We start from the raw sequence: 131,230 nt of genomic DNA, 5'->3' as shown, positions 1-131,230 counted from the left end.
CAAAAGTGGGCAGTTTATTTCTTTGTTTAATAAATAAATTGCCATATTTGTCCCTTCCCTGTTGCTTGTAAGGATAGATAAGGATGCAGCTGCAGGAGAAATGTAGTTGTCAAATAAATGCCCTTTGTGTGAAAGAAGGAAAAGAAATGTTATCTCCCCCTCCCTTCCTTTCCCAGCTACATAAACAAGCCCTGGTTTACGGCCCCTTCCTCCCTCCCCTGAGAACTGCTCAAGGCCCTTCCTCCCTCCCTCCCCTAAGAACAGCTGAGTCAGGAAATTTGTAGCAACAGATTGTTACAAAGAAATGTATCTTCAAGATAAAAATGCCTGTATGATGGGTAATGCTGTGAATAATAGAAACACCCACTGGTAGTAAACCCACCCCTATCTATTACTTAATAAAGGTTTTGGGGGTGTTGTAACGGAGGTAGGCGTGCACATACTAACCTAAACAAAAAAGAGTGCACTGTAACTAATCCAGTGCTTACTTGACAATTGGGTCAAGGGGAACAAATACTGCAGTAAAGGATTCCATCTACTCAATCTGCCTCTGGGTCAACCTTCTCCTTCTTCTAACAGTGTCCAGTTTCAGGGGGCAGTGCTGTTGTCTGGGGAGGGGGAAGGGACAGGTCTAGTTTGGGGGAGTGGGTAAGAGGGTGCCGTTGTCTGTGGGGGGGCGGGCCGGTACAGTTTGGGGGAGGGGTTGGGGCACTCCATCGTCTGGGGAGGGGGGAAGGATGGGTCCAGTTTGGGGGAAGGGCAGGGAGCAGGACGGGTCCAATTTTCAGGAGGGGCAGGTGGGGCACAGTCATCTGGGGAGAGGGGCAGGACGGCACTGTCGTTGTCTGGTGAGGGGTGCAGGACGTGTCCAGATTGCGGTGGGGCACTTTGTCATCCTCTGGGGAGGGGGGCGGGAAGGGTCCAGTTTGCAGGAGGTGACGGGGGAGCCATCATCTATGGAGGGGGGCAGGACAGGTCTATTTTATGGGAGGGAGCAGGGGCGCTGTCATCTGGGGAAGGGAGCGGGACAGGTCCAGTTTGAAGGAGGAGAGGGGATGGGGTTGGGATTGGTCCAGTTTGCGGCAGGGGTGGGCGGGACACAGTCATATGGGGAGAGGGGCGGGACAGTCAGAGGTGAGGAGATGGGATGGGGAATAGGAGTGTTGCTCACTCCTACTGCATTTACTATTTCTGAGGTTACTGGAAGGGAAGGGAAATCACCCGTGCGGAGGGTGGACCGCAAGGCACCGGTATCTAACAGGCAAGAGGTAGGGGTGCCATTAATTATACAGATGGCAGTATACAGTTTACATATGGTCCTGATTGGTTTAACGGGACAAGTGGAGTGATGATGTTACCCATCTCCTGGCTATCCTAACAGTTTTGAGGGCACAGAGGAACAGGGGAAGAATATTGCGGTGCAAGGGCAGGGTTGATTGGTTGGTTAAAGCGATTGGGACAATTACTTTTCCAATGGCCCACCTGTCCACAACAGTAAAGGCATCATTGCCTTGCCCCTGAGTAGAGGAATGGTGGGGACCTCTGTTGGGTCTCCCTCCTCTTCCTCTTAATGGACGGTTGCTGTGGGGTTTCAGTATATTCTGGATCTGGAGGGTCATTAATTTAGTTTCAATGTCATCCTTTTTCTTTTCTACTTGACAGTAGTAATGCTGGGCGACTACCAGAATTTTGTCTGGGTTTTTTCCTTCCCAATCTATGGTACCAATTTTTAATTGGTCTCTCAGCAGATTGAGTTCTTGGACAAAAGTGGCCATTGTGGCTTGTTTAGCATCTTCCTCTGCATTATTTATGCCAGAATATTTCTTGAAAACCTGCTTAATGCGCTGCATATAATCAGCAGGGTTTTCTCCTTTATTTTGTTTACAAACACTAATTTTAGTTTAATCTGCCTTTTTTGGGCAGATTTTGAGAACTGCATCCAGCAGGTTGTTCCTGTCTGTGTTTAAGTCCTATTACGGCCTTGGTCATCGCTGAGCCACTGGACCTCTTTTAGGAGGTGATTTAATGTTTCCCTGGGCAGGACTCCTCTTAGGAGTTGATTTAAATCTGCCCAGTTAGGGTTGTAACAGCTTATGACTGTTCTAAATTCTTCTTGAAATTTGACGGGGTCTTCCCTTATTTTAGGAAATTTTTTAATCAAATTATACAGATTTGTGGGAGACCAAGGGGCGTTGCTTGAACCAAATTATCAACACCTGGGCCTGGGAGCTGGCACAAGGTGAACGCTGTTTCATGATGGGGAGACGGGGGCTGAGAGCTGAACGTGAGGGGCCCCTGGGATCATAACTTCTGTTGTCTAGTATTCCTTGCTGGCGGTCCAGATGAACTTTCCGGCAGTTCGTCTATGTATTGGACTGAGTCTGCTAGGGTAGTGATTGGTCTCCCTGTGGGATATGAGGGCAACTCAGGGGAAGGGGGTGAAGTAGATGCTGACATTGGTGTTACTGCTTGGAGCGAGGGTCCCTGGATTGTGGAGTCAGCCTCCAGACTGTAGTCTGGTGGAGGCATGTGGGGTCCACTGCCCTCCCCATTGGTTCCGCCCTGCATGGATGGACCTGCACCTGCCTGTCTAGGTGATGTAGGGGCAGTCAGCTGTCTACATGCTAAGTATAAATCTATAAGATCTGTGGATGGGGCCGACGGGTTTTTCTGAAGGGGCCTTGAAGGGTAAAGGGGTATTTGCTGGCCAGCCGGGGTTTGAGAAAGAGTTAATTTCTCCTTTGCCTCTTTTAATTGTGTTTTAAGTTTCTCCTGGGAGTCCTTGAGACTCCTCATTTGAGATTCACTGCGCCATTTTTCTGTTTCCCCATACCAATTGAAATATGCATCAAACTGACCTTGTCCGACATTATTGGCAAGAAGTGCGTTTCTGAGGTGCACAGCCTTGTCAAGGTCGAAACTTCCCTCTAAGGGAAACTGTAATTTCGGATCATCCTTGGTATACCAATTCCATTTATCTAAAAACTTGCAAGTGAAAGGCTTATCATTTGTGTACATGTAGTACGCCGATGTGGCTTTTGGCGGGATGGTGATCCTTTTTGACTCACTGGCCCGCATTTGTACCTAGGGAGAGGGGAATCCTCTTGGATCCTCCAGCCCCCAGTACTTCACCTGGTGAGAGGGGAATCCTTTTTGGATTTCCTGGCCCCCAGTACTTAACTTAATTCACTCGTTACACTCACACAGGGAAGGTTTTGTTTAGGGTCTCCATGACTGTCTTCGGCTGGTGCCGCATACTCTGTCGCTTCAGGCGAGATGATCAGACCAGTCAATGGCTTGTCAAGCCGCCTTCAGGGCAGGAGCTAGAGACAGGGGAGGAAAGAGGGTATGGAAACAAACCATCCGAGGATGGAAGGGATGGGATCACACACTCCTAGACCCAGAAAGGTCGCTCGCGGGTCATGCCATGCAGAGGGAAACTGCCGAGGTCAGGGCATTTATCGCGATGCCCGCTAGATGGAGTCACAGGGCTTGCTTTAGAGACACCTCTGACTTTGCAGGGCACTCTGGGCATCTTTCTGTGACTGACACTCACACCGGTCTACCAACTTTTACTTTCACACTGGCACATAGACCCAGGTCTATCCACAACCTGCCCAGCCACAACCAGTGGCTCTTCCCAGGGAAACCAAACCTGGATAGGACTCTAACCCACCCCAAGGGTGTCAGGCGTGTCTGGCAGCAAAAAGTCCAGATAGAGCGTACAACTCACCCAAGCCCAGAGCCTACGAGCTGTTCTCCACCAGAAACCCAATATAGAAATTTCAAAAGGTCTCTTACCTTTCTGATGGGCCCGGGGTCTGGTGGGGAACAGCTCACGGTCCTCCGGCTCTCGGGGGTCGCCGTCTATCCTAATCACGGCACCAAGATTGTAGTGGAAAAATTAACCACACGTTGTGTTTGGATCAGAACCAAGCCTGAGGCCCTCTTTATTTAAGTATGCGCATACAGAGAGAGTTAGCTGGAGCTGCTCTGCCATGAACAGAAAATACAGGAGTTTATATAGCTGAAAACTACAATCTGTTAAGCACATTTCCTTCAATAGCATTTTTCTTATTTGGCATATAGTGCAAGCTTCAACAGTAGCTTTGCCTTATCTGGAATATAGCAAAACAAGGGTTTTTTTACCTGTTATTGACAGGTGCTTCCTTTGTGGTTAACGGTCTTTTCTAACTTCTAGTGGTTGTGGTTATATTTTTAAGCTGAGCTGTTGCTATCTGCCTCTTAATGGAAATTTTTCTTACCCTCTTCTTATGCTTTATACAGACAGTTAGCCTGACCAAAGTTTTAGACCTATTAGTTTAGGCCCATTAGATTTTTATTCCACAACAGTAATGTACAGCATATAATAAAGAGTACATATGCAAAATATAATTTTACAGTACTGTCTTTTTAATTACAGGGGGTAATTACAGGGTGTTTTCAGGGCCTGATGTCGATCCAGGAGATGGAGGTGACGGAGAGCTTGGGTGATGGAGAGCGAGTCGTAGACGAAGTGGTTGGCTCTGGTTCAGCTCAAGAAGTTGATTGCGTAGGCTCATCTGCTGCTGGTTGTTTTTCCTTGAAAAACATGGTGACCAGCAACTGTTGCTGTTGTCTCTTGAGCTGCTCAAACATTTCTTGATATGGTCTCAAATCGTCCATAATACTATGTGTGATTTTGAGGCTTCATTCCATAGAGGGATCATATTCAGAAATTAAATCATTCACGTGTTTCGCTGCTTGGAACACTTCAGCAAATTTATGAAGATTCCAACTTGCTGGCTCTTCCTGTTTGTCGTCATCATCTTCGTCTTCTGTAGACAATTTTTTCAGTTCCTCTAACTCTTCGTTAGTCAATGTTTCTCTATGGCTCTCAATTAATTCATCAGTTTCTTCCTCAAGGATGTCGACGAAGCCACTCACTTGCCTGGCCACCTGAACAATGCATTTCACTTCTTTGTCAATGGTCGGGAAACCCTTAAAATCATTCACATATTCTTTCCATAGGTTTCGCCAACATGCATTGACTGTTTCAGGCTTGATTGCATCTATTGCCTGTTTAATATAAGTGGTGCAATCGGCAATGTTGAAGGACTTCCAGCAGTCCATCACATAAGGTTGGGATCAGCATCCATAGCGCTACGTATCTGTGAGAATGTAAGCCTCATGAACGTGGCCTTGAAACAGCGAATCACACCTTGGTCGAGAGGTTGGAGGATAGAGGTGGTATTAGGGGAGAGAAAGATGACTTCAGTGTTGTTATGCGCAAACTGGAGTGCCGCACGGTGGCCAGGAGCATTGTCTACAATCAGCAACACTTTAAAGTCAAGTCCTTTCTCTTCGAGGTACTGCTTGACCTCCGGAATGAAACACTTGTGGAACCAATCCAGAAATAATGCTGCTGTCACCCAAGCCTTTTTATTTGATTGCTAGAACACAGGCAGGAGATCTTTGTTCTTGCCTTTTAGGGCACGGGGATTTGCAGCCCTGTAGAGCAAGCCCGGCTTTATTAAATGCCCAGCCACATTGCCACAAAACAACACAGTCACATGGTCTTTAGCTGCTTTGAAGCCAGGAGCTTGTCCTTCTGATTTCGAAGTGTAAGTGTAAGTGCGATTGGGCATTTTTTTCCAGAAGAGCATTAAAAACTTGTTCTGGAAGATAGCCCTTTTCTTCTATGATTTTCTTTAATTGTTCGGGGTAGGCTTTTGCTGCCTCTTCATTGGCAGATGCAGCTTCACCAGTAGTCTGCACGTTTTTGAGGTTGAAGCGGTTCCTAAAACTGTTAAGCCAACCTTGGCTGGCGTTGAATTGCTTCTCATCAGAAGGCTGTCCCTCTTCGGCGGGAGGTTTGAACAGCGCATAGAGGCTAAGAGCCTTTTCTCTCAATGTGTTGCCATCGACAGGCACATGTTTATGGTTAATGTCTTCCAGCCATAAGTTTAATGCCTTTTTAGTCTTCACTAAAGTCTTATCACGCACCTGGCTCGTCTCCTTTTAGCAGTTATTGGAGCACTTGATGCCACAGCTTGATGAATTTCTCTCTCTCGAATCTTGATGGCACAGATGCTAGATTCGTTGTGGCCATATTTACGCACCACGTTGGAGACCGACATACCGTCTCTCAATAACTCCAGCACAGCCAGTTTTTCCTCCAGCATTGGAACAGATCGCTGTTTCTTTGGTTCAGCACCAGATGAAGTAGTTGGCTTGCGTTTAGGGGCCATGTTGTACAAAAAATACATAGAGTATCTTTAAACACTAGAATCACATTCAGCGCAGTGAGATGCTCACACTATGAGAGGCCCGCAGGAACTGAGACCGACTGAGGGAACAGCAGATTCACATCTCCCATCTCACGCTCACTCCAGGGCATATGCTCATTAAGTGGAATGGTGAGCGGAATCGCCCACACTATTTACAGGTATCTTGTTATTTTTCTTTTTTTTTTCTAAGTGCCTATTGTTGAATTCGCGTAAGTTAAATGTGCATATGATGTGACTCACCTGTATATTATACCTTGTGTGCTTGAGTTTTGATTCAGTGATAAGGATAATAACCTGTCTGACTGTTTCGTTTTGTGTTCTTAATTTGTATTCCTTCTGTGACATTCCCCTCTGGTGTTGTCTGGACCGGAAATTTGCTAGGTCGCTCCAGTCCTTGACTCTGGGAGCCAGGCTTGCCCTGCTGTGTTGTGAGCATCCCCACTCCTGGGCTGTTCATGCACAGCCTCTGGCATGTAAGCTACTCCTTGGATTGCGCAACTGTCCTAGTTTATCTCCACAATGCGCAGAACCAGCCCCAGCCCAACCCCCACTCCTGGATAGTGCTGTCATTTCTGGCTCCTGCCTCATGCCCAGTGAGCTACAGGCTTTCATCCCAAGGGTGGCATGCCCAGGAGCACTGCTCTCCCAGCACCATGCTGGCTCCTGGGTAAGGGCAGCCCCTGCTGAGTCACCCCCACAAAGAGAGAACCACCCCTTCCCTGTGTAGAGCTGAGACTTCCCAGGGCTCAGCCCCCACAAAGCAATCTGGTAACACCAGCACCGCCTCTCGTGCAGGGGGTCGTTGGCCTCCAGCAGCCCCCACTTCCAGCGTGCATTCGCCAGCTCCTCCGAGGAATCCCAGGCTGGGGAAGTTCAGCTCCTGGGCATGGTACCCTCCATGCTCTGGGCTGTGCCGTCTGTACATGGAGATGCTGTCAAGGGCTTTTTGGCTCAGTCACTAGCCCCTTGGATGGATGCAAGATTCTCCAGAGAGCTTCTCTGGCCTGGGTGATTGAGGAGGCCATACTGGATGGGCTTAATGGTCCCTTCTGGCCTCAGGACTCTAAGTTTTTCGCTATTGTTGTTGTTCTACAGCTCCAGAACTCTCTGGTACTCAGAGGGCAAATCCCTCCAGGCGGAAAGGGGCTGCTCAGAGCCATGGCAAACACTGCACATCTCCAGCCGAGACCTGCCTCTGCAGAGTTCACAAGAGGAGGCAGAGCTGGGGGTGCTCACCCCGCTTTCCCAGGATCTCAACATTTAATTTCACTCATCGATGGGTTCGGAGGTGCTTTATCCCATCCCTCACCCGTGTAGATGCCTTCCAGGATCTCTGATTCCTCAAGGCCCTGGACAGCTGGGACAAAGGGCTCCTCTCCTCACTCCAGGCAGGAGATGATGTCAGTCTTGTGAATGGGAATCCCTGCTCATGGGAAAGTCAACAGGTAAGGCCCCAGGCTGCCAAATGTGGGCATCCATTCTTCAGCATCTATTCTTCCATTATTTTAACCCCAGCCACCCTTCCCGTGCTCACAAGGACGTGGGATCCACACAGCTGGGGAAATACCATGGAAGCCTTCTGGGGAGGCGAAGTATCTGCGAGGGGAGTTGATGTGCCCCTGTTAAGACACCAGCGCTTCTGTTAAACGCCAATGGACCCACTATCCCGAACTCAGAGGCATGGGTGGTTGGTGAAACTTCTCCTAGGGGAGGCGAGCTCCTTGTCCTGCCTCTTCCGCCCACAGCCCCGCCCACACTCCACCCCTGCTCTGCCCCAGGCTCCGCCCACTGACTCGCCACTCACCTCTTCACACCACCCCCAGAGGACTCCCCCTCTGCTCACCTCCTCCCCCGCTTCTCTCCTCACCCCCCCCCCCGCCAGACCCTTTCCCTTCCCTCCAGGAGACCCCCACCCCTGCTTTGCAGCTGGCTCGCTGCTCTGCTCGCCTCCTCACCCTGCTCCTGCCCCTCCCCCCCGTGACAGCCTCTCCACTTTTCACCTTAAAGCACTAATAACATTCCCCAAGGGACGTGAACGGGCCATAGGTACAGCACAACTGCCAGCTAGAGTCTCCTCTGCGTGGCAGGGAGTTCAGTGTGTGCTGTATCGAGCGAGATGAAAAGCCAGGCTACCTGTGCCAACCTGAAGCCTAATCTCTCCTTTTGAGAAAGTGCTTGTCATTGACAGCCTGCATTAAGGCAGTAGTTTAATTACCTTTTTTACACAGAATTCCCTGCCAGACTCCTTTACTTAAACCGGGTTTGAACAAAACAACTAGATCAAGAAATAAACTCACTGGCTATGTCAGCTCCTCCTTGAGCCAGGTCAGCAGTAACTTCTTCTGGGTACAGAGAATAACTGAAGGATTGTCCTTTGGAAACTATTTTTATCCTCAATAACACATTTTCCTCCAATATAAAAGCCATCTGAACATGGCTAAAGCTTCCTGGGCGTTGGCAAATGCCTGTTAAATGGCTTCATTACCACTTGAATGGCTTTTTACCAGTGTCAGTGATCTCTGCTCTGAGGTCTCTGGAAGGCTTTTTCACTGCGTAAAGTCAGGGATTCCCTCTCCCCCGCCCTCTCACACACACTCACACACACACACCCACCCCCGCAGGGAGGGGGCATGAGGAGAGACGCAGCCGGCAGTTGCAGGGACCTCCGAGGGGGAAAGGGGCTGGGGTGGAGGAGAGGAGGAAGATTCACCCCAGACAGCAGCAGCAACCTGTGAGAGCCTCCGGGAAGGGTCAGAGCAGGGAGGGGAAGAGGCTGCGGGGGGCACCATGGCCCAGGTGTCGGGCATCAGGTATACCTGTGTTAGGGGAGGCAACGCCTCCCCTTGCCTATTATACCCACAGCCCATGCTCAGAGTGCTAAATCCAATCCCTGCACTGCCATGATTGTCCCCCCTCTCTGGAGGCAATTTACGCCTGGGGGGGGCACAAGCTAAAGGGGAGGACATGTGATTGCCCCATGTGTCCCCACTGCCAAGTGACACCGCCCACCCCCGCCTAACCTGGGGCCACTGTGTTCTCCCTGACCCACTTTACCTGCAGGGAGGGGCCCAAGGGGTTCTGTCCTTCTCTCCCTGTGCCTCCCCCGTTCCTCTAACAAGTTCGGCCTACTCTCCCTGGCAGCCGGGCACACAGTGGGAAAGAGCCACTTCTGCCTGAGAGAGCCTGGCATTGTCTCTGTAAGACTGTCGCCCATTCCCAGCTTCTGGCAAACAGAGACTAGGGACACCATCCCTGTCCATCCTGGCTAATAGCCATGGATGGACCTATCCTCCATGAACTTATCGAGTTCTTTTTTGAACCCTGTTATAGTTTTGGCCTTCACAACATCCTCTGGCAAGGAGTTCCACAGGTTGACTGTGCGTTGTGTGAAGAAATACTTCCTATTGTTTGTTTTAAACCTGTTTTTAAACCTGCTGCCTATTAATTTCATTTGGTGATCCCTAGTTTTTGTGTTATGAGAAGGAGTAAATAACATTTCCTTATTTACTTTCTCCGCACCAGTCATGATTTTATAGCCCTCTATCATATCCCCCACTTAGTTGTCTCTTTTCCAAGCTGAGAAATCCCAGTTTTATGGAAGCTGTTCCATACCCCTAATCTGTTTTGTTCCCTTTTCTGAACCTTTTCCAATTCCAATATATCTTTTTTGAGATAAGGCAACCTCATCTGCATCCAGTATTCAAGATGTGGGCGTACCATGGGTTTATTTAGAGACAATATGATATTTTCTGTTTTATCTATTGCCATGAGATTTGTAATCCTTTTTGATGCAATAAAATTGCAATAGCTCTTTGTGCGTGTCACTCCTGGGTTTGCCTGTTGGGTTGCAGCTGGAATGGGTGGGATCCGGAGGGCTGCCTATTGGAAACTTGAGAGGTTTCTGCTTCCCTTTTCCCTCCTGTGGAGCATCACAGTGCATCACCCCCTTTCAAAGAGAAGGAGACAGGGCATGTTTGGAGTTCGGGGTTTATCTTCTGCTGGGGGCAGGCTCACAAGACAAACGCTGCTTTCGCTATGGTGTCCAAAGAGTCAACGCAGCGGTGGCTGGGGACATTGATGGTCTAAAGCCACATTCTGAGTGGCCAGATGGACCTTTCTAATGGCATAATTCCTGCACCAGCTCCCCAGTGGTGCTCATCACGAGGACACAGACAATGTCTGCGCCCACCGTGTTCAGTGCGAGGAAGGGCAATACCACTCCTGGATATTGGGCCACAAAGAGCAGTTGAGCTTCTTCGTTGGGGGAGGGGTCCCAAAAGTTCAGGGAGCCGGCGAGAAATGGGGCTTAGAACCTTTCCCTGCGGTTTGTCTGCCTTTGTCTCGGAACTATTTTTCCAAGTGGAAGACTCAGTTTTCTAAGCAAGCTGTGTACTGAGTTTTAAAAGAATGAGTTTGTAATGAGAATGACTGTGACACCGGGGCCGGGACACAGCCCCGCTGGGTAGGAGCGCAGTGCCTGAGAGCAATAAGGAGCGCCGGAGCAAGCGCTGAATTCCAGAGCAAGTAGCGCTGAGTCGCGGCCCTATAGGGAGAAAAGGAGGGCTTGCGGCACCTTAGAGACTAGCCAATTTATTTGAGCCTAAGCTTTGGTGAGCTACAGCTCACTTCATGGGCTGCATAAAGGGGAATGTTCCCCGCGCGCAGCGGCAAAGTCGGCTCGGGGAGGGGCAAAAGGGCCGATCAGCGCCCGCGGGTCTCGAACCCCCGGAGGGGCTGGTGTTTCAACAAGCTTGAAGGAAAGAAGTAACCGCTGAGCTAAAGCCGGCCCAGAGGCAAACTGGCTCTGCGGGCCTAAGAGTTCTCGGTGGGGCGTGGCCAAGCACATGACTAAAGACAGAACTTAAATGTCATAGACCCATTAAGTTGCCAACCCTGAGGCGGGTCCTGAAAGGGGACAGGCCAACCCGGCGCCGACCGCGAGGGCCTGGCTGGGGGCGGGCTTTGGACGCCAGGCCGATGCCGCTGAGCCCGGGCAGCTGAGCGGCGGACCGGTCTCCAGGCTCCTGGGAACCCGCAGGGCGCCGATAAAAGCCCAGCCTTCTCGGGAAGAAGTTTTTTTCCCGCCGTGCGGGGAGGCGCGTGGCGTATCCCGGTGTCTGCGGCTCGGAGCTTCCCGCTGGTGCGGCTGGTCCCCGCCCGGTCACGGAAGGGGGCTGGGGAGAGGCGGAGAAACCCGGCTGGCCAGGAGGAGCCAAATTTGGCGCCCCCCTAGAGTGGGATGCTGCCGCGGGGGGAAATAATGCGTAGAAGCCCCTCCTTGCAGGGTGGTTGGGGGCCAGGTTACTCCACCACCGTCCCTGGCTCTTGACTTCTCCAGCGTTTGTGCCTCCAGAGGAGGCGGGGCTCAAATTATTAAAATAATACACTTGTGTGTATTTACATCATTACTACACAAATTATGGAATGTTTATAAACACCCCCACTCCCCTCCCTCTGAAACGAGTTGGGCTTGTTTTAAAAGGCAGTGCCACTTTTGTGGGTGGGCGGGGTGAGAGTTGGCAATGCTCCCCTTCCCCCCCAGTCACCACCCAAGCCCCGGCCGCAGCCCTATGCAGCACTGGGGAGGACACCCCCTTGGCCTCCCTAGCCCCTCCGCTCCCCTAGCTGCCTTGCTGTGCCCCCTCAATCCCTCGCCTTGCTCCTCTTCCTTCCCCCAATCCTTTCTCCCCTCATTGGGCCCCTCTGCTCCCAGCACCATTTGGGGGCACTTGCTCCCCCCGTTTTCCTTCCACCTGGTAATTTGACGAACCATATGCCTATCTAAAATGTGAGGTTTGTGCCATCGTGTTTATTTGCCGCTTTTCCCAGCCTGTTCCTACAAATCCTGCAATCCACGACCACCTCATGACGCTCTTCACTTCGGCAGGAAGTTTCCTAGCCCACACTACCACTTCTTGAATTGAAACGGTCCCGTGTCTACACTGGAAGGTGGCAGAATTCCCCTTTTCTGACGTGGGTTTCCCTTCTCTCTGGTAACTATTTTTAAAAACCGTGTGTCATTATTTGGCCTCTTATTTTACTTTAATTACAAAAATCATCCATTTAAGTAGCTTACATCATAAATTTGTTCTTTATTCCATCACTTCAATATGTGCTAAAGCTCATGGACAGGCTTCAGGTAGAGTCTGCTTTATTTTATAACATAGTACCTTGTTTGTTTGAACTACCTCAAAGCCTAAAAGTAACTTCTCTGAACTGGTAATAATCTTATGTTCTAATGCAGCTGAAGTTCTTACAAAGTTAATGCCTGTTGCCCTGACAGCCTGAAAATGCATACACACATAATAATGGACCAAGGATTTTTAAAAATTATTACTATAGTTTTTAACTAGTTGGGGGGATTGTAGGGTTGTTTTTATTACTTGGTAGTGCCTGTCAAAATGTGTAATGCGCATATATTCTCTAACTTTATTCTTTCCAAGTTCATTAAGGATTACAGTGCTGTCTTAGTGTTTTGACTGCTCTGTGCATTTCATAATTTTTTCTCTCATGTTTACATTTAATTCTTTGAGTAGTAAGTTCTAAAATACCGGACCTGTCCTGGCTGGAGTAATTATTGTAACTTATTACCATATTGTGCTTTGTCATTCATCGATTGTACCACTTTAAATAAATAACAGTATCCTTCTAGAATGTTAATTTAGCTTCTACTCACCTTAGCAGTCAGTGCCAGTTTCGGGGGGGGGCAGGAAAAAAGCAACTAATGGAATATGGATGCGTGTCATTAGCTAAACATACAACTTTTGACACTGCAGATTAAGGTCACTTATTTTCAAATTGTATTTTTAATTATATATTTGTATGAAAATAAACGCAGTTTCAAATCTGATACTATAGTAATGGAGTCACATGTTAGTGAGTCACGTACATGATTGTGATCGATAAGCATAATTTCCAAAATAATTAGAAAAATAAATTCCCATTCTTAATAAAAGAGGGGAAAAACATCATAATGTATATTAAAATTAAATGTGTTTGTCACTCCACTAAAAAAATCGCCTAAATAGAGAAATGGTAGTAACACAACGTGTCAGTTAGACAGAGAGAGACAGCCTGATCCCTGAAGCATACCTCCATGCAGAGTTCCTTGTAGAATTCTGCTCATATACGCGAATGTCTCTTCTCTTCTCTTTCTGGATTAACTAGTGTGGTAAGCAGACAGTTATCGGGCTTTATACAGCTTTTCATTTCACTGACCATTTTTTCCTTTGGTATTTTCGGTTTCATTTTGCGGAATGATTTGTTTTCACAAGTAACACACTCCCTAACTTCTGGTTCACTTCCACTACTGTAAACCAAATCAGAGTGGAAGTAGCAATAATTTTCAAACCTTCTATATAATTGGAGGTGGGGGGTAAACGTTGGGAGAAAAAAGTAAAACAAAAAACCCCCCCGTTTTTATTTTTGCTTCATTAATTGCAAAAGTATCCACTGCTTCATTGAAAGGCATTGCCTTTGAAAAATATTTTATGTAATACAAATAAACTAATAAAATAACATCGACACTATTGTTGTATATTTTTATGCTTGTTATTTTTTTTCTCCTGAGTACAATCACACCTGTACCAGCACCGCAGCAGAATATTGTATAATTTGTTAAAAAGAAAGGCCCCTAAAGACGAAAATTGTGACAATGAAGAACCATCCTTGAAAATGAACTGTGTAAATGCTTCCTCAAGTAACACTGTCCTGCAGTTAATACAGAAAAACCAGACTGGATAATGATCCTTGTGTCAGTGTATCAAAGGACATTCTTAGATGTGTAGTTGGTGGCCAATGTGCTCTGACATCACCAGGGGGGGCAGAATGTTTTGTTAAACAGAGTTTACCTATTCATGACAGGAAAACAACCTTTCTACGGCCATAGATATTTTGCTGAACAAAGAGGAACAACCAGTACAGCCTAAGATGGATACCCTTCTACAAATGGTTGACATTTCAACTGTGGTTGGTTTTCTTTGTACCCCTTCATTGAATACTCAGTTGTAGAGGATTCAGATTGCTTTCCATGCCGTCACTTTGCTTCTCAAACCACAATTGGACCAGGAGAGCAATTCAACCACAGAAGATTCATTGACCGTGGCTTTAAGAAATGGAAAGATTTTCATAGTTTGTTTAAAATAACATTCACTCAGTTCCAGGCATCATGCAGCTTTCATTTCATGGTAAAACTACTTCACAATTAGGATCAGCGGTTTGAAAAAAGTGTCGCAGATCAATTTGTTTCCAGTCATCAGGCTATCATAGCTGAAAATCGCCAGCATGTTGATACACTCTTAAAGGTCTCCCTGCTCTGTGCAAAACAGGGTATTGCTTTTTGGGGGCATGATGAAACACACAACTCTAGCAATAAAGAAAATGTCATTGAAATTCTTGAGCTGGTTGCTTCTGCTCAGCCCAGCCTTTTGAATCAACTAAGAAGCAGGTATGAACACTATACTTCTCACCAGTACCAGAACGATTTGATACGTTCTGCTGCAGAGAAAACGTTGTTGAAGAGGTCAGACAAGCCAAGTATTTTTCTGTCCTTGTTGATGAAACTAAAGATGCATCAAAAAAAGAACAGCCATGTCTCCTTTTACGCTACCACCGAAAAGGAATCATTCAGGAAAGATCTGTGGATTGCTTCCACATGGAAAATCTAAATGCTGAATTTGTTTCAAAAAGGATTATTGAAGAGCTACAGCGTTTGAAGCTTGATATTAGTTACATCGTTGCCCAATGCTATGACGCAGCTTCTGTGCTGAGTGGGGATTTAACAGAAATACAAGCTCGCATCCAGGAAACGATTACACATGCCATTTATGTGCACTGCCATGCTCACAGTCTTAATCTTGTCATTGCAGGCACATGTTCCAGCATCACCCAATGTCAGAAAGTCTTTGCGTTTGCTCAGGACCTGTGCTGCTACTTTAGCAGTAGTTGCAAGCACCATGAACGGTTTAAGGCACAGCAGGAGCTAGGCCAGAAAGTGCTTGAGCTAGGTAGATTATGTGAAACTCGCTCGTGCTGGTTTAACTCCCTCCAAAAACTGCATGCAGGATGGAAACACTGGGAGCTATTTCCATTCAGAGAGCTGATGGCCCCATCGGCTAGCACTGCCGAGGGTTTGATGGCAAGGCAAAAGAGCTATTCCTTTCTGTTGAGGCTCTTGGTTTTGGGAAGAATATTCAAGATTTTGAATAGCGTTTCAGAATTACAAAATGAAAACCTGAATTAATCTAATGCCATGGAATTAGTAGAAATCAATGTTGCTGCTCTTCAAGAAATGAGAACATTGGAAAGCAAATGGAAAGACCTATATGATGAAATTGAAAGCATTGCCAAGGAATTTGAAATTGCTATTCCAGGTCAGGCAGTCGCAACTGCTGAGCGCAGCCATACAAAAACGGCAATAAGACCTAAAAAAAAAACACCAAACAAAAAACCTCCAAGCTGGCATTCTTGTTTGTTTCTAGTACACTGGGTCAGTCATCTTCACATGATGTTCCCAAGAGCACTCCTGAATCTATAAAATCTGATTTTTACTATTCTGTTTTGGATAGAATTCTTGCAGAGCTCGATAGACGATTCACCTCCAACTCCAGTCTGCTTTCTGCACTAACTGCACATGACCCAAACAGTCAAAATTTTCTTGCGTAGGAGAAACTGAAAATGATTGCAGATCACTATGGCTCAACAGGCACCAATTTTGACAGTCTGGACTTCGATTTCTGAATTCTGGAATGTTCTCACGGGCTTACCAGTCTTTGTTGTCTATTGTAGATCTTGTGTTGAGCCTTCCAGTGTCTACAGCATCAAATGGAGAGGTACTTCTCTGTGCTCAGAGTGTAAAGAACTACTTAGGATCCACAATGGGAGACAAGCGCTTGGATGACTTGGTAATTTTAGCCTGTGAAGGTGAAGCTTCAGAACACCTGAATATCAACGAGGCCATTGACCATTTTGCCAAGATGAGACGATGGCATTATCCATTGCGTTAGCCCCTCTCCCGAGTGTTTTGTTTTCAGTAACTTATTTACCTGTAAAGAAATTAACTGTCTCATTCACCTCTTCACAAATTGGAATATAAGACATTTAAAAACCAACAATTGCAGGGATAAGCAGATTTTATTTTTATTAATTTATCTCTACGAAGAGTGTACAAACTATCAAACTTGTTTCTGATATCTGTGTTAAGGCTCCAGAACTGATACCTCAAGGTGTGGGATTGGGAATATCTTGCTGTATTATGTTCTGATTGCTATAAATTTACATATAAATTTAAAATGTCTATAATTGGTTGTGATTTTTTTTTCTTTATATAGGAATTAGATACAGTGCTCCTGTCCTCTAATTTCTGAGTTATCTGCAGGGGGGAAAAAACAATCCTAGAGTTTTCAGGTGCCTTAATAGCCCCTGGAATCATGATTAAAGTTGTCCCCCTTCTTCCCCTCCCCCCTGTGCCCCTCTGCCCCCAGCCAGCCTCCCCCCTGGCGTTCCTGGCACAATAGAGCGACCCATCACTGGCACATGGCCGCATCAGTGATGCTCTCAGGGAAGCTGGAGGTTTGGGCACTGTGATTGGGTGCCCAGAGTGCAGCCTGGATTGTGGGACTGCTGAGCCCTCCAAAACCTACCAGCCTGGGGTATCCCTCACACTGTGATTCTGATGTCAATCTACAAACCTCTGATAGGCACTGCACTTAACCAGACATCCACAGGCAAGGACACACCAAACTGAATTACATGAATGATTTCCCAGCCACTCATGAACCATCAATAGAGAGGCTCCAGCCAATTCCCTGCAGCTCCAGCCCTACACCCCAGAACTGTTCTGTCGTGCACTGGTCAAAAGCCTGAGCAGTATAAATTCATTCCTGTGAAGAAGTGGCAAACTAAGTAAAGTGGAGATGCACCAGCCTTTGTAACCTTAGCAAATTTCCCAAGTACTTTAGACAAACTCACTGGTAAGGATAAAACATTAAAATAAGTTTATTAATGACAGATTGATTTTTAGAAGTGATTATAGTGGTAGGCATAAAGGTCAGAGACAGTTACCTTAAGAAAGTGGGAAGAGAAGGGATGATGTTATTGTCTTGCTTTTATACTTTCTTCCAGCTTGCTGGAAAGATCTTTGCTGTGATGTGGGTTAGTCTGCTCCCATGGTGTACGTGCCTTCTCAGAGAAGTCTCTGGGATAGCGGATTGGAGTTAGTGAGCTATTAATGCTGTTTGGCTATTGATGGCCACTCCTTTGTTGTAACTGAAAGGCTGGTTGTGGATGTTCCCAACCTCACAACACATTTCAGTAACACATCTCACAATACTTCCCATACACTGACAGCACATACACTCCAGCAGCATATTAATGTCCAACAGATCTAGACTGTTAAAATAATACCTCACATGGCATACTTTGTACAAAACAATTACAGGGGTGAATATGGGGGTTGCAGCATGGTACTTGGATGTACAGAGTGTCACAGGTGCCCACCAGGTGAAGTGAAGGCTGGGGCAGAGGAGCTGATGTTAAATGTCTCTCCTTGGTCATTTGCATGGCCCTACTTCCCCAGGGGTCTCCTATAGCTCTCTGGTAGCTGGGGTCTTGGGCTGGCTCCAGCCCAGCAGTTCTATTGACAGCTCTATTCTAGAATCTATGCTCTTCCAGGGGTTTGAGCCCTGTGGATGCCATCCAGGCTCTTATCCCTTGCACACACAGCAGATTCCCCCTGCCAGCCCAGGGCTGTGCCTCAGCTGCACCCAGGGGATTGCCCTATAAGGTGGAGTTAGCACAAGGAAGGCTGGGCCTGTGGCAAAGGCAGGGGCATGAGCCCTAGACACCAGTATTTTAGCCCTAGGTCTGCCCCACTGTTGCCATCCACAAGTGATCACACATCAGGAGTCAAGCCCTAGAAATCACAACATTACCTTAAAAATCATGAGTTACTAAAAATCATATTGGATTCTTTTTTCTCTTCTCTTTATTGACTCTTTGGGGGTCTAATTTTCATGCTCTTTCATCATCTTGAGGGCTAAAAGAAAGCTGAGAGTCATATGATCACTTGACTCCAGGAGCTGGGGCTCAAAAACAACAACAAATACAACCAGACTCAATGAAATCTTAAGAAGTTGCATCAGTGGGTTCCCCTAGGACATTGGGCAAATCACTGAATGTTGAAATTTGGGAGACAAATTTTTGTGCCTTGATATCTCAGTGCTTCAGTTCTATTGCTTCCAGGTTCCAATGCTTCCCAGACTGACTCTCATCTACCAGCTCCTTCACCTTGTCAGATTCCAGAAACTCTGGGGGATGAATTCCTGGGGCACTCTCTGGCCTTGTACCCGTGTAAAAAGCCTTGGATGACCAGTGGGACACAGGAACTCTAGATTCCCTTCTTAGCATTAACATTTCTTGACACATCAGTACTCTAGTTACGGCAGATGAGACTCTAGCGCTATCCCAGAAGATGGACAAGCTTCACTCTCCCCCCTTTAGCTTAATGAGCTTTTGAAAGGCTGAGATATTCTTTTGTAGTAGATTTAGAAACAGAACCCAGGTTTGTAGTAAGAAAGAAGCAAGTCTTAGCCATATTGCTACACAGGCCCTCTGAAGGCATGTGCCCAATCTGTGTGCGTGGTTGGGCAGTTTGTCTCTAAAACAGGCCTGATCCCACATACCCATTTTTACAGGGCACTGGGAGCCACAAATGAATTTCCTCTCATTAAATGAGGCAAGTGGGGCTGGAATGGTTGGCTCTGCCTTTCAGACAGTGTTCTGCTACCCTACAGGCCTGAGTTCTGGCCCAGATTCCCAGGTGATGCTAGGCAAGTCACTGAAAGCGGAAGCTTTGGAGACAGGCTAGTTTTTGCCACATGTGCTCTGTGCTTCAGTTCCCCTCCTAGTGCTCCTAGACCAGCACTTTTTCACTCACTCAGTTCTGACATCCCAGCCTGTCTGGGGCTTCAGGTCCCATGGATGCATCTGGCCATTTGTATGGGAGGGTGGGGACCTGGCAGTGGGTGCAACTTTTCCCCACCAGAGAAGAATGAAGACGGATGCTTAATGAGGGGCACCAAGGAAGGGCCTTTGCCAAAGACCAAACTCACAGTGACTGGAGCCCAAACCCTTTTCAACCCTAGGAAAGGGGGGGAGAGAAGAAAGTCAGTAGACCAAGCCCCCACAATCCAGGTACAGCCCAGGACCCAAACTCCCCTCAGCCCCTCCTCTGCCTCCTGGTAGGAAGATTTAGGGTGGCTTGCACTGACTCAGGACTGGCCTGAGATTAAAGAAAACACTGGAGAGGGATGGGAAACAGATGAATCAACTGAGGACTTGAAGACTTGGGTGCAGCCTGATCTCCTCTGGGCACAAACCATGGGGTAAGGTGGCCCTACGCTCACAGAGCCTCTCCCTCAATGGAAGATTCAACCATTTTCAAGGGTGCAAAAGTCTGCTAAGGGCACAGCTAGAGGAAATGGGGAGCAGGAGAGCACATGAATCCAACGGCACTAACACACCCAAATGGGATCTAGGGCATGGCACTAAGAGCTCCATAATTTAGTCTTCATTTGGATCTACACCTTGCTAGTGACAACTAACAGCTCACCAGCCCAGTGTGCAGTGACTTCTGTGAAAATAGTACCCGAAGGCTGAGAAACACCCCAGGGAAAGGTTCTAGACCCCATTTTTGGTGGGAGTAGCTCGTGTTCTCTCTCTCTCTTCTAGGGGGTCCCTGAACTTTTGGGACCCCTCTCTTCCCTGCCAAGAAGCTCAGCTGCTTTTTGTGACCCAGTAAGGGCAGCATTTCCCCTCCTCCCATTGAACACAGAGGGCACCGGCATTTTCTCTGTCCTAGTGGTGGACACCATGAAAAAGGTTCAACTGTCTGCTCAGAATGTAGCTGTCGGCCATCAGTGCCCCAGCCAGGCTGAGATTAAATACAGCCACCTCTGCATTGACTCTTTGGACACCATAGCGAAAGCAGCATTTGCCTTGAGAGCCAGCCCCCAGCAGACGATAAGCCCCTCCAAACCTACGCTGTCTCTTTCTGTTTGAAAGGGGTGATGCACAGTGATTGTCCACAGGAGAGAGAAAAGGGAAGCAGAAACCTTTCAAATATCCCACAGGCAGCGCCCCACATCCTATCCATTCCAGCTACAACCCAACAGGCCAAGCCCAAGGTGAAACACACAAATTAGCGCAATTTTATTGCGTCGACAAGGATTACAAATCACATGATGCAGCAACGCAGACTCTGGAAGAAGGGGCACAGTCTGGATGCACAGCCACCAGTAGTCCAGGGGCCCCAGGCTCCTCCAGACAGAGGAGAGCTCTCCCCAAAACTGCACACGTACCTCCCCTAGACCCCAAGCCCTGTTTTTTCCTGAGAGCAGAGAGCAAAGCACCTTTGTGTCAGAGCCTGCAACAGGAATCAGAGCTCAGAATTTTAATAGAAACAAAGTGTCCATAAATCAAAGCCCCAAGGGCTCCAAGGACGAGAGTCAGGAACTTGGCTGGGACGTCAGTACTTCGGTCTCTTCACCTCCACCCTGAAACCAGAGAAACATTAGGCCAGCTGTCAGTGCGGGCCTGGGGCTCTAATCTGAGGCTTCCCCTCAACCTGTTTCTTTATGGAGAATGAACAGTACCCATGTGCTCCCATAAGGTGCACCAGTCTGGGTGAGCACCCCTCCCCCGCTGCCCAAGTTGAAGCACCTACTTCCATGGCATGCATCCTGCTTTAGAAAGCAGGCCAGCACTACTGAAGAGACACTGTGTCTTGCTTGGTTATCAAAAGCAAATACAAGCTGGAGGACCAGAGCTTGCAATGCAGGGAATAGCAAAATGTAGATAGCTGGCTCTCTGTTCGGTAGTCTCTCAGAGATGAAGACTGTGGGCATTGTAGAGCCTCAGCCCCTCCTTCATCCAGTGATCGTACATCATGAGAGAAAGGGGACAAAGGCTGGCTAGGTCCCACTGCGGGCGCTGCAGCACTCTCTAGCAGCAAAGTCAAATTAATGAAGAGGAGATTCCACTCACCCGTCAGCCTCCAACTTCTTCCTTTTCTCAATGATCTGCAGAGAAAGCACAAAGACCATGTTGTGAGGAGAGCAACAAAAGCTGCCCAGAGATCCTGGGGCAGGGGGCTCTCCCTACCCACAGTGAAAGGTGAAGGCTCCATAGCGGAGGGAGCTGGTTTTGCAGGTTTTTTGGCCTGGTAAGGGTGGAGCGGCAGTTAAGGCTTCCGAGCTGCAAGATCCGCTCAGGGACAATTCTGTTCAACCAAACCAATTTGTAATGGTGGGAAGAGGGAATGGGTAAGGCCATAGAAATGAGGTCAGATACCCACTCCTGGACATCTGACAACACCGGAGACAGGTCAACCAACCCCAGAATCCAAAGGATCCTTCCTCTGGGTGCTAACTGTTCAAGTCCTAGACAAACAGCACCCCCAGCAGGGAAACAGTTTTGTCCTTCCCCCAGACACTCACTGCACTGATCTTCTTCCACTGCCGGTCCAGCTCGGCCTTGTCATTGGTCTCCTTGAAACGGCGTGTTTTACGGCCCTCTGACATCTTGATTCCGTACTGGAAAGCTGCTCTGGGGTGAAGAGCAGAACAGAGGGGAGGTTAGGTGTGGAGGACAACTGGGCAGGTGGCTGCAGACCAGCCAGGCTGCCTGTATTATTGGGCCAGATTAGGGTTTCATCTCCACTGGGCCAGGTAGGAATCTCCTGAGGGTTACTGCCAAGGGACCTGTGACGGTGCCCCCCATAAGGCTTTAGGGAAATATGCTTTTATATACGACATAACTGGAATATGTTTTATGCTACATATGCCCTGTAACATATCTATATAAAGGTTATGATCTACTGAATCTATTAATCCTATTTGTATGCATGTATCATTTTTGTATTCAAAGTTATGAATTTTGGCTGTGTACTGGCTTGATTTTTAAGTAACCTTTGTAAAGCGTTTGGTCAGTTTCTTGAGAAAGGAATGTGCGAATTAGGTGCACAGTCAAGAAACACTTAGCGAACAATGGATCTTGGAATGTTCCAATCCACATAAGAAGTCTACCTAAGGACGTTCAAGGAAGCATGTGAACCATGGCTGCCACCTATAATTTCTGAGTCGTGCATGGACAGGTGACTTCCTCATGTGACTCCAAAACTCCATCTTTAAGATGGACTTTGGATAGGAGAGAAGAGGGGGTCTCCACCCACATGGAAAAGTCTATTTAAACCCCTAGGAGACCCCTCCATTTTGTCTTCAGCTTGCTCAAGAGATAGCCTCTCCACCCCCAAGGATACCTGAAAGAAACTGGAACAAAGGGTAGTAACTACAGGCAGTGTGAGTGCTTGCTGGACCCAGACTAGAAGGAGCCTAGTCTGTAAAAGAAGCTTACTGGAACATCTCTGAGGGTGAGATTTTATCTGTATTCAGCTTCTTACTGTATTAGCATAGATTGGTGGGTTTTATTTTGTTTTGGTTGATCATTCATTTTGTTTTGTCTGTTACTACTTGGAACACTTAAATCCTACTTTCTGTATTTAATAAAATGACTTTTTACTTATTAATTAACACAGAGTATGTATTAATACGGTGGAGGGGGGGAAACAGCTGTGCATCTCTCTCTATCAGTGTTATAGAGGGCGAACAATTTATGAGTTTACCCTGTATAAGCTTTATACAGGGTAAAACGGAATTATTTGGGATTTGGACCCCACTGGGAGTTGGCCATCTGAGTGTTAAAGACAGGCACACTTCTTAAATTGCTTTCAGTTAAGTCTGCAGCTTTGGGGCATGTGGTTCAGACCCTGGGTCTGTGTTGGAGCAGATTGGCGTGTCTGGGTCAGCAAGACAGGGTGCTGGAGTCCTAAGCTGGCAGGGAAAGCAGTGGTAGAAGTAGTCTTGGCACATCAGTTGGCAGCCCCAGGGGGTTTCTGTGATTCAACCCGTCACAGGACCATCCTCCCCAAGGGACCTAGGCAGCAGCTGTGCCCCATCACCCACTCTGCACTCTCCACCCTAGTGGGGTCCCTTCCCCCCTACCCAACTTCTGGGAGAGCACCAGACTTACTTGGGCAGAGCCTCTTTGTTGTTCATGTACTCGCTGTACTCCTCCTGCGTGTCAAAGTCCCAGCGGCCCAGGGGCCCCTTCTTGTTACCCTGCAGCAGGAGAGAGGGGCTTAGGTGCTCATCAGAGGAAGCTGGCTGATGCTCCCCATGCAGACCACAGGCCCGGAGAAGATGAACAGGCTTACGGATCTTTTTCCAAACCAAGTCAGGCTCAAGCAGGGAGCAGTCTGATCTCCCCTGCCGGCTGGGACGCAGAGTTCTGGGAGCTCCTGGATACCGTCTCTGAGAAGGTCATAACTCCACATGGGAGACACTTTCATGAGCCTGCCCAGAACTAGATAGAGCTGGTACGAGATATCAGTCACTGCACCCATGGGGTTTTCCCTCTCCCAGCTCCAGCACTCAGAGGCAGCAGAAAGGCAAGTCTTTAGATGGATTCTCTAATTTATCTTTGCTTGCTGGCTAGCTCCTGCTCACCCACCTCCTTTGGAACAGGAGGTCCTGAAGGCAGACCGGATGCAAGGGACTGGCTCCAGTCTTTGCCAGTGAGCAAAGCTAAGAGGAGTGATGGGCCAAGGAGCCAAGCAGCCACAATCCAACTAGAATCCCTCCCCAGGTCATTCATTGAGCACCAGATGGCAGGTAATTTTCACCCCCATCTCTCCCATAGCAAATAGGTCAGAAAGATCCAGCTGCAGGGCAGAGAGAACAAGCACTTTCATCTGAGAAACTCAAAGTTATATTGTGAAGCCAGGAGTCCGTGTCCAGACCCACCCTGCACAGATTCTGTCCCGTGGCTCCTTTGAGCCTCTGTTTTACACCAGCCTCATAAGCTGGCTTTAAAAGTGTGCTGGGAATACCTGATCCATTTTGCTGTAGTCCACCTCTTCATCACTGTCCACAGCCATGTCGTCCATGCTGAAAGGGGACGGGGAGAGTCAGCTGGGGCACCGGCTGAGACATTGCAGCACACACAGTTCAACCAAAGGTACTCAAGTACTCTCTGTTCTGGCAATGCAGGACTCTATGGACATCTGACTTTAACTCTAGCTGGGCAGCTCCCTGGTCCAGATGACAGCATCTGCTCCCTCCAGCAAGCTGAGTGCTCACAGCCAGCTTGCAGGGCGCTCTCCAAGCAGGACCAGGCAAGTACCTGTCTGGGCTCCTGAGCTCTGACCAAAACCCCCAGCTGCCTGGAAAGCAGCTGCACAGTGACCCCCAGCCCCCAGTGAGCAGAGAGCCCTTACGTGGCAGGGTAGCACTCAGCGTAGCTGTTCGACATCCCAAAGAAATCGCCCAACTGCTTCTTATCTTCAGGCTTCTTTAATGTGTCACGTGTTAAAGAAAATGCAGCAAGGAGACAGTGTCTGACTGAAGCAGGAAGGGGCCTCAGGAACTGGCTGCACTGATGGAGCCAGTGTGGGGAATATGCAGGACAAGACACAGACTGGGTGGGCAATGGAGGGGGCTGAGATGCTCAGCGGAGCCCCTTCTCTGATGGGATGCACCAGGCGATGGCTTGTGGTTTGGACCCAACGTTCCACAAAGGAATGTTCAGGTGGCTTTTCCCACCCAGCCCTCCTCTCCCAACAGCCAAGTGTGTGTGTGAGAGAGAGCCCCTGCGGAAGGAGGGACATGCCAAGGGGAGAGGAGCCCTCCCGCAGCACAGATGCCCAGACACACCAGCAGGCTGCCAGCGAGAGAAGCCCGGAGTCCTGGCGCCAGGCTGGTTGATGTGCGAGCATAAAGGATATGATTCTGCTCCTTCCCAGCCAGCTGCTCCAGCGAACTTCTCATTGATGGATTTAATCAGCTCCTTGGCTGAGCCTGGCCCTGGAGGCAAGAGAAAAGCTGTTAAGACTCCACTCTAACCAGGACACCGAGCTGGGGTACAGCTCCCCGTCTGCAGCATACACAGGGCTGGCTGGAGACCTCTCACATGAGAGCAAGACATAACCCCCACACAGTCACCATGATCAAAGCAGCTTCTTAACAGCATCTAGGAGAGGCACTGCCCCCTTCTGGTAGCTAATGGAATAAAGTGCATGACCCAAGGATCCTCTACCAGGGACAGGGCCTGGGGACTAATGGGGACGAGGAGATTCACAAAAGGAGGAAATAAACCCGACCCAGAGTAAACAGCCTGTAGGGTAAAGGTCACTCCAGGCAGGGCCCATTGAGTCCCTGGCCTTCCTGCTGAGACCTGCTGACTAGTACCAGCGGGATGGGGCCCCTGTTCAACCAGGGGCTAAACTGAGACCCACCTGGCCAGCCTTGCCCCAGTGGGAATTAATTTCAGGCACCGGCAGCCCTGAATGAATGCACACCAGTGCCCTAGGATGAATGGCTCTTTATCCCATTTCCAATCCCCCGGAGCCAGATGGGCCCCTACTATTTTATAGCAACATTAGAGGCTTCAGGAGCTAAAGCAGAACCCTATCGACCTGGACTGGCAGTGCCAAGAACTCTGCTCGCCATGCAGCCAGTAGGGTAAGGAGGTCTCTGCTGCAGGCTGGAATTCAGTCCCATCTGCCTCATGCCACATAAACACAGCAACTCACCTTTGTCAATATCCAGGGGCTGAAAAGGGAAAGAAAGAAGAGAATGTTACTATGGTGGGCCAGAAAACAACTGAAAATGACAGTGTTCCTGAACCCCGGCTCTAAGAGCCCAATCCTTCCCTCAAGCGGCACAAGGAATGAAGGACTGAGCCTTCAGTGTGTGAGAGTAAAAAGCTCCTTTCAGTCCTGCTTTCCAAGGCAATTGCGGGAGGACAGAGGTTGCCCAGCCTTCCCACCAACCAGCTGATCAGCAAGACTCTGCCCACATCAGAGATCACTCTGGAGACATCTGAGGATGATCACACACCAAAAGGCAAAAAGCTGCAGGTGCAGCAGCAGTAACATCCCTCTCCAACTAGCACTCCAATTCCACTATGAGCTTGTAGGGCAGTAGATGACCCAGCCACATTCCTGCCCCAAAGAGCAGGCAACCTCCTCCTAGGTGCAGGGGCAATTCAAAGCTGCAGGGTCTGATTCTGAACTCAGATCCACTGGAGCTGACCAGAGTGCAGTCAGTATGGATTTCCCACAGCACATCACAGGTCAGAATCCAGCCCACACACTTACTATAACTCTGAAAGCGCCTTACTACTGACCTGGAGCTAACACCCCCCACCCCTCCCTCAGGAAGTCTCCATCACAGAATAGATTCTGGACAAGACACTGGGTCTGTTCCTGCTCGGCATGGGGAGATGGGGAGCAGGATACCCAGGGTTCCCTCTTCTCCTGGGAGGGTGTATTCTTATTGCAGCATGGGGAGCCAGCAGAAGATGTAGGTGTTGCTATGACTCTCCTATGCCGTATCCCCACTTTGGAACAGAGAGGCGCAGTATGAAATGCTCTCTGCTCCGTGATAACCCCAGCCCATTTGAGGGGACCTTCTTTAACTCACCTCATCATCAGCTTTGGGTTTCTCAAAGTAGCTATGTCTCTTCTTCTCCTCCTCCCGTTCCCGCTCTCTCTCTCGATCCCGTTCCCGCTCTCTCTCTCTCTCTCGCTCCCTCTCCCGGTCTCGCTCCCTCTCCCGGTCTCGCTCCCTCTCCCGGTCTCGCTCCCTCTCCCGGTACCGGTCTCGCTCCTTCTCCCGTGGCACCTTCACCGCGGATGGCACGTAGTCACCAATATCTTCAAAGATACTGCAGGTGAAATGGATGATACAGTTACCACTGGTGTCGTGGCAAAGACCAACAGATCAGCCCCTCGAAGCTGGAGGCTAACCAGTAACAAGCAGCATGAATCCAGAGAAGACTACAGCATCTGTGAAGTCCCAGCCAGCTGCATCCCTGTGCTCATCTAGCACACATTTCTCTCCACTGAAAACAAGAGTCTTCTGCTCTGCAGCTCCTGCTATCTGCACTGGCCTCCCTCTGTGCCCCAGGGAGGTGCAGATGCTCCAGCCATTTCAAGTTTCAACCAAAAACATCTCCTCTCCCTTGTCTGGACCTCTTCATCTCTCTCTCCCCCTGCTTATAAGGAATTGGGGGGGAATTGCCATTCTAAAGCTCAGTGTAAAGAAGTAATGGGCCAAACAGAGCCCCTAAGCGCCCCCGAATTCCCCAAATGAACCCAACAGCTACCCTCAGAAGCACCAGCCAACTTCCTGATTCCCAAATCTCTTAGTGTGAGCAATCAAGAGAAAGACCAGAGGACAGTCCCTCATCCCCGAGGAGGTTACTTACTTCATATCAGCCTCAGGGGGTTTCTTCTCATCCAGCTTTCCTGCAGGCAGAAGGCAGCAGTCAGTGCAGTCAGCATACTTCTGTCCTGCTTTCTCTGCGTCCCCCGCCCTGCCCAACCAACTGAAGTGCACACAAGAGGGGCTTGTGCAATCACCACAGAGCTTCTGAGCAGGGCTCCAAGATGCTCCCAGAGCCTCCCACACTAGCCTCCAGCAGGCCCCCGGCTATATATACAGCCCTTTGCAGGCACAGCTGCCTCCAGACAGCTTTCCCTCCCACTCCTGCATGGCTGGATTGGATAACCAGCTCCCCTTCAGCCCGAAAGGAGATGAAACTGAGAAAGACACAGTGCAACCCCCAGGTAGAGCCTGCACTTTTAGAGTAACCAGCAATTCCCCATATCTCCACAAGAGAGCCTGCCTTAGGGATTCCCCCCGCACACAGCCTCAGGAGCCACAGGAACGCTGCCCCCCCGATTCTGTCCCCTGTGGCCTGCCAGTTTCCATCACTTCTTTCCTTAGAACACTGCCCCCCCAAATCCATCGCCCCCATGGGCCACAGGAGTCCCACCCCGATTCCATTCCACAAGGCGATGGAAATCCAGCCCTGCTAGGATACACACAGCTCCCTTCACTCCTTTGTAGTTTCACTGAGATCAAGCCCCAGTTTGTGGCTGACCACAGCCCAGCCAGTAACTTTTCTAGCTACGACGTTGCATCCCACCAGAGAAGGGGCTCCGCTGACTATCTCAGCCCCCTCCATTGCCCATTCTAGTCTGTGCCTTGCCCTGCATATTCCCCACACTGGCTCCATCTGTACAGCCAGTTCCTATGGCCCCTTCCTGCTTCTGTCAGACACTGTCTCCTTGAAGTTTCCTCCCTTCAGGGCTACCTTTGTCCTTCTTTTTGAGCTTCTTGTTGCGGGTCCCTTGCCTCAGGTAGGAGAGGATCTGAGTCAGCTTGCTGATGACAATGTCATTTGTGGTCAGTGTGGTCTGTGCCTGGAAGAGAAAGCGCAGAGAGAAGGAATGATTCTCCAGAAAGAGAAGCCCTGAGAATTGCAGCCCCTCCATGAGGCAGGACTCAGAGCAGCCATGCTCCTGCTGAGCTAGAGCCAGTGCTGTCAGACAGTGCAGTAAGGGAACTAGGAGTGGCCTGGGCAGTTACCTCCATGGTGGGGCAGTCAGCTTTGCTCCGGATCAGGGTGGTTGGGATATCTGTGTCTGCGTACTCGTCATCCAGATCCACTACGTAGGCCATCCGCCCCGGCAGGTACAACTCGTTCCGCTCATATGCTTTAGTCTTGAACAGTATGCGGTAGATGTTCCGACCTGGGGAAGAGAGGGAAGCATAAAACCAAGTGGCTCAGGAGAAGAGGAAACCCAAATACCCAAACTCCTATTGCAAGAGCTAAACTATCCCTGCTGCTCAGAGGCTCCAGAATCTCACTCACAGCCTCTCTCCTGAGAGCCCCAACCGATGTGCCAGCCCCTCACCAATCCACTGAGTCCTCCACAACTCCCCAACCAATTTGCTAAGCTTCCTCTCCATCCAACCCAGGGCATGATCCTCAGCCATGCACCAAGCCCCTTCCTATTCTCTGCACAACCAGCGTAACACACCCAAGTGGCCACATTCATACCCAAGCGAGTCTTGAATTCTATTTTATTTTCAGGATCTTCATCTTTTCTGAAAAGAAAATGAAGTATTAAAAGAATGGCCATTTCCATTCCTGCTCCAGCCCCTGCAGAGCTGTCTGCACTGAGCTCAGAGGAGGGCTCAGTCTTTCAACACTCACTTGGTTTCCTTCTGGGGTTTCTCCATCAGCTCCTCCTCTTCCTTCTCTTTGCTGGCAATTTCAGCACGCACCTGATCAGAATGACAAGGCAGACGAAAAGGGAAAACGCTGTCAAAATGCTACCCTGCTACAGCTGCTCATTGTAATCAGAAGAGAGGCATCCAGCCCTTTCCCCTGGGCTCCAACACCTTCAGTGGACCAGCCAGTGCTCCCCCAGCATCACACAGGGCAACTCCAACCAAGAAACAGGTTGAACGGGTACACAGTAGCACCTGACCATTCTATTTCCCTGTGTGCTCCACTCGCTAGACTGGAGCAAGGGATTGCAAGAGACGTGGGTTCTAGTCCCAGTTCAGCCACTGCCATTATGTAGACTTGAGTAATTTGAGACTTGGTTTCCCCATGTAAACTGGGGATAATATTTGTTTACTGCACTGAGGGGTGGAGGCAGGGCCGTACCTAGGGGGGTGTGGGACATTAGAAACTCAGCACCTATCTGCCAGGGGGTGCTCCCCACCCTCCTGGCTCCACCAAGGCCCTGCCCCCGCTCCACCCCTTCTCCAAGGCCCCGCCCCCACCCCTTCCTGCCCAGTTCTGCCTCCTCTCCGGAGCACGCTGTCTCTCAGTCCTCTCCCCCAGCATCTCATGATGCCGTGAAACAGCTGATCCGCTGTAGGCGCTAAGAGCATCGGGGAGGCACTGATTGGCGGGGCCCAACGACGGGCAAGAGGTGCTGGGGGCAGAGGGAGGTTTGGTAGGAGGGCTCTTCCTCTCCCCGCACCCGCCTGCCCCTCACCTCCCCATTCGCCTCCCCTCCCCCTCAAAGCGTGGACCATGGGGCATTTGCCCCAATTTGCCATACCCAAGGGACGGCTCTGGGTGGAAGTCAATGGCTTAGCTCGCTGACAAGTACACTGCTACTCAGAAGGAAAACCCTACTGATGTATTATCATCTGCACACACCTTCTGCAGCAGTGCAAAATCCAGACCCTTCACCAAGTGAGTGTGCTCCATGTCACCACCCAAGAACTTGGATTCCTGGATCAGCTGTCGCCTCTTCTCAGCTGCTGACTTATCCCTGCATAATGAGAAGGGAGCATGTTACACAAGCTCTGCTCTGGGCTGGAGCTCCCTCACAATGCCTGGACTCAGGCTAACTTACGCTTCTGCAGTGGGTCCCACTGCCCTGTAGTTGGCAGTCGTGCTAATCAGCTCTGTTTCCTCGTAGTCTTTGTTGACACCGTCTCTTCTCTCCTTGGCTCGATCCCTGTATTTCTCAGCCAGCTCCCTCTCTCGTTCAATCTCCTGCTGCCGCAGCTTTGCATAATAGCTGGAGGCAGAGAAAGGGAGAAGCGTTTGAGCTAATCCATTGTGTTTAAAAAATACTGACCAGGCGACATCACCAATCTGTTCCCATTCCCAGAACACTGTACTGTGTGGGCCACTGCCTCCACTCCACCTCCGCTTCAATTCTCAGCCACGCTTTTAGCTGCTTTGCCACAGCTAGCCCAACTCCCTTCTCCATGGTCCCTAAAGTCCCAACTCTCCAGACTCCAGCATGTAGAAAATACTGCTGCCATCCTTCAGCCACGTAGCCCCATCCTCAGACACTTCCAGTGGCTCCCCATTCATTTGAAGATGCTTGATTTTAAAACCCTTAATGGACTTGCTGCAGACTCTCCTAGACCTTGTCTCACTCTACTGCCCTTCTCATTCCTTCTACTCATCTGGCACTGGCCTCATCTGTCCCCTTCCAGAATCTCTTCACTGTAGGTGCAATAGTTTTCTCCTCAGCAGCAACACTTGTCCAGGACAGTCTTCCTGTAATTCTCAGCTCCAACCAGTCCTCACATCTCAGTGGAAGACAAAACAACTTTTGTTCCTCACTTACCACTCTTCATATTTTTACCTCTACAGCATTTGGGGACACAGTTTGTATGGAAAATGGTTAACAAAATAACATTGTAATAGCAAGATATTGCTGAGGAACAGAGTAGCTTTGTAGCCAGACAGCCAGCGCCCCCCCGCAGACCAGCATTGCTGGAAACACAGGAGGAAGCTGGAACAGGGCACTTAACATATATTCCAGCACAGCCTTTGAAGCTGTGAAAAGCACAGGTGTGCTGCTACAATGTGCCTCTGGGAGCAGATACAACGATTAAGCTCACAGCAGGCAGAGGCCCTGTGACAGACATGGCTCTTAGCCCCTACTAAATAGCATGATGCACACACACCAACATCCTAGGTGGGAAAATATTTACCCTGATAAAAGAAATGTCCAGTAGTCGACACTTATTGTTTCTCTCCCTTGCAAGTGTAAACTACTCTTGCGAAAGCTGGCGTCACCCAGACAGACCAGCCTCAATTTGGCATAAGAAAGGAGAAAGAGAATAAAGGAGTACAGAGGTATAAGTAGGGGACCTACAGCACCATGATTTTTGAGTGCTTTTCACTATCTATCTGCTGGTCAGATAAGTGACAGCCTCCCAAGGCTTCTGCAGCTAAGAGGGTCCCTAAGCCTTGTCCCTTATTCGTCTTTCCGCGGAATTGAGTGACCGATCCTGGCTTGGCACCGCTGGAATCGAGAGATGCAAGGAGGGTAAGAAGCACCCACACCTGATCTCCTATCTTTAGTGTACACATATTTTGAAATAGAGCTCTATACTTTGTTTTCTTTCTTTGGGATTGTGGCTTCAGTTTTGTAACTTGTTTGTGTGTGTAACATCTCTACATTTAAATAAGTAGGCACTAGCAATTTTGTAACCACATGATTAGAATCTAGCTTAATAAATTTTGGTAACCATTTGTGCATAAGCCTGACTTGTTTTCTCTGGTTTACTGTAAAGCAGCCAACACAATTAAAGAACCTCAGCCGTTTTGGCTCTAAAGCCTGGCCATTAGGTGAGAGTACTAAGAGCCTAGCATTGAGTTGTGCCGCCTCCACGGGGCAAACGCTTGGGGCACCTGTCAGTCAATCCTGGCTGCCCGCTGCCAAGGAGCTCTGAGCTCTAGCAGTTAAAGTCATGGGTGGTTAGGACCTTGGAGCATCCGTCAGCCTAGCCCGGGCTGCTCGCCGCGAAGGGACAGTGCGTTCTAGCGGTTAAAGTCACGGATGGTATAAACGGGCATAGCTGGCACCTCACCAAACATCCTTGGCCGTCGGCTAACAAGCTTTAAAAGTGAAAAACCCACTCTGCACACAAACGGTGTAAATGCACCATAATGAGTTCAATACTTGAAGGAAAATCCTGAATGGGGCGAATACCCCTATATTGTCCTAACTCACCCCCACAGAGAGCAGCCATGTCAGGTGCTCTCACCTAACATCTTCCTAGGGGCAAGCTAAGCAATTTGTGGCACCATCCTACTGCTCCCCTGGTGCAATCACTTTGGTGGCTGTGAAAAGTGACAACCTCCCTATCAGAGTGCTTCTAACATCATTTGGTTCCTTTGTCATCAGTCCAGAACCCACTGATATTCCAGGCCACTTAGGGTCCCTTTCTGCATTCTAAAGAAAGGGCAGCAGCTGGCTGACAGGTGAAGGTGGCTTTTGCTACAGCACATTCCCCATTTACCTTTTCTTCTTCCTCCTGCGAGCAGCTGGATCTTCATCTTCATTGTACTCCCGGGGCATCCTGGAGAGAACAGAAAAACCACAGTCATCACAAATGGCAGATACCCACAGAACAGGAGGTACTAAAGGCGGCAGTTACACATGGACTTGGGCTTGAAAGGTCTAACACTTAGATGTCCAAAGCTAGATATATTTGGAGCAGGGTAGTTAGATTTCTGCCCAATAGAACACCTAACTCAGTTGTACCAACAGGGAGGGAGAAAGCAAAAGGGTTCAACATGAGAACCAAAGACAAACCTTGGGGTTCCCATGCTTGTTTTAATAAGTCTATTGCATCCACACTCTCTTCATGCCGTTTCTGATATTACGGGTTTCCCCATCCCCAATGCATATACAACATACAGAGCAAGTTAGTCAGTACTGGAGTGCAGGGAAGAAAGAGTAAGATATATATTAGCTGCTTGAGACTAATGAGTTCACGTTCAGTCAAAGAGCAGTGAAGGATTAATGAAATCTACTTACTCATGATGGCGAGATTTGGACGGGGGTGCGGATGTCGGCGCAGCCCGCGGGGTCATAAGAAGCTTTCGGAAGTCTTCATTGGTCAGCTTGGATCTAGGAGAAGGAAGAATCATGTTTCATTGTAACCACGATAACAAGACCATCACACACTCCTGCTGAGAGCAGTTTTGTCTTTATTTTTCCCTGCATGTGCTTGGCCACATTGTGACATTGCAGCCTGCACTGGATTGCCCATATTCACCTGAGTTTCACAATGTTCAAACTGGAAATAAGATGCACATTTTTAAACAGTGAGGATAATTTACCAAGGGGGCAAATCGGAGGAGGGGACTAGCCAGGGGTTGAGTTGGAGTTTTAAATCAAGATTAGATGTCTTTCTAAAAGATATGCCCTAGTTCAGCTACATGTGATTGGGCTTGGAGAAATCTATTATCTGCATTATGCAGCACATCACACTAGATGAGCATAATGGTCCCTTTCTGGCCTTGAAATCTATTAACTGGTGCTAAGAGTTTGACTGCATCACAGAAACAGTACCCAAATCCTTCTTCCCCACAGTACACCATATTGTGCCCACTACCTTTCTATTTGAAGGAAACAGAGAGCAAAAGCTTTTATACTCACTGACTGAAGGAGTGGGAATCATCCACCTCATGGCCATCTGGGGCCAGAGGGTTGGAGAACGGTTCACCTTGGAGAAGGAAAAAGAGAGCTGGTTAGAGCCTATCAATCAGTACGCTGTGCTGCCAAGCCCAAACCTATACCAGCCCCTGCATCTCAGATGGTTACATTAGAGAATTCAGAACTACAAAAGGAGCATCCCTCATTGATAAATAGCATCATTTCTCAGAAGATAATGGAGAGAAATTATGTTAAACAACAAAGCCCCAAAGAACCAGTGAAGGAGTAAAATTCTTGGGTTACGGGGGAAATACCCAGGATATTGACTTTTACCCAGCACCTAAAAGAACACCAGAGCAAAGCCAGCCTTATTTTGGAGTGAAGATTCTGTGATCCTCCAGCTAGCCCCAACAGGAAATAAATGCAGGAGAAGCATTTGCCATTGTCTATCGTCTCCTTAACTGTAAGAGTATGTCTATAATAAAGCTGCTACAGCAGCACTATATGGCGCTGCAGCTGTGCCGCTGTAGGGCAGACACTTCCTACACGGACGAAAGGGGTATCTCCGTTGACATAGTTATTCCATCTCTCCAAGAGGTGGTAACTAGGTCAAAGGATGACCCCTTCCATCGCTCTAGCTGTGTCTACACCAGGGGTCAGATCGGTTGTGCTCAGGATGCAAAATTTTTCACAGCCCTAAGCACCACAGATAGGTCGATCCCATTTCTAAACCTAATGTTTAATCCTAGGGAGTACCTCATCGCTGGGCCCTGCGAGCACTATGGAAAGGGGGAAGAGCTGTTTCAGTGCCTACCCATTGCAACCCCCTGTAGCATCCGGACGTCGACCCCCCCAAAACAACACACACACACGATCCCCGCAGCTGGCTCCAACAGGCGGCTCCAGCACGGCCGGCAGCTAGTTTTGAACAGCCTCTGGGTGACTGCCCTGCTGGGGCAGGGAGGGGACTCTGCACACCCCGCAGACGGGCGGGGGCCGCCTCAAGTTGGGAGTCTGACAATTGCCCCGCCCCCGGCTCTCGGGCCCAACACTCACTGTCTCGCTCCGGCATCTTCCCCGCACGACCGACGCCACCAGAGAACCAACCAACACCCTCTACTTCCCACAATACCCCGCGCGCGATCTGCGCACAATGCCTCGCGCAGAGAGCGAAACGGAGCGGAACTGAAACCCCACCCCCAGCCTGCCCGCACAAGCGCCTGCGGATTGGCCGATGTGGTTCGAAGCGTGTTTCGATTGGCTGAGTCCCGTATCATGTTTCGGGGGTTCCCCTTCCTATCGGTTATGGGATTGGCTGGGAAGGGGGCAGCACACTGGGAAGATGGCGGCGGCCGCGGCTGTGCGGAGCGTCGGCAGCGGCCTGGGCCGGAGACTCAAGGAGCTTCGGATCCACCTGTGTCAGCGCTCGCCAGGCAGCCGGGGCACCAGGTGCGGGGCACCTCGGGAGGGCTGGGCTGGGGGACCGGGGCGGGGCGAGATCCCTGGACAGGCAGCAGCCCCTGCCTCCCGATGGGGCACTGGGGATCTCCTAGTTACCGTCACCAACGTCCTCGCGTCGGTATAGCGTGAAAAACGGCTCCCGGACTTAATCTGCTACTGAGAGTGTACTGAGCATGCTCAGTAACATCTGCTGAAGCCATTGCCCCACATCCTGCCCTTACTTGGCATCAGATTTTCCAGAGTGCTTTTTACAGGAGCAAAGGGGGCAAATCGGAAGAGGGGAGTTGCCAGGGGTTGAGCGGGGGGTGGAAATCGACTGGTCAGAGGGGTTCAAGCAGTTGAAGGCAGGGTTAGGATAGGGGCTGAAAGGTAAAATGGGGGAGGTGCCGGGGTTAAGCCCAAGGATGAGGTGCTGCCAGAGGGCAAAACCCTGGCAGGGGCAGAGGGGGTAACAGTTACTGGACTGAGACAACAGTGTTCCCAAAAATAGGGGGTGGGGGCAGAGGGCCTTTTTCATTTCCCCTCTCACAGGACAGTACATCTCAGTATGGGCTTCCCAGTACTGAGTTCTTAAAGGCATAGGCATCCCAATGCCTAGTCACCGCAGCTCCTCTCTGTCTGATGTAATCTACTGAGGTGCTGCAGGAGACTTGATTCAGTGAAATATTTTACATACACCCCCTCAGAAACAAGAATCCCTTATCAGTGTATCTGACTGCATAAAGTCTCATAGCAGTTCACAAATTTGCTCTGTCTGCTGCTGGGATTCCCTGAATTACTCTAAGCACTTCATCATTTACCTTTGTTAATTTGCAGATGCAGGTCATTGTGCTATTTTAATTTATATTTTAATAATACTCATTGAAAATATGTCTAGTAAGTACTTGCTAGTAGTTTTTAGCAATGACATCTGTGTTTCAATCTTCCTGGACACTCAGTAACAGACTAAAAGTGGCCATTCTTCAACAAAAAACTTCAAAAACAGACTTCAGTGAGAAACTGCAGAGCTGGGATTAATTTGCAAACTTGACCATCAAATCAGGCCTGAATAAATACTGGGAGTGGCGGGGTCATTACAAAAAGTAATTTTCCCTCTTTTGATATTCACCCCTTCTTGTCAACTGTTGGGAATGGGCCACATCCACACTGATTGAATCAGCCTTGTTAGCACTCCTCGTGACCCCCCACTTGGTAAGGCAACTCCCATCTTTTCATGTGCTGTATAATTATAACTGCCTATTGTATTTTTCAGTCCATGCATCTGATGAGGTGGGTTATAGCCCACAAAAGTTTATGCCCAAATAAATTTGTTAGTCTCTAAGGTACCACAAGGACTCATTGTTTTTGCTGATACAGACTAACACAGCTATCACTCTGAAACCTGTGTTTCTAGTATTGCACTTGCTATGTTTTGCTAGCACAGTAAATGAAGCTGCAAAATAAATTATGTTTAAATGACCTCACTCAATTAAGAGGTAATTAATACATATGTACACCAGGCAGGGTCTTTTGGAAGCCAAAGACTTTATGCTTCCATCCCACACCATTGTCAAATTTTAGCAAATTAGGACAAGTCAGTAAGTAAGAACAACCTTACTTATCAGTACCTGCAACTGGTTAGAATTTGCTATCCCTGTTTCAGTAGCAGATTCTCAGAGAGCAGTTTAATATCAGTAACTACTACTGGTAGCAAATTAAGACAGATTGCAGTTTTTCACATTACACGGGCAGGGAGCAGGACCCCAGCGTGCCCGGTGCTGCACGGCTCCCTCAAAGAAATGGTCCCTGCCCCACGGATCTTACAGTCATAAACCAAGAGACACCGGGCAGATCCAGACAGGCAGGGAGACAATGAGCAACCACACGTCCGGTGAGATGTCTGGAGCCACCCTGCAAACCAGGACTGGGGGGGTGGGTTCTGCCTAGGGTGACCATATTTCCCAAAGGGAAAATGGGACCCTGCATTTGGCTAGCCTGAGGGCTTCCCCCTCCCTGAAATTGGTGTACAGACAAGATGTTCATTATTGTACCCTTCCATAGAGTGTGGTCCTCTCTACTGCCTGCTTCCAGCGGCTATGGATGCTTTGGAAGGGCCAGGTGCATATAACACTTCTGAGATCCCAGTAGATAAAACTACTTATTCTCTTTAGTTTGACATAATTGTACTTGGAAGTGCCATAGAGCTTTAATTAGCTCTGTTTTTGACAGAGACTTCATTGAACAGCACTACGTGACTCTGAAGAAGGCAAACCCGGACTTCCCCATCCTGATCCGGGAGTGCTCTGATGTGCAGCCTAGGCTCTGGGCTCGATATGGTGAGTTGGGAAGGAGCCCTAGTCAATGTCATTAGGTCCAAATTTGACAAACACTGGGGTCTCTATCAAAATAGAAATTCATCAATAAACTGCTTGCAATCCAGAAAAGAGCAATGCAAATTACACATCAAGGAGGAGTTGCCATATGTGGAGAGATGAGGTTAGGACCTGCTTGGTTTGGGAAAGAGGAAAGCAAAGAGGCACTGTACAAACTAAAGGGGGAAAAACTGCCTAATGGAAGTCTGATGCATTAAGTCGTTAGGAAGTTCAGAAATCAGGGTACTTGCAGCGGTGCCCTGCCCTATCAGTTCAACTGCTTAAACAGTGATTCTGAATGGTGTGTGTATGTATGTGTCTATGCATATGCATAGTGGGGCTAAGTGAACTTTGTGGTGTGAATCTTTAAAGGGATAGTCAATTTGAAAATTACAAGTACACCTAAAAACTTTGTACCTACTGTTGTTACCCCATCTAAAATTCCTGTAACAAAGCTGGATATTTTTTGCTAGGTTTCTGTTTTTTGTTTTTTTTTTTCCAGTTTTACTTGTTTGTGTAAATGTTTTCATTGTTTCCCTAGTCTATAGTAATTATCCCTAGCTAGACAGACCCTTATAAATACCAAGCGAACAGGAAAAACTTTCCACTTCTTAAAGGAATGTTTTTAAAAAGCATTCAGGACATACTGTCTGAACAGGGCTCTATCAGAAAGTAAGTTTAAAAAAAAATGAGTAAATAAAATAAAATTGGGTGACCCTGTTAACACTAGAATGCCCTGTCTCATGCAGAAGTGTCTCTGTGAAGCTTTCAATGTAATGGTAGCCTTTGAAATGAACAGATTTTTCCTTTTTAAAAAAAAAAGTGTTTAAAATGTGCTGCACACTCACAATAGACAGACTTCTCCCCATGTAGCTAAACTGGAAGAGTGGTCTGTTGCTTTAAATGTACAGAGTTGTTACACAGACACACACGTGCTTGACTGCAGGCTGAATGCTTGCAACAGAAAGTTCTTGCCTTGAGCTCACACTATGGGCAGAAACCTGAACTCTGAAACCCAGTGAAGGGCGGGGGGAAGAGTCTCCAAGCCCAGTCTCAGCCTGAGTGAGAACTTCCTCGCTGCTATTTTTAGCCCTGTGGTGCAAACTTGAATCAGATGAGCTAGGCTTTGAGACTAGCTGCCACAGGGTTTTGGGTTTTGCTCTGTAGATGTCCCTTTTGTAGCTACACTATAGTTGCAAAAAGTTAGTGAGGCTCACAACTACAGCTCTTGAACCAAAGTGGAAATCTCATATGGCGCAAACCATTTATAGCACTTTCAAGCTTAAACTGACCCATTGAGGATTAGCCATGAACTCTGGTTGGAGTTTTAAAAAAAAATTTTATGGTGGAATCAGAAGCATAAAGAAGGCCAGTTAATTACATAGACTTAATCTCTTACTAAACCATGAGAATGGGGGGATTCTGAAGACTACCACAGGAAATGCTGCTTTTCTGACTTGCGATATTTAGTTAGCATGCAGAACGCTGTTATAATGGAAGCTCCGTGAGAACTGAGAAGGAGAGCTGTAGTGCCAAGTGGCAGTCAGTGCAGTAACCAATCTTTTCAAACAGCTTTTCCCCAAGCCTTAGTCAGGACTCTGAGATGAACAGGCTGCAGCTAAAAATGAAAACACAAGTCTGCTCTGCCTTCAATACAAGTGTCCCTCACAACTTGGGGTAGTAGGCTGTCTCTTCCTTGCTCCTGCTGGGGGCTAGCCAGTGAAACAGTCTGTCTGCGTAACAAATTCATGGGGGTGGGGCTGACTTACAAGGAAAGTGGGCTAAACATGCAAAATTCAGATGAGCAAAAACTAGAAGGGAGGGAAAAAATCTGCAAATGTTTTGAAGTGTGTGAACACGGAGGAAGAGGAGGGTTATAATTAAGAAACAGAAAGGGGAACACTTAAGCTGAGTTCAGGAAAGGCTCTTTACACAGAGGTTATGGGATACGTGGAAAGCCCTGTGCTATAGAACACTCGGGTTGGGTATCTGACCGATCTAAAAATAACTGGTCAAATATTTTAGAGCACTAATTTGTTAGAACAGTAACAAAAAAAGAGTAAGACTATGGTCTGCAATAGGCTTTGCCTTAGCCACTTATGCCTTACTACAAAAACCAATGTACTTAACTGAGTTATTTTAACTCAGATAAATGCAAAACACAATGAAATGAAGTTTAAAAAAATGAGGGAATGGCTCCATCATGCAGTCACAAAAGTCAGTCATCACCTACATCAGGTACTCCTGTTGGAATATTTGACCATGGTCAAATATTAGGGGGTCAATTGACCAGCTTGTTAAAACCTACACTTAGGAGACAGGCCAAGGCACCTATATCCAGCATGGCCTCTCCTGGGGGAAGGGGAGAAGGTGCCTCTTCTACTCTCTCTCTCTCTCTCTCCCTCTAGAGTTCGGCAGAGAGAGTTGCGTGCCACTGAATAATCTCAATGTGGATCAAGTGGCCAAGGCCCTGGAAAATGTTGTTCACAGCAAAACATGAAGACAAAGAGAACTGAACCTGCATGTGCTGGAGCCCTTGGCTGAATGGGTTTAATGGAGAAGCTGTATATCTGTAATTGTAACTTATTAATCACATATAAAAGCATGTCTGACAAAGTGCTCTGAGAGTCTGTTCTGGAAGAGATGTTAAGCTGGGAGGTAGCTCCTTATCCTCCCACTCAGGGTGGGGGGCACTGAAGAGGGAGCAAATCCACTGAGGTACACCCACCTCTTGTCCAGGACATAGCCACTTCCCTTCTACTCAGTCTACCTAAGTAGTCATGTGAGCAGCTTGCTGTGCTGGAGGGAAGGTGCCTTTACGGAGAAGGGTGAGCTAACCTCTTGCAGTCTGTGGGCTTGAGTTATGGCTTCTATTCTCTAGGGAACCACCCCATAGATTTTCCAGACAGCTGGGGGGCAGTAAAATCAGCTGGCACTGCCCTATTAGGGTTTGGCTTCACGCTGTGACAGCAGAGGGCAGAGTGTAAAATAGTTTATTAAATTCCAAAGTAACTTCTCAATGTACAAAGTCCATAGGATAGAATTAGTGCAAATGGGAAGGGAAGCAGGAGTGGATGCAGCGTGGTCTAGGAGGAGGGCAGTACAGCAGCTGAGGCACTGGCGCGGGAGATAGGAGAGGCTGCAGCTGGCTGGAAGTATGTCTCCCTGAGTGCCCTCACTCGCTCCTGGAGTTGGGGGTTGTCCTGGTGCTGTTCTAAGGCCTGCAGTCCTGCTTGGCTGAGAAAGTCGTCAGCAGCCTGTTCCACGACAGACAGCAGATTAGAGCTAGGCCCAGCCTAATGGAGGCAGCTGAGCAGCCCACGGGGCATGAGTGGATCTAGTTCTCCATGGTCTCTATCATAGAACCCATCATGCCTGATTCTTGGGAAAGGGGCTGAAGGATTAATTTCTAATGTACCTCCCACCCCAGGAGCTAGGTTCCCATGGACTGTGCTCTCCTTGCTCTTTGGCTACAGAGAGGCCTTGAGGGAGCAGGGTTCCCCCAGCACCTTTCCACAGCATAGCCTCTTAATTCCCCCACTCAGGTTAGGTGGTAGCTGTTAGTTTACCACTGTGGTTCCCCGGCTGCTGCACAATGCAGAGAAACTGGAGGCCTGAGCTGAGCCCTACCTCTGGCAGGTGCAGGAGGAGGAGATGTAGCAGCTCCAGACTCTGGCCCACCACCTGGCCATCAGAAAGAGCAAGGGTGCTGAGCAGCGAGGGCAGCACAGCCTTCTGGTGCAGCTGGTGGCAGTAGGCAGGGCCCTTCTCGGCGATGTTACACAGCACAGTCAGAGCCTAGAGAGGGAGCTGGCATGAGTATCCCAAGCTGCATGGCTCAGTAGCTGACACCCGGGGAACTGACATAACTGAAGTTGGTCACAAGTTTTATATTGACTAGACCCAACCATCTATCACAGTCCTGTATGTCTCCCTGCTGCAAGATGGTGCAGTCTGGGTAACTCCACCTCCTGGGAGGACATGGGGAGAAGCAGGAAATGCTGTCACCCCTTGAAGGAGACAGCCCCGCAGTATAGCAAACCTTCGAAGGCAGAGATTGGCATGCTAGAACCCCACTCACCTGCCATTGTCTGCATGGCCCCAGGGCAGTGCGAGATGAGCTTTCTGGAGCGGGTGACAACACTGTTGAGGCCATGCAGAGTCTGCTACTTGTGTTTAACATAGGGCTTGGTACACTGGCAGGCATCTGTGTGCCCAGAGTCACTCCGTGCTGGAGCTGCCTGCCAGGCTGGGCTGCACAAAAGCCTGAGGATAGCTCCCTGCAGGCTTGGTGGGGAGCCATGGCTAAAGCAGTCTCCTGCCTGCAGAAGACACTAGAGCGGGGCAATAGCTAGCTACTAGTTCAGGTTTTCCCTCTTTAAGCACAAGCTGGTCCAGGCCTTTCCCTCACTGAGCCTGCTGGAAAGGTAGAGTATGCAGCAGCTCCTGTTGGCGTTCAAGAAGCTTTGAAAGTGCTTTCTTAAAAACCCCTTCATGCGTACTTCTCTTGAACGGGCTGCCTCCAAGCGCTGGCAGCGCTAGATCCCGGCTGCTCCTTTTATCTGCACTGCATTAGGGTGTGCTCCTCTTTCGCTGGTTGGATTTTGAAGCATCTTTCAGTTGGTCTATGGCTTATCATCCACTGGCATATTAGGAGACTAGAACCTGGGCAGGCAGCTCCCCTCATATTCTGCCAACTCCTCCCAGGATGACATACAAGTTGGGATGGGGAAGAGCATTTCAATGGGCTCCAAACCGTCCCAGGGCAGGATGCAGTCAGAGCCTCCATAAGCTGGCATGAATACAGAATCTAATAAGGAATGCAGGAGGGGACTGTCTTTAAAAAGAACCAAATAGGACAGAGGTAAATTAACCAGGTGAGGCATTTGGTACTTATCTTACCTTCATCATGGGCTGATAAAACCTCTGATATACACATGGACCTCCTAGGGCCCAACCACAGGAGCATAATCTCTTCCAGTGGCTCCTACCTGTCACCAGAGGCCCAGAAAACTGACTGCTCTAAAGAACACAATATCCCATGTAGTCAGAGATTCCCTACCAGCAGGGTCACCATCCGGGAACAGGGCAAGAGCTGCAAGAGGGCTGGGATCAGGTCCAGTGTGAGCACAGCAGAGCAGAAGATGGACTCATCAGCTGGGAAGATCAGGAGACAAAGGTATTAAGGAAACCCAAAACAGATTACTGAGAAAGGGCCTTCCAGACGAGGTTCGCAGAAGCATGCACTGACTGAGGTAGAGAAGCAGAGGATTTGCTGCTGTATAAGGGGAGAGACTCGACAGAAGAATGGCCGTCAGACCAATGGTCCAGCTAGCCTGTCTTCCAACAGTGGCCAATGCCAGGTGTTCCAGAACAAATGAACAGAACAGGCATTTATTGAGTGGTCCATCCCCTGTCATCCAGTCCCAGCTTCTGCCACTCAGAGGTTTAGGGACACCCAGAGCACGGGGTTGCATCCCTGATAATCCTGGCTAATAGCCATTGATGAACCTGTCCTTCATGAATCTAATTCCTTTTTGAACCCCATTATACTTTTGGCCTTCACAACATCCCCGGCAATGAGTTCTACAGACTGACTATGTGTTGTGTGAAGAACTGCTTCCTTATGTTTGTTTTAAACCTGCTGCCTATTCAATTCATTGGGTGATTCCCAATTCTTGCGTGTTATGAAGGCGTAAATAACGCTGCCTTATTAACTTTCTGCACACCAGTCATGACTGTATAGACTTCTATCATACTCCCCTTACTCATCTCTTTTCTAAGCTGAACAGTCGCTCCTCATGTGGAAGCTGTTCTATACCCCTAATCATTTCTGTTGCCCTTCTCTGTATAGTTTCCAATTCTGGGGCAACCAGAACTGAACACAATATTCAAGGGGTGTGTGTACCATGGATTTATATAATGGCATGATATTTTCTGTATTATTATCCATCCCTTTCCTAATGGTTCCCTGTTGTTAGAATTTTTGACTGCCACTGCACATTGAGCTGATGTTTTCAGAGAACTATCCATGACGACTCCAAGATCTCTTTCTTGAGTGGTGACAGCTAATTTAGACCCCTCATTTTGTATGTGTAGTTGGGATTATTTTTTCCAGTGTGCATTACTTTGCATGTATCAATACTGAATTTCATCTGCCATTTTTTTCCCCAGTCACCTCATTTTGTGAGATCCCTTTGTAACTCCTCGCGGTCAGCTTTGGACTTAGCTATCTTGAGTAATTTTGTATAGTTTTCAAACTTTGCCACCTCACTGTTTACCCCCATTTCTAGATCATTTATGAATATGTTGAACAGCACTGGTCCCAGTACAAATCCTTGGTGGAGCCTGCAGTTTATCTCTCTCCACTGTGAAAACGGACCATTTATTCCTACCCTTTGTCTCCTATCTTTTAACCAGTTACTGACTTATCCAGATCTTCCCTCTTATCCCATAACTGCTTACTTTGCCTAAGAGCCTATAGCGTGGGACCTTGTCAAAGGCGTTCTGAAAGTCCAAGTAGACTATGTCACCTGGATCACCCTTATTCACATGCTTGTTGACTTCCTCAAAGAATTCTAATAGAGTGGTGATGCCTGATTTTCCTTTACAAAACCCATGTTATATCATGTTCATCTATGTGTCTGATATGTCTCTGTGTGCTCATTGCCCTAGGATGGGGGATGTTGTGAAAGTGTCAGTGTCAGCACAGCTGGGCATGGAAGATCAGAGACAGTAAGAAATTTTAGCAGCTACAGTGGATTCCCCACTCTAGGTTGGAAGGGAGCGTCATGCTGCGTCTCATCAAGCACACCACCCAGAACATGTCAGAGATGGATGAACTTGTGAGCGGCCAAGGAGAGGAACTCAAGAACTGGGGAACACTGGGATGATGAAGTGGGTAGTAAGATAACGCCTGTGTTTTCTGTTCTGCCTATGGGTGTGTTATCTTATGTCTCCCAAATTGAGACTCTGGTGTGCCCTTCCTTCATGAGTCTAGTCCTAGCCCAATGAGCCGTAGCAGCACCATAGGTTCTGTTTCAAGGTCTCTTTGGAGCTCTGTCCCTTCTTAGAGGTGATCTACAAAAAATGTGAGTCTCCCTGACTTTGATTTGAGGCAAGTCCCAGAAACCCCAGCCATCAGCTATGTTAGTCACTCTATTCCTGTAGCAAATTCTAGGAGAATTCCCATTAGGTGCTATGCCCAGCCAGGGTACATAGGAAAATCACCTGTGAGGTTGTTGAGAAGCCAGAGACACTCCTGCACTAGGAACGGGTGCTGCTGGAGAAAGTACTGCATGAAGAGAAACAAAGCCACCAAGAGGCGCTCATCCTGGATCTGCACTTTGCAGCCCTCTGTCTCATCCTCCGCAAGCAGGTTGCTCAGACACCGCAGCAAAGGACAGATAAGCTGCAACGGTAAGAACAGCAGCATGGGGCATTCTCCCTCATTCACACTAGTGCTTCAGACAGCAGGGGTCTAGTGCGTGGCACTGCTGACCAGCTAAGACCCTCTACAGCCTCTACTTACCAACTCCAGGCCCTCAGTAACTGCTTTTGACATCATGGAAGCCAGTTCCAGCAACAGTAGCACCAGGGTTGACACTATCCCCTGGGAGATTAACAGCACGTTGTTCACATGGCTATGAAGGGAAAGGAACATTACAGGAACAATGAATTCAAGGAGTGAACCCAAAACCAGCCAGCACCACTCAGTCTGCTCATGTCCATTCACCAGCTGGTTTGGCTGGAGCCTCAGCTAAAAGATTGGGGGTAGCATTGTTTCACATTCTCTCAAGTTGAAATTGACAGAAGGGGTTTTGCTCTGATTCTATACAGCAGGTCCCCCAGAGGGCAGCAGCTAACTCTGGAACATTTCAGCCTAAAAGGGGAACATTTCAGAAAGGGAAAAGCATGTGGAAACAGAGGGTTATAGCTGTCTCTGGGTATCCACGCCTCACACCACACTTCCCTTTGCAAGACGGAATTCTCCAAGTGTGGCAAGCTGTCATGTGACAGTGCAACCCCAGATCGCCAATTGCAGCAAGGAAGACCAGGAGGAGGACAGGGCAAGAGCCTCATCTCAAACCAACCCCAGGCAACAGATTACAAAAGCAACAGCTCCAAGATTACATGCACCTGGGCCATGAGGGCAGACAGGGGGAGGACAGGAAGCTCAAAGAAGAGGACAGCTTCATAGAGCAACCACATACCACACAACAAAAACACTAACCCAGGAACCTATCCTTGCAACAAGGCCCGATGCCAACTCTGTCCACATATTTATTCAAGTGACACCATCATAGGACCTCATCACATTAGCCACGCCATCAGGGGCTCATTCACCTGCACATCTACCAATGTGATATATGCCATCATGTGCCAGCAATGCCCCTCTGCCATGTACATTGGCCAAACCGGACAGTCTCTACGTAAAAGAATAAATGGACATAAATCTGACATCAGAAATCATAACATTCAAAAATCGGTAGGAGAACACTTCAACCTCTCTGGTCACTCAGTAAAAGATTTAAGGGTGGCAATTTTGCAACAGAAAAGCTTCAAAAACAGATTCCAATGAGAAACTGCTGAGCTTGAATTAATATGCCAACTAGATACCATTAACTGGGGTTTGAATAGAGACACATATTGAATCTATTTCCCTATGTTAAGTATCCTCACACCTTCTTGTCAACTGTCTAAATGGGCCATCTTGATTATCACTACAAAAGTTTTTTTCTCCTGCTGATAATAGCTCATCTTAATTAATTAGCCTCAGTGGTTTGAGCATTGGCCTGCTAAACCCAGGGTTGTGAGTTCAATCCTTGAGAGGGCCATTTAAGGATCTGGGGCAAAAATTGGGGATTGGTCCTGCTTTGAGCAGGGGGTTGGACTAGATGATCTCCTGAGGTCCCTTCCAACCCTGAGCTTCTATGATTTCTATGCATCCGATGAAGTGGGCTGTAGCGCACAAAAGCTTATGCTCTAATAAATTTGTTAGTCTCCACAACTACTCCTGTTCTTTTTGCGGATACAGACTAACACGGCTGCTACTCTAAACCTGTCACAGAGCTGCAGAATCACCGGGATAGGAACAATCTCTAGTTCAGTGTCAATAATACGAGACTGGGTGTGCCATAGAGTACAAGGCCAGCAGGGAGCACCAGACCATCTAGTCTGACCCCTGAATACCACAGGCCACTCACAGCACCCACACACTGAACCCAGCAGCCAAAATTAGCCCCCATGAGACTCGACTATTATGTACCACAGGCAGAGAACAGGAAGGACCAAAGTGCACCAGTGCCCAAGGCCCCCAGGGCAATGAATGATTAAGTGAGATATACCCAAAGAATGCTGGCAGGTAACCCACACTGGGTGAAACCCCCCCCCCAGGATCACTGCCAACCTGTCCTCAGCAATCTCACAAACTGAGGCTAGTAACAGGTTTGAGAACTGATGGGTCCCAACCACAGTGGATAGAGCCATGCACACACAAGGGACAACCCTCCATGACACTCAGCTCTCCCTCTGAGGTCTCCTCAAGGGACTGAGAGAGGGTTACACAGAGTGAGATAGTCTCTGAGCTAAAGCAACTGACTAAGGAGCAGCTCTTTCTGTTCCCAAACACCGGGGGTCGGGCTCTTCTTCCATGTGTCTGGAAAGCCCCAGGCAGCTTTGGGGAGCTATACAGTAAGTACCAAATGCATTTACCTACACACAATGTAATGAAGACACCAAGAAAACTCCACGGCGACTCCCATTCCCAGCTCCAGGTTGGAGCTAACCAATCGAAGCATGTGCTGGGGGAGAACCGAGTCCAGAACCAAGCTGGGGCCAGAAAGGAGAGTTAAGAGAAACATGGATTTTAAAGAGGGATTAAGTAGGAGTACAAGCAACACTGTCACACGCGGGGCAAAAACCTGGGCTGTCTGATGAGGGTAACTGTACCGCTCTCCCCAGAGCTGCTCGGGTTTAACACCCTCAGTGCGCTTCCAAAGCCCCAAACAGGAGACACTCCACCAAGGGAGGACAGGCCCCAAATACATGCCCACCAAAGCAATGCTCAGAGAACTGGGCAGGTTCCATCCCATGAGGCGAGATCTGTTGGTAAATATGTACCAGGATGTTCCTGTTTGTCAACGAGGCCAGAACTCTAATAACATGAAAGGAGTCGGGGGTGTCAGTCCAGTTCCAGTGGGAGGTCAAGCATCTAGCATTGACAATCTCACAGCTGGCACTAATCAACCACCTCATTAGCAGGCTCTGCAGAGAGGCTTCGGAGCCTCAACTCGCCTCAACCCTAGACACAGTCCTTCCCAGGCAAGGCAGAGGAACCTCAACAGGTTGTTGTGGGGGCGGCTTGCACTGATGCTGCCCATGCTAGAATACACGGGGGTAGATGGCCTCAGTCTCCAGGGTTCTCGAGCCAGCTCCTTTCAGTAGCACTAAGATCAATAGGAAGAAGTGTCCAGAGTATTTCTCTGTTGGCCCCCTCGGTTTCACACAGCCTCTTATGGTTACTGAAAGCTGATTACCTGAGGGGTCAAAGAAAAGTGTCCTGATCTGTACAAAACCTCAGTGTCCTTGCCAGGGTTCTGCTCCGGCATATTAACATCACAGAGATAACACGTGCCAGGAGGATGCTAACTGCCACTAGGATGCAAATGCTGTGCTCAGCCATGTGCCCGGTCCAGATGGAAGGGGAGGGAGTGATGCTTACGGTATGATCTTGGTGGGAGCTTCCCTGGCCTGCAGGAGCTGCGACAGGACGTAGCCCAGGCCTTCCAGCACTGCCACATGAGGGGACTGAAATCAAAGAGCACAAGGCTGAGCCAACAGAACAAACCCAACTATCAGATGGGTAGCCGTGTTAGTCTGTATCCACAAAAACGAGGAGTCCTAATTGTTTTTTTTAGAACCCAGCAGGAGTCAGCAGTGAAAGGAGGAAGGCCAGTATCTACAAAAAGAAAAGGAGTACTTGTGGCACCTTAGAGACTAACCAATTTATCTGAGCATAAGCTTTCGTGAGCTACAGCTCACTTCATCGGATGCATACTGTGGAAAGTGTAGAAGATCTTTTTATACACACAAAGCATGAAAAAATACCCCCCACACACCCCACTCGCCTGCTGGTAATAGCTTATCTAAAGTGATCACTCTTTGGGCCCAACTTGATTATCATACACATTGTAAGGAGAGTGATCACTTTAGATAAGCTATTACCAGCAGGCGAGTGGGGTGTGTGGGGGGGTATTTTTTCATGCTTTGTGTGTATAAAAAGATCTTCTACACTTTCCACAGTATGCATCCGATGAAGTGAGCTGTAGCTCACGAAAGCTTATGCTCAGATAAATTGGTTAGTCTCTAAGGTGCCACAAGTACTCCTTTTCTTTTTGCGAATACAGACTAACAGGGCTGTTACTCTGAAACCTGTCAGTATCTACAAAATGACTCAATGTAAAGCAGAGAGGCTGAACTTGGTCTCACCGCAGCTCCATGCTAGTTTGAAATATGTACATGTGATGGCCAAGCCATTCCTCTGAGTCTCCAGGACCCCCAGAAAGCTCACAAGGCAGACACGCCTGTGATCACTTGTGGTTAAGAGACAGAGAGATCTAGCCAGGGAGGAGCATAAAAACCATGTCAGCCACCATCAAAATGTTACCCCAGGAAATTAAAATTGTATATGGCAGTGCACATGGCGTATGCCCAGCTGCACCCGCAACTGGGCTCAGCTCTCTGCAGAGTGCCCTCTGCACACGGCCTGCCCCGTGACAGGAAGTGATGCTGTGCCATTCAAAGAAGCTCTGAGTGACTACACTAAGCCACTAGTTCAAGAACGCAGGGAAATACCCCCTCCTGCTTGGCAAGGCTCGTAGGAAGAGCCAGAGATAGGCTAGCTGGATCACTCACCTGGATACAGGATGCCAGGGCTGGAATAATGCCTTGAGGTAAAAGTTGCTTCCTCACGGCATCACTCTCCACTGCCAAGTTCCCCAGCGTGTACAAACACAGCTCCTAAAACACAGACGTGGGGGACCACAGTTACGCTCCCTATGTGCCACAAGTGCCCCACCAATCCAACCAGATGAGAGTGCCCCCTACTGGCATTACGGCGATATTGCCACTAGAGAGCAACAAACAGCACCTTGAGATGCATGAATGCTGCACTAATGGCAAGAGAGATGTGGTTTCCAGGACCAGCAGAGCCAGAGAAGCTACTGCTAACTCAGTCACTTTACCTAGCACAGCGTTCCCTGCTTGTGCAGGAGGCTCCTGGCTAGCTAGACACAGGCACACAAATTTAGTGCATCTGAGGGTCATACTATCAACAACAAGAATCCAAAGGACATACTTGCTGGAGCAAGGTGTAGCTAACCTCCTCTGCAATATAGGAACACAGGGACTGCCAGATGGGTCAGACTCAAGGTCCATTTAATCCAGCCTCCTATCACAGACAGTACCCAGTGCCAGATGCTTCAGACTACTTGATGATTCAGAGGAAGGGGCAGATAGGGAGATAGATGTGGGATGGTCTGTCCCCTATGAAGGTCTCACTTCAACCCACAATAGTCAGAGACTGACTTAAACCCTGAAGAGTTAGTGGGTTTTTTTTATCCCTTCCAAGACTTTGTTTGCACTAACTTTGGCTATTCATGTTAGCCATATGACTGTCCAAACCCTCTTTGAATCGTATTGGCCACAATGACACCCTGTGGCAGTGAGTTGCACAGTCTGATTACACACTGAGTGTAGAAGTATTTCCTTTCTCAGTTTGGAATTTGCCACCTTTAATTCAGTTTCATTAAGTGTCCCCTTGTTCTTGTGTTATGAGACATGGAGAACAGAAGTCCCCGATCTCCCTTCTTTAGACCATTCATCCTTTTATAGATTTTTATCTTGTTCCCTCTTATTTGTTTCCTCTCTAAAGTAACAATACCAGTTATTCCAATCTCTCTTCACAGGAGAGTTTTTCCAGCACATAATCATTCTCATCGCCCTTCTCTGAGCCCCGCCTATTACTGCACCACACTTTTTGAAATGGGGAGCCAGTTCTACATAAAGTCTCCAGCTAAGGCTGTACCATCCATTTCTATAAAGACATTCGATTATTTTCTGGATTATTCTCTATCTCACTCCTTCTACACTGTAACATCCTGCTTGGGTTTTGCACTGCAGCCACACATTCACTAGCTGTCTTCATTGCACTGTCTGTCCCTTTCCTGAGCTGATAGTTAATTTAAACCCCTGTGAGATGTGTGAGTAGTATACATTTTCTCTTCCACCGTGCATTACTTTGCCTTTATCTGCACTGCTCGTCAGCTGCCTTGTGTTGCCCATTACCTAGCTTGGTTAAGTCCCACACAGTCTTATCAGGACTTGACTAACCTCAATAGCTTTCTGCAAATTTTGCAACGTCACTGTTCACCCCCCTTTTCAGTGCATTAATAAATATATTAAACCACATCAGACCTAACATGGAACCATGAGGCACTCGGCTGTCAACCTTTGCCATCATGAAAACCAATCATTTATTCCTACTCTTCATTTCCTGTCTTTAGCCCATTTTTGATCCACAACAATACTTTGCCTTTTACCCCTGATTATTTAGCTTCTTTAGTAGCCTCTTATGAAGGGCTTTGTCAAAAGCCTTTTGAAAGTCTAAATACATTGTGTCAAGCAGTTCTCTTTTATCCATTGTAGAGATGCATCACAGAGGCTACAGGGCCACTGTTCTACCTTCAGCCAGGAAACCACTGATGGAGCACTGCACAGGGGCACCTGTAGTCTCCACAAGATGTAGCTCTGTCCTGAAGAGGAGGGCAGCTGCAGGACTCTATTGGAGACCTTTGTGGGCTGCATCTGGCCAATGGGCTACATTTTGGCCACTCAATCTCAGAAGTCCAACCACTAATGAATGCCCAGCAGATGCAAGAACAATGGAGAAATACAGGCCCGCATCTTACTGTGAATTCTACACTGTGTCCTGAGAGATAGGTCAGGAGATAGGAGGTTGCTGGCAAACACGCCTCAGCCACAGTAGGGTCACTGGAGTGTGAGAGTTCGTGCAGACAGCGAGCTGCCTCCATCTGTATGTTGGCCAAGCTGCTGGTGAAGAGCCCGATCAGGACCCGCATGCTGCCCTCCAACCTGAAAAAGCAAAACATGACATTGTTTCATTCTGCTGCCCCCCCTTTCCCAAAACACACACACACACACTCCTCCCACCCTGATGTCCCAGGGTCAGGAGGGCAAGTTGTCTCTCAGAGACCAGGCACCAAAAACCTGCCCAGTTCATGGGCTGGCCTGGCCATTCCTCAGACCACTTGACTTGAAAGGGCCAGGTTAATTCCTGCTCTCACAGCTCTGACTTCACTGCAGTTACACAGGGCTGGATTTGGCACAGTGTTTGGATATTGACTTTGTCCCACTTCTTTTACAATATTTTCTCTTATTCCTTCCCCCCCTCCTTTCCTGTCTTTGAGCAGCCAAATTTGCTGCCTTCTAAAGTCACTTTGCCACCACTATGTGGCATGGCAGAGAGCCTAACAAAGCTGTCCCTGTCCAGCCAGAAGGGAACTGCAATGCCGGACAGCTCTCCCTATAAGAACATGAACAGGATAAAGTCTCAAGCAAACCACGCAGACAGGAGAGTACAGCACACAGCTATCTCGAGCACAGTGAAGAGCCTTGTAAGAATCCTTTGCAATATATTTCCCTGATCAAAATCAGATAGAGTCATGTCCTGCAAGATCTCAGCCTCCTTTTGGCAGTCTAGAGCGGCTACGTCCAGCTTTCCCCCATAACCTCCTCTGTTCCAGTGGGACTCTCCCAGCTCAGCCTCATCCACAACCCAGCAGAGCACAAAGGCATTCGGGCCAGGCTATCTAGGGCGCTGGCCCACATAATGTAAGGTCTTCTCTCAGTGGGAAAAGGCAGTGGTCACAGAAAAGAAAGGGATGGAGACATTTTCTAATGCAGATACTTGAGCCACACTCCCAACCAAAACAAAATTTCCCATATCACAGAAATAGCTACACTGATCCCTGCTACAGAGGATATGTGGGCCCATCCCCGTCTAAGTGGATCCACAGCCATGTCCTTGCAATGGCCACTACCAGAGGGGCCCACTGCTAGCTGGATCCTTTATGAGCACAGACTAGCCGTGCCTGGGACTGGACATAGCATGGAAGCACAGACTGGCTAACCTGACAAATTTCTGCTGCGTCTCTTTCTGCTGCAGTCCCTGTCGAAGGCGACTCAACAATGTCTTCCTCTCCTCTGTTCCCCTCTGGACATCCCTCAGCAGCTGCAAAATCTGGCGGAAAACAAACAGCTGAGTGGATGTCAAGCACAGCTGCAGGGTAAAAATCACATGCCTAAAGGCATGATCACTTATGGTCATTCAAGATGCCATGGCACTCTTCCAAAGGGTATTGATACTAACCCTGGCACCTAGGTGCTACAGCTAGAGCTTATATAGCAGTCTGTAAAACACTATGGAATCCAACCAGCTATATTAACTTAGTATTGTTATTATTAATTATTATTATTAACAGAGGCTAGGGCCAGTGAAAGACATTGCAGTGAATACCTAGAACCAGAGACAAATGGTATAAACCCTTCACCTCCTGCTCAGATAGAGGTTCTGCTGCTATGTCCACTCCAGCCTGCCCGTCTCCATTCACCAGGCTGTCTTCTCGCAGAAGTCTCTTACTGACCAACTGCTGCTGCCTCCGGGCCTTCCTCAGAGCTGCAAACAAACCAACCTGATTACTGACAACAACACAGCTTTCCAGCTCAAGACAAGTTTTCACCCCACACAAAACACTGCTCTTTTTTGGGTTGAGGAGAAGCTGCTGTTTGTCTCTTTCTGCGACTATAACATCACCTATGCCAGTGTCTAGATGTTTTTCCCATAAATTATCCGATTTAGCATCTGATGAAGTGAGCTGTAGCTCACGAAAGCTTATGCTCAAATAAATTTGTTAGTTTCTAAGGTGCCACAAGTACTCCTTTTCTTTTTGCGAATACAGACTAACAGGGCTGTTACTCTGAAACTTTTCTGACTTTGAGACATCCCGGTGACGGATGCTGAGATGAAGCCCACCAGTTTACCTGGTCAAGACATGAGAGAACTCAATGAAGGTCTATGAGGAAATATAGCTGAGTATCATCAGTGCCAAAGTTGAGCTAGAGAAGATAGACAACGAAGCAGGAGAAGGGCCAGAAACTGAATCTTTTGGGACTGCGAAGAGAAGGAGCTACTGCCCCCACCAGAGACAGGAGAGAGGGAGTAGTGTGATAATGTAGGTAGTGGAACCATGACAGCTTCCATTCTATGGACAAATCAAAACCAAGCATGAAAGCAGGCTTTGTTGCACTATTCCCCGGACAAGCCAACAAGAATCAGTGTTATGAATCCACCAGCTGCAATATCAAGAGGGTCTAGAATCCAGTAACAAACCACCTGTGATTCCTAAGGGGTGGGGGGAGTGAGGGAGAGGAATAAAAGGACAAGACCCCTCCCCAGACCCAATTATTGAAACAAATAGACCAGATCTTACCCTACATGGACACCTCTTCTCCAAAGGCCCAGCCCAACCCCATTCCTAGGAGCATGGCTCAGATCACACCCAGATTTGGCCCCTTTGCAGGGACCAAGACTCTTGTTCCAGACCCAAGCTTGCAGATCAGAGCACTAGACCCAAGAGAGTCTCTGGTTTCAGAGTGGTAGCCATGTTAGTCTGTATCAGCAAAAAGAACAAGGAGTACTTGTGGCACCTTAGAGACTAACAAATGTATTTGAGCATAAGCTTTTGTGGGCTAAAGCCCACTTAATCAGATGCAAGATATATATATTTTCCTACTGTATTTTCCACTGCATGCATTTGAAGCTTATGCTCAAATAGAAAAGAGTGTCTGTTTCTCAGTCCCTGGCAGTAAGCCCGGTCCCAGGGGTCTGAACCCCCTTCCCAGAACGGCAGCAACTCCTCTCAGCCCAGATCCCCCTCCCAAGACCCCCACCCCCCAGACACAAGGATCCAGAGCCAACTGCCCCCAACCGAACCAGCTGCCCGGACCTCCAGAACCGCCCCCCCAGACTGGCTCCTGCAGGGCCCAGCCGGGGTCCCCAGGCCTGAGCCCGGCGGCTCTGTCGGGCTCGGACCTGACTCCTGCTCCCGCCGGCGGCCCCGCAGCTCCTCCAGGCCACTGGCATCGGGCCGGTACCGGGAGCTCCTCCGGCTCCACATCCCGATCGCGGCCGAGGCGGCGGGTGGAAGCCGCAGACGGCTCCAGCGCGGAAGATGGCGGCCGGGGACCGCGCGCTTCCGGGAGCCGGGCCCGAGCCGCGGCGGCGCGGCATCTACGGGAGGCCGCGGTCTGAGCTGCCGCAGCAGGCCTCGGATCCCGGGCTCTGTGAAGATTGGGGCGCGGGTGCTGGGGGAGCCGGAGTCTGCGGGAGGGAAGGAGTCAGTGAGGGGGGAACTGGGGGTCCCGGGATGTCAGTAACGGCGGTCCCGGGGGCTGAGGGTTCCTGGCGTGTCAGTGAGGGGTGTCCCAAGGGTGTCAAGCTGCGGGGTTCCCGGGGGACTGGGAGGATTCCCAGGGGGCTGGGGTCCCGGGGGTGTCAGTGAGGAGGGTCCCAGGAGCATTGGGGGATCAGTGAGGGGGGTCCCAAGGGGGCTGTGAGGGGATCCCAGGGGGCTGGGGGGCTTGCATGTTTCAGTGCGGGGGGTTCCCTGGGGGTCCTAGATGTCAGTGAGGGTAGTCCCCAGAGATTGGGGGACCCCAAATGTCAGTAAGGGGGGTTCCCAGGACGTTTTGGGGTCCTGGGTGCTAGTGATTGGAGGGTCCAATCACTCCAGGGAATTGGGGGTTCCAGGTGTGTTAGTGTGGGGGTTGGGTAACAGTGAGGATGTGACCTTGGACTGGGGCCAGCTCTTATTGTCGGACTGAGCTTGTTAACTGTAGTGTTGAGTTAACCCGTTCTCTGCTCTCTTTCTCCTTCCCCCTATGGCCTTTCACAGCCTGCAAAAGAATCTTCCATTCCACACTCACTTATACCTTTGACCCTTCCCAAAATATTCTGCAATGCTTGCAACAGCATTAGCAATATACAATGCTGATCTGCCTTCCCCAGGAGACCCCTTGAGAGAGGGAGCCATCAGGGTGTGACAAGGAGGGCTGCTGGGGGGTTGGGGGCCTTGGGTGTGTCAACTGGGAACAAGGGTATTTCAAGAGACATCCTGTACCTGGTGCCAAACATCCCCACGTCTCCTGTTCAGTAAAGAGCCACTAAGAAGTGACTGGTCAGACACATTCTCTCAAGCAATAATCATGCTGAAGATCTGACCTGTGAGATAGATGGAGGATTTTTACTGTGGATAAACTACCTGGATGGGCAGGAGAGGCCGGCCCTTTAAACTACCCTTTGTTCTGTATTTCCCATATAATTGTCCTTGTTTCCCTTGAAACACAGGTGGTCTCCCCTAGTCAGAAGGGGCTGCCAGGGGACAGGCGTCCTGGACATGGTTGGCCCTGACTGTGTTGGTCAGGGAAGCCCTGGGGATGTAGATCAGGAGGCTTCACCAGAGAACGCGTTGGGGAATTGTGCTGTATTCCACTTTCTGCAGCCTTCATAGAATATCAGGGTTGGAAGGGACCTCAGGAGGTCATCTAGTCCAGCCCCCTGCTCAAAGCAGGACCAATCCCCAATTTTTGCCCCAATCCCTAAATGGCCCCCTCAACGATTGAACTCACAACCCTGGGTTTAGCAGGCCAATGCTCAAACCACTGAGCTATCCCTTCCCCCCTTCCCTGGCTCCTTTGGTGAACTTTCAGTATGTGGCACTGCCTGTTAGCCAGGTGTTATTTGTGCCACTCCTCCCAAGAGTTTCTAGTCCAGATAGTGACTATGGGACTCTATTACTGAGGGATTTGACTCATCCTTGAAACTCTTTTCTCAAGTAAATTCCCCTACACATGCACATTTTGCAGGCACAGCTTCAGAGGTTAGAAATGGGCCCATTAACATCCGGATTCTGCCCCACTGAAATCAATGGAGGATTTGCCTTTGACTTCAGTGAGAGTAGGATCAACCCCATATAACTTCCATGCTGACTCCCTTGAATGATAGGAAAGTAATGTTTATAATCTGATTTGAGTTTAATCTGATCTAGCAGTAACTGCCAAAGTATAATGTTCTGTATCTCGAACGAACACCCAGCACCCCCGTGCTCATCCGTATAAAATGATTGTGTAGTATCCAATGCAAAGTTTGTCACATTGGGTGTCTTTGGAAGGCTCATGATGCACCGAGCATTGTTGTTATAGTAATGTTACAGTAATTGTTGTTACAGTAATGTTATAGGTTGTAATTTCATTTATATAGTTATGAGGCTGAAAATGCGTCCTTGTGGCTTAAAACAAGCCCAGGCAAAAATTCTCCAAGAGCAGAGGGGCAGTTCATACCTCATCAGGGCATGTATGGGACAAACCCAGCCCAGCCTCACAGGAACAAAGGACACTGGCCTAGACAGCAACAAAGGATCTATGGACTCTTCATTGAGTCACCCCCCTTCCTTTGGTCAGTTTGGGACTACGATGAGGTAATGCTCACCTGACTCTGAAGGGGGGTGGGACAAAGCCAAGACGGAAGAAAGAACACATCTGGAGTATTGCATCCAGTTTTGGTCCCCCCACTACAGAAGGGATGTGGACAAATGGGAGAGAGTCCAGCGGAGGGCAGTGAAAATTATTAGGGGGCTGGGGCACATGACTTACGAGGAGAGGCTGAGGGAACTGGGGTTATTTAGTCTGCAGAAGAGAAGAGTGAGGGGGGATTTGATAGCAGCCTTCAACTACCTGAAGGGGGAGGATTCCAAAGAGGATGGAGCTAGGCTGTTCTCAGTGGTGGCAGATGACAAAACAAGAAGCAATGGTCTCAAGTTGCAGGGGGGAGGTCTAGGTTGGATATTAGGAAACACTATTTCAATAGGAGGGTGGTGAAGCACTGGAATGGGTTACCTAGGGAGGTGGTGGAATCTCCATCCTTAGAGGTTTTTAAGACCTGGCTTGACAAAGCCTTGGCTGGGATGATTTAGTTGGTGTTGGTCCTGCTTTGAGCAGGGGATTGGACTAGATGACCTCCTGAGGTCTCTTCCAACCCTAATATTCTATGATTCTATGATAAAAGGGAGAGACATTTGCCATGCTCTTCCTCTCTCTTCCACCTACATCTACAGACATCACCACCAAGCGACTGAGGCGCTGATCAAAAGGGAGAGCCTGGCTGAAGGGCAACCAGCCAGCCTGTGGTGAGAAGCATCTAAGTTTGTAAGGGCACTGAAAGTGTTAAGATCAGCTTAGAATGCATTTTGCTTTTATTTCATTTGACCAAATCTGACTTCTTGTGCTTTGACTTAAAATCACTTAAAATCTATCTTTGTAGTTAATAAATTTGTTTGTTTATTCTACCTAAAGCAGTGTATTTCGTTTAAAGTGTGTCAGAGACTCTCCTGGGGATAACAAGCCTGGTATGTATCAATTTCTTTGTTAAATTGACGAACTCACATAAACTTGCAGCGTCCAGTGGGCATAACTGGACACTGCAATACAGAGGTTCCTAGGGTTGTGTCTGGGACCGGAGATATTGGCTAGTTGCACAATCCAAGCATCTTACATGCCAGAGGCTATGTGTGAACAGTCCAGGTGTGGGGGTTTCTCACAGCACAGCAGGGTAAGGATGGCTCCCAGAGTCGAGGATTGGAGTGACCTAGCGGATCACCGGCCGAGATAACACCAGGGGAACGTCACACACAGATTATGCAGTTTGCATGCTAGTAGTTTCTACACCTGTATACAATACTTCTATAGGGCTCTGTTTTCTTATAATTAATTGTGGACCCAAATCTTCCACCCTTTGGGACAGCTCAATTAGTAAGGTACTACTTACTGTGTGTGTGTATATATATATATACACACACACACACATATGCCAGGGGATGCTTCCATGCTGATGCTACTCGTTAAAAATAATGTGTTAATTAAATTTCTGACTGAACTCCTTGTGGGAGAATTGTATGTCCCCTGCTCTGTTTTACCCACATTCTGCCATATATTTTATGTTATAGCAGTCTCGGATGATAACCCAGCACATGTTGTTCATTTTAAGAACACTTTCACTGCAGATTTGACAAAACACAAAGAAGGTACCAATGTGAGGTTTCTAAAGATAGCGACAGCACTCGACCCAAGGTTTAAGAATCTGAAGTGCCTTCCAAAATCTCAGAGGGACGAGGTGTGGAGCATGCTTTCAGAAGTCTTAAAAGAGCAACAATCTGATGCAGAAACTAAAGAACCCAAACCACCAAGAAAGAAAATGAATCTTCTGCTGGTGGCATCTGACTCAGATAATGAAAATGAAAATGCATCATTCCACACTGGTTTGGATTATTATCAAGCAGAACCTGTCATCAGCATGGACGCATGTCCTCTGGAATGGTGGTTGAAGCATGAAGGGACATATGACTCTTTAGCATATCTGGCACATAAATATCTTGCGACGCTGGCTACAACAGTGCCATGAGAACACCTGTTCTCACTTTCAGGTGACAATGTAAACAAGAAGCGGGCAGCATTATCTCCTGCAAATGTAAACAAACATGTTTGAGCAATTGGCTGAACAAGAAGTAGGATTGAGTGGACTTGCAGGCTCTAAAATTTTACATGGTTTTATTTTTGAATGCAGGTTTTTTTTACATACTTCTACATTTGTAAGTTTAACTTTCGAGATAAAGAGATTGCATTACAGTACTTGTATCAGGTGAATTGAAAAATACTATTTCCTTTGGGGTTTTTTACAGTGCAAATACTTGTAATCAAAAATAAATATCAAGTGAGCACTATACACTTTGTAATCTGTGTTGTAATTGAAATCAATATATTTGAAAATGTAGAAAACATCCACAAATATTTAAATAAATGGTATTCTATTATTGTTTAACAGTGCAATTTAATGGCAATTATTTTTTTTAATCGTGTGATTAATCGCGATTAATTTTTTTGATCGTTTGACAGCCCTAGTTTAAACTCTGCTAACTCCACCTGGGACCTGAGAATCAAGAATCAAGCACGCTCTTGGGCATAGGCGCCGACTTCCACTCTTCCCACTGGGTGCTCGACCCCCCCGCCCAGCCCTGGCCCCACTCCTGCACTGCCCTTGCCCCGCCCTCATTCCATCCCTTCCCCAAAGTCAGACCTGTTACCCTGCAATGCCGTTTGGACAGAGGTACTTTTCAGAGGAGAAGCATACTATAAGGAAATCAAAGCAAGATCTCCTTAGCTTTCTGGGCAGCTGGAGCACAGGAAACCCAGTTCTTCCCCTTTCGGTGTCTTGGTCAGGCCCACTGCTGGCCCAGACAGCATTCTGGGCGTGGAGGATTTGGGAAGGATTATGAAATGCCTTATACCCATTAGTATTTCCCAACTGCAGTTCTGTTTCAGGAAACAAACAGAATAGATTTGTGCAAAAGGAAGTAGCAACTGGGAAACTGTGTGACAGTGAGTAGCAGTAAGTGAAGGGTTTTGAGTGAAGGAGGGTCCCATGCAGGAGAGTAAAGCAGCTCACAAGAGAAAACCACTGACATCTTAATCAAGGTCTCCCAAAAGCTAAAGGAATTGAGCGTTTCCTTGGCAGGAAAATATTGCAATTCCAAGTTGGCAGGTGAGTCCTTTAACAATAACCCCTCTGTAATGCTGATGAAATGTGATTGCTTCTCCAGTCATGCGGGGCACCTGGGAAATACACCTCTGCAAAACAAGCAAAGCATTCTTTATCATCTTTTAACCCTTTAACTGCTGGCACTTTTTGGACTGCCCATCAACAGTCCTGATCCGGGTCACTCAGTCATATAGAATAACCAGACCCCACAGTTTACACATTCTCAGTGTTGTATGTATATTACTGAATGATCCCTCACCACTCCCTGTGAGGTTGGTAGTTGTTAGAACTCCAGTTTGAGATAGGGAAACTGAGGCATTGAGAGGTGAACTAACCTTCCCAAGAGTGCACAGTGAGCCTCTGTCAGAGCTTTGAATAAAAGAAGGGAGTCACTGACCCCCAGTTCTGTGCTCTGACCACTAGACCATACTTTCTCTTGTGTGATTTGCCATTTCTAGCATCTCCTCCTGCTGTGCCCTTGGGTTTGCCAGGGCACTTAATGGGAAGAGATTCCCCATCCTGGGATTTGGCAGCCTTCCCCCGCAACCCAGTGCACAGGATTCAAACTGGCACTCGAGCATTGAGAAGTCCTTCATGGCTGGGTGGGACGAAGCAGCTCTCTTGGCTGGAGGGGATTGTTGAGGGGTGGGAAATGGGCAGATTCCCATCCAAATGGGGCTGCTGGCAGGGTGAGGCACAGCTCTGCCTGTGAAGAGAAACAGGCTTTGTGTGGGGAGAAATACCGACTCTCCTCCACTGGCTGCTGCATGTTCACTGGGATGGGAGGGACGAGGAATCACTGCTGGCCAGTAAACCAGATCTAGGTGAGAATCCTCATGAAGAGACAATGTAACTAGAGACACCATGGAGCTGAGTATCTCCTCCAGCCTTTGGGCAAATCTGAAGCTGGATCCAGGCCTGAACTTTGTGGCTCAGATCCATCTCTGACTTGGCTGTGACATCTCCTAAAGCTCTGGGGGCCAGATCCTCAGCTTAGCTCCATTGGCTTCCAGCTGGGACTGATGCTGTAAGTTCCATGGTAGCCAGTGGATGTTTTGCCCTGGATTTGAATGGGACCAGGGTTTTACCTGGTGTCACATCACTGAGGCGTTGTGTGACTAGTAATAGAGGCCACCCACCTTCATCCCAATGCCTTGGAGACCATGCCTGAGCTAACAGCACTCACTGAACAAGCACTCCATTACTGGTAGGAGGAACTGGCTAAAACCTACCCAGAACTGAGGCTTCCAGCAGTGCCAGCAAGCATCAAATCAATCCCTGAGTCCAAGGCAGTAGCTCTCACCAAAGTCTGGACTTGCTCTCACCTAACTCTCTTCCACCCTCATTCTCCCCCGGAGGTTGCTGTGCAGGGGGAATGCTCACATGCCCTTCTATTGGTGCCCAGTACTGGACTCAGGAACAATGTCCTGTGAATAATCCTAGCCTTGTTCTGGTGCTTGTATTGCATGGAGCAAAGGCTCCAGAGATCACCCCTCGCCTCCCATTGGCTTCACTGAATGTTAGTGCCTGCAGCCCCAGCTCTGTAACAGCAAAGGCCTGGGCTTTACTCTTGCTCTTCTGTTTTCTAGGCTATTCATCATGCACATCTCTCCGCTGTTTGTGGTTATTCTGCTCACAGGATTGAAACTCTCTGAGGTAGGAGGCGACTGCTCCTTCAATAAGTCCCAAAGTCATTGCACCTGCTCTCTTTTGAATCGGGAAAACATGGGAAACCTCCTTCAGTGTTTCCATGCCTTTGTCTTCGAGCTTCGAGGAGGAAACTTGGAGAAATATGCAGGTTTTGCATCAATCACAGTAGAGCAATCGGTGCTCAACATACTGCAGTCGCTGCAGGTGACCAAGATTATCTTTGGAGATCTTCTTGTGCCAGAGGTTCTCTTGGCAGCTGTTACGAAGTTCATTTACTACATGCGTATTACAGAGCTCGAGTTTGAAAGCTGCACTTTCCTTGGAAATGCCAGCTGGTTCCACATGGACAGGTTAATTCTGCCTGTCTCCTCATTACGCTTCCATAACGTGACCTCCACCTCCCTGATTGACAGAGACAAAGACTTCGCCCACCTGAGTGGCTGGCTGGAGACCCTGCAGAATCTGACTGTGACACAGTCTCAGGTCACCTACATTCCATGCAGCATTGGCAAGGTTTTCAGAACCTTACGCTATCTGGATGTGTCGGAAAACCACCTCCAAGACCAGAGCATGAGGCCTTCATTTTGCCAGGGGGCTTTCCCACAACTCCAAGTATTAAAACTCCATCGCAACAATCTGAGCTCCTTCCACACTGTGTGTGAAATGCTGCACAATCTGGAGAAGCTCGTCCACTTAGACCTGAGTCAGAATGACCTCCTGGCTATCCCCTTCTCTTCATGTCAGTGGCAGCCATCCCTCCGCATCCTCAACTTGTCCACCACGGGCTTAGATCACATCTCCCTGCCTCTGCCCCCCAGTGTTGAAGTATTAGATGTGAGTTCCAATAACCTTCATACTCTAGACCTTGCACTCCCCTTCCTGAAGAAACTCCACCTGTCCAACAACAGACTGCATGCTGTCCCCTCAGCCAAGAACTATCCTGCTCTAGAAGTCCTCAGTCTAGATGGAAACCTGATCTCTCGTCTCCCAAGGGATCAGCTGCGGTCTCTGAGACACCTGCAGAGCCTAAGGGCAGGTCAGAATCTCTACAACTGTTCATGTGCGGGTGCCAGTGAGATCCAGGCCTTGGCGAGCACAGAGTCCTTGATGCCAGACTGGCCTCAGGACTACACGTGTGAATCCCCGTCTCATTACCAGGGCACCCTGGTGAAGAATGTGCCTGCTTCAGTCTTGCAGTGCAACAAGGCCATTGTGATAATTCCTGTCACTGTACTTCTTGTACTGAGCTGCTTGGCTGGGATCATTTTCTTTGCCAGATGTAAAGCACGGTCTGGCTGAGCCAGTAGCTAGGATTTGACTGCAAAGGCTCTGCCCTTCACATGGCAGGATGCGGGCTCTAGAACATCACTGTCTGCAAATGCATATGTTTTTGATGACCAAGTTGCACTGCAGCACTGCTACCTGAGGGGCCAGCCTATCCTGGGGCTGGCACCCAGCCTAGTGGCCGTTCCTTCAGGAGGGAACCCCTGAGCACTGCCTCCACCCCCCCTGCTCTGTGGGGATCATATGCTGGATGGTTGCAGACATCTGAGGTACCAAACAGGTTTTTGGCATCACTTTAAAGCGCAGGTGTGATCAGAAAAGTGACTGTGCCCCACTGATGTTATGGGGCTCCCCATTCATGCTGTCTCGCAGATCCTGGAGCAGAGTGAGCAAGCCAGAAAGAGGAGACTGAATTCTTTATTCAAGCAGACTCTCTAGCTTGTAACCTCTATAAGCTAGTTGCATTCCTCTGTCTTCCAGCTGCCTACAGTGTTCTCAGGAGGGATTGAATGTACTCCCTTCTGCCCTATTCACTTGGGTCAGCTCTACACACAGATTGTGTCCAGATAGAAGTTACTAGATCACTTAGGGGCAGGGGGGATTTTTTTTTTTTACCAATATAGTCATACTGGTACAGCTTCTAGTGTGGGCACAGTAGTAGTGGGTATAAATGTGCTTATACTGATTTAGCTTATTCCCCGACCCATACTGGAATAAACTGGACCAGCATAAGCACCTTATACCAGTAGCACTGCATCCACAGTGGTGGTTATACGCATTCACTATGCTAATATAGTTAAAGTGGTACAACTTGTGTGGGGACAAGGCCTTAGTGTTGGCTATAATAAAGGACGTAGATTCTGCTCTCAGGTACACTGACTTACTCCACATTTTACACCTAAGTAATGAGAGCAGAATTTGGTCCAATGTACTCGTTTTACAAGTCAAGCAATTATTTTTCCAACCCTCAGTGCATGGGTTATTTCATTGACTATTATGCCTTCCTTTTCATGTACTGCCCCTTTAAATCTCCAAGGCCTCTGCTGGCTACGGAGACAGGCAGCCATTAGTGTTTAGGTGCCTAACTCTCACGGAAATTGATGAAACTACACATCTGGTACCTTGGAGGATCTGGGCTGACACATACAGCTCAGGGCAGTGTGTCCTAGAGGGGGGCAGGGGCAGTGGTGAGCTGGAGCCGGTTCCCACCGGTTCGCTAGAAACGGTTGTTAAATTTAGAAGCCCTTTTAGAACCAGTTGTTCCTCGAGGGACAAATTTAACTGGCCAAAAGTGGCGCCTTAGGCGCTGACTCCATGGGTGCTCCAGCCCTGGAGCACCCAAGGGGAAAATTTACAGCTCCCCCCCCAACCCCCAGCCCCAGCTCACCTCCGCTCCGCCTCCTCCCCTGAATGCGCCGCCCCGCTCTGCTTCTCCGCCCCCCACCCCAGGCTTCCCGCAAATCAGCTGTTCGCACAGGACACTGGGGCAGGCTGAGAAGAAGGCCAGGGCTTCCTGCTCAGGCCCAGGGAGGAGGAGGTGAGCTGGGGTGGGGGTAGGGGTGGGGCATGAGGAGGGCTGCCCGTGCCACAGCAGGTAACCTGGGGGGCAGGGGCTGCGCGCAGGGAAACCGCTCCCTGCCCCAGCTCACTTGCGCCACCCTGGGCCTGAGCGGGAAGCCGCCGCCTGCTTCTCAGCCCTCCCCAGCTTCCCACCGAACAGCTGATTTGCGGGAAGCTGGGGGGCAGAGAAGCAAAGCGGGGCGGTGCGTTCAGGGGAGGAGGAGTGGAGGTGAGGTGAGCTGTGGCCAGGTGCGGGGTGGGAAGGTGCCGGTGGGTGCTCTGCACCCACCAAATTTTCCCCGTGGGTGCTCCAGCCCCAGAGCACCCAGGGAGTTGGCGCCTAAGGCGCCACTTTTAATGTGATCAGTGGGGGAGCAGCCACTCCCCCTGCTCCCCCCCAGCTACGCTCCCCTGCCCCTAGGTGCCAGAGGGACCTGCCAGATGCTTCCTGGGAGCTGCCCCAGGTAAGCACCTCCAGGACTCCAAACCTCGCCCCCCAGCAGGTGTCACTGGCTCTTAGGGGTCAGGTGGGCACCCACTATGGTGGCCCACGAGACCCTCCTGCCCAGTTCTGGGGGCAGTCAGGGGACAGGGGAGGAGGGTGGATGGGGGGGCATCAAGGAACGGAGGGGGGTTGGATGGGGCAGGAGTGGGCAACAACCCCTTCATGGGGTGAGGAGGGAACCCGTTGTTAAGATTTTGGCCGCTCATCACTGGGCAGGGGCCCACCTGGGGGTTGGGGGGGGGCTCTCTCGTGGGACTCCACTTTGTACTTCCTTATTATTGATTAACCTAAAATAAAAACACTCCAGACTGAAAGTGGATGGCTGATCTCTGCATATGGAAGAATGGAATCCAGCTGCACTGACTGTCTGAAAGCCCCCCTGTTCCTCTGCTGCTTACAGTGCCCCTGGGAAGGAAGAGTTTGCAGCTGGAATGGAGCTGGCAGTGTCACCGATAATGCACAAGGATAGATTTCTGCTCTCTCTCCCGAAGCTGCTGTGGCTCTTAGAGGGTAAATAGCAGTGAGACTTGAGTGGCTGGGCCTCAGAAATGCCCAGGGAGCAGATCCGTGGAGCAGGAAGATGCCAGTTTTACATAGTCACTTTTTACCATAGTCCCATTGTCCATGAAGATCACATGCCAAACCCAGCATTAATAATAAATGAGTGCTGGATTGAGGTTGTTTGCCTCTTACTGCTGCCATAGAAAACAGGCTGTAATAACACCACTAGTGACTGCTCTAACTGGGTTGACAGGCTCCAGTGTCTGAGTTGCTGCAGCATTCTCTGCTAAAAGCCTCACAATCATTGGGATACATTTCAGCAACATAAGAATGGCGTACTCGGTCAGATCAATGGGCCAGCTAGTCCAATAGCCAGTCTTCCAACAGTGGCCGGTGCCACATGCTTCAGGGGGAATCAACAGAACAGGGCAATTTATTGAGTGATCCATCCTATGTCACTGAGTCCCATCTTCTGGCAGTCGGAGGTTTAAGGACACCCAGAGCATTGGGTTGCATCCCTGACCATCCAGGCTAATAGCCATTGATTGACCTATCCTCCAGGAACTTATCTACTTATTTTTTTAACACAGTTATACTTTTGTCTGTTACAATTTCCCCTGTCAACCAGTTCCACAGGTTAACTGTGCACTGTGTGAAGATGTATTTCCTTATATTTGTTTTAAACTTACTGCCTATTAATTTCATTGGGTGACTCCTGGTTCTTATGAGAAGGCATAAATAACACTTCCTCATTCACTTTCTCCATCCCATTCATGATTTTATAGACCTCTGCTATATCCCCCTGCCCCCCCCCCCCCCCCCCGGTTATCTCTTTTCTAAGATGAACAGTCCCAGTCTTTTTCATCTCTCCTCATATGGAAGCTGCTCCATATCCCTAAACATTTTTGTTGCCCTTCTCTGTCCTTTTTCCAATTTAATATACCTTTTTTGAGATGGGGTGACCAGAACTGCACACAGTATTCAAGGTGTGGGCATACCATGGATTTATATAGTGACATTATGATATTTTCTGTCTTATTATCTATCACTTTCCTAATGGTTCCTAAAATTCTGTTAGCTTTTTTGACTACCGCTGCACATTAGCAGATGTTCTCAAGAATAGCCACAATGACTCTAAGATCTCTTTCTTGAGTGGTAACAGCTAGTTTAGACCCCATTGTTTTGTATGTATAGTTGGGATTATTTTTTCTAGTGTGCATTACTTTGCACTTAGTAACATAGAATTTCATCTGCCGTTTTTTTACCCAGTCACTTTGTTTTTTGAGACCCCTTTGTAACTCTTCACAGTCAGCTTTGGACTCAGCTGTCTTGAGTAATTTTGTATCATTTTCAAACTTTGCCACCTCACAGTTTACCCATTTCCAGATCATTTATGAATATGTTGAACAGTACTGGTCCTAGTACAAATCCTTGGGGGACCCCACTATTTATCACTCTCCATTGTGAAAACTGACAATTTATTCCTATCCTTTGTTTCCTGGCTTTTAACCAAAAAGAAAAGGAGTACTTGTGGCACCTTAGAGACTAACCAATTTATTTGAGCATGAGCTTTCGTGAGCTACAGCTCACTTCATCGGATGCATACCGTGGAAACTGCAGTAGACATTATATACACACAGAGACCATGAAACAATACCCCCTCCCACCCCACTGTCCTGCTGGTAAATAGCTTATCTAAAGTGATCATCAAGTTGGGCCATTTCCAGCACAAATCCAGGTTTTCTCACCCTCTGCCCCCCCACACAGTGAGTTTGTGTGTAAAGGGAAATCTTTTTGTTTTGTTTTGTTTTGTTTTTTGGCCTGCCTCATTATAGTTTCACATGTGACTTGCCAGAGTTTATGTTCCTTTCTATTTTACTTGGTAGGATTTGACATCCAGTTTTTAAAGGATACCTTTTTGTCTCTAACTGTCTCTTTTACTCTGCTCTTTAGCCATGATGGATCTTTTTGATCCTTTTACTATTTATTTAGAGGGGGGGATTCATTTAGTTTGAGCCTCTATTATGGTGCTTTTAAATAATTTCCATGCAGCTTTTAAGGCATTTCATTCTTGTGACTGTTCCTTTTAATTTCCATTTAATTAGTTTCCTCATTTTTGTGTAGCTCTCCTTTTTGAAGTTAAAAGCTACTGTCATGGGTTTCTTTGGTATTTTCTCCCCTACAAGGATGTTAAATTTAATTAAATTATAGTCTGTAATACCAAGCAGTTCTTGGACCAGATCCTGTGCTCCATTTAGGACTAAATCAAGAATTGCCTCTCCCCTTGTGGGTTCCAGGACTAGCTGCTCCAGGAAGCAGTCATTAATGGTGTCCAGAAACGTTATCTCTGCATCCTGACCCTGAGGTGACATTTACCCAGTCAATATGGGGATAGTTGAAATCCCCCATTATTATTGGGTATTCTGCTTTTGTAGCCTCTCTAATCTCGCTGAGCATTTCACAGTCACCATCACCATCATGGTCAGGTGGTCGGTAATATATCCCTACTGCTATATTCTTATTATTTAAGCATGGAATTTCTATCCATAGTGATACTGTGGTACAGTTTGATTCATTTAAGATTTTTACTTTGTTTGCCTTTATGCTTTCTTCCACATATAGTGCCATTCCCCCAGCAGCATGACTGTAGGTTTTACGGTGTCCCATTGGTTATCATCATTCCACCAAGTTTCTGTGATGCCTATTATATCAATATCCTCATTTAATACCAGGCACTCAAGTTCACCCAGTTTAGTATTTAGACTTCTTGCATTGGTATACAAGCAGTTATACAATTTATCAGTATTTAGTTGTCTGCCTTCCTGTGATGTAATTGAATGGGACTCTTTTTCATTTGACTGTTTCTCTTCTGTTTCTTCCTGTACTTTATCTACTTTTATCCTCTCCTCATTACTAGGATATAGAGTATCCCCTTTAATAAAACCTCCTGTAAGAGATGTCTCTGTCCAAACCATGTGCTCCTTCTCACTTGTCAGCTTCCCCCCAGCCCTTAATTTAAAAACATGCCAGCAATCTGGTTCCATTTTGGTTTAGGTGGAGCCCATCCTTCCTGTCTGGGCTCCTCCTTTCCCAAAAGATTCTCCAGTTCCTAGTAAACCTAAATCCCTCCTCCCAACACCATCATCTCATCCACACATTGAGTCCCTGCAGTTCTGCTTGTCTAACTGACTCTAGGTGTGGAATTGGAAGCATTTCAAAGAATGCTGCCATGGAGGTCCTGGACTTCAATCTCTTACATAGCAGCCTGAATTTAGCTTCCAGGACCTTTCTCCTACCTTTCCCTGTGTCACTAGTACCTACATGTACCATGACCACCAGCTTCTCCCCAGTACTGCAAACAATTTTGTTTTGATGTCTCAAGAGGTCCACAACCTTCGCACCTGGCAGGCTTCTCCTGGTCATCTCCTGGGCACCATGCAGTTCTCCTGGTCATCACAAACCCAACTATCTATATTTCTAATAATTGAATCCCCCACTATTATTACCTGCCTTTTCCTAATAACAGGGGTTCCCTCCCAATGGAGTGGTATCCTCAGTGTGAGAGGATACCATATCATCATCTAGAAGGAGGACACCATCTAGCATGTGGAATAAGGGGAATAAGCAGGAAGCACTCGAAATGCTAGTAAATAAACACAAGTATGACATAGTTTGCATCACAGAGACCTGGTGGGATAATACACATGACTGGAATATTGGTATAGAAGGGTACAGCTTGCTCAGAAAGGACCAGCAGGGAAAAAAGGGAGAAGGTGTTGCCTTATATATTAAAAATGTATACACTTGGACAAGGAGAAGGAAGAAAAATTGTTTTTCTTAACCTCTGAGGATAGGACAAGAAGCAATGGGCTTAAATTGCAGCAAGGGAGGTCTAGGTTGGACATTAGGAAAAACTTCCAGTCAGAGTAGTTAAGCACTGGAATAAATTGCCTAGGGAGATTACGGAATCTCCATCATTGGAGATTTCTAAGAACAGGTTAGACAAACACCTGTCAGGAATGGGCTAGATAATTAGTCCTGCCACGAGTGCAGGAGACTGGACTAGAGGACCTCTCGAGGTTCCTTCCAGTCCTATGGTACTATGTCTGCTGATCATCTATTCTTTTAAAATGAAGCATTTCCTGATCATTGATTTATTAATGCTCATTAGCATCTGTAGCCACGGGCCCTGCTCTGGGCTGTACTCTGCTGTTACAGAGCCAAGTATTTGTGGTTTATTTTTGGTGTTATACTGAAGGGCACTCAAGTAAGGTCATATGGTTGCTGAGACCCCAGGACACTCAGACAAGGGAGGTATGTGTTTCAGAGGGCTTTCCCAGGAGCAACAAACTGATGGAGTGCAACTGATGCTATGAGCTTTGGAGGAGCTGCTCAGGCTGTGCAGAGGGGCTTTGCTAGAGGATAGTCTGTCTCTTGTTTAGATTGTAAACTCTTCCAGGCAGGACTATCTCTTTAGTACAGTTTGTACAGAGTCTAGCATGGTGGAGCGCTGATCCAGGGCTGGGGACCTAGGGAACTCTAATGAGGCAAATGAATAACAGTAAAAATAAAAAGGAGTGCGGGTCATTAACTAATGAGGTTCGGAGGAGATGAGGTTTCTCCGTAGACTTGCACATTTAAGCCATCAGTTTGAATCCAGCCCAGTTCGCTGGTGACCAAAAGTCACTGCGTGGGGCAAGGGGAATGTGAAAGGAGTTGGGGGTGCCAATGGAGAGATGCCTGTCGTTACTGGCCCCTGTTGGCTGTCACAGCAGGGGCCAAGCACTGAAATGAGCTGTGAAGTCTGAAGTCCACTCTCAGCCCTAGAAGTCGCCCCGCAGGGCTGGTTTGAGGCACCTCCGGGGGCCAGTGTGGGAGAAGATTGCTCTGCTGTTGCCCCATTGACGGTGCTGCAGCCATACAAGCAGATGACTTCAGCTGTCCGACTGCTGCAGGGGAGGCATGGAGGGAACCACCTTTGTGCCCGCACCCTCTGCTCTGCCCTTGAAGCTCAGGCGCTGCTCTCCCCAGCTCTGTCCACACCTGCTCCTTGTGCTCAACTGGGGAAGACCCCCTCCCCCCACCTGCAGCCTACACCTACCTCTGCTCCCCTGAGGAGCATCAGGACAGGCTGGCCAGGCAGATTAAAAATGCATGGTAACTTCATCTCCCTGTACCCCTATTCCCCCGCCCTTCCATGGAAAAGGAGCTCACCGGCTGGAGAGTGCAGTAGGGTGTCAGCTATGGACGCTGGGCAGGTGAGTACTGCTGGGGTTAGCTGAGGGACCCAGAGTGGGGAGGTCTGGGAGGGGCGGCTCCCTCATCGCACATTGTCCTATCTCTGTCCCCTTTGTCCAGCTTTGACACCTGATCTGTTGCTTCCAGCTCCTCCTTGGGCTGCTGGTGAATGGGAGCCAGGTGCTCTCTGGAGCTGGCTGGTGCATCAGGAGCCAGGGAACTGGCTTCCCCTTGTGCTTCTCCTTCAGCTCCCTAGCAGCCTGCTCCTGGAAGTGCCAGGCCTGGGGCAGAAGCCCTTACCTCTCTCTGGTGTGCTTCCTTCCAGGCCAAGCAGGAGGCATGTGTGCAAGCCGCAGTGGGACTCCGACGCGCAGCAGGTACGGTGCCCTGGGCACCCAGCAGTAGGGGGGCAGGGGGTCTAGGGCATGAGTGCCTACAATTCATCAGGCCCCTTTGTGTAGTCTTGTCAGGGGATTGGCTCCTGCATGGGAGTAGGGAGTGGGCTGGGAAGCCAATGACTGGTTCAAATCCAGCCGAGCCTAGTAGGCCCAGTTAGGCACCTAACTGCCCTTGAAATCAACCGGAGAGAGGCAGGTAAATCTCTCTGCAGAGCTGGGCCCAAAAGCTAAGCCTATCTGCTGCTGCTGTGAAAGGAGCTGGGATCTGTGTCCAGCCGGCACTGCCAGAGCCCCATGGTGAGAATGGCAATAAGGCAACCAGGCACGAAGAGCAGCTGGGGGGAGATGCAGAGTTAGCTGGAGAGGAGCATGATGAAGGGGGCGCAGGGGGAGGAAGGAGATGGACCTGGAGAGAAGGGGGTGAGCTGGCTCTGGGGGGGCACTGCAGAATGAGGACACAATATCCCTTTGCTCTCTGAGCCACTGGTGCCTAAAGTGGGGTGAGGGTGGAGGCAGCAGGGGTCTTGGGAGGCTGCACCCCACCTCTCCTCAGCCTGGGGCTCGGAGTGAAGGGCTGGCCAGGCTCCAGCTCCATGGGGGAGGGGTGGGGAGCCCAGGCCAGCACTTGGAAGTGGTTTTGTCAGTTCACCACAAAGGGGAACTGCTGACAGGAGAGTCCCTCTGTCAGGGCCCTGCAGGAGGATGGTCCCCCAGCACAAGAGCAAGCCAGGGACAGTTACACCCAGTAGGCTGCAGCCAGCCGGGATCTCAGTTCCCTTTAGCAACCAGCGTTCAGGCCTCCCCTCTGTGCCTGAGCCTGCCGCAAAGCCAGCTCATGTCTACACCACTGCAGGGAACCGACTGGGTAGGGCCAGCAGCAGCAGGGCTCAGTGACCTTCCTCACCCCAGCCCTTCCCCAGCTGCAGGACCAGCCTGTGGGGAGGATGGGCTGAGATTAAAGCCAAAGAGCTGCGGCTCCCCAGCAGGGACCAGGAGGAGGCTGACGCTCCCTGCGAAGGAGAATTGGGGTGGGGGGTAGGGAATGGAGGGCAGCCTGGGCTCAGCAGGTGAAAAACCCATGGGTACATGTGGGCCAAAGTCCCAGTGCCTGGGGAATGGCAGGTTGGGTCAGGTCACCCGGCTCTGCTCTCGTTCCTGTTTCCTGGCTCATTCCCATCCAGCATCTGGCTTCATGTCCCTGCCTTCTAGGCCTGCCATGTGTGCCACAGGTGGTGCTGCCAGGCCCAGGAGATCCAGGCTGCAGGTGTTGTGCAGGGTGGCACATCCCAGTCCTCACTGCAGCGGGTTCCAGGGGAGTGGCCTCCATGGACTGACTGGAGTGGATCAGGCCCCAGGGAGCGGGATCTCCCATAGTTTATTTCTTGATCACATCCCTGATCTGATGTTCATGCCTCTGGCCCCCCTGGACTGTGTGTAAATGGCCTGACCTGTCCCGTCACTCGGCGTTTCAGACTCGGGGAAGCAGGAGAGTTTCCGGATTGTGAACGAAGACTCCAGCCGACTGATTTTCATAGATAAGGCAGACAAGGGCATTCAGGTAGGATTGGCTGGTGTCTGGGGCAGTGTCCTCACCCCGAACTGGAGTGAGGAGGGAAGGTGGGGACCATGGGCATGAGGCTCAGACTTGGCTCATGTCATGCCCGTGCTCAGGTAGCGGCCCGGAAGCTGTCTGTGTCCGGAGTACGGCTGAATGCAGGGGCGGTGCTGGGCTGGCCCCTCCAGCCAGGCACAGGACGAAGCAACAGAGGCCTCACCACAAGCAGCACGAGTCATCCCACTGGGCACACCTGCTGTCTTACAAATCAGCTTTTGGGGCTTGAGGGAACCCTGACCCACTGGGGTAGGAGGGAACCGGGGCGGGGGGAGCGTTGAGTCCCAGGTCTCTTTCATGGCCTGGCTCTGTTCAGCTCTCAGCCCCTCCCCCTCCCATGTAGCCCTCTCACTTAGTTCCCCTCCGACAGGGTCTGTCTCACCGGAAGCCCCACAGGAGCAAAGGGCAGCAGGTCACTGCCTGCTCAGCCCCCGCCCTGCCACGGCTGTGGAGCTGCTCCCTGCAGTGCAGTGCAATGCTGCCAACCCCTGGAGCTCGGACGCTACGATTCCTCCTGCACCCAGCCCAGCGGGATGAAATACACCCCAGAAGTCCCTGTGGGATGGGAGAGCTCCAGGCTGGGGGGTGCTGGGGCTGGGTGAGAGGCAGGGAGGGCTGAGTGCTAACCCAGCTGCTGTGTCTTTCCAGGAGGGCTGCTTAACGTTCGATGGCATCTTTAGTCTGGACACGGGGCAGGTACAGTGGGTTCTGCAAGTCTATGCTGGGAAGGGGAAAGGCCTGGGGCCTGCACCCCTCTCCTTAGACTCAAGGGCAGGCAGCACCCAGAGGCTGATCCAGGAGCCAGACTGAGCCCTAGACTCCCCAAGCCCTGCAAACTGACCCATGTCTCTCACCAGAGCTCAGCCGTGTCCCCTGGGATTATCCTGGCCCCCCCAAACACGGGCAGTAAGAAAGGGCTACAAAGGTGCTTGTCATGACCCCCTGATCAGCCTAAGGCCTCTGAGGGAAACTTGAGATCTAGGAATAATGTGGAGCTTGGTCCAGTCCACTTGGAAATAGCCCAAGCAGCAGGGCTTCCCCTCCCCTTGGGATTAGTCCAGTTATTGTGGGCATTTCACCATTGCTCCCGCCCCCACAGCGATGCTTCGTCTTTGGCATTCCCACTCTTACTCACACTGCACAGGGGTCTCCTATCCCCTACCCTGCTCCCAGCAGATGCCTCCTTTGGGGTCCCAGGCCTTCTTCATGGACTGTGCCACTCCCGGTCTGCTTCTCCAGGGCCAGACTGAGCCAGGGCTTGGGGTCCTGAAAGCGTCCGAGCCCAGCTGGTAAATGGCCTGTAGTTTTGCACAGCTGGGCACGTTTCAATGGGGTCTCTACCTCTCCCCACCAGCCCCACCCCCAAAGACCTCAGCACGGGCCAGCATCAGCAGTGTGGGTGGGGGAAGAATGATGTGGGGCTGCCTGCACTGGGGAGGCTGGGGGCGGGAAGGGCCTGAGGTCAGGGCTTGGAGCAGAGCACCCTGGCCTGTGTTCGAGATCCGCCCCAGCTCCCCTGGGGTCGCTGTGTCTTGGGTTGCTCCCCCTGACTCTCTCTGCAGGACGAGATGTTCTCGGAGCTGGTGAGACCCCTGCTGGCCATGGTGCCCCTTGGCTACAGCGTGTCCCTGCTGCTGTGGGAGGCCCATCATGCCGGGACTGAGCCGCAACCTCAGGGCACTGGGCAACACCACAGCATTATCCAGCAGGTGAGTACACCGGGCTGGGCGACCCAGAAGTTATTGCTGGGTCCTGTCTCCCTCTCACCGCACTGGTTTAACCCTTCGGATGCTCTGGGCTGGGACGGCCCATTCCACCCACTGGCATGAACCTTCCAATCCTTGTAAGTTGCCTGGGGCTTGGCACTGAACTGGGCAAACGGGAATATACATATGTGTGCTGGGCGTGGTGTCCCAGGGTCAGAGGGCAGCCAGGGGCACCATTTAAGTAGGTTGGCAGGTCAGATCTGGGCATCAGAGTGAGGCAGGGAGAGACATTCTCCCCTTCCCCTATTGGCTGCCCCTGCGGGTCCGTGCTCCATGGAGGTGGCAGCAGTTCTGATGCGGGGAGAAAGCCAGCGAGAGGGGCAGAAAGTGTGGGGGGTGGGGAGGTGGCTCTACCATGGGGAGGGCACCGTTCCTGCTCCCCACTTCCCAGGTGTGGAACTGTGCTGGCTCTGCAGTGCTCTGGCCACTGCTGCCTGGAAGCCGCTCAGCACCATTGCCTTCCCATTTCCTGTTGTGTGGTAGACAGACAGACGGAAGCAGTGGTGTAACCAGCATCAGCTTCCCCCAGAGGAGCAGAGTGTCCAGGTAGCTCAGCTAGTCCGTGGCTCCCGCAGGGTCAAAGCAGGGGAAGGTGGCAGCGGGTGCTGGAGCTAGACAGGCGCCTGCAGCTCATGCACCATCCGAGAGAGGGGGAGAGAAAACGAGTCAGCACCTGGACGTGTCAGTGGGACCCTGGGACATGCTTGGCCTCCCACTGCCAGACCAATAGTGGTTGTTGCTACATGAGGCACTTCTCAATCTATTAACATTCTGTCACGTCCTAGCACAGCGTCTGGCCTCCCGCCTAGCTCAGCATGTCTCAGTGCCCCTTAGCATTGGCTCCACATGAGGATAAGAACCTATTAAAGCTGTTAACTGGAGGAGCTGCTCCTTTAGCTCAAGCTGTAGTGGCTCGTGCTTCTAGCTCTGACAGGTCTAGGCTCAAACCCTGCTAACAACCCAAGCGAGGGGATCGGTGTGGGTAATTTGGGTGTAATCAAACGGCAGTGAATAACTACAACGAAGGCTCCTGAAATAGACTGACGTTTACATTTTACCCTTCACAAAAATCCAAGGGCTTCCAGGCCCTAAGGGACTCCTGGCCACCACTAAATTTCCGCCTCACACCCACTGAAATCTGAACAGCCATTGTACACAGCATCCCAGGGGGTCAATTGCCAGCCAGCGATCCACTGGGGAGGCTGCTGCTCAGGTGGCAGGGGGTGGCCGTGAGCTCTCAGCTCACCCAAAAGTCCCAATCCCACTCTTCCATGAACTGATGAGACAGACCCTGAAATTGACAGGAGCTCCCCCAGCTATCTGAAGGCAGGACAGATCCCAGCTGCAGAAGAAGCCCCCGGTCCACAAATTCCAGGGAGCTGGTGAGCAAAGCACAGGCCTCTGAGCAGTTCCACCCCTTCCCCAGGTGATAGAAATCTTCTTCCAGGAGCCAAAGCCCCCAGGGGATGGCGGGGAGCATCTGCAAACTGTCAGCTTTGTCCAGGTAAGATGGAGTGCAGGAGATCCATCGCTGGTGGGCTGGCTGGTGTGTGCCCCAGGCTGGCTGCCCATCCCCCAGCCTGGGCCATCAGGGAATGATTTTATAACCCTCATTAGAGCAGCATCTCCCATTGCATGTGGTGGGGCCCTGGGGCTGCCATCTGTGCTGCCCCCTGGCTGGACTCTCACACCCCCTGGGCAATCTTCGCCATTACCTTCCCAGCTGGAGCACCTGTGAGTCCTGCCAGTCTGCAGAGCAACCCCCCTCCCCCAATGCCTGAGTCTGAGCCCCAAACCGGGGAATGGGCGGAGCAGGGCAAATGTACTACAGGATCCAGGGATTGTTGAGTGTGGGGAAGCTGGGATGTCCCCAGGGGCTCCTGCTCTGAGCGGCAGCCAGGATGGCTTTTCCTTCCCTGTCCTTTCCCTGTGTTACCCATATGGCTCTGCCTTCCACTGCCCACCCTCACTGCCTGTGGGTAGCTTCCCCAAGGAGGTGGATTGCCCCCTGCTCTGCTGCACCCCTGGTGCTGTCAGTGAGACCTGTGCAGAGTGGGTGGGTATGAGGCTGGAGCAGAATGGAAATGGGGTACATCTCATTTAAACTCACTTGGCATGGGTGTCAATGACCCCAGCAAGGCCAGGATCAGGCCCTGTGTCTCTGAACAGCCTAACAAATAACAAAACACACTGTATGCAGAGTCCACTCCTGTCAGTGGGTCCCACCGGTATAAAGAGGCTGTAAGCTGGCTGGGAAAACCCCCAGCATGAGGGGGATGATGTGGTGCCACAGAGCTGGAAGATGGGTATCAAGGGGGCGGGGCCAGATTCCCTTTTTGCTCCACCCATTCTCGGGTGCTGTGAAGTCCCACGGGCCTGAGCCAGAGTCAGCTGGGGCAGAGCCTGCTCCCAGCAGCTCCAGAACAAACCTCCACTGTCCAGGGTGCACCGAGCCCACCCTGGCCTCAGCAGGCTCTGAAGTGGAGCCTGCAGGTTTTTCTGCTGCCCTCAGCAGGTTCTGAACCCCAATCTGTGGGTGTGGGAGCCAGCCTGGTGCATAGGAACCATCCCCTGCCTGGCTCTCCTGGGTCTGAATGCCCCCTGACGATGCTGCCTCAAGGCAGGTTTGTGCCTTGAATTTAAACATCAGAAAGAGGAAACAAAGAAAAAGAAGCAAAGGAATGGCGGGGTACAACCTGCTGTGCCCTGGAGCCAGCACCTGAGGCTGGGCCATGCCTCCAGACGGGGCTGTGGAGTGGTTAGCTCTTTGGGTTTGCAATAATACTATTATCCCTGCTACACCCTGGACAGCCAGCTGCCTAACAACCTTCCCTTCAGAACAGTTGGCATGGATCCCTGTGTATGTCAATAGCAAAGAACCATGACAAATGTTTCCATTCAGAGAGGCTCCCAGGAATGTTCCTTTATGAAAAGGAGCGTGGGCAGGCTGCTTCTGTATTAACTTCCTCCCCCATCCCCTGGAGGAAGGAACTATGACATTGATCCTGCAATCGGATCCGAGCGGGTGAACCCCTACCTCTCTGCAGAGTCCTGGTCCTGTAATTGGATCTGCGTGGGCAGCACAGTCCAAGGCCAGGAGCTCAGACAGACAGCTGATTAACTGCCCATCATTCCTTGCCATAATGGAAGGGAGAGGGCTTCTGGTGTTTTCCCAAGGGAAACAATCTCATTTCCCACTCTCACAGCCAGCAGAAGGGGAGAAATCCGGGAAAGGCAGGAACCATATTTTATCAGCCAAGGCTCACAGCGAAAACGTAGCAGGGTCTCCATGACGTCAGAGCAGGGGCAGCTTTACCAAGGGTGTTCTAATGAGAGAGGAGAAGTGTAGCCAGGACTTCTGATAACAATATAGACCCCACCCCCCTCCAAGGGCCTGATCCAAAGCCTGGTGAATTACTAACTTCAGTGGGGATGTGGGTCAGGCCCCAGATGTGTCCAGCTCTTCCACTCTCCCCCTGGCCACCCCACATTATTGGGATGCCACAGGTTTTCAGTGCACCTGCTGGAGACACATGCAGTCCCCAGCCACAGCCCCACCCAGTTACACACAAACCCCGGCAGTGCTGCCCCCGAGACCCTCAGTGACATTGTGATGCTGGGCAGGATACAAGCTTTCAATGCTGACCGAACTCTAGTTCCCGTCAATTTCTTTTCACATCCCTGCATGTGCCCCATGGAGAGCCAGCCCGCCGGGAAGGGGGAGGCTCCTAGTTCAGCTGCTTTACAGCTCACCACATATAGTTTGTCAAGGGTGAGATCCCGCCTGGGCATAGAGCTGGTCCAAGGCCTCTGCACCAGGGCTCACTGGAGTCATGTGGCTGGCTCCCTGCATCGCAGGCAATCCTCATTGTTAAAATAGCCCCACAATCCAGGAGCCCTGTGTGAAACCACCCAGCCCACAGTGTGTTCTCCCAGCACCCCCTTGGGCTCCTGCCCCCTCGCCATGGAGCACTCCCCGCCCAGACAGCCCAGTGCCAGCTCTGCTCCATGCCCAGGGTGGCCCCTGCTCAGTACTAATGCTGCTCGTTATAGCTTTGTGCAGATGGAAACGCCTGGGACCTGCTCACCCCCAGAAATCAAGCCCTGCACGTGCTGGATGTCCCCCCGCTGGGTCTGTATGTACCTGATCCCTCATTCCTGCTTCTCCCAGGGCATTAGCAAGAGGCTTCCAGTCCCCAGCACCAAGCTGGGTGTTAAAGGAGCTAAGAACACAGTGTGGGGATGGTTTCAACAACATCTCTGAAAGCTACACGCTGCCCTTGGCCAGAGCATTTGGAGCTTGGGCTTGGGGTGCCATGGCACAACTGTGGGGTGTGTGGTCAGGACTGGAATAGGGAATAGTGCTCAGGACTGAGCATTGGAGGTGGGAGGGCAGGACCAGGAGAGTGGGGGATGGAGCCAGCCAGGACTGAGCACCTTTGGCAGAGTTGTTATGAGCCTAGGAAGAGACAGGGTGGGGAGGACAGTGGCTCAGGATTGGGGTGCACTGCAGAGCTGGGGGTGGGAATGCAGGAAAGTAGGGGTGCACTGCAGAACTGGAAGGAACCCCACCCAGCACCCAGACACTGTCTCTTCCTCACCCAGGGGCTTTGAATCTTTCTGTTTCTAAAGCACTTCATTTAGTCAGGGACAAGCCTGCAGCTGGATAGAGGCCAGTGGAGAGAGGATGGACTGGGGGCTGGCTGGGAGAGGCCGATTCCCAGCTGCTGGCAGCAGGGGGGACATGCCATAACCATGCAGCCAGGGGACATTGTGGTGCTCTGCGCTCACTCCCATTGACGGTACCACCCAGCAAAGCCCGACTCTGGGCAGGCAGAAAGCAGCTTGGCTGGTGGCATCTGGAGGGGGGGGATGGGGAGGCTTCCTGTTACAGTGTCACTGATGCACTAAGGCGGCAGTGGAAGGAGGCTGGGCTCCATCCCCGAGTTGCCTGAAGCTGAGGGACAAGGCACCCCAAAGGCCACTGAGCAGCTGCTCTGCTCTGCTCTGGGAATGGTGCCCGAGCCTGGGAGGATTGGGGGCGAGGGGGCACCCTGTCCCTAGCCAGGGAAGAGGGTGGGAGGAAAGGCCTGGGTGATGAACTGCAAGAGGGAAGAGGAGTTTGGTATCTCTGATGTTGGAGAACGTGTTGACTCCACAAGCCTGTGGCCTCGAGCTCTGCTCATCATGTGGTCTGGTAGGACCCAGGGTGATCACAGCCAGGGGAAGACCTGGGAACTCCCCAGGCCAGCCTCTCAGTCTGCACAGGAACTGCTCCTCCTCTGGGGCAGCAGAGACTGCCCCTCCCCTGGGCTGGGGTGAGAGCTGATCCTGTGGGCTGGGGTTGGGCTAGAATGGAGCCAGGCTCTGCTGCAATGGGAGGTGACAGAGCTAGTCCCTCCAGAGAAAGAGCCAAAGTAGGAGGGGGACAGGGGAAGAGATCCAGAGGGTTTGGTTGCTCTGCCCCATGGGGGGCTCGTGCTGGTTCCCTCCCTTTCCCCCAGAGCCTCTTACTCCTGGCTCTCTGCTTCTAGGATGGTGGAAGAGGCAAGTGAAATTGTTGTGTCCAACTCTACAGCTGCCTACAACTTCTATGTGAGGGGGCTGGAGAACAGTCCAGCACTGTCCCAAGGGTATTCGCAGCAATCCCAGGGGGAGCGGCATGCAGACACGTAAGGATTAAGGCAAGGGGAGGGCACCCTGGGGTGTGTGTAGTGGTTGGGGGGGGTGGCCCTAGGACTGCTACTGCACATCTTCTGTAAGGGACCCTGCATGCTCCTTGGCCATCTCCTATCCACTTCCCAAGCAGACCTGGCCCTGCTTAGCTGGGTGAACTCCCAGAGCACAGTGGGTTGGCTGGCTGCCATCTCAGAGAGCTCAGGGCCAGATCCCGAGGGCTCCCCAGCCAGGGCTTGAAGGGCTGTGCATGCAGAAGAAGGGGACTGGAAATGGGACCAAAGGGCCTTTCCCAAAGCCCAGGAGGGGAGAAGGTAGAGAAGCTGCTGGCAAGAACTGAGCACTGGCCCTCTGGCCCCTGGGAGCTGGATTCAGCCCTGGGGCAGTATATCCTGCATCCCCCTGGACAGAGAAACTCCAAGGCATCTCCATCGGAAGCAACCACAAGCCACGGTGTCTTCATGCCGAGCTCCCAAGGCGTGTACCTAGAGGGGAAATTGTGGTAACTTGCTCAATTGCCATCACAGCAGCAGGACTGACTCAGCTATGTCCTGCTGCGTGAGCAGCTTAGCCACAATCCGTCACCCAGGGAGCGTGCCAAGGAAGGGGCCCTTCCGCTTGTCACAGCCTGTTGCCCCCTGGTTCCTGGGAAGGTGAGCAGCTGCCCCCCACATATGCCCTCACCCTCCTGCCTTCCCCAGGTGCGCCAGCCTGTTCACCCTCACTGTGGAGCAGGCGCTGGAGGGCTGCAGGTGCCAACGCTCGGCTGTCAGGATTTTGGAGTTCCCCCGAGGGGCCGGGCCCTGTGTGGAGCCGTACGTATGGGGTGGTGGTGGGGAAATGACATGCAGCTCCAAGTTGCTTCTCCAGGGCATCAGTCCATGGCTTGTCCATGGTCAATGGGGTCCTGCAGAACTCACTGCTGCAGGATAATGAGGCCAATAGTTCCATATGTTTGAAAAGAGGCTAAGGTTGGTATATGAGCAGCAGCAGCAATGGCAGCCAGGGCTCACAGTCCCCCTGCTTCGCTATTATTTATATGCATGGCCATAGCACTCAAAAGCCCTGGCCAGGATCAGGGCCTCATTGTGCCAAGTGCTGTACAGAGCCTGCCTGGTCACTAGCTGGGGGCAGGAAGGGATTCCCTCACAAGCCATGGTGCCCAAACAGCCAAGAGTTTCACCCACCTTTCCTCAGCAGCACCTAGCACTGGAGATCGCCCAGGCTGAGTGAGGCTGGGCTCCTATGTGCTGGGCCCTTGGCCTTATACTTTGAGTCCCACATTAATTAATAATAATAATGATTATAATGGTGTGCTGTTATGTCCTTGTGCCCTCCCCCCTGTGGGGCTCTCACACCCAGTGTCCTGTGTCTCTGCAGTTTCTCACCCCTGCTCCGAGCTCTGGCTCCTGGTGAGCTCCCAGACGATGCAGGATTCCTCCTCTGGATTCTCAAGCAGACGCTAGAAGGAAACAACCTCATGTTCCTGCTGCTGTGTTTGACCCTGCCAGGTACTTGCCCCATTACTGCCCAACACACCCACTCCGCCCCAGGGCAGGGGTTGGTGTCTGGGGTCCATGCCCTGGTGCTGAGTCTGCCCCCTGCTGGGCAGATCCTGGAACACCCATGCTCAGTTAGCAGAATCGCCCCATCTGCTGGCCAGACTCCCTGAGGGCACAGCCAGGACATGCCTGCAGCTGGGGTTACAGCCCAGTCCAGAGGCAGCAGATTTACAGCGAGCACCTGATTCTGGGTGGAGCAGGAAGGAGCCATGCTGGCCTGTTCTGTGATCCTACAGCTAGGGGCCAGTCAGGAAAGGAGAGAAGGACATGGGATTAACGTTCCCTGTCCCCTTGCACTGCTCTGGACGGAGGGGGTTACCACCTAGTGCTGCGCAGCATGGGGTGGGGCTAACTGCTGGCCCCAGGGCTGCTCTGAGTGGAGGGGATTAGTGCCAGCAGCTCCAAAGGCCAATGTGTTCGTCTGACTCTGCCATGCACTGAAAGATGCCCAGGGGTTTGCCTGGGTAATGGTTGCTTCCTTTCTCCCTCCCTCCACAGGCCTCCCTGTGCCTCTGCACTGCCATTCCTGCACTCATCTAGCTCTGGCTTTGGGGGCCCCATCGTGCAGCCCCACCCCTGCAGGTGCGAGAGCCTTCTCCCCTGCAGCAGACTCCCTGCAGCTCTGTGCTCATCTCAGCCCTTGGCAGGACAGAAGCACTGCCCCCCAGTGGCTGTCCCCCTTTTACTGTAATGTAGTAGCTGCAGAGACCATCCAGGCAGTGAGGGTGAAAGATGCTCTGCAAAGTAAAGGCAGAGAGTTTGTTTCAGGGCTTCCCATCGGTCTGCTCGCCAGGCACCTGTCTGTGCCGCGGCAGCTCATCTCTGCCATCCCGGGTGCACCTGATGTGCTGTCATGCCGGGTCCTGAGTGAGGGGAGCTTTTGCATTCACATGCAGCAACCACAGAGCCCCCTCCCCCAACACCTGAGAGTCCTGTCCTGTGTTGGTCCCTGGGCCCCATTTCTTGGTGATCCCAGATAGATTCCCCAGTCCTTGGCCTGTGATCTCTCCAATCTTTTCCCCAGAAGTTGGCCATGGTCTGACATTCCCACTGGGAGGGCAGGAAGGTTCCCTGCTGCTCAGAGCATGGTGCCAGCTTGTTAGCTGAGAACCAGTGTCTGAAAGACTGCCCAGAGCTCGCACCTGCTGTTGCCTCCAGTCCCTGCATGGCCAGCCTGGGCAGAGTTACTTCGTGTTGGTCTGCAGGGATTGCTGCTGTAATTCAGCCCTCAGGCATGGCTAACTGGACTGATTATTTCAGAAAATTCCCCTCCCCCGATCCTCCCACTGCCCTCTTTCCTGCCTCCCTGGCCTCTGCTCCCTCTAGTCTCTAAGTGTATGACATTGACTCTTGCTCCAGCAGCCCTTGTGGCTGAATGCTCTTTGGTCTTGTAGATGCCTCTGGACAAGAGATCCTGTCAGCCCTTTCGCTGGCTGAGCAGGTGAGGGGACTGGCCAAGAAGGTCTCACCAACCCACTGGGATCCTGCCAAAGCAGTTTGGAGGCAGAGGGCAGAGATCCGAGAGCTGAGGGCCCAGCTCCTCTCCAGCAGCAGCCGAACAGTGCAGGAGAGTGTGATCAGCCAGCTGAGGAGAGTGCTGAGGGACCTGCAGGTGGGAGAAGCAGATGCACTGCACATCTAGCTGTACACAGCTGGGACACTCGTGCCCGAGCTGGCTAGCCAGAGCTGTGCACCATTCTTCACAACACAACCGTGTCTCAGCCAGTGATTTAGATAATGGCATAGAGAGTACACTTTAAAAGTTTGTGGACGATACCAAGCTGGGGGGGGTTGTAAGTGCTTTGGAGGATAGGATTAAAATTCAAAATGATCTGGACAAACTGGAGAAATGGTCTGAAGTAAATAGGATGAAATTCAATACGGACAAATGCAAAGTACTCCACTTAGGAAGGAACAATCGGCTGCACGCACAAAATGGGAAATGACTGCCTAGGAAGGAGTACTGCGGAAAGGGATCTGGGGGTCATAGTGGATCACAAGCTAAATAAGAGTCAACAGTGTAACACTGTTGCAAAAAAAGGTGAACATCATTCTGGGCTGTATTAGCAGGAGTGATGTAAGCATGACAGGGGAAGTATTTCTTCTGCTCTACTCCGTGCTGATTAGGCCCCAACTGGAGTATTGTGTCCAGTTCTGAACACCACATTTCAGGAAAGATGTGGACAAATTGGAGAAAGTCCAGAGGAGAGCAATAAAAATGATCAAATGTCCAGAAAACATGACCTATGAGGGAAGATTGAAAAAATTGGGTTTGTTTAGTCTGGAAAAGAGACGACTGAGAGAGGACATGATAACAGTTTTCCAGTACATAAAAGATTGTTACAAGGAGGGAAAACAATTGTTCTCCTTAACCTCTGAGGATAGGACAAGAAGCAATGGGCTTAAAATAAAGAAGCAAGGGAGGTTTACGTTGGATATTAGGAAAAACTTCCTAACTATCAGGGTGGTTAAGCACTGGAATAAATTGCCTAGGGAAGTTGTGGAATCTCTGGAGGTTTTTAAGAGCAGGTTAAACACCTGTCAGGGATGGTCTAGATAATCCTTAGTCCTGCCATGTGTGCAGGGGACTGGACTAGACGATCTCCCGAGGTCCCTTCCAGTCCTACGATTCTATGATTCTATTATCCTCAGCTACTGCCCCTGCTTGTACTAGTGCATTCAGGGAAAATCTGGGCAGCTGTCCCACAGTGCTTCAGCAGGGGCAGCAGCACGCAGTGCATTCTGGAATGGAGGAAGATCACCCATCCAGACAGCAACATAATAATGTTCTGATCTACCTTCTGGGAAGAGAGCCATGTGCCAGGCCAGTGGTGTGGGACTCTGGGCTGTCTAGGTTACTAGGTTCTAGGGGTGGATGCAGCATAGGTAGATGCACCATTCTGCTGGTAGCACAGTGTATGCCTAGCTATGTGTGTACGCCATGTGGCTGTATGTATGCAGATGGGTGGGCATGGGTTACGTGGCTGTAACACTCTGGGCCTAAGTCTGAACAGAAATAAAGCTCTTGTCTTGTAAACCTGAGTGTAAGCATCCCCAGGTGTCTCTTGTTTCTCCTCATGGCCAAGAGGGCAGCAGGAGTTAGCCAGAGACTGGGGAGAGTTTGTCGCCTGGAGGGGGTTAGGATCTCCAGAGCTGTGCAGGCAGCAGATGCTGGAGGCGCTGTGGATGGTGGCCTCACCTAGGACTTGGCTTGTTGCACCCCATGGACAGCATGGTCCCTGTGGTGGTTACACACAGCACAATGAGGTCTCCTGGGCCTGTTTTCCAGGTGCTGAAGAACCAGAGCTGGGAGAAAAAGAAAGAGACGTCAGAGGCTTTTGAAGGAAGTGGGAGCCGTCATCCTGAAGCCCAGGTGAATCCGGGATTCCAGCTGCTGATTGCTGCCCTCCAGGTGCAGAGCAATGGCACAGGGACATGATAGGGCAAGGAACGTCCCCTTCCCCTAGCAGCAGAGTCATAGGAGCAGGCATAAGTGATACAGATAAAGTCAGAACCCATCCCCAAGCCAAGCAGAGAGCTAGCTTGTAGAGTAACCGGGCAGCTCCCTGCGGGGACAGCTCTCGGTCTCATCCCAGCATTTTATGCACCATCTTCAGAATCTGGGCCACAAAGTCAGGGGAAGCTCACACTCAACACTGAGTCAGAGGTTGGGCAGCTGGGGCCCTGCACAGCTGGCCAGCTGCTGGCTGGGATGAGCTTGTGATGGCTGTGCTTCATCGCTGGGGGGCACTGAGGAGGGGGGCTGGGAAGCAGAGGCTGTGTGGGCAGGGCTGCAGGTGAGGAGCTGCTCTGTCAGAGGTCCCCAATGTTACAATGGATCCTGGCCCCATTTAGCTTTAACAGGGCCCTGCCTGATGTGTCCCACATGACAGGGTCGAATCCCATTGTGGCCGGGCAGGGATGAACAGCTTACAAACCAGGTGCTGACAGATATGTTGAGAAGCCAAGAGTTCCTGGACAGAGGTAACCCCAAGCCGGATGGAGATGTCCCAGGTGTGGGTCTGTCCTTGCCTAGCCCTGGGAGTGCACTGGCTGCTAACATGATCTGAGGGCTCAGATAACTTGTTAAATACCCAGAGAATGGCCCCTCCTCAGAGGCCAGCCTCACCCCACACCAACTGAGAGGGCACCGGCAAGACTGGGTGCAGCCCAGCGTGCTGTAAAGGGGACCCACAGTGGAGAAACTTCCGGGTCTGGGCCTCCTTAGGGGAGGAAGTGGGGCTGGGAGAGGGGCTTGTGTGGCTGTGTTGGGGGTTCTGCTTCTTTTTCCCCAGCACCCCCTCCCCTGCAGATCCCCCTCCCTCTTTTCCTGCAGGGTTTGTTCCCCTCTGTAATGACAAAGGAGGCGAAGCAGCCACAAGTAGCCCTGAGTGGTTTGGCCGAATCTCCCCGAGCATGGGTGCAGTGACAGGAGAGAAGCCTTTGCAAAGTGGAGCCAGCAGAACACAGGAACCAACCTGCACTGCTAGTGTGACCGGCGCGGTGAGTGTGATGTGCTGGGGCTAGGAGAGAGGCCCACGGACACTGCAGAGCAGCCTGCAATAGAAGATCTCCCTGTCTGCACAGATTTGACTTACATCATGGTCACAGGGCTGGCTGCATCTCCCTCTTGGGCCTTCCCCTCTCCTGAGGTGGGATCCTGCAATTTTACTCTCAGGGTAGGCCCTGAGCTAGAGCAGCCTGTGTAACAACTGTACTTACCCTGCAGGTCCAATGGGGTTCAGGCACCTGCAGTTCTTCCCTCCAGGAGGCTGTGGCCAGGGGCACATGGGGATCATGTTTTATTGATTTTAACAGGAGGAACAAAGCGTTTAGAGAAAAAAGTTTTTAAAATGACAGGCAGCCTGTACACATCTCTCACCAAAAGCCCTCCCATCCCAATGATCACTGGACAAGCTGAATTCCTGTGTGGGTCCTGGGTGTCAGTCTGGCCCCCTAAACAGCTCCCCTACAGCCATCCCCTCTCTTGAGCGAGGGGGAGCGGGGGCCTACAGTCCTTTAGATCTTCTGTCTCCAATGCCTTTTCCCATCCTGCCATTGTCTCTTCACAGCCCACAAGTGTTTGTGGGAAAATGGTTTATCTGGAGCCATTCTTCTTCCTGACTGATATAAGCCCCACTGTTATAGACTGGATTTCATCCATCAGGAACTCGAAGCGCTTCACAAACAATACATATACCATTGTTGTAATGAAGTCACCTCTGGGGTGTAATGTGGCAGCTGTCTATCTGCACACAGCAACTCTACACAACAATTTAGACACAAGGGGTTCAGTTTTCCTCTCACTTACCCCAGTGTTGGACTGCTGATTTCCATGGTGTTACTTTTGACTTACCCCATTCTATATGAGAGGAGACTCAGGCCCTGCGAAGCGAAAAGGACCAACGTAGCCAAAGGAAATGTCTGGAGATTTCAGGAAGGTGGTGTTTAATTACCCAAGCAAGATTAGGCCCCAACACAAGGACTCCCGCCACAGGGTTCATGCATCATCCAAAAGCCCCAATACTGTGTAGTTCTAATGAGCTGGAGCCTATCCAGGCTGCAGGCCTAGCCATTCTGGCTCCCTGCTCAGCCCTCAGCCAGACTGCCAGGAGCCCCAGCTGGGCACATAATTGCTGACTGTTCTCTGTCCGACTTGGAAAGGAACTGACCCCCTGCTGTTCTGCTTGGATTGACCTTTCCAAGGGAGCTGTTCTCACTACATTTAATATAGTCCAGCCACTGCTGCCACAAGGGCTCTCAATGCACTGCATCTCCTGCCCAGCTGGCACTACCATACTGGGCTGGGACACTGTGATCTCCAGGTGGGCCCCACTCTCATTGTGTCCCACAGCCACTCCAGCTGGGAGAAGTTACATGCAGAGCCAGTGCTCTTACACCTCCTGCTGGGAGAGGCAGGGATTGCAGTAATTCTGAGAGCCTTTCCCCCACTAGTTATCCTGGTCCCTTCAGCCCCTCCTGCTGAAAGCAATTGGGCTGCAGCCCTCCTACAAGCTATTACAGGGAGGCTACTACAGGGAGGCTGAGAGCTGGAGCTGGATGGAGAAGCCTTGGGAAATCTCTGCTCCATGACCGGAGAACAGAGGGGACTAACTGGGCAGTCACAGGAGGGGATGGGGTCAGGGTGAAAGCTGGTGAGTCACAGCTTGTTCCTCTGCCCTGAGCCCAGCTGAGCTTCCTGCCTCGGCCCAGGCTACTGATGGTGCGAGCTCCTGGGGGTGTGCCTTGGCGACGTATAAAGGGCTCAGAGTGTCCTGTTTGTGCTGCATCCATCCCACATTGTGTCTGCCCTGTGCTATGCATGGCCCACTCCATGCTGCACATGTGCAGGAGGTGAAGAGGACCATAGTGGCCCTGTACCCTATACTGCAACCCTTTGCCCTCCCTCAGCCACCCTGCACCCACTCTGTCCCCGCCCTGTCACCCATTCAGGAAACCCCCAGGGCATTTCATTGGGGAGGACAGGGAGGCTCGTCCCCACCCCTCTTTCTTCCCCGCTTTGCCTCTCTATGGTGTTAGGACAAGGCCCCTCCGGCACAACACTCGGTGCAACCCCGCAGTGCTCCCAAGCATGCAAATGCCAATGCAGAGGGACCCCAGGCTGCCTGCCCAGCTTCCTCTCTGCACCCCAGCACTGCGGCTGGGAATGGCCTACATAGGAGAGTCACTTCCTGGGTGCCTTTTCATGTCTGCTCTCTGCCAGGTGGGGAGCTGGGCCTCTCAGCAGCACCCGGCCCTGGAGCTGCAGTTTGCTGTGGCCAAGGCCAGGAGGCAGCGTCTGCGGGAGCAGCACCAGCGGCTCATCAAGCAGGAACTGCTGAAACTGGAGGAGGAGCTAGCAGGGAACCAGCAGGTGAGTGGGGAATGGACCGTCACCGGGGACCTGGGGCTGAGCAGAACACAGGGTGATGAGGCAATAAAGGGGCCCAAGAGCAATGGTCCCAGATGGCAAGCTGAGGACAGTTGTCCATAGCAAGGCATAGAGCTGCAGCCAGCCAACACCGGAGCAGAGTGAGGAAAATGGGCACTTTGCAGTGACATCAGGGGCCACGCTCCAAGGCTGCAGGCACAGGGAGGCTCTGCCCGCCAGGAGCTGGTTACTGCAGAAAGGACAGGGATCCCTGGGGTAAGGTAATGCTGCCCCAATCTGCAGTATCTTATATGGGTTCTCCCACTGCAAATCAACCCCTATCTGAGAGGCTGCGGTGGCAGCAAGCCCAGGTATGGTCCTGGCCCTTGCTCATGCCCCCAGCTCTAGAGGCATCTTTGGGGACAACCTCCTGCCAGCTCTGAGACAAGGAAACCATGAGACAAAACCCACAGGCTCCTTGCCCCTGAGGCAGGAAAAAGGCACCTGCAGGATGGCTGGGCCTTTGGTACTGGGAGCAAATGGGGGCTTTAGGCATGGGGGTAACAAGCAGATGGGATGAGTCACTGGAGAGGGCAGACTGGGCAAAGGGGACCTTGCTGTGCTTCCGGGAAGGATGGAATTGGATGGGGGGGAGTAGGTGGGAGGGGACGGGGGGACTGCCCTTGAGGTTTGGACCATCCCGTCCCAATAGGCAGCTGAAAGGCTGTGCTCGTCCAGGTGAGCTGCTGAGCCAGTTTACAGCTGCCCAGACCCTTCCGGTCCTGCTCCCCCAGGCCCAGTTCAAACTGGATGGCAACAGTGACTCCTGGGGGGCAGGACAGGACTCAGAAAGATACCAGAGCAGAAGCATGTCAGGGAAGGAGCATTCCCCATGGCTGCTCTGTGAGGAGAGGTCCAGCGTGCTGGTGCTATGCATGCTGAGACGGATGGTCAGGGAGCAGGACAACCCCTTCTTAGCCCTCTGTGTGAGCCCAGCTAGCAAAGCCAGCTCAGACTGAGCCTCATGGTTTGGGCAGGGCCCCCATCCCTTCTGCTGGGACAAGGGTGACTTCCCACAGCCTGCCTGAAAGCTTTCACTCCCAGCTCCCTCCTGCCCAGCGGGACGCACGGTGCTGGCCCAAGGAGAAGGCGGTGCTGGCCCTACAGCTGGAAGCACTGCAGAGGGAATGGGCCGAGGCAGAGAAGGACCTGGAGGCGCTGTACCAGCAGCACAGACTGGAAGTGGAGGCTCAGAAACAACATGTGCTACAGGTCACCAGGGGCTAAGCTGCCGTTCTCTGTGTCCAGATACTAAGGGGGTTGGGGAGGGATCAGGGCATGGCCCAGGACAGCCCAGTGGAAGCCAGTCACCCCACTGGCTGTTTAGGGCTCCATGAACAATGAGTTGGTTGGCCTATTTCCCAATGGACAGACGTTCCCATCACAGAATCAGTTGGCACCAGCTGTCCCCTTTGTTGGCAGGCTCAGCAGAGCACACCAAGGGCCATGGCCAAGGGCCAAGGGTGATGGAGCTCCACCGAGCAGCCCCTCATAGTCAGGGTTGAGGCAGGGGGGATGGGAGCAATGGACATCAGGCTGTTAGCTCCTTTACCCCCACAGCACTGCGTTCCCTCTCCACAGGGCGATCTTGCATGGCCCTGGGATGTATCTTGACAGCCTCTTGCAGCCCGCTGAGGAAGCCGATAAGTTAGCTAGGAGTCTGCAGGCCTTCCCCACAGGAGACTCAGGAGCCAGCGTTCATGCTTTGAGGAGCTGTCATTGCTAATAAATTCCCCAGCTTACAGCTCTGTGAGAGCAAGATGGGCAGAAAGAGAGAAGCCACAGGGCCCGAGCAGGATAAGGCGGCTGGCAGTGCTGCCATGCAGGGGGTGCTTACTGTGACACTTGCTCTTCTGAAGAAGGGTGGCATCTTCCCCCTTAGTGCTGCTCCCTACAGCACAAAAGCGACAGGGAAGGGCACAAAGAAAGCCTCCCCCACTCACTGAGCCTGCCCTGAGGAGCAGGAGAAACTCTCTGCCCTGCCCAGTTGGGTTAGTCCCCTGCCCTGGCTGAGCCATCGTGACACCCACACACTGGGCTACTGAATGCTACTCTGAATGGGAACAGGAAGAGGTTTGCAACCCCAGATCCTGCCCCCAACCCCACATAAGCCACAGCTCTGACCTGGCACAGCTCACTTGTTCCCCTTTCCTGGTTCCTGGTTGAGAGGCAGGGCTGGGGCACTGTATCGTAAAGGGATTGACTGCTCTCTGCAGGTATTTCGGGCCTATCGGGGCCTCTCAGAGGAGCAGACTGATGCGCTGGATCGACGGTACCGGAAGCTGCTACAGGAGGCCCTCCAGGATGCCATCTCCCTGTCTGCGCAGAATCAGCAGCTCCGCACACACAGGCAGCTGGGCTGCACTGAGCGCGCCTCACAGACAGACCCGCACTCCTGAGCAGTGAGCTGTGCTGTGCCAGAGCGCTCTGCCCCCACCCCTGGGGGAGTGAACACTGGAGGGTGTGTGTGTGTGGGGGGGTGATGCCTGCCAATCATTCCAGGGAGGAGATGCAGCATAGGTAACCTCAGGGCCAGCCTTTCTTACAGCGCCAGGCAGGTATTCTGGTGTTTTAGCAGGTCTCTGAGCAGCTGGGAAGCTCTTTACCTGCATCGGGGAACTGCCTGTGTGCAATGGCAAACTGGCCCTGGGAGGTTATGGGGGACTGAGCAGGCAACGTGTGAACACATTGCTAGCTCAATACAGCACCTTCCCCTCTCCCTGACTGGGCTGGGCTGGGAGAGAGCAGAGCGTCAGCAAACGTAGCTTTAAAGCTACAACTCCCATCAGCTTCTAGGCCCTCAGTGGGAAGTGCACTGTGACCCTGTTCCCAGCTCTTTTCCACAGCAATGGGGCAAGGCGTAACAGGGGCTTGGAGCCCAGTGCAGTACTCGGACAGCTGCTCCCAACTGCTAGGGGTGAGATACCCACTGAGGTCCAGCTTCACATGCCCAGAAATCACTCACAGCAGCAAAAGCAGCTGCACACGTCAGCAAGGAACCTGGCTCTGGCTCCAGCCCAAGGGCTGTCAGGAGCTGTTAACGCACACAGTGCAGTGTTCAGAGTCCAGCCGCAGTTCCTCCGGACCTAAGGAATGTCTCCCTGCAGCAGAGGCCAATACACCCCCATGGGACCAGGTGTTAGGCATCTGAGGGAGGGGCTGACATGCAGGGCTGTTAAGGCGCCGGCTCCCACAGCCTTTCATCAGAGCAGAGGCCCTGGCACTACCACACATCCTGCCACTCCAGGAAGTGTCCCAATCTGGAGCTAAGGGACTAGGTGAAGGCTCTCAAAGTAGACCATTTAGGCCACACTCCCTCTTAGAGCCTCAACCACTCCTACCCCCATGTGTGAGAACTAGCCCCCTTACCCTTGCTGATCTTGACGCACGTGCAGCCCGCCTGGCCTAGGCCTTGAGAACAGCCATACACCCTGTTCATTTAAGATGCTGCAAAAGATGCACCTGGTGCACTGGAACAGGCCTAGCCTGAGTGTCCACCACAGCCAAGCCCTTCACTGCTGCCCTGGACTGACCCCCAGGCAGGAGCCCCCGTTACAGCCTGGGGTAAGGCTGCTGTGTAGGCAGCAGCTAAGTGGGTTGAAGCCTCGGCCATTCCAGGGCTCTGCCCCAGTTAGGTCCCAGCCACACTACAGCATTTAACTGCAGTGTAAATGAATCCCCCAGCTCATTCCAGGGGGATGGGCAACCTGATCACAGCCTATACAGACAGTACCTTAAGCTCAGCCCCTTCCCACAGCAGGAGGACTTACTGCACCTTCCATATGCACCCTGCACCTATGGTGCCAACAGCAAGTGGGGCCTTCTCCCCTCTCCCCGGAAAGATTTGGAAGGGGATAAAGTGCTTTACCCATGGGGCAGGATGCCTAGCAAACATATGGGTGGCTTGTTTTTCCTCAATGGTTTATTCCCCCATTGGATTCAGCCAACAAGGAGGGAGAGACATGCAGAGCTCGCTGTGCGTACTGCAGGGGACCCCAGTAAGAGCACGAGCAGGCAGACACAGGCATTTGGGAGTAGTTCCATGGGTAGTCACTGTCAGTGGACCCGACAGGGTTCTGCTAAGCTGTCCAGAGCAAGGGTTAGCTCCGCACCACAGGGGAAAGGCTGAACAAAGCCCTCGTGCCTCTTTCCAGGGGCTGTCAGCAGTCTGGAGAATTGTGCTTCTGTGGCACTGCTGAAATACTGTGGGAAATGAACTGCATGAGACAACTGGACCAGGAACCCAGGGCAGGTTTCTCATTCCCTCAGGCTGCTGCCAGCTGAAATAAGCCAATGAGATTCTCAATAAACAGTGTATTCACACGTTCCAAGAGGATGCTGCGCTCCACTGAAGAGGGGGCCCTTCGCTCCAATCGAGAGACACCCATATTAAAATGAGGTCAGACTGGGGGCTGGGCATTCGCCTGCTTGGTCTGACCAGTCTCCATGTCAGCAAGCAGATAGGAACAAGACAGTTACAAGGAATAGGAAAGTGCAGGTTTTAATACCACAGCCAGCGCCAGGGTAGGCGTTGCTGTCTGGCGCACTGGGGGTGACAGGAATTGAACCTTGTCAAACCTAAGGTAGTACAAATCCAGATACAAACCCAACATTTATACAGACTAAATAGTCACTCTCAGAAACGTGCACTGCTGCAGGCATCAGCTGAGAAGCAGGGCAATAGTCCCATGCAGCTGCACTGTTCCCATGGGGACTCCAGGTCAAGTGGGAATCAGAGGCCTGTAGCAGGAATGGCTGCCCCCTGCCCTGCCCCAGCCTGGAACTGCAAGCCTGGGACTGGCACAGTGGGAAATGGGCAATTCAATTCATGAGATGAGGTACAGCTTCCCTGAGGTAGGGAGTTTGGGCTGTACAGCACAGGATCTGCCCAACAGCATACTGGGAAGTACAACACTCCAGGGCAGCCCAAGTTGGAGCTGGCAGGAGTGTGGAATGTAGTCAGACCTCTGTCCCGGGAGGCAGCAGCTGCATGTGGTGGCTTCTACAGGTTAACGGGCAGGTGCATTGGAGGAGACAGCATGGTCAGCGGAAAGGTGTACGGGGAAGGCAGTGCAAGACCACATGGGTCAGCCCAAAGCTCCAGCCCTGCCTCTCAGAGTGCGCTTTTACTACATTTCTAGGCTAGGGAGGAAGTATTAGCCCCTGTTCAGACATCCTACTCTGGAAACAGCTGAACCCCTCGCTCAGTACACACAGACCCCTGATGAGGTTGGTACAGGGAATGGCAGAGCAGAAAGCTCTCCCCTGCCAAGCTGACTGCTCAGGCTCCTACACTGGCTGGTACAAAGCAGGGAGCTGCCTTCCTCCCACCCAGTCAGTTGCTTGTAAAGGGTTCAGTCATTTATGGAGAAATCCAGGGCTTGGCAAGGACAATTTTCAAGGGGGCAGGTCTCCATCACCTGACTGACAACTGGCAGCCCCACTGCCTGCCTGAGCAGCCCCCAAAAAACAGACTGGACCATGGAGACTGAATAGAGATGGGGTCCCTCAAGGTGGGCCACTGGCATGTGTGCGGGAAGCTGGGACTGCCAGGCCTGCATCTGTTTTGTGTCTAGACAGAAGGGTCAGTCTGCAGGGCTGCCAAACCAGCTCCTGCCCCAGCACTGCAATCACCCCTGCCTTCAATTCTGGGCCTCTTAATGATTCCAACCATTTTATTTGGAAGTTTCTTTTCCTCTCTCCCAATCAACAGGAAACTCCTCTGGCTTCAAGCCACCACCCCAGCTCCTGCAGCGCATCATAGTTGACAGCTCAGCTAACACTCAACAGTAGCTGCTTTCATACTGAAGATACAGATCTATGCTTCAATCCAAAGGGCAAGAGGGGAAGCAGGAGTCAGCTGTAGGCACTGGGTACCTTGGAAATGGGCTGATGCTAGTGACAGATTCACCAGATGGGTTCCAGCTGGAGCCCAGGTGATCAGGGCTAAGCTCTGCAAAAGTATTTAGGCACCTAGCTCCCACTGGAATCAGTAGGCGTTAGGTGCCTTTGAGGATCTGGATCCAGGAGTCTACTACAGGTTAAGAGCCAGATTTGGAGAAGCGCATGCACCAGTGTGCGTGTGCAAGGAGTGTGAGTGATAACCATGTACACACAGGCCCCCAGCTGAACAGCAGCTGGTCATGTCACTGGAACTTTCCAGGGAGACAGTTACATGTATCGTTTACACTGACAGAAGAGTTGCCGGCTCTTTGGTGCTTTGTTACAGAGATGAGAGCAGCAGGTAGGAAGGGATCTGGAAAATACATTTGCCAAGTGCTGCATGAGAACAAGGCTCTGCCTTGGAGCCGGTGTGCAGCTCACCGCAGAGGATGTGCACAAAACCGGGACTATCCCCTTCCAAAAGGCACTTTGAATCTGTAACGGCTGGATCAGAGCTCAGAGCATTGTGGAGGCACAAGGCATGGCCAGAGAAGGAAGCAGCTCACATCACACAAGTGGTCCTTGAATGAGCTGGAATAGGTGCTGCTCAGATGTAAAGAGTCCCTCAAAGCCCTCCAAGAAAGGGCCTGAGGACGGGAGCTCAGGCAAAAGGGGAGATGGTCACAGAGGACCCCAATAAACTGCTGTTACTGTCACTGGCTTAGTCTTCACCAGGAAGCCCTCTCGCCCTTCCCCTAAAAGTGATACATTGGGCCTGGGCCTGATCCTGCAGACACCAATGGCGGCTGCTGAGTCAGTGCCTTGCGGGACAGAGTCCCTGTATGCAGAATACTGAGCCCATGCAATGAACATGTCCCCTTCCGTGGGGACAGATCCCCTCCTGCTTCTTCGTGCTGCACAACAAATAGTGCAATTCCTCACAGTGCACATGCTAGCTACAGGCAAGGTCTGCTTGTGATAGCCAGTAGCTTTCAGCTGCAGCCCTACTGCCTCACACATGCTTGTCCCTGACCTCAGGTGATGGGTTCTGAAGGGAATCTGCCCTCTAAGAGTGCAGCCAGGCCAGACTAATGCATTTGTTACATAAAAATGAGACAAAAAAAAAGAACAAGCCGTTGCCACTCCCACATAATAGCCCAGAACATGCCAGCTATAGCTTCAATACCAGATGTCTCCCACAGAGCTGCAAGGTGGAGTCTATTTGACTCCATAATACAAGTGAACAGCCAAGCCGATCAGCAGGACAGCAAGGAAGAAAAAGGCAGTGAGCTGCAGGCTGAAGAGCAGGATAGATAGGAGGGCGTTAACAAGCATGGAGCAGGAGATAACGAAGAGCCTGGTGATGTTACTGCTGTGCTTCATGACAACAGACATTATCAAGCCATTCAGGGCCTGGCTCACCACAATTACCAGCACCCATAAAGAGAAGCCATCCAGGAATCCAGCCCCATTGCTGCTCAAGAGATGGGCAATCAAGTTCAGCAGGACTCCAAAGAAGTAAAGAAACAGGTTCTGGAGGGTAAGTGGCAGATCTTGGGTTTTCAGGATGACTTCGGTATAGACAGCAGACAGGCCTGATATCAGGGAGTACACAGAGATGAGCAGCAAGCCAATCAGGGTGAGGTGCAGCTGCATCTCAGAGGAGCTGGAGGAGTGCTGCAGGTCCTGGAGGCCCCCATAGGTGTAGCTCACCCCAGCAGCTGTTAGCAGGAAGAGGGCCAGCCACTTGTGTAGAGAGAGTCTTTGGTGCAGGAACATGCTGTACAGGAGAGCAGTACTGCCAATCTTCAGGTTACTCAGGACCTGGTAGGTGCTAGGATCCATGAACAGCTGCATGTGAACCACCAGGTTATTGTTGGCAGCATAGAGCAGCGCAGATAGGGCAAAGGGGGCAGCATGGCGCCATGACAGTGAGACTCCCAGCTGCCTCCAGTCCCAGATCAGCAGGGAAATGAAGGAGAGCACCAGCTTGGTCAGCTCAGTAAGAACCACAACAGATGAGGCGCTGAATGGGATCTTTCCATCCACTTTACACAGAGTCAGGAGGGGAGCATGAGAGCCATAGACAGTAACAGACATGACTAGCATCAGTGCCCACAGCACTCTCTTGAGCCCCCTGGTGGCAGGGCTGAGCAGTGAGCCAGCAGCACTACCATTCGCAGTAATTATTCCCATGAGGCAGTGGATACCAGCAAAGGGGAAAGGGTAGCACTTGGTCCTTTCACAGTCAGAGTCTCAGTAGAGGCAAGATCATTCCAGGATGTAGATGTGTTTCTAAAAATCAAGTCACCTCCTTGGAGAGAAAGAGAGCGACAACAAATGCCATATATTTAAGGACAGTCTAATTAGGAAGACACTGAACTATTCATTACATGCTCAATGCAAGGAGAGGAACATGTTTGCTCTTCATCAGGGAAAGAAATGGAGGTCTCCCTAGAAATCAGACAAAGCACATTTCCTGGGCAAGGGAATAGATATGTGAAGGGGTGTAAAAATAGCGTGTGAGATGATCTGACACAGCCGCCCTTCCAGTCTACTTGGGGGGAATGCAGGGTAAGAAATTACAGTGAGAAAGGCAGTTGTCAACATCCAGATTTTGAAGCTCGCAAGCACTGGACAGTTGAACGCGCGATTGCTACCTTCAGGGTATTCCGATTAATAATTTTTGTAATCAGACCTGCTGATATTTCACACTGATCTGATATTAAACATGTTTTACAATGGGCCAGAATGACATATATAGCTACAGTCCTGAAAGCCCCTTAAGATCATGTCAAAGTTGACTAGGATGTCTAAGATGAGAAGAGCTGTTTCTGGAGTGCACCGTTGTCCAAAGGATTCTCCTCTAGTCTGGTCCTTTCCTCAGTGAGCTGACATAGTCTCGGATTGTCTTTTCAACATTGGGAACTGCATAGGCCTGAGCTGCATATATTCCAGTGCAGGTCCCAAATACAAATCCTAGGACTGCAGAAGATCGGAGTTTGGCTACAATGTAACCTGCCAGAAACCCTTTGAGAAACGGAGATGCCAGCAAAGAACCATCCTGCAGAGAAAAAGGAGAGAAAGGGATAAATAGCTTCTTGGACAAAAGTGTACCCTAATGCATAAAACTTAGTTGGAACACATTGTCTTCTTCCACTGATTTCCCTAGACCGCTGTTGCCAAGCTTGTGTAATGTTATCACCACAGAAGAAATAAATATAACCTCAATATTTTGCTGAGAAAAGCAAGTAAAACCAAGCATTCCTTGGAGATACAACTAGTGTGCACTCTGAGTGGAACAGGATACATTCATTCTACTGGAAGATCACAGAACAGCACAACTTCTGGGGAGATTAATCTAGGGCTAAAGTGTTAAAGAACTCCAGTTTTACCTGGCCCACTCCAGCCTGCACCTCATCTTCCACTCGCTGCTGTAAGTTTTCCAACTGAGACTTCAAAAAAGCAAGATCCTTCAGCTTTGGCCGTGGGTCCTACACAGTAAAAACAAAAACTTGATGTTGCATACTGCTTACAAACATGCAATTCAGTAACTTCATGACAAGGAGTCAAATTCCTTTTGTTCAGGGAACTACTATTCTGGCACAGCATTTAGGCCATGCTGAGGAGGGAGCAGGAAATGACTAGAGTGATGCAACAGACTGCACTAATGTTGACAAAGTCACATTTTAGATAGATCTTTTAAATTAAAGATAGGAAGCTAAGGCTTCTCAGGCTTGTTCAGAACGGAATTAAGACTGCCTAAAAATATCCCATGGTTACTGAAGTTTAGTTCAGTCATTTTAATTCTGAAAGGGCTTAACCTATGTCGAAAGCCCGTTATTTTCAACTTCAGACATTCTACAGTCATATGCATAATGAAATTTACAAGTGAGTCGGATTTCAAGCCTCCAGCAGTGCAATTTTGAGAAACGATAGTAGGGCTTGATCTGTGTCACCTACAGAATGCCTTCATGGGGTGTATGCGCTACAGGTCAGGCCACCCGTAAAACCAGAAGTCCCTACAATCGCGGCACTGTGCGGAAAGCGCATTACAAAATGCGAGCAACCAGAAACGGCCACGGAGTTGGGAGAGCTGGAGGGAGGCGGCTAACGCCGCACCGTGGCAGGCTACGGAGTATGTAGCTCAACAGTGGAGTTAGCCCATTTATGGGCGGCAGCAGGCTCAGGTAACCGCTTGGGGGGCACAGTTACGTAGTTACCGAGCATTGCCTTCGCTGTTCCGGCCACCGGGGCACCTGAGCCCGGCCACCGAGCACGGCTCAGCACGGGCCGGCCGCCGGCATGGCTCCCCGGCCTGATATTTCCTCGCCGTACGCAGCCCAGGCCGAAGCGGGGGCAGGGGACGCGGCAGCTCGGGGCTCTCCAAGCCGGGGGCTTTCTCCGCCCCCCGGAGAACTCGGGCCCAGCGGAGGAAGAGCGGCCGGGGACGCGCCCGCCAAGGGCGCAGCGAGGCCCGCTGCCCGCGCGAGGGCTGGGGCCGGGCAGGCGGCTGGTCCCGGCCCGGGTCACAGCAGCGAGCCCTCGGCTCCCACCGACCCCCAGCTGACGGGACCGGCACCACCGCCTCCTGCCTGGCTCGAGGGGCGTCCGCCGGGCCGGGCCAGGCCAGGCTGTGAGGCGGGCGCCGGGCACGGCTCAGCCCACCCTCCCGGCGCCCCTCTCACCTTATCATTCGCCATCTTCAGGCCCGGCCCTCCGTTCACACATGCGCACTCCACACAGCATCCCCAGCCCGGGCGCCATATGGCCCAAGCAGGCGCGTTGACAGCTGAGAAAGGCTTATTGGGCACAGAGCGTCACGTGACGCTGTCAGATCAAGGGAAGGGAACGAAGGCAAAGTAGTCGCCATCTTTAAACAGGGCGGAAACGCTTCCTGTCCCTGCCGGAAAGCATAGACCAGAGCCGCTACCCCCCCCCCAACCGCAGCGTGAGGGGTGGTGCGTGGCACCAGAGGTTGCGGGGGGAGGTTCCAGCCGCCACATCCCGCGTACCCGTCTCATCACGGGATCCGCGCCACGTCAGCTGCCCACAGCATGATGACCGTCCATGTCTGTCCCCTCCCGGCCCGTGGGCAGAGCCCTGTGTCTCCTGCCTAATACTGTAGTTCATTTATTTGGGAACGGGGGGATTCCATGATACTTTGTTTACCCACGTGTCGGGCGGGAGGGGGGGTCTGGTGTGGGGTGAAGAGCACCCAGGCACTACCATTCCGGGTGGGTTTGTCATTGCATACATTATGTTTAATATTATTTCATATTTGCAAAAAACACAGCGTCCTACCCATAGGTAATCCATGTTCACATGCCCTACATGCCCCCTTTCCTTATTTGCATGCACTTGGATACTCACCTGCACATGGAACGTGCCCTACTTGCACACGCACAACCATGTGCACACAAAACATACCTTGTGCCCATGCACACATTCCATGCTGGTATCCCATACACACAGACATTCCATCAGCGCTCCACAGAAGAAGCACTCCTAGCACATGTATGCCCATGGAGAGCCTAGGTTCACACAGCACACATGGGTACCTCAATTTCTCACAAATACTGCATATGCACACCCACACCCTAACCCATCAGTATCCCACATTCACATAGCCTGTGTCCACATGAATACTTCAAATACACAGCCACTGGGCATACACACATAGGCCATGTACAAATGATATCACACATTCCCAGAAATACTGCATGTGTATATTGGGCTCACCATGCACACAGATACCAGATTGTTCACATAAACATGGCTACCTGCCCAGTATGCAAGGATAAAGGCATAGGCACAGTGACAGCTGCAGAGTGGACACAGTGATCCCATGTGCATATGGCTACCAGCATGCTCAAAGATATCCCCCAGGCAGATCTTCTAAGCACCTTACTAACACTGACCAGTTAATTCAATTGGTATCCAATCTAATCTGGGGCCATTTTAATGCACCTCTCAATGCTTTTGATAATCCCATCCTAAGGGTTTCCAGCACTTTCAGATAGCATTAGAAAGGCAGTGTAATCCAATGGCTAAAGCAGGACACTGAGAGTCAGTAGTTTTGGATTCTGTTCACAGTTTGCTTCTGACAGACTGTGTGACCTTGTTCTGTGCCTCTCGACCTCAGTTTGCCCAGCTTTAAAATGGGGATTGTTTAAAATGTTTCCTTCTGGGAAGCCAAATTTATAAAATGTTTGAGAACCACACTGAGACCCTCAACTTTATAAGGACAAGGCAACCTCATTTACCCCTGCTGGAATGTGGCTGGAAGTTGAAACTAGACAAATTCTGACTGGAAATAAGGTGTAAAATTTTGACAGTGAGGGTAATTAACCATTGGAACAATTTACCAAGAGTTGTGGGGGATTCTCCATCACTGACAATTTTCAAATCATGATTGGATGATTTTCTAAAAGATCTGCTCTAGGAATTATTTGGGGACAGTTCTCTGGCCTGTGTTACACAGGAAGTCAGACTAGATGATCACAATGGTTCCTTCTGGCCTTGGAATCTGACTGAGGTCATTATGAAACACCAGACAGCACTGGAGAATATCCCTTTGGCATCTCTCTAGCTCAGGCATTTGTAAATGCTGAATAATAGTTCTCTGCCTGTCTCTAGCACCTTCTAGCTGAGAATCTCCAAGCACTTTACCAGCACTGAGCAATTAAGTCTCACAACAGATGGGTAAACCAAGGAAGCAGAATAGGAAGTGATTTATCATTGGTGACAGCAATGCTGGGAACAGAGCCCTGGTCTCCTGACTCCTTGCCCTCTGGTTTACCTACAAGCCCATGTTTCCTCTTAGTGGGGTTGGGATGACTCCTTAGAGTTAGCTAGACAGAGAGGCCCTTCTAAGATCAGTATCCCTCTTCACTGTGACACAGAGTGGGCTGTGTTGAATGAGGAGGGGCTGTGTGATGGTCAAAGCCAGCCTTGAACTTTGTCCCCCAAGGTACAGAAAGGAGCTGCCCCTTTAGTTTGTGTCTGAGTGGGGCTGAGTGGAACCCTTTATATTTCACTTAAATACCCAGTGTTCTTCTCCCAAGAACCCCAATCCCTGTACCTACCACGGTAGAGCAAGCTCTGCTCCTTGGGAGAGGTGTTTCTACCAGGGAAAGCTAGAGACAACAGCAGTTTGCCCACAATAATCCTTCCGCCTACAGCTTTGGGTGGGAAGCTGCTCCCCACCCCCTCTCCCAAATGCCCTATGGCAGAGATGGGTGGCTGAATCTGGTCCCACTGGAGAAAGAAGCTGCTCTCAACATTGTCTCCTTAGACCACATGGTTTTCCTGGCCCTGCTGGGAAAGGGGAGTCGGGTCCCATTACAGATACTAGGGTGATGGGTGTGGGAGCCAGTGGGACCCTCAGGATCCCGTTGGACGTGGATCCTTGCTGAACAGAGCTGGCCAGATGCTCCCTTCCTGGACGGAGCAGCCGGGTCTCAGATGAGGGCCGGAAGCGTCACAGCCCCTCCGGCCAGGCCTCTGCCTCACCGCTGCAGTGACCCTGATGAACACTGCGCAGAGTGGCCGCCTTTGGCCAGCTCGCCTGGCTGCAGCCGCGGCCTGCCCCGGCAAATGAGCCCCCTCGACCCGCACCCCACATTCTCCCCAGCCCCTCTAGCCTGGCTCCCCCCGAGACTCTGGGCCTCTGGCACGCCACGGACCCACTGCTCCTCCCTTCTGCCCCGCCCCGTGCGCCTCCCCTCCCCCGGCCCCGCCTCCCCTGTCTGGAGCCTCCTCCAGCCCCGCCCCGCGCTCCAGCCCGCTGATCGCCCTGCAGCCGCCGCTCGCCGCGTCCTGTCCCCGGGCGCCCGGCTCGCCGAGGCCATGCTGGGCAAGGACTACATGCTGGCCATCATCCTGGTCAACTGCGACGGTGAGAGCCGGGGGGGGGCCGTGGCCGGGCAGGGCAGGGGCCGGCCTGGCAAGAGGCCATGCCCGGGGAAGGGAGGGGGCCGTGGCCGGGCAGAGAGAGAGAGCCGTGCCCCCTGCGCTGTGCAGGGGAGGGGCAGAGCGCCAGCCCGTTACCCTGGGCCGGGCGCTGGGGGCGCGAGTCCCTGGCTCGCTGCAGACCTGTTGCTGGTCACCGGGCTGACACCTGCTGGGGTGACGGTCTGCAAAGGGCTCTCTGCGCGGAGCATGGGCCGCCGGCTGCTTCTTGCCGTCCTGCCTTCCCCCCATGCCTCCTCCCGGGATCTGCCTCCTCCCGAGATCCTTCCTGCAGGCTGGCTGGGTCAGGCCGGGCCATGCCTCGGGCAGCTCTCCATGGTGCTGAACGCGGACATGGGCTTGGCTCTGCAACAATCTCTTGCTCGTTAGTTGTGAGGGCTGCGCTGAGAACTGGGAAATTCTCGGCCCAGCCTCTCCCCGTGCACCTCAGGCCCGCAGCCCTGCCAGCACCAGGAACAGCAGCCCGGATAATCCCTTCCCCTCATTTTACTCAACTTTCCTGATGCAGAACATGTGTGGAGTAAAAGGCAAATCTGGAAGGGCTGGCTGGCTCCGGGGAGTGGAAAGCCAAACTGCAGCTGTTCGCTGCAAATGGAACAGGTTCCAAATCTCCCCCAAGTGGTGGTGGTGGTGGTGGGGAACTGGCTGGGGGAGGATGGGAGTTGGGTGAAAGTCCTTTATCTCAGTCCATCCCCAGGTACCCAGTGACCATCCCACCTGCTGGCTGATTGGCTGGCATGAAATGAGTTGAGTGTCTCAGTTCAAGTGTCCACACCACACCTGTTCCCCTTGTTGGGAGTGGAAGCAGAGGGGCCACTGGGCCCCAGACACTGGAGCTGCCTCTTCTTCCTATGGGTGGTCCTGCGGGTGGGGATTGGGAGGCACTTGCTGTGCCACTGTCCATGCTGTCCTTGTGCTGTAGACAAGCAGAGGCCAATGGCCCCTGGCATGGCAACCTGGCACTTTTCTCCACCACCAGACTCCTGGTGAAGTCAGGAATGCCCTGTAGCTTTTACCCCCACTTTGTTTCTTTGGGAAGCACACAGAGTCTGAGTGAGGCCAGGCATGAGAGCTCATGCTCCTTGCAGAGGAATCTCTCTGATGACTATGGGCACATCCGCACCCTAGTTTACCTGGATCCCACCGGGGCTACTTGGCTGCCCCGAGCAAATCCAGGGCCCCTGCATATGCACTTGCTCTTTTGAAAAACAAGATCCATTTGTCCTGATGTCCCTACTCTGGGATTTCCTGCAGCTGGGCAGCTTTAGCCATGCGGCCATGCTGTTACCATCTATTATTAGTAACAGCATGCTGAATCAGGAAAGTGCCTCTCTAAAAGGTTAGCGTCGCTAAGGAATTCCAAATGATCCAAAGTTGTTACCCGCTGGTGGCCATCTGGTGGCCTTAGTGAAATGCGTTTGGTGGGTTTCAATACATTTCCCGGCAAGCAGGTGTCCAAATCACCAAAACCATTGCTCGTCTCAGCTGAGAAGCCAAGGACTGAGCAGGCCCTGTAGACCCCACTCCTTTGCACTCTAGAGTCATGGCTGAGGCATGTTGGGCTGAGAAGGGGTGGGGGCAGCGCTCAGGTTGTGTCAGAATGCGCCAGAACACCATTCTCAGAGCTAGAACAGTGTTACAGTACTTCTGCCAGTCCCAGGCAACCTCTCTCACTGGCTGCAGAGTGTCCTCTGAGTGGCAGGTGCCGGGCCCTGTTGGCAGGTGCTTGGAGAGGTGTTAGTGTGGAAAGAGCTGGGGACACTGCAGCCAGGAGCAGGCAGGGGAGTGTGGGGGCCCAGAGCTACTAGGAGTCCAGCGCGGAGCTAGATCTGGGCAATGTGGGGAGCTGGGTAGTGGGATTGCCTGGGCAGTAGAGCTCCCCACTGGGAGCTGGGCACAGGTAGGGGGAGGTGGGCACAGGATGGGCTCTGCAGGAAGTCATCCCCTGCTCCCCATGGCATCCTCCAGCTCTCTCATTGCCCTTATCTTCCTCCCAGCTCCCTCCACTCCCCCTCTGCTCCCTGCTTGGCACTTATTTTTTAGGACTCCAGCACTGGGTGGAGGTGGGGGAAAACTGGCACTGCCACTGCCTGGACTGCACCTGATCTGTGGCTACAGAGACAAGTCAGCCTCCAGTGAATATCAGGGCATCCCTTGCCAGCCTGACAGCCACACCAAATATGTGACACTATATAAGCAAATACGGTTTGTATTAAAGATAATTTGTTGCTAAAGCAACGACTCCCACGTCACTTCCCAAAGCATCCTGCCCAGCTGCTCCCTTTACCCTGCCAGAGATCAGGAAGATTTCAGCTGCTTCTTCCCAATATGTAGCCATTTAACACCTGAAGGAAAGTTATCTCCATCTCTCCCAGCCTCACATGCATCTTGGGCCCTGAGAACTGAGCAGCTGAGAGGAGAAGCTGGAGCTGGGGGGAGGCTGTGCGGAACTGTAGCCCATTCTGACCAGATTAATCTCCATGGTGAAAGCCTGCTGTCCTTTGATTAAATTCCCAGAGTTGGCATGGATTTGATAGCAGTTTAGTGTCTTTGGGATCAATGTTATTATCCTGCCATGTAATTCTGGGCTGGGATTTCCGTCGCAGTCATTGGCTGGAGGGTAGAATCAATGACAAGTATGGTGTATGCCCACCAACACTGAAAGACCACGGTCCCCTAATGCAGGAAAGGGGGCAGCATTAGGGTATGGTAAATGCACTAGTGCTATCGATGGAGAGCATCTCCCAGGGCCTGATCTTGTAAGATGCTGAGTGCTCCCAACTCTCCCTGAAGTCCCAATGAGAGGTGAGAGCATGCCACGTCCCCAAAATTGGGCCCCAACTGCAGAAGGTGGAGGCCTGTGCAGGGATGAAGATCCACAGTGCAGCTCAGCTGGCTAGGCTGCAGGGTGCTTCCTCTTCACTCGGTCTCAGGAGTCGGTGTATCCGCGCTTATTCCCAGTGTTGCAAGAGCCTGGTGCTGCATGGGAGGAAGGAGGCTTGGGGCAGTTGAGAGGGGCTGTCTGAGATCAGGCTCCGGGCACAGTCTCTCTATGCATTGAATGAAAGACAGGAAAAGGCTTGTCTCTTGTGAAGCCAGTGTCAAGATCCCTGTCATGGGGGCCTCTACTCACAGGGGGCACCTCCTCCTGGGTGCTCTGGGCATTAGCTCTTCCAGCCTGAGGCCTTCTTCTTGCGGTTCCTCGGCCTGCCCTCTCGCTCTCTCGTGCTGCGGCCCTTCTCTTGCTCCTCGGGAGGTGCTGCACAGCATCTTCAGGGCCTAGCCCTTTGGCCAAGTCCTCCTCTTCCAGAGTACTGTCAACATCTTCCACACTGTCCCAGGCAGTGCTTAACCCCACTGCCCACCGTGACTAGTGCAGATGGTTCTGGACAGTTCACAGCCTAGACTGTGCCGCTAGCTCAGGGGAATGCAGGCCCGCTCCCTACGCTGGGCCCCAACCCAGGGACCCTATCTCCAGCAGCAGAGGTCTGTACTAGCACAGACCTTCCTGCCTCTCCCCTAGAGTGCTTCCTACCTTGCCTATCCCAGCCTCATGTTCTCCACACTTTGAACCAAACCCCAATCTCCTGGGTTGCTAGACAACACAGACCCTTCCTCTTGGGTCCAAATCCCTTTCTCCCCCTTGTCTCTGGGAGATGACTGTACCCTCCTCCCTGCAGGCTCCTTTCTGCTCCCAGCTCCCTGGCTTTCTCGAAACCCCGTCTGCTCCTGCACAGGTGAGCTTCCCTCAGTTGGGGCTTTCCCATCACTCTAAATGGCCCCCACTTTGCAGCCCCTCTGGCCCACATTAACCCCTTCTGGGAAAACATGGGGCGCACCCCACCCCCTCCTGGCACTCCTGGCTTCTGGGCACTGGGGTGCAGAATACGGACCCCCAGTCTGTCAGAAGTGAGGCCAGCTCCCTGGGGTGGGGACCAAGCAGTGTGCACCCTCTGCAAACAACCTAACCAATGAGATCTCTGGGAGAACGTGGCTGAGAGCCCAGGGTGAGGAGGAACCTTGATGTGATGCTGTGGCCCAGGAAGCTGGTCTGACCACAGCTGCCTGGAGTCAGGGCAGCAGCTGGCCCTTTAGAGGCGGGCTTCTCTGCTGCATAAAGTGGTGTGGGTTGTGCCATTCCTGCCCATTGGTGGTTGGCAAAGCCTCCCTGCCAGTGGGCTTGTTTCATAAACTGCTGTTCCCACTTGGGAACCCACCTCCTTGCTGAGATCTGCAGCAGGACACTGACGTTGCAGTTGTGGCAGCTTTCCCCAGGCTTGCTTGTGTGTGTGTGTGTGTGTGTAGGCTGGCAAGTCCCACACTGCTGAACCTTTGGGATGGCCCCATGCCTCAGCAAGGAGAGGGAGGCTCCCTGTCGCCTGGTATTTCAGACAAGCTGAGGGGCAAGGACACAAACTCGCTTGCCCTTCTCTTCTGCAGGGCACCTGGTGGATCATTGCACCTGACCTCCTGGGAGTAGCTTGTCCAGGCAGCAAGTGCTGCTCCTGCCAATGGTGATTTGAGTTCTAGGCTAGGAGAGGCATGTGCAATTGAGGGGGGCAAACCCCAGTAGGGTGTGGCTGTGGGGGAATGAAAAGGAAAATCTAGGCTGAGTCTCAGGACCAATTTCCTGACATTGAAGTGGGGGTGGGGGGCAGGGAGGGGCTGGGAGTCCCATTGCTTGAGCAGTTAGGATCAGACGGGATGTAACCATGCCTGGGGAATGCACCCTTGGGAGAGCTGCCCTGGCCCCAGTGGGGAACCTGCTCCAGTTCAGAGGATTAGGTTTCAGGTCCATAGGCCTTAATTTCAACTCCAGACCAACAGTTTCCTCCCCGGCTCCTCTTAGTGCTTTCTTGGCAGATCTGGGGCCTGGCCCAATGCCCAGTGACATCAGGGGAGCCATGACTACAAAGGGCCATTAGTGCTTTTGGCTTTCCCTCCAGCCCCCTAACCATTTTGTGGCTCTTATTGGTTCCCTCCAATTTGCCCCTGTCTTCCTGGCACAGAGGAGCCCGGCCTCAATGCCATATCCCCAGCACAGTGTTGCAAGTGCTGTGTAGAGAGAGGCATGGTGTCCTCTCTGCTTGGATAAGGCACAAACTCTCTCTGGTTCAGACCCCAATGGCCTGTGCCTTCCTCGTATGTTTCACCCCTTTCAGAGCACCACCAGGCCCTCAACCCCTCCTGGGGATAGATACATGCAGTGTAGCCTTGAGCTCGTGGCAGATTGTGGGCCATGCTTGGGCACCGTCTGGGCACTTCCCTGGCCTCCTGAGCGAAGGGCTTTGGCAGTGACAGAGGCTGTGGGGCTGGCAGTGGATGTGATGGCTCCGATGGTAGGAAAGAGCTGGGCCGCAGCTGACTGCTTTGCTGCAGGCTCTATGCTGGGGCATTAATCTTTCCGTGTGGAGGGTGCAGGCTGCTTCTACCAGCAGCTGGCTGAGCCTGTCCGACTGATGGTGGGGCCTGATTAAGTAGAGTGTGTCTCACAGCTGCCTGGGCGAGTTGTGCCACCGGGGAGAGCAGAGGCACGGAGTATGCTAGAGCTTGCTGATGGATTATTCACCTTCTGTTCTGCCCATGTTGGGCATCTCAACAGGATAATAACACAGCAGGGGCATGCTGACCTTTGGCTATTTTTAGCTGTATTCCTGGGGACAGATACAGTTACAGATACTGCACATTTGATTCCTACAGGAAAAAGCCGGGCTGCAGGTTCTGATTCATGTCCATTCTGAGGAGGGGCAGGGACTGAGCTATTCCCCTGCTTCTGAAGTGGGGTGGGTGTGTGGTATTCAGGGCCTCCGAGATCCTCAATAATTTCCATTTTACTTTTCTTTCTCCTCTTCCTCCCCCCAAAGCATCAGCTGGTGTGGCTCAAGTTAGACCCCCTCACTCCTGCCCCTGCGGAGGCTATGTGTAGCCACACCACCATGACCAGTGAGCTCAACACATCTCAGAAGCAGAAAAGCACTGGGCCTGGTCAGTAATTGGTGGGGGACTGAGAGAAAGGCAGTGGCAGGTGTTACAGGACATGGTGTTAGTGCTCAGCAGGGAGCAGTCTTCCCTCTGAGTCAGAGCAAAACTAGTGCCCCAGGATGGCTCAAGGGGATGCCATGCAGCTGGGGCATGCAGTCCCGGTAGACTGTCTGCACTGTGTTTTGTGATCTGCAGTGTAACACCCGGAGATGAAAGACCATCTGTGACATTCCCCTCTGGTGTTATCCAGACCGGTGATCTGCTAGGTCACTCCAGTCCTTGACTCTGGGAGCCAGACTTACCCTGCTCTGCTGTGAGAACCCCCATTCCTGGGCCATTCACACACAGCCTCTGGCATGTAAGCTGCTCCCAGCTACTTGCAAGCGAACGACACTAGTCAGTATCTCCGGGCCCAGACACAACCCTAGGAACCTCTGTCTTGCAGTGTCCAGTTATGCCTGCTGGATGCGTCAACCTTATATGAGTTTATCAATTTAACAAAGAAATTTATATGTACCAGGCTTGTTATCCCAAGGGGAGCCTCTGACACACTTCAAACCAAACTCACTGCTTCAGGTAGAATAAACAAACAAATTTTAACTATAAAGATAGATTTTAGGTGATTATAAGTCAAAGCATAAGACGTCAGATTTGGTCAAATGAAATAAAAGCAAAACACGTTCTAAGCTAATCTTAACACTTTTAAAGTCCTTACAAACTTAGATGCTTCTCACCACAGGCTGGCTGATTGCTCTTCAGTCAGGCTCTCCCCTTTGATCTGCGCTTCAATTGCTTGGTGGTGGTGTCTGTAGATGTAGGTGGAAGAGAGAGGAGGAGCATGGCAAACGTCTCACCCTTTTATCATGTCCTTTCCTCCCCCTTGGCTTTGCCCCCCACTCCTCAGAGTCAGGTGAGCATTACTGAGTCTCTCCAAGCAAGGTTGAGCAATTCCCCTGGTGTGGCCTCATGCAGGTGGGTCATTGCATTGTAGCTCCTTTGCTGGACAATGTCTGTTGATGGGTTGTTTGACACCCCACCTGGGCGTTGGTTACTTTCCTTGCTGTTGCCTCTGGGGAGCTAATATCTGGCTGATTTCCACAACTTACAGCATGTTTTAGTGACCACCATACTACACAATTCTCATAACTTCATATGCATGAATGATGCACATATATAGATAGAGAAATGACTTTCAGCAGGTCATAACCTTTCCCCTGATACCTTACAAGGCATGCTTTATATGTAGGATCATGATTATGTGAAAATGAGGATTATGGGGTTACAGCACACTCCCCCAAGGTATAGAATGTCACACCGTCCCGCCTGAGCCCTGACTGCAGCACATTATGCTCCTGCTGCACTGTGCCAGTCTTGCCTTGGTGGCACTGGGTTTGCAATGCATCTCTCCCTGTGTGTGCCTGAGCTCTCTGGCTGGGCAGTACTGGGGATTGATGCTCCAGGGCTAGCATTGCCCCTTGCACTGTAAATGGAGGCTTTGGAGACTGCCTTTGGCTCAGATCCTGTGTGCCTGAGATGGCCATTGGCAGAGGAGATGCTGAAACTTCTGTGCTGGGGAAAGTGCCAGCTCCAGCGAATGAATTAGCTTTGGCTCCATCCAATTAGTGGTGCATTTGCTCTGAGTGTGTCTCTGGGGACAACCAGCTCCAGCCCTTCACCTGTGCAGCCCCGTCTTGGGGCCCCCAGTGAGTGGCAATGGCATTAGATCGCTGCTATTAGCTCTCAGGCTGGGGTTTGGGTCTACAGCTCCCAGCTGCAGGTGGCTTTGGCAGCCTGGGTTCCTTTGCTTTTGGAGGATCCTCAGGACTGCTGGGCTGAGCTGAATCTCTGGTTCCTCCTTGGAGGAGGAGCTCAGACTGTCTGGGAAGCCCCTCCAGCGCTGTGTGATCCAACTCCATTGAAGAGACTATTGGTATAAATAATCTGGATTGGTTAATGCAGTGTTAGGGGTAGAGATTGCAACCTGCAAAAACTTCCAGGAATCAGTCACTTGGCTACAGAGAGTGAGGTATTACAGATGTCAACTTAACTCCACCTGTATGTGCCAGGGCATCGTGCTGAATTTCCTGGCTTTTGAGTGTCTCCAGCCACAGCCTTTCTGCTGTCTTGATGCCACTGTAATAGCCACACATGCTCATTGCAGGAGAGAGTGTGGGCCAGTGGATAGAGCAGGGGAGGTTGAAAGTCAGGACTCCTGGGTGCTATGGTTTATTTGCTCTGTGATCGTGAGCATCTTGCTGTCTCCCCATCTGTAAAATGGGACAGATGCTCACCCCGTTCCCAGGAGAGTTGTAGGGTGGCCCAGAGTCATAAAAGTGCTTTGAGAGCCTCATGGTCAGGCATGTTGTTACAGTCCCTAGTCCTATCACTGCACTGAACAAAACCACCCCCAGCATTGTACAGAGGTTCGGATGGGCCCGTGCTTCTGTGTCTGCAGGATCCCGCCTGCCTGTGAATCAATGCACGGATTCAGTGACGGAGCTATGGAATCCTCATTCATTCAGATAACTGCACTAATCCCTGCAGCGGGCGTGTGTATTTCTAGCAGGTTGCGCTAGCTGTGTCCTTACTTAGCTAGGCTAGCGAGTGTCCTGTGCACATGCAGCTCCACTTGGTAACGGAGGTTCCAGCTGAGAACCAGGAGCCAGAGTCCATGTGCAAGGATGCTCCCTGCTGGTTTTTTCACCTGTTTGAATTTCCTTTGTCTTCCCTTCCTGCTTGATGACTTAGTTTACTGCTTACATGCAAATTGGATGTAATGATGGGATGATTTAACTGGGAATTGGTCCTGCTTCGAGCAGGGTGTTGGACTAGATGACCTTCTGGGGTCCCTTCCAACCCTATGATTCTATGAAATTAAGCAGAGCGCACATTCCTTTGTTTAGGACAGCTGTTTGCCAGCTTCCATCTGCACAGGGCTGTGTGGTTTGGAATGTGTGTTAATCGCACCATATAGGGGAATCGTATAACTTCTCATGTAATGTTGCCACACATATTTTACCAGCAAATGAGGAGTTTTCAAAGGATACCTTACCAGGCATACGTTGTACAAAGATTATTCCAATAGTGGGTAGGCTGGGAATACGGGGGGTGTATTCCCTCACAACTGGCTTGTTGGGGTTGAAGCCATGAAGTGTGCGTTCCTCTCCTGCTTGGACGCCTCTGGAGTGGCAAGGTGGCTTTTTCCTCTAGGCTCAGAAAGGAGGATGAGCTGTCTGAGCCCCAAGGGGATTTGGAGAAGTATCTGAAAATGGAGATGTAGAATGGTCTGGCCCTTTGCTATAGCTGGCCCCAGGGGATGGCTCAGGGCAAGTCTACACTACAGACTTGAATCAGTGCAGCTGTGCCGCTGTAGCACTTCTGGTGAAGACTCTTAAGCCGTCAGGATAGCTCACACCCCTGAGAGATGTAGTTGTACCGAAGTAAGTGTGTAGTGTAGACCTGGCTTGGAGGTGTGACACCAGGCTTTAAACACTGAGTGTGTGTCTACACAGCAGAAAACCCTGCAGCAGCCAGTCTCAGAGCCCAGGGGAACTGACAGGGGCACACACTGCAGGACTAAAAATAGCAGTGTGGCTATTTGGGGAATGGGGCTGGGCTGGAGCCCAGCCTCTGAGACCCTCCCGCTCGCTGGGTTTCAGAGCCTGGGGTGTAGCCCAAACCCAAATGTCTACACTGCTATTTTAGCTCTGCAGCGTGAGCACCCTAAGCCCAAACCAGTTTTCCGGGGCTCTGACACTCACAGACATGGGGCTTTTTTTTGCTGTGCAGACATACCGCCAGGCTCCCTGCCAATCCCAGAGGGGGTCAGTCCAGCCCTTTCTCCTTCTCGGGATAAGAAGTCCAGCACTTCCTTTGAACGAGTGCTCAGAACCCAGGGTTCTGTGTGCTGCAGATCTAAAGGTACTTCTCGAAAGAATGAGAAATTGCTGTTGTGTGCCGTTAGGTGCCACCTGCGCCCTCCACCCCAGAACTGGCTGCATTTCAGTGGGGCTGCGTGGATAGTGTGTGCAAAGTGCTTTGGGATGTAAGTTGCTGGGAGAATGCAGATGAAGACGAGCAGCTGTTACAGTGACAGTTGGATGGAGCTCCAGAGGGAAGAGTTCCAAGCGCAGTTAGCATTTCAGAATGTGATCCTGGAAGTCCTCTGTGTTCAGAGCCACTAGGGACTTCAGAGGAGTTTGGTGCGTGGGACGCTCCAGCACTGGGCCCTCCCATCCCAGGTTTCCCGGCCATTGATGCAGTCCTTGAGCTCACCCCTTTGTGATGCGAACTTTTCCATCTAAGTATGAACCAATGGACTTCAGATGAGGAGGTTCAGGAGTGACCCTCTTTCCTCATGCTCTCCCCACTCTCTGGGAGTGTGACAGCTCCACCACAACCAGGGGGCTTCCCCCATCACAGCTGGATCAGGACTCAGCCCTGGCTGAAATTCACCAGGAGTCTAGACTGTAGAAAGAGGAAGTGAACTGGATTGATGCCATGGAGTTAGGAAACAAAATTACCTCGACCCTCCCTGTACACTCAGCCGTGTGTGTGTTGGATACACAGATGATGCACCCACAAGACATGCACATGAAAGCTTGTCTCTCACCCAGAAACTGGTCCAATAAAAGCTATTACCTCACCCTCCTTGTCTCTCTAATACCTTGGGACTGACACGGTTACACCAACACTGCATAAGACATGCACATAGCAGTTAATGTGACACCACACCTATACAAAGCAAACAAGGTGCAGCACCCCTGAACTGCCTCATGCCCTTGTCCCCTATTTCTCTTTCCACGCTGTTTTGTCAGCTTATGCCCCTACAGAGACTGTCAGCTTTTCAGAGCAGGGACGGTGTCCTTTTAATTTGTTCACCTGGTGCCTTATTAACAATGCACAGCTGTTTGTATTCTAGAGGCAGCGCCCTTCCCTCTGAGTTCCTACTGAACTGGTGCCTCAGAATGGCTCTGTGCTGCTGGAGGTGCTGCATTCCAGCATGGTGTCCTGCCTCAACACGGGGGCTGGACTTGATGACCTTTCCAGGTCCTTTCCAGCCCTGCCTTTTTGTGATCGAGGACAGATCCTGATTGCTTGAGTCATAGGGATCCTGCAGCAGGAGCACCTTACCTGGTCTGGCTCCAGGCTAACTGCTGCTGCCTCAGTTCCCAGGGAGATCACTTGGCCGCATTCAGTGCCGCAGGAGAGATGCTGGCCTGTGGGACTCACGGCCTTGTCCAGAGTCTCTTTCCATGCACAGTTTTAGTCTTCAAATGTAAAACTTGGGCAGACATTAAACCCAACAGCAGTTCCTCTGCCCACCCAGGGCCTTTCCCCCTTTGCCTCTCTCAACCTCTCCAGCTCCAGGGGCTACTACAAGAGCCCCTCTCCCCACTCCAGCTGAGCTATTCCCCATTTCTTATAGAACACACCTGACCCCTTCCAGCTGGGGCTGATAAAGTGAACAGGGCTGGCTGGCCCCAGGCCTCCTGGCCCTTAAAGAGCTGGAGTTTTTGCCTTGGTGTCCTGGCCAAATTCCAGTGTGAATAACTGCATTCTGGCAAGGTTCCCAGCTGAGTGCACTGTAATATCTTTCCAGTCCTAAACTATCATGTAGGATTGCTGGTAAACAAGTGTTGTGTCCCACCCCAGAGGTGGCTGCGTTTCGGCCCTGGGCAAAGGGACAGTGCAGTATCTGTAAAGTGCATTGGGATCCTTTAGGATTAAAGTTGCTCCACCAACCCTGACCCCAGCTGCCTGATGCTTTCTGTGTTCCTAGATAACCTGTGGAGTGACCAGAATCTGGAGACAGAGCCCGACCTTCCCCCAGGATGGAGGAAAATTCATGACTCCTCAGGGACCTACTACTGGCATGTGCCAACGGGCACCACGCAATGGCAACGGCCATTGTGCACTTCTAGCCTGGGAGGGAGCCTGGCGGCTCGCAGAGAAGCTGTGTTGCAGGAAACGGTACAGAATGCCAGGAGAAAGTCGGCTTTAGTCTTAGTACTGCCAGTTCTGTGTGGGAGGAACGAGATTAGATCAGTCACCTCTGGTCACCCTGGGAGGGGAGATGGCCAGGGCTAAGCAGGGCTGTGTTAACAGGGGGCCTTGCACCCACCAGGAACACTCATCTGCACACAAGCTCCATGTGCTCTCTGGTGGCCTTCTCACGAGTCTCTTCTCCTGTCTCTGCTCAGGATCTGCCGGCAGCCGCAGTAAAGCTTGTGTCTGAGGAGAGACCTGTCCCCAGTCTGGTGGCATCATTGCCCAGAAGGTAGGGCTCGCCGCACAGGTTACCTTGCCAAAGCATGCCTGGTTAGGACAAACCCCATGGGAGAGAAGTCACTGGCACCTTGTCGTGTTCACCTCCCTGGATTAATCCTTACCTCTAGGCAGTGGTGAGCTGGAGCCGGTTCGCACCGGTTTGCTAGAAATGGTTGTTAAATTTAGAAGCCCTTTTAGAACCGGTTGTTCCAGGAGGGAAAACCGGTTTTGAAAGGGCTTCTAAATTTACCTGGCCAAAAGTGGCGCCTTAGGCGCCGACTCCATGGGTGCAGCCCTGGAGCACCCAAGAGGAAAATTTGGTGGGTGCAGAGCCTCCACCAACAGCCCCAGCTCACCTCTGCTCTGCCTCCGCCTCCTCCACTGAACGTGCTGCCCCACCCTGCTTCTCCGCCCTCCCCAGGCTTCCCGCGAATCAGCTGTTCGCGCGGGACACTGGGGCAGGCTGAGAAGCTGGTGGCGGCTTCCCACTCAGGCCCAGGGAGGCGGAGGTGAGCTGGGGCGGGGGTGCGAGGAGGGCTGCCCGCAGCAGGTAACTCGGGGGGTGCACAGGGGAACCGCTCCCTGCCCCAGCTCATCTCCGCCTCCCTCGGCCTGAGCAGGAAGCCGCCGCCTGCTTCTCAGCCCTCCCAGGCTTCCCACCGAACAGCTGATTTGTGGGAAGCTGGGGGAGGGGGCGGAGAAGCAGAGTGGGGCGGCACATTCAGGAGAGGAGGCAGAGTGGAGTTGAGGTAAGCTGGGGCCGGGCGTGGGTTGGGGAGCTGCCAAATTTTCCCTGTGGGTGCTCCAGCCCCGAAGCACCCAGGGAGTCGGCGCCTAAGGTACCACTTTTGATGTGATCAGTGGGGGGAGCAGCCGCTCCCCCTGCTCCCCCCCCAATTACGCTCCCCCGCCCCTAGAAGCCAGAGGGACCTGCTGGATGCTTCCTGGGAGCTGCTCCAGGTAAGCACCTCCAGAACTCCCCACCTCGCCCCCCGGCAGGTGCCTCTGGCTCTTAGGGGTGGGCACCCACTACGGTGGCCCATGAGACCCTCCTACCCAGTTCTGGGGGCAGTCAGGGGACAGAGGATGGGGGTGGATGGGGCAGGGGTTCTGGGGGGGCGTCAAGGAACGCAGGGGGGTTGGATGGGGCAGGAGTCCCGGGGGGCAGGAGTGGGCAACGACCAGGAGGGAATCCATTGTTAAGATTTTGCCAGCTCATCACTGCCTCTAGGGTTTGACTCAGCCCAGCTTTCATTCCAAGTGCTGGGTCCCCCTCCTTCCCTGAGGAGGCAAATCCACAGCCTAGGGTGCCTCACGATCAGGAAGCCGTTTCCTGACAATCAAACTATATTTTCCTCTTAATTTCATCCCATTCCTCTTAGTTCCACGCTTAATCCTCATGGAGTCCCTGGGCGATGCTCTGAACTACTCCCTATGAAGCCAGTCAGGACTCTAGTGAAGTCTCCTCTCTGTGAGCAGAGTGTCTCCAGGGCAAGAAGCTCACATGGCTTCCACTTTCCTGGGTCTGACCTCGGAGCATTCAGCATCCTCTGCCCCTCCGTGCACTTCCCACAGCAAGTCCGCCCAGGCGGGGTCCTGGGGAAGCCAGAGCGTCCTGCACCCCAACTCCACAGTCAGACATGACTCTTAGCCAGCCAGTAAAACAGAGGTTTATTAGATGGCAGGAACACAGTCTAAAACAGAGCTTGTAGGTACAGAGAGCAGGACCCTTCAGCCGGGTCCATTTTGGGGGGCAGTGAGCCAGACAACCATGTCTGCACTTCACTCCATGTCCCCAGCCAGCCCCAAACTGAAACTCTCTCCAGCCCCTCCTCCTCTGGGCTTTGTCCCTTTCCCGGGCCAGGAGGTCACCTAATTCCTTTGTTCTCCAACCCTTTAGCTCTCACCTTGTAGGGGGGAAGGACCCAGGCCATCAGTTGCCAGGAGACAGAGTATCGGCCATTTATGTACACTGGCTCTTTGCTCTGCAACAATTACACCCCCTTATCCCACCACCTAGAGACTTAAGAAATGCATAGGGGAAACTGAGGCACCGCTACAGGATTCAGAGGAAACATTAAGAACAGTCCCACTTCGTCACACCCTCCTTCTGCATGGGCTACCCGGCATCAGTTTCTGTCCCCACATAGTCACTGCTGAGCACCTGGCATGCAGGGAACCCCTTCTCCTCAGCCACTCTCTCCAGCCCCGTCAGCGCTTATGGGTCTCCTCTCTAAACTTCCCAGTTTGTCCCTGGCTTTCTGGCCATGTGGCATCCAGGGATGAATTAAACCATCCTGCCCCCCTGCTGCAGCTCTGAAGAGCAGGACTTGCCCTCTCTGCTCTGGGAGGCAATGCCTTTGCATGGGCAGCCCCCAAATCCACTGGCTTAACTTGCAGCCATGTGCCAGTAAATCTGCACATGGAGAAACTCTCTTACTGCCAACATCTGTCTAGGCAGCTAACTAAGGGGAATCAAACCTCATACTTCAGGGCCCTGGCCAACGGGGAACCCCCCTCCTCACCTGAGCAGCATTGCACATTGGGCCAGGTGATTTGTGGGGTGTCTCTTGTTTATCACTTCCTCAGAATAGTCAAGTGCCAGCCACTGCAAGTGGCAGGATGCTGTGCTAGGCATGGCCTGATTTGTTATGGCAAATGCCACGTCCCTGCTTGGCATGCTGGAGAATGCCGGGATTATACTCCCTTTTATCATGTGCCCTTCACAATAGTAAATGGGGGCATGTCACACTGTTTGGGTCAGGAGCAGCCAACATCTTCCCAAGCCAGACAGTGTCTCAGGAGAGAGAGAACTTGCCCTGATCCCAGAGGTGGGGCTGGGCACAAAGCTTGGGGGAGGGGGAGAGGAGAGGGTTCACCCTGATCCCAGGGGCAGTGAGGCCAAGAGCTTGTGTTGTCGCTGCATCGGATCATGAAGTGGGGCCCATGTCACGGCAGATGGAGGTGGATTCCAGATCCTGGGGTCAGGGTTCTGTGGGCACATGCTCACACCCCTTCTGGGAGAGCCCTGTTTGTTGGTGCTTCCCGGGGAGCAAAGGGCTGGTTCTCTTTGCTGTGGGAGCACAGGGACTGATGGGGAAATGGGAAGGAGAGGCCCTGTGCCTAGAGGGCCCTGGCCCCAACTCATGGCTGTTTGGTGGCCTGTGTGGAAGCAGCTGGTGGGCCTGGGTCCAGTTCCTAGTGGGGGGTCTCTATCAAGAAACCCCACCCCAGTGAGCACTCACCAGGCCAGGCCAGGGCAAGTGAGCAATGCCTCCTGGCCCAGGCAGGGTCAGACACGATGCCCTCGCTGCTCTGGGGAGAGGCAGAGGCCCTTAGCCTGCTGGGCTCCTGCTGCTGCTCCCTGCCATGCCCTGCTCATTGCCATGGCTAATGCCGTGCCTTCCTTTTCAGGACCTCCATGCCGTGGCATGGGGAGGAGTTCCCTCCCGGTGGCACAGAGCCTGGCTCCAAGGTACCGTCACTGAAGGGCCATTTGGTGAAGGCTCTGAAAGGGAGTTAGGGTATGGGAGGGGGCTCAGAGCTGGGACAGGGGCTTGGGTCCAGGGGCTTGGCTTGATCTAGTGGAGGGGTTTGGGCCCTGGGGGCTGTTGGTGCAGCTGGGCTGAGGCACATTTCAGTACTCAGCATGCTCTCATGGCTCCCTTGCTGGCTGTGAGTGAGACCTGGGAACAGACAGAGAGTGGGTCGGGCTCTAAATTCTCACCTGTGTGCACTGCTGGCTTCATAGCATCATAGGACTGGAAAGGGACTTCGAGAGGTCATCTAGTCCAGTCCCCTGCACTCAGCGGAACCTCCATGGGCACAGGATGGTGCTAGTAGCTGGGTAGCTGGGGCCCTGGGCCCAGATGGTCAGAGTCCTGGGAGGCTGGCATGGCACAGTTTGGCAGTGCCCCCAGCGGGTTGCCCTGACAGAAGCTGTTCATACTGTGTTGATTAGCCCTCTCCCCAGACTGGGTCACTATATTGGCCGTGGCTCTGTCAGGCTCAATGAGGAGGAGCTGGTGGGGGGTCTGGGCTGTTGCTAAGTGTGACCCCCATGGGTCTCCCCCTTCAGTGCTTCGTTGTGCGCTCCCTGGGCTGGGTGGAGATCCCGGAGGAGGACCTGGCCCCAGGCAAGAGCAGCATCGCGGTGAATAACTGTATCCAGCAGCTCTCGCAGAGCAAGTGTGAGGGTCGGGACCCTGCGAGCAGCTGGGGTGAGGTGAGTCCATTTCCTGGCATGGGCCAGAGACTGCTGGGTGCCACAGGTTCCGGAGGAGCGCGGATCTGCTCACAAGTGTCAGGACGCTGACCCCAGAGTCCTGGCTTCCATCAAGCCTGGCTAGTGACTCTCCACGGGGATCTTCTGCCGTCTCAGTGGCAGCCGCGATTCTGCCCGATTCAGGATCACTGGCCAGAGGGTGAGAGTCACTTCCCATGTGCCCCCAGCCAGCCTGTCCATCCTGATCTCAGACGCAGGCATGCAGCCTGGGGCACTGCCCTCCCCAAACACTGCATGCTGGGGGAGCCCTCAAGCTCCTGGCGGGGGACAGGGTGTCCCATCCCCACCTGCGTCTGGCCACCCCTCTGGCATGGGTGGGAGGGGGAGCTGGACAGCCTAGGGAGGGAAAGGGGAGAGCTGTGCTCTGAGCGCCCCTGCTCTCTCCTTGCAGGGCCAGAACATGGTGATGATTCTGAAGAAGGACACAATGAGCTTGCTGGACCCTCTGGATCATAGCCTGATCCACTGCCAGCCCATCATCAACATCCGTGTCTGGGGGGTGGGCTGCAACAATGGCAGGTAAGTGGCCGAGGCAGTGGGGGGCTGCCAGAGCTTGCTCTGGGGGAGCCCTCACCACCCTGGTACAGAAGGCACCCTCCCTGGCATGTGGGCAGGACTGCCCTGGGTCCTGTAATTCAGCCTCCAGGGGCATTCCAAACTGCTCTGTGATCCCTTAGGGTCTGGTGCCAGGATGTGGTGTCACCCTAGAAATGGGGCATTGTTGCGCATAGCACAACACGGCACTTGCCGCCCAGGGCTGGCATGGCTCCCTTGCACTGTACCTGCTGGGACACAGGGCATTTGCTGCTGGTTCTCTGCAGTGGGCCTTTCCTCCCCTCCCAGCGGGGCCCCCAGGGAAGGTGTTGGTGAGGGGTTCATTGAGGTGCATGTCCCGGCTTGCTGCTGCCACACAGGAATCAGTGCATTAACTGCTGACTCCTTTCCTCTCTCCACACGCTGCCACACCGGCTGCAGGGACAGGTAATGTAGCTCAGCTTCCCTGGGCGGGGCCAGCTCCCCACCCACAACCTCCTGCTCACCCACCTCTCCTCTCCTTGCAGGGATTTTGCTTTCGTGGCCAGTGACAAGGACACGTGCATGCTGAAGTGCCATGTCTTCCACTGCAACGTGCCTGCCAAAGCCATCGCCAAGGCCCTGCATGAGATGTGCTCCAAGGTATGCTCCTAGGGACAAGCTGCCCAGCATGCCTGGGCCTGTCCCAGCCTGGCCCCCTCAGCCCTGCTGAGCTGTCAGCAGGGAGTCCTGACCTCACATGCCCCTGCACTCCTTTAGATCAGGCTTCTCCTGGGCTAGGAGCCAGGTTCCCCTTCTGCAGGCAAGTGTCTCAGAACCGGACATGCCCCAAGCCTCGGGCTGTTGGGAGGCCTCCCAGAGCAGCATTTATGCGTGGGAACAGCATGAGGCAGGACCAACAGGAGTCGCTCCCTGATCCAATGGGGACTGTCCAGCCTGGCCCTGGGGAGCGGAGACCATGGTCAAGGTACTGATGAGCACTGTGGGTGAAGTGCAAGGCTGGGAGTCAGTAAGGTCTGAGTGCCAATCCCTGCTCTGCAACAGACTTGCTTTGTAGCCTCAGACAGGTCATTGCTACACTGTGTGCCTCAGTTTCCCCACCTGATGAAACAGCTCTCCCTCCCTGAGCTATACAAGTGCTAATGAGAGTAATAGCTAGCTCCTATACAGTGTGTTTCAAAGGGACGATGGGGAAACCAAGTTACAGAGACTTGCCAAAGGTCACCAGCAGATCTAGGACTAGCATACAGGTCTCCTGAGTCCCAGGCTAGGGCTCTAGTCAAAGCCATCAGGCCATAGACAGCCACACTCATTTTCCCTGGTACTATCCTGCTATCCAGCAGGGTCGTTCCTGCTTGACCTCCCAGGGCCTGAGTCCCACCAGCTGGGATCTGAGAGCAGAGGCCTGTGGAAAGTCTCTGTGTGATGGTGTTTCTCTGTGCTGTGCAGATTATGGCCGAGCGGGCAGTGGTCTGCAACAGCCTCACTCGATCCGTCACGCTGCAGCCCATCTCGCCAGACAACTTACCGCTGCAAGGTACTCCAGGGCATTCCCTTCATCCCTCCACCGTGTGCACATGCCTCCCACGCCACCTGGGGCACAAGTGCCAGACGAGACCCCATCACCTGCACTCTGCCTACTGATCATCTTCCCCAGGCCTACTGTCAGCATCACCACCCCCTGCGCACTCTGCACAGCTCCCATTTTGAAATCTCCTCTAAAGACTTTGCCCACAAATGGTCCTTCCTTTCCCCTAACGCAAGCATCTGCATGAGTGACAGGGTCAAGATCTGATACTTCCTGGCCCACCAGGGATAGAAACCATCACCTTGTCCCATGGGACAGCTGGGAACTCCCTGCCCACAGGTACAGTGTGCTCCTTTCTAGCCCTGAAAGGGGCTGAGCTATCAGCTCTCAAACTGATGCCCGCCCACCAAGTTATAGATAGGGCTGTATGCCAGAGGATGGGGCTCACTCTCTCTCTCCCACCAAGGCCTGCCCCATTGTACCCATGGCAACCTGTTGTCATAAGCAGGGTGGTGGTGGGAGATCTCGCAAAATACAACCTGTCTTTGACAGAAAGGCTTAAGGTGTGCCCTGGGCTGTGCTCGGAGCCTGTGGGGCTGGGCACAAGGCAGGGGAGTTCCTAGAGCATCTTCAAGAGAAGGAAACAACCCCACATGCACAGAACCAATCCTAGGGTGGTGGAGGGCTGTACCCCAGGAGAATGGCTCATCTTCTGCTCTCGCTGTCCTGTAAGCTCCGAAGCCAAGCGACTGGTGCTAGGTGAGGAAATCCATGTCACCCATGCCTGAGACACAAACAGGCATCCTGTAGCTAGGCAGCTCTCAGGTCAGCATTTGCCTGGGGGTAATACAATGAAGCCCCCACCCCTCAGTAAAGAGGTGGGCTTTGTTCAAGGTGGTGAGGAGCTGGAGGAGAACTTGCTCTGGCTTGCTCTTGTCTCTGGCAGTTGATATTCTGGATGCCGTGAGGCAGTCTATCCAGAAGTATGAAGCCCTGTATATCGGCAGCTTACCGGTGCCCAAAGCCATGGGTGAGTAGCCCTGTGGGAAGCTTTTGCTGCAGTCCCTATGCTGTTACATCATATGGGCTGCTGCATACTGAAGGAGGGCGGGGGGAATGCTGCACCCACTGAATGCTGTGGGTGGCCGAACAGCCACTGGTCTCAATGGGAGCAGAGTTAAGCCAGCACTGAGAGCTCCTGAAAAGCCCAGCCAGGCTGCAGAACTAGCCTTTGGGCCTGCTCCTGCGCCCAGCCCCTGGGAGTCTAGTGCCATTGAGGCAGCGCATGTCACCTTCCTGCCATCATGTGTCTGCCCTGCCCTGGAGGGGGCCATCTCTGTGGGCAGAGGACCGGTCCCTGTCCATGACTCAGTCAGCACTGCTGGGCTGGCTGCCAAGGTGGCTGGTGGGTGCCAACTGGGGGTGATGGGGGTGCTTGGCCATGGTCTTCCCTTCTCTCAAGTCTTTGCTAAGAAAAGGGATTTCCCAGTGTCCTTAGGATGCAGGGTCTTCCCCTCACCCGAAAAGCAATCCTGCCTCATCCCTGCCTCATCCCATGCCAGGAGGCTCTGCAGCTCTGAGGAGTGTGTGTGTGTGGGTGCCCTGGTCTGGGAACCCAGCGTGGGAGGAGCTGCCATCCCAGCCTAGAAAATTGTGGCTCAGGGCAAGTCCTTGCTCAGGTACAGGGCTTAGCTGTGTCCCCCTGCAGCAGGAAGGCATCATTACATTGTCCCATAGGCGTCACTGAGGGGCGTATAGTCCTCCCTGGGGGGGTGCCAGGCCGGAGCATGAGTGTCCATGCTGCGCCGCAGAGCCAGCTTTGGTGGTGTATGGCACACTGCGGGGTGGTGGGAGCAGGTGTCTGTGCTGGGCTGCAGGCCTGGGTGGGGGCACTGAGGCCTGGCTGTGCTGTGGGCTGGCCTGGGGGTTGCCAAATTTTTAATTGCCCAAAACTCGAACACCCTTGCCCTGCCCCTGCCCTGCCCCTTCCCAAAGGCCCCACTCCCACTCACTCCACCCCCCCACCCTCCCCCGTCGCTCACTCTCCCCTACCCTCACTCACTTTCACCAGGCTGGGGCAGGGGTGTGGGGTGTGGGAGGGGGGTGAGGGCTCCAGCGGGGGGTATGGGCTCTGGGGTGGGGCCAGAAATGAGAGGTTCAGGGTGCAGGAGGGGGCTCCAGGCTGGGGCCAAGGGGTTCAGAGTACAGGAGGGGGCTCAGAGCTGGGGGTGTGGGAGGGGGTGTGGGGTGGGGCCTCTTGGAGGGAGTTTGGGTGTGGGAGGGGGCTCACGGCTGGGGCAGAGGGTTGGGGTGTGGAGTGTGGGCTCCGGAAGGGAGTTAGGGTGAAGGAGGGGCTTCTGACCTGGAGCAGGAGGCTGGGGTGTGGGAAGGGGTTTGGGGTGCTGGCTCCAGCTGGGTGGCGCTTACCTCAGGTGGCGCCCAGAAGTGGCCGGCATGTCCCTCCTCTGGCTCTTAGGTGGAGAGGCCAGGGGGCTCTATGTGCTGCCTCAGTGGCTGCCTTTGTGCTTCAAAGCTGGACATGGCAGCTGCTTCTGGGAGCCGTGCGGAGCCAGGGCAGGCAGGGAGCCTGCCTTAGCCCCACTGTGCCGCTGACCAGATTTTTAACAGCTCAGTCAGCAGTGCTGACCAGGGCCGCCAGGGTCCCTTTTTGACAAGGCGTTCCAGTCAAAAAACCCTGGAGGGTTGGGGTGGGGCGGGGAGCACTGAGGCCTGGCTGTGCTGTGGGCCGGCTTGGGGGGGTGGGGAGGGGGAACAGTGAGGCTTGGCTGTGCTGTGGGCTGGCCTGAGAGGTGGCACCGAGGAATCAGTGCTGTGCAGCACTCAGGGCTGGTCTGGGGCACTGCTGCTGCCTGTATACCCAGTTGTGTTGCTTCCTGCCCCTGGTCTCCAGGGAATCTCTCCATTCAGTGTCTCCACTGGCTTCTGCACCAGTGACGCTGCCCTGTCACCATGGAACTTGCAACCTCTGCAGGATTTGCCGGCATCTCCTGCCAGTCTCTAGCATGTGCTGCCTATGTCTCACCCCAGCTGAAGGAGCTGCTTGTGCGCCCCTCCCTTCACCCCCCTGGCTGGATGAAACTGCCTGTAGCCCCCTATCTCTCCCCACCCCGCTGGACACTGGCAGTGTAGAGCACTCCCACCCTTGCATTTCCCTCTGGGCAGCACAGCCCTGCTGAGTCCTGTAGGTTGATGGCTTCAGAGGAGCCTGATGGGTGAGTGGTAACTGGCCTTGTTGTGCCAGGAGCGCAGGGTGTGGTCCATCCCCTCTGCTTATCTCCCCAGGGATGGACATACTAAATGAGGCCATTGAGACCCTGATGAGCAGCCAAGGCCGTGAGCAGTGGACCCCCTCCCTTATCAGCGTGTCAGACTCGGTGATGACAGTGCACCAGGCAGAGGTAACACTCCACATGCTTGGCCTTCTGGGGGCTCTGCCACAGGGCACACCACCCCTCTCCTGCTGCTGAGGGGTGCCCACCAAGTGGTTACCTCTGGAATACAGGGGGGCCACTCGCTGAAGCCCCCATGCATCCAGTGGAATGGGCTCTAGGGTGGGTTTGGGGGTTTCTTACTGCAGCCCCCACTGCCCTGGAGCCCACCCGGGTACACACCTCTGGCAAATGCAACCAGAGAACAGGTCCTACTGACTCTGTAGCCAATGCCCTCTCACCAGCCCTCGGGCTGTGGTTCCAAGCCACTCACTCACTCGTTAATGCTGCTAGGCAATGCCAGCAGTGCTCAGGGCTCTGAGCTGGCTGAAAGGAGTTCAGCGCCGCCAGCTCATGGGCTCTGAGGTTTGTCTGGTGCTCCACATAGCTGCCATCAATTGTTCTGAAGGGACAGTGAGCACAGGCCTTAGGCAGCGAGAGAAGCTCAGCCAGCGGCAGACACAGTGAGGGCCTGGGAGGAGTATTGCCAACTCGAGCAGTGAATAGGCCAGCTGGGCTGCACTCCTGCAGGAGTTTGCAAGGACGCGTAGGGTGTAGGCACCAGGAGCAAGAGGAATAACGTAGGAGGCTCTGAGAGAAAATAAGGTGAAATGAAACCAAGGGAACGTAGGGTGGTGGTTGGAGAGGGCTCATTATCCATCAGGCCATGGAGTCGCTTCCCCGTGTACAGAGTGGAAGCTCCATTGCTTGAGCCCTGAGGACAAAGCCCTAGGCCCAGGGGATGGCCTAGCTGGGACATGCTGGGTCTTTTCTGCTGTGGTTCTTTAGATCCCTCTCAAGGACACTGGGGTAACCCTGAGGCAGGGTTGTTTCCTCTCTGCTTGAGTCTAGTGACTGCTCTCGTGTGTGTTCCTTTGAGGCTGGTGAGGAAGACGCCCACATCTTTGAGTGCCAGGTCCGCTACGTGACCTTCATCGGGGTTGGGAAGGACGCTCACACGTTTGCTCTCATCGTAGACATGGGGCAGCAGCATTTCCAGTGCACGGCCTTCTGGTGTGAGCCGGACGCTGGCACCATCTCAGAGGCTGTGCAGGCTGCATGCATGGTGAGTGTGCTCCACCCCACCCCCAGGGGAACTCCCTGTGGTGAAAGGTGCTGGACTGAGAGCCCTAGAGCCTGACACCTTCCATCTAGCCCCAGAGAGGGGCTGCGTGGGCTGCTTTCCCTTAGCCCTGCCCTGCACGGGGGGTGGGTGGGGTGTCCATGATACAGTCAGTCCTTGCTCTCTACTGAGACCTATAGAATGGGACAGCTCTGAACCCACCTGCTGTGGGCTGGCATTGCAGGCTCTTTTTCCCACCCTGGCCTTTGGGATGTTTCACCTCTGAGCCATCCCCATGAGGGGCTCTGTCTTGCCTTGGCAGCGGGGGTGGGCTCTGCTCTAATAAGCCCCCTGAGCCACCGCGGTCCCTAGAGGTGTGGGCGTCACTGACAAGTCTTAACAAGTATGTAGTGCTTTCAAAGAGCTGCACAGAATGCGGGTCCTGCCGGTACATGTCTGCAGCAGGGTCCAGGCAGGGCGGGAGATGCGCTGCTGTCTTCCCTCACCTGGGGCAACATGTCCTCTGGAGCCAAACCAGGTTCCCTGTCAGAGCCCTTGCCTCTCACCTTGGTGTTTGGAGGGGATCGACTTGCTCAGCTGCCCCCTCAGGCCTTGAGGCTGGGGATGCACCTGGATGCTTTGGGGCCAAACAACATGCCCAGACTCCTCCCAGCCAGACTTTGGCCACCCAAGGGAGCACCCACAGTCCCTGTAGAAAACAGTGTTTAGAGGTCAGGGGTGGGGCATAGTCTGGCGGGGGGTTAGTGTGGGGACAGATGGAGGTGGGGCAGGGGCTGAGGGGTTAGTGTGGGGGTAGATGGAGGTGGGGCAGAATCTGGAGGGGTTAGTGTGGGGGTAGCTGGAGGTGGGGGAGGGTCTGGAGGGATATAGTGTGGGGGTAGATGGAGGAGGGGCAGGATCTGAGGGGTTAGTGTGGGGGTAGATGGAGGTGGGGCAGTGTCTGGAGGGGTTAGTGTGAGGGTAGATGGGGGAGGGGTTTTCATTTTTCACATCTGACACAGATGTCTGAAAAAGAAATCTGTTAGCATTGGAAAAAGTATAGAGAAAGGCAACAAAAATGATGAGGGGTATGGAACAGCTTCCGTATGAGAAGAGATTGAAAAGAGTGGGCCTGTTCTACTTGGATAAGAGGTGCTTAATGGGAGCTATGACAGAGGTCTATAGAATCATGAATGGTGTGGAGACAGTGACTAGGAAACTGTGTCCACTCTACATCAGTGGCCTGGCGAGTACAAGGAAAGGGGCTGCTCCCCTTCTAAGCTGAGGAGCTCTGGACATCTAGAGAGAAGGTGCCATCAGCATCTCACAAACTAGGAGACTGACTAGAGACAGGGAGGATTTGGGTGACTCAGAGCTGGGGGAGCAGGGTGGGAGAGGACTCTGTGGGGAGTGGGGTCTAGTGGTCAGAGTAGGGGGAACTGAAGATGCCCTTTTGCTGGTATCATCCGACTGGAGAGCTTGCTGAGAACTATGATGCACACACGAAATGCAGAGCCAATTTGTATGCATGGGAAGGGAGCGGTTCTAGTGGATAGAGGAAGGGGCGGAGACAGGGTTCCTGGGTTCCATTCCCAGCTCTAGGAGGGAGTGGAGTCTAGTGATCAGATGAAGGGGCAGACTGAGTCAGGACTCCTGGGTTCTATCTTTAGCTCTGCCAGCTGCCTTTGAAAAACTACCTAATTGCTCTGTGACTCACTTTACCCACTGTGCAGGGATGACAACGACCCTTCTCTGCTTGCTGGGCTCTTGTTGAGGCAGAGTGCACTTTGTGGTCTAGTCTCTGCGACACTCTGACCCGCTGCTCCCATTCTCTCACAGGTTCAGTACCAGAAGTGTCTGGTAGCCTCCACCTCACGGCTAAGGCCAAAGGGCAGCTCACGCTCGGTGCTTAAGATGAAGAGGACGGCATCCGTGGACTCCCCAGGGTGCCCGTTCCCTTCCACGGGCCACTCCCTGCAGAAAAACGGCAGCAGCGCCAGCTCTCGGAAGCGGGGGGTTTTCTCGTTCTTGGAAGCGTTCCGGCAGAAGCATTCCATGCTGCACACCCCGTAGGGCGCAGCTGTTCAGGGTGTGGGGGCAAGGCACCGGGCTCCTTGGCTGGCTTGTGTAAATAGAGTAACCAGATCTGTTGGCACTCCCTGCAGCTAAGGCCCAACAGACCCAAAGAGCAAGTCCATTCCCCACAGGGAGAGCCCCAGCTGGCCACAGAGGCAAGGCCAGAACCCGATAGTCCTTTGCTTTCTAGATTACCCCCTGGGGAGGGAGGTGGGTGCAGGGGGCTCTGGGAAGTAGCGATGACACAGCACATGTATGGTTCCAAGCAGGGAATGTTTCTTAATATCCAGAGCAGCCAGCAGCGAACATGACACGCAGGCCAAAAGCAACCAAGTTCTGCCCTCGCCGCCTGACAGGGGTCCGGGGTGGGCAGATGCTCCAGTCAGGGCACAGCTCCTTGGGATTCACTTTGGAGTGGGAGCTCAACTTGATTGTAGCTGAAGGCTGTGGGCGCTGCTGCCACCACAGCAAGGAGGGTTGGTGTATCACCAGGACTCACAAAGCCAACAGAGGGGATTCACCTCCTCAGCCCTGGCTCTTCCCAATGAACCCCTTTGATTTTCTGACAGCAATATAGAGGGCAGGCATGGGCCATGGGCCTGTGTCTACTGGCTGCAAATACGAGGAAAAGCCTTTTCCAGGCAACTGACTAACCATCCCCCCCGCCACGCCCTGAAAGAATGATCTGCTCCCTTCCCACTTCATTCAATAGCTGGTAACATGGTGCTGGGAATGGTAGGAGGCCTGTGGAAAGGGAGGGGTCTATTTCACCCTCCTGCTATGAATTGTTTAATTCTAAATGAATTCTTGCCTCCTTTGCTCTTAATAATATCAGTGGCAGCAGCCCCAGTGCTCAGACACAATCCTTCCAAAACAAACCAGGGAGCACTGCTTAGTGATCACACACAAACCCACAGCAACAAACTGGTGTGCACAGCTCCAATAACTCACAGTGTATGTAGCACCAGTGCTCATCTCAGAACACCAGCACGCGGGAGCAGCCCATGTAACAAGCCAATGCCCATGGGCTGGTACCGATACCATGGTGCCCAAGGCCTGGCACTGATACACCTGTGCTCCTGTGAAGGACAACTCTCATTTTAAAGGTAGGAAAGGTAGTGTTTAAAGGTAGTGTTGGGCTTCTAGTGGGTTGTTATGAGTTTAGAGCTGGTGTGAATTCCTACTCCTCTGGGGGGAGCCCGTGTGTGAATTCCCACCAAGCCTAGTGAGTACTTGGCTCAGCTGTGTCCCGAGCAGGCCAGTTGGGGGCTGCAATTGTTAGGTATAGTATGGGCCAGCTGTCCTTCCAGCTGCAAGCCAGTCACACATTACCGGCTGGTTCCTTAAAGGGTTTGTGCTCTTGCCCAGTTTGGAAATGACCTTAATCTGTCTTCACTCCCATATTTCTTTACACTTGCCTGTCAATTCCCTGGGGGACATCCCCATACGATAGACTGAAGTCTACCTCAGTAACACTTTCTATCTGATCATTTGTGCGAATAAAACACTAACATGCTGTGAGCACAAGCCAGTCCCATCTTTGCTTTGTCCCCTTCCTGCTGAGGATTGGATCAAGGTCAGAACAAGCTGTAAGGGGTGGGGGAGAGGGGAAAGGAACTTTTCTACTACACAGACATAGGAAGATAGGAACCACCAGACTGGATCAGACCCATGGTCCATCTAGTCCAGTAGCCTGTCTCTGGGAGTGGCTGGCACCAGATGCCTCAGAGAAGTGGTGCTGGAACAATTTTTATAGTGGACGGTGCTAAAGGTGGAAACCATGTATTTGGGTTGTTACTACTTCAAACCAGGGGGTGCAGCAGCACCCCCAGCACCAACACCTATGCCTCAGAGGAAGGTGCAAGAAACCCCACAGTAGGCAGCATGGGGCAAGTGTAATGAAGGCTTAGCCTCCCCAAACCTCTGCTAATGCTCCCCACCATGATCTGGGGGCCAGGCCCTGGCAGGGCTCAGAGTCCTCTGGGCAGCTTGGGGTTCCTCCAACTGGTCATGGCTTGGGGCGGTGGGCCGAGGGTGGCTCAGGTGGGCTGGGGCTTGGGGGCAGCTTGGGCAGGTGGACCAGGGCTCAGGCGGGCAGGCAGGCTGGGACTCGGGGAGGCGGGCTGGGGGTTGCTCAGCCAGGGCTCCACTCGCGGTGTGGGATTCCTGGTGGGCAAGGGTGGGGAGGGGCCTCAGGCGGAAGAGGCAGGGTGCTTGCCTCCCCAAACAGGGGGTTCACATGCCTCCCATGGTAGGCAGATGGAGGATAATCTGCTCCCCACCAGACGGATGGGATTGAAATACAAACCTAGTGTCAGGAGCCCTGAATCAGTCCTTCCTTGGACACCCTCTGCCGCTGAACTGGTGTCTGAGAATCTCCACGTGCCTCATACCTCAAGCAGACTTCTTGGGAAAAATGACACGGGTGAAACCCTGTCTCCACTGAAGTCAATGGCAAATTGCCAATTGCTGCAATGGGAGTTAAATCATTTACACATTCCCTGTCTAATCATAGCTCCAAGCTTGCCACATTGCGCTGGTGCCAAGTATGCCAGGCCAGCACTTGGGAAGGAGACTACCAAGAAACAGCTAGGGGCTGTAGGGGGTAGTCTTGGTAACTCTTCCATAATGCCCCAGCATGGTGATAGGGTGGAGTGGGTCCTGGACTGCTGGAAAAGTCATATTTCAAAACAGATGAAATACAGAGGCTCTGACTAGTTGAGTCATCAAAAATTCCATGTCACTTGGTAAGATCACTGTCATTTTATTAGAGTAGCATCCATAGACAAAGAGGACCAGGGCCCTTTGTGCTAGGCACTGTACATACACACAATAGGAGACAGTCACTGCCCCGC

General features: G+C 51.8%; 8 protein-coding genes across 13 annotated transcripts; 4 read left to right on the top strand and 4 right to left on the bottom strand.

Annotated features, from left to right (window-relative positions):
• Nucleotides 1-20,453: 20,453 nt before the first annotated feature.
• On the bottom strand, nucleotides 20,454-35,269 carry IK (IK cytokine). Its single transcript, XM_073356075.2, has 20 exons — nucleotides 35,164-35,269; nucleotides 34,111-34,177; nucleotides 33,487-33,579; nucleotides 32,966-33,025; nucleotides 30,553-30,720; nucleotides 30,354-30,468; nucleotides 29,391-29,461; nucleotides 29,235-29,281; nucleotides 28,760-28,923; nucleotides 28,485-28,593; nucleotides 27,594-27,633; nucleotides 26,807-27,050; nucleotides 25,915-25,933; nucleotides 25,109-25,186; nucleotides 24,601-24,682; nucleotides 24,214-24,271; nucleotides 23,355-23,443; nucleotides 21,764-21,872; nucleotides 21,312-21,346; nucleotides 20,454-20,821 (listed from the first exon to the last, which is right to left on the bottom strand). The coding sequence occupies exons 1-20, from the start codon at nucleotides 35,177-35,179 to the stop codon at nucleotides 20,794-20,796; spliced, it is 1,692 nt and encodes a 563-aa protein (XP_073212176.1). The 5' UTR covers nucleotides 35,180-35,269; the 3' UTR covers nucleotides 20,454-20,793.
• Nucleotides 35,270-35,413: 144 nt separating this feature from the next.
• NDUFA2 (NADH:ubiquinone oxidoreductase subunit A2) lies at nucleotides 35,414-40,538 on the top strand. Its single transcript, XM_073356080.1, has 3 exons — nucleotides 35,414-35,556; nucleotides 37,777-37,883; nucleotides 40,328-40,538. Exons 1-3 carry the CDS (start codon nucleotides 35,450-35,452, stop codon nucleotides 40,417-40,419), a joined length of 306 nt encoding a protein of 101 aa, XP_073212181.1. The 5' UTR covers nucleotides 35,414-35,449; the 3' UTR covers nucleotides 40,420-40,538.
• A 358-nt stretch (nucleotides 40,539-40,896) lies between these two features.
• Nucleotides 40,897-55,269, bottom strand: TMCO6 (transmembrane and coiled-coil domains 6). Of its 4 annotated transcripts, none has more exons than XM_073356076.1 (12): nucleotides 55,093-55,269; nucleotides 53,552-53,676; nucleotides 53,132-53,259; nucleotides 51,890-52,073; nucleotides 49,836-49,940; nucleotides 48,643-48,728; nucleotides 47,634-47,750; nucleotides 45,451-45,562; nucleotides 45,150-45,330; nucleotides 42,982-43,076; nucleotides 41,550-41,717; nucleotides 40,897-41,176 (listed from the first exon to the last, which is right to left on the bottom strand). In XM_073356076.1, exons 1-12 carry the CDS (start codon nucleotides 55,175-55,177, stop codon nucleotides 41,006-41,008), a joined length of 1,557 nt encoding a protein of 518 aa, XP_073212177.1. In that variant the 5' UTR covers nucleotides 55,178-55,269; the 3' UTR covers nucleotides 40,897-41,005. The 4 variants fall into 4 exon arrangements, 3 of the variants coding, with proteins under 3 accessions (XP_073212177.1, XP_073212178.1, XP_073212179.1); XM_073356077.1 differs by having other exon boundaries at nucleotides 53,132-53,241; XM_073356078.1 differs by lacking the exon at nucleotides 47,634-47,750.
• A 5,182-nt stretch (nucleotides 55,270-60,451) lies between these two features.
• Nucleotides 60,452-64,942, top strand: CD14 (CD14 molecule). Its single transcript, XM_073358180.1, has 2 exons — nucleotides 60,452-60,651; nucleotides 62,238-64,942. Exon 2 carries the CDS (start codon nucleotides 62,248-62,250, stop codon nucleotides 63,595-63,597), a length of 1,350 nt encoding a protein of 449 aa, XP_073214281.1. The 5' UTR covers nucleotides 60,452-60,651; nucleotides 62,238-62,247; the 3' UTR covers nucleotides 63,598-64,942.
• A 111-nt stretch (nucleotides 64,943-65,053) lies between these two features.
• LOC140915783 (uncharacterized) lies at nucleotides 65,054-93,805 on the top strand. 2 transcript variants are annotated; one of them, XM_073356071.1, is made up of 17 exons: nucleotides 65,054-65,119; nucleotides 71,712-71,763; nucleotides 73,257-73,342; nucleotides 74,045-74,092; nucleotides 74,959-75,105; nucleotides 76,589-76,666; nucleotides 79,216-79,298; nucleotides 80,697-80,834; nucleotides 81,540-81,653; nucleotides 82,219-82,349; nucleotides 83,795-84,012; nucleotides 85,690-85,773; nucleotides 86,294-86,414; nucleotides 86,737-86,903; nucleotides 89,125-89,274; nucleotides 90,376-90,543; nucleotides 91,548-93,805. In XM_073356071.1, the coding sequence occupies exons 5-17, from the start codon at nucleotides 74,965-74,967 to the stop codon at nucleotides 91,728-91,730; spliced, it is 1,776 nt and encodes a 591-aa protein (XP_073212172.1). In that variant the 5' UTR covers nucleotides 65,054-65,119; nucleotides 71,712-71,763; nucleotides 73,257-73,342; nucleotides 74,045-74,092; nucleotides 74,959-74,964; the 3' UTR covers nucleotides 91,731-93,805. The 2 variants fall into 2 exon arrangements, with proteins under 2 accessions (XP_073212172.1, XP_073212170.1); XM_073356069.1 differs by having other exon boundaries at nucleotides 85,690-85,812.
• An 11-nt stretch (nucleotides 93,806-93,816) lies between these two features.
• SLC35A4 (solute carrier family 35 member A4) lies at nucleotides 93,817-97,812 on the bottom strand. Its single transcript, XM_073356072.2, has one exon. The coding sequence runs from the start codon at nucleotides 97,408-97,410 to the stop codon at nucleotides 96,433-96,435; it is 978 nt and encodes a 325-aa protein (XP_073212173.1). The 5' UTR covers nucleotides 97,411-97,812; the 3' UTR covers nucleotides 93,817-96,432.
• Nucleotides 97,813-97,916: 104 nt separating this feature from the next.
• Nucleotides 97,917-100,007, bottom strand: LOC140915785 (SLC35A4 upstream open reading frame protein). Its single transcript, XM_073356074.1, has 3 exons — nucleotides 99,903-100,007; nucleotides 98,610-98,708; nucleotides 97,917-98,278 (listed from the first exon to the last, which is right to left on the bottom strand). Exons 1-3 carry the CDS (start codon nucleotides 99,915-99,917, stop codon nucleotides 98,081-98,083), a joined length of 312 nt encoding a protein of 103 aa, XP_073212175.1. The 5' UTR covers nucleotides 99,918-100,007; the 3' UTR covers nucleotides 97,917-98,080.
• A 2,988-nt stretch (nucleotides 100,008-102,995) lies between these two features.
• APBB3 (amyloid beta precursor protein binding family B member 3) lies at nucleotides 102,996-130,240 on the top strand. 2 transcript variants are annotated; one of them, XM_073356067.1, is made up of 13 exons: nucleotides 102,996-103,114; nucleotides 114,953-115,143; nucleotides 115,374-115,450; nucleotides 118,855-118,915; nucleotides 119,519-119,665; nucleotides 120,117-120,244; nucleotides 120,701-120,706; nucleotides 120,787-120,901; nucleotides 121,709-121,796; nucleotides 122,734-122,817; nucleotides 125,091-125,206; nucleotides 126,117-126,302; nucleotides 128,139-130,240. In XM_073356067.1, exons 1-13 carry the CDS (start codon nucleotides 103,066-103,068, stop codon nucleotides 128,370-128,372), a joined length of 1,482 nt encoding a protein of 493 aa, XP_073212168.1. In that variant the 5' UTR covers nucleotides 102,996-103,065; the 3' UTR covers nucleotides 128,373-130,240. The 2 variants fall into 2 exon arrangements, with proteins under 2 accessions (XP_073212168.1, XP_073212169.1); XM_073356068.1 differs by lacking the exon at nucleotides 120,701-120,706.
• Nucleotides 130,241-131,230: the final 990 nt, after the last annotated feature.

Source organism: Lepidochelys kempii, chromosome 8 (assembly GCF_965140285.1).
Source record: "Lepidochelys kempii isolate rLepKem1 chromosome 8, rLepKem1.hap1, whole genome shotgun sequence".
In the NCBI taxonomy this organism is placed as follows: domain Eukaryota; kingdom Metazoa; phylum Chordata; order Testudines; family Cheloniidae; genus Lepidochelys; species Lepidochelys kempii.
The sequence above is the reverse complement of the archived record's forward strand: the minus strand, read 5'-3'. Positions and strand labels throughout refer to the sequence as shown.

Bases quoted from the DNA above. Each gene is read 5' to 3' on its own strand.
- IK (XM_073356075.2), bottom strand. The intron at 30,469-30,552 runs GTAAGTTAGCCT...CTCATTATGCAG, and splicing joins GTGGGACCCACTGCAGAAGC to GGATAAGTCAGCAGCTGAGA. The intron at 21,347-21,763 runs GTGAGTGTCTGG...CTTTCTCTGCAG, and splicing joins AGTGGAAGAAGATCAGTGCA to ATCATTGAGAAAAGGAAGAA.
- NDUFA2 (XM_073356080.1), top strand. From the start codon at position 35,450: ATGGCGGCGGCCGCGGCTGTGCGGAGCGTCGGCAGCGGCCTGGGCCGG. The intron at 35,557-37,776 runs GTGCGGGGCACC...TGTTTTTGACAG, and splicing joins CCAGGCAGCCGGGGCACCAG to AGACTTCATTGAACAGCACT. The intron at 37,884-40,327 runs GTGAGTTGGGAA...CTCTCCCTCTAG, and splicing joins TAGGCTCTGGGCTCGATATG to AGTTCGGCAGAGAGAGTTGC.
- TMCO6 (XM_073356076.1), bottom strand. From the start codon at position 55,177: ATGTGGAGCCGGAGGAGCTCCCGGTACCGGCCCGATGCCAGTGGCCTG. The intron at 47,751-48,642 runs GTAAGCATCACT...TTCTGGCCCCAG, and splicing joins GCTCCCACCAAGATCATACC to CTTGGTTCTGGACTCGGTTC. The intron at 45,563-47,633 runs GTAAATGCATTT...TTCCCTTCATAG, and splicing joins CTTCATTACATTGTGTGTAG to CCATGTGAACAACGTGCTGT.
- CD14 (XM_073358180.1), top strand. From the start codon at position 62,248: ATGCACATCTCTCCGCTGTTTGTGGTTATTCTGCTCACAGGATTGAAA.
- LOC140915783 (XM_073356069.1), top strand. From the start codon at position 74,965: ATGTTCTCGGAGCTGGTGAGACCCCTGCTGGCCATGGTGCCCCTTGGC. The intron at 75,106-76,588 runs GTGAGTACACCG...CCCCTTCCCCAG, and splicing joins ACCACAGCATTATCCAGCAG to GTGATAGAAATCTTCTTCCA. The intron at 85,813-86,293 runs GTGCAGAGCAAT...CCCACATGACAG, and splicing joins TGCTGATTGCTGCCCTCCAG to GGTCGAATCCCATTGTGGCC.
- SLC35A4 (XM_073356072.2), bottom strand. From the start codon at position 97,410: ATGGGAATAATTACTGCGAATGGTAGTGCTGCTGGCTCACTGCTCAGC.
- LOC140915785 (XM_073356074.1), bottom strand. The intron at 98,279-98,609 runs GTAAAACTGGAG...TTTTCTCTGCAG, and splicing joins TGCAGGCTGGAGTGGGCCAG to GATGGTTCTTTGCTGGCATC.
- APBB3 (XM_073356067.1), top strand. From the start codon at position 103,066: ATGCTGGGCAAGGACTACATGCTGGCCATCATCCTGGTCAACTGCGAC. The intron at 118,916-119,518 runs GTACCGTCACTG...CTCCCCCTTCAG, and splicing joins GCACAGAGCCTGGCTCCAAG to TGCTTCGTTGTGCGCTCCCT. The intron at 120,902-121,708 runs GTATGCTCCTAG...TGTGCTGTGCAG, and splicing joins TGCATGAGATGTGCTCCAAG to ATTATGGCCGAGCGGGCAGT.